Genomic DNA, 144,179 nt, shown 5'->3' on the forward strand with positions numbered 1-144,179 from the left:
TTTCATGTTGTTGGAGGAGCTCCTGCATTGGCACCTGCCCATCTCTTCCTTCAAGAGGAGCCTGGAGGCGCTTGGTGTCCTAGACCAATCTTTGCTGTGACTGAAACTGGTTGGATCTCCCCAGTGCCAGAGGAGGACCTATTCCTTGTGTCACAATCTGAAGAAGTCCGCACTCCCTTGCAGGAATCCTCAGACCTGCCTGGAGGCCAGAGTCTGACCGCTCTGGGTGGATGGCCAGTTCAGATGGAATGTCAGTGCACAGGATCAGGGATTCCAGGCAGCCCAGGGATACTGCCCTGACAAAAGGGCCAAGTGGGGGCAGGGCGGGATGGAATATCACACAAGGAGCCTGGCAGCACAATCTGAAGGAGCCTGCACCCCTCCGCAGGAATCCTCAGTCCTGCCTGGAGGCCAGATTCTGACCCCTTTGGGTGGATGGCCTCAGTACAGGAGCAGGACACCTGAAAACACTAGGGAAGGCTTGGGAGAGACAGGGTCTTGAGAAACAGAGATGAGCCTGCAGAGGGAGCTGGGGGAAGGGGGTCTGTGCTCTCTTCCAGGGCAGGTTGCCCCAGGGTCAGCATTCACTCACCAGTTCAGATGGAATGTCAGGGCACAGGGTCAGGGATTCCCGGCAGCCCAGGGACACTGCCCAGACAAAAGGGCCAAGGTGGGGGCAGGGCGGGATGGAATATCACACAGCGAACCTGGCAGCACAATCTGAAGGAGCCTGCACCCCTCAGCAGGAATCCTCAGGCCTGCCTGGAGGCCAGAGTCTGACCCCTTTCAAGTCTGCTAGTTTTAACAGATTCCTTCAAAGAGGAAAATCCATAAGAAATAAAATTGTAGTCAGAAAACATTTGTTATTTTCAGTTCATTACAAGGGGTAAGGTTGAATAAGAGGGCTCTGGTGTCTTAATAAAATGAATGACATTAGGCAACAGTGATATAAGTAAGTTTTGTCTTTTAAATGCATGTTATCTGTGATGGTCACTATAGTCAGCTTAGAATAGTGACAATCACCTGATAAATGGGCCTCTGAGCATTTGTTCAGAACATTTTCTTCAACATATATATTCAATATGTTCATATTTGTTAAGAATAGGAAATATCATGATACAGAGAGTTAGAACCCAGATTACTGTTAGTATGTATGGGTTACAAATGGAAAAATAAATTACAAAATAGACAGATTAGTTGGGATTGACATATTATCCATCATAATTAGTATCAGCATAGTAATTCATATTTTATACTTATAAAATGTTGTTTGATAACTTGCCAAATATGATAGTTTGACTGATAAGGTACAAACCCTAGAGAGACTTACTATTGACAAAACACAATCCTTAGGAGAGCATACAAGGGCAGAATTGAAGCTTTGGAAAAACTTAATGCTCATAAAATACAACTGTAGAAATACCTACTAATGAAAATAGTAAAGATACTCCAAAACAAATAGAGTAATTTAGAGCATTACATTATGAAACTGAAGAGGAGCAGCCAAAGGTTATTAGATTAGAAAACTAACCTTAATTTATTCAGTTACCATACAAGAATCATCTGCAGATGATAGATACCACCAAGGCTATGCACACATTACCCAGGAAAGCACAGAATTATTAGATTTGAAGAGACTGAAAAAAGCAGGCATTTCATATGGTATGTGTTTACACTTTGTGAAGCAGATGTTCAATTCAATGGCAAGTAGGAAGTAAATTAATCCACCAGACTGGAAAGATTTAAGTACAGCAATTTTGGAAGCTGGTCCTCAGTTACAATGGGAAACATGGTAAAGAAAACAATTAGGCCCATAGAACAATAAAATAGAGCTAAAGGTATTGGAATTATCAAGGCAAATCTCTCTGGTGAGAGCAAATATGCTGATTTGCAAAGTCAGTCTATATTTGGTGATCATACCTTGGCCCTGTGCTGTATTTATAGCAGCTTTACATTTTTGGAGATAGTTGAAGAATTAGGAAAGAAGATGACATCATTTACTAAAATTATACATGTCTCAAGAGAAATTTTTACTGATTTTTTAACAGATATTTACTTTAGTTGTAAATAGAATGATATCAAATCCAGAAGTAAGGTGAATGTTAATATTCATTCAACTTTTGAGGATGCTAATTTAGAATGCAAAAGGGTATTCAAACCTTTAAAGCAAGATCAACACCTATAGATGAATGCATCTGAAATACAGATGATATATGATATCATGCTTATGAAATTGCTTTAATAAGAGATGTAAGTTTTAATTGTGCTAAACGAGGTCAGTTGAAAGGGATTATTGGCAAGAGATTCTGAAAAATAATTTGTTTTCTAGAAATATTTTTTTAAGTAACAATAAGTATTTGTGTGTTTATTTGAGAAGTGGGTGGCAAGGCCCAAAAACAAGAGTAAAAAAAAAAAAAAAAAAACAAGCAAAAACTACAGCAAGAGGACAACTTTGAGAATCCAACAGCTTTGAGTAGCTCCAACCATCAAACTGAGGTCAACAAGTTTGGGCATCAAGCACTTATAGCACGGAGGCATCTTGCCAGCCCAATGTTTATATCTTTTTTTGGTATTTTTTTCCTCATTTTTTTATTACAAATTTCCATCTCCTCCCCTCCTCCTCCCCTCCCCTCCCTTCCACCCATACCTCCACTCCCTCCCTCTCCAAGCCAAAGAGCCATCAGGGTTCTCTTCACTATGTTAAGTCCAAGGTGTTCCCAACTCCCCCATATCCAAGAAGGTGAGCAACCAAACTGACAAGGCCCACAGTGAGCCCATCCATGCTGTAGAGTTCAAGCTCGTTGCCATTGTCCTTGGTTTCTCAGTCCTCCTCCACCGTCAGCCACATTCAGAGAGTCCGGTTTGTTCCCCTGTTCCATCAGTCCCATTCCAACTGGACTTGGTAGTCTCCCGTTAGATCTGTCCCACAGTCTCAATGGATGAATGCACCCCTCACGGTCCTGACTTCCTTGCTCATCAGAAGGCCACAGCCTTCTGGAGTATGTAGGTGTGGCAAAGGATGATATTGGACTAATGAATGCAGATCAACAAGGGACAGGCAAGATAACCTTTCACTATTGGGAAATATCCTGAAAGTTCTAACACAGGCCACAATAACAAATTTGTCTCAATCATTCCCTCTCAGCATTGGACATACTCATTCACAGGACAAATAAAGGACTTAATACCTATTGCTAAAACCCACACTACCCTGGATATGATCAAAACTATATACCTTCTATAGATACAACAAAATATTCAGGAGAATTCACAAGACAAGTGTTTTGACAAACTTCTATAAATGATCAGTACCAAAAATAAGTTACATGTAAATGACAAAATTGAAGGCTTAGTAGATATAGGGGCAGATGTAACAATAATTGCACTGAAATCTTGGCATGAAGCATGGCCTCTTCAGGAGGTAAATGTTTACATTTTTGGAATTAGAACTTTACCTTAGGTATAACAAAGTGCAAGATGAGTCAAACGCATAGGACCAGATGTAATAATGAGGAGACTGCTTTTTCATCTGTCTGTCCAGAACAAATTAACCACACAGAAACTATATTAATTATCACACTGCTTGGACCATTAGTTCTAGCTTTGTATTGGCTAACTCATATTAATTTAACCGATTTATGTTACTCTGTATATTGCCACATGACATTGCCTTACCAGCATAGATTTGGCATGTCTGATTCTGGTGGCTCTATGCCATCTCTCTCTGACTCTGCCTTTTCCCTCCCAGCATTGTGTTTAGCTTTTTCTGCCTATCTCTGTTCCCCTTCAGCTCTGCTATAAGCCCAAAGAAGTTTCTTTATCAACCAATGAAAGCAACACATAGACAGAAGAACCTCCTACATTATTCCCTCTTTCTGTTTAAACAAAAAGGAAGGCTTTAACTTTAACATAGCAAAACTACGTATAACAAAACAGGTGATTTTTTGTATTTTCTATTGAACTACAGTTACAGTGTTTATATCTACTTTATCTTTTATCATAACTAAGAAAAACTATAACTATAAATTTTTAACTCTATTAAAGACTCCAGAAGAATATATATACTTGAGTAATATATCCATCATATCCTTCTCAGGTTTCTGATAGCATTGAAGATTAGAGCATTAAAGTTACAGGTTTACTTAGTTATGATAGAAAGTAAATTAGATACAAAACTTTGGACTCACCCATATAAGACAGCTTTACACCCGAAATAACAACACACAAATTGTATTCATTTAAACACTGCCTGGCCCATTAGTTTTAGCCTTTTATTGGCTAATTCTCATATCTTGCTTTAACCCATATTTAGTAATCTGTGTAGCACAACGAGGTGGTGGCTTACCAGGAAAGATCTTAACCTGTGTCCATCTCAGAAAGGAGAGCTATGGTGTCTGCCGCATTGCCTTCTTCCAGCATTCTGTTCTGTTTACTCTGCCTACCTAATTTTCTGTCCTATCAAAGGGCCAAGGCAGTTTCTTTATTAACCAATGAAAGTAACACATAGACAGATAACCCTTCTACATCAATTATAGATGATTACCTATTAACAAAATTGACCTTAAATCTGTATCAGTAAACCAAGATTCATACCAATGCAAATCTGTATAGCAATTGCAGGCCACCCAGACCCAAAATTATTACACAGAAACTTTATTGATTACAACACTGCTTGGCCAATAGCTTAGGCTTCTTGTCAATTAATTCTTATATTTTAAATGAACCCATTTCTATTATTTCATATTTTACCCCAAGGCTTATGATTCACTGGAAAGTTTCAGGGGCATCTGTTTCCTTTCATAACTACATGGTGTCTCTCTGACTCTACCATCTTTTCTTTCCTATCTCACTTGGATTTCTGATTTGCTTTATTATGCCCTGTCATAGGCCCAAGTAGCTTCTTTATTCATCATCCAATAAAAGCACAATAAAAGCAACAAATATACAGAAGGACTTCTCATGCAATTCACCCTTTTTTGTCCAAAGAAAAAAAGGTTTTACCTTTACTGTAATAAAAAATACATATACAAAAGAGTTATCAAGCAAAAATCATTTAAAATAAACTACAATATAGTGCATTTACTTTTGGCAAATTAAGGAAAATACTCTATCATCTTTCCTTTCTTTGTGAGTCTAAAGTTTTATATTTTACCTGTCTTTTATAATTATAACTATATTTCTTCAACTCCATCAAAGACTCCAGAAAGTTATAATATCACCTAAAGTAAACAGGAGATAAATTGTAAGCAACTTCAAAACTCTAGAATTGACAGAGACATCTTGCTGCCTCAACAGTCACCCAAAGTTCTTTTGTAGCATTGGGATATCAATTTTCAGCCTGCAGGCCCATAGTACCTGACAGACTTTTTCATGAAGCAGTAAATTTAAAAGACTGTTTTGACTCTATAAATAGATTGTCTGTCACTTTCTTCTGTATCCTGAATATATATGGCATACTCCATGAAGCAGGAACACAGAAGGATTGTGTCATTTTTATCCAAGTTCAGCAATCATTTTTATGATAGTAATACATGTCCAACTCATACAGCATATCATCAAGAAGTCTAGACAAGAGCAGTTTCTTTCCCAAATGCCTAACAAACTTCATAAGAATCCACATTAATGTCCATCATCTTCTTGAAGTAGATTGGTGCTGGCAGGTGCATATTAGTAGTCTCATTGCCATGAAAAGTTCTAAGTTCTTAAGGCATTTTAAGAACCATATTCTTTTAGTATTTGAAAAGTTTGAAGAATACCTATCCATCTGAAACTAATCTCTGTATATTTAGATAGCCTAACTAATGTGACTATATGTTTGATTATTATAGATGCCTTTCCATTAATCTGTATTTCCTAACTATACATTACATTTTTAAATGAGATACACAAAAACAAAACCTTCTTCAAGAGCAGAAATATACATATAAAACGACCTTAAATTTGTATCAATAAACCAAGATCCATACCATTGCAAAGTATTTATCTCTATAACCCTTTAAATGAAAAACAAATATTTGTAAACAATATTTGGAAATTTGAGTGTACTTCTCTCCAAACTGCTTCCTGATTTTTGTTTGGTAAAGTATTTTTGGGGAATTTATGGAGACCTTTCAGAGGGTCTTGGTGTATCAAACCACATTAGCCTAGAAGGAATGCAGAGGTTCTCACCCTTTTTGGAAACTAAACAAAAACCTCTTTTCCAAAACAATATATTCTTAGACCCAAATATTGAAATTAAGATACCTTTAAAGTATATATGTTGGTTTAGCTTAGCAGTCCCCAGGATCAAATATTTCTCTGCACTTAGCTCATTCACAGTAAAAAAAAAAAAATCAAAGAAAACACAATAATATACATAATTTATACTCTCTGTGTATATTCTATCATTACATCAGTTATTTTTCACTCTATTACATTTTATAAGTTTAATATTTATTTTATTTTTTACTCCATCAATTTATAACTATATATACTCTTTTATACTACAACTATATATACATGTTTTCTTCTCTCTCCCAAGCCTACATACATTTATCTAACACTGTGACCCATTTAGAGGACTTTTCTATCTTAATTTGTTTTTTTTTTTTTTTTTTTTTTGCATGTGTATCTATAATTATATTTTGACCACACTCTTTTTTTTAATGTTAAACAGGCATGGTAAAGACCAACTCCATGGCCCTGCCTGTTGGTTCTACCCAGTCCAACATGGCAGAAGCATTTCACTGCCTCTGAGTATAATACACACCACCCCAGCTCCAGGGATGCAATAAGTCTTTGTCACCATTAAGCAATTTCTAACACACTGCTCACAGAACCCAATTAAGTACTCAGTCACCTGAAAGAGCCATAGCTGTTTGTGCTACTAGCATGAACCAGGAAGTCCTCCCCTATAGAAGCCATGCAGCCCTGTCTACCAATGCTTAGTCAGGAAGACCTCTCTTTATGGAGCTGTGATGCCCCTGTTCACTGCCAGCAAATAGCGCCCATCTGGAAAAAAAATATGACTACCACGAAACTTTACTAATCTCCGTTTTATGTTAAGAATTTTTTTATTACTTTCTAAGGTTTTGTGTGGATGTATCAGATGTAGTTGACTCATCTTTGGCACCATTTTGTAGGCAGAGACTGCTTGTTTGTCCCAACTGTCCAGACTTGAAATAATTACACAGAAACTATATTAATTACAATACTACTTGGCCAATAGCTTAGGTTTATTATTAATTAACTCTTACATCTTAAATTAACACATTTCAATTATTTTACATTTTAACACAAGGCTTGTGGTTTACTGGTAAGTTTCAGGGGCATCTGTCTTCTTCCACAGCTACATGGCATCTCTCTGATCTACCTTCTTTTCTCATCTGTCTCTGCTTGGAATTCCTGCCTTACTCTATTCTCCTTGACGTAGGCCTAAGCAGTTTCTTGCTTCATCAACCAATAAAATTAACACATATACAGAAGGATTTCACACACCAGGAGGAACATCTGGTTTATATTCTGACTCTTAGACATCCTCATCATGATGTACTACAGACATTCAAATTTTGTGCCAAATAAATCTTACCCCTCTTAAATAGCATTTTAAAGGTAAAAGTGAAGTGCTAGTGTGTGCTGGGGTTTTGAAGTAATCAAAAGACCTAGGAATGCCATAAATATCCCAAGGCATAAAAAACCTCCCAAATGAAAATTTTCAGGGACTAGGTGAAAGGTTGTCTCTTAGTGATGAAGAGAAGGAAGTGTGCAGAGGTCAGTGAGGGCAAAGGCTTTATGAAGAGTCAATGACAGTAGAAAGGTGCCATATTTGGTTGCTAGTGATGATGTGGCTGCTGACTTCAAGTCACTGAATACAGGCTGATGGCACACCTGCTTCTAGAATGTGGACATTTCCTAACATTCTTCTTTGTTTTTTTACAGAAGGTTAGGAAATAGGAAGTGGTGACTGGTGATGCAGGAATGGGAGTACTGTGAGATTTAGAGTATGTCCTGTTGTCTATACATGACAACATTTTTGGGAACCCAGTTTAGCTGGGATGCTGGCCAAGTCCAGGAAAAACAGGCAGTTTCACTTGCTGTTCAGGCTCTACAAGACCTTCTGAGGTTATGAAAATACAGACAAGAGTCAGTGAGGCTAAACCCCCTGGGGCTAACTGCTTTGAGCTGTCAAGGATGCAGCTTTTGAGTGAAAACCTGAAGCTGGAAGGTTACAGAAACATACATACACACACGTACTCAGTCATGCAAACACACACACACACACACACACACACACACACACAAACACACTTTAGAAACAGAAGGTAAAGCTATAGAGTTTAGAGGTAAATTTTTCAATAGGTATACAGTTGAAATGTTTAGGGTCATGGATGTGATAGTTGGAAATGTGACCAAGGAAATGAGAGGAGAAATCACACCCTCAGGAATAAGCAAACTAGGCAGGTGGGGAAGCATGAACTGATTTTCATTACTTATCTGTAGTCCATTTGACCCGAGAGCTGGATTCAAGCAGATTCTCTGAAGTCTGCACAAATATTCTAAGCTCACAAAAGGAGATAAGTTTTAGATTGTTAGCATTATTATTATTTGTAATCCTTCCTGAAATCCACATTGTAGAACAGACAGTAGACCTTTGGGTAATAGTAGAAACTTAGGGGCCCAAAATTATTTTAGATTACATGAACACTTCTTTTCTCAAGAAGACTGGGTATATATAGATTAAATGGACATGTTTAGTACAATGAGAAGCATTTCTAAGTCAATGCTTTGAAAACAACCAAAGGAAATGTAAAATTTTGATCTTTTGACTATGATAATAGTATTCAGTACATACCACAGCTATTAATAGCTTATCAGAACTCCATTTAGTAATGCTAAACCTCTGAAATTTTGAAGCCTTAATATAACAATAGCATATAGAGAGAAAGAAACCTGAAATCCTTTTCACATTAAATACACCTTAATTCATTTTCTTCTACCTTTACAAATTCCATTAAACACCTCAAGACACTTTCTTAGACCTTTATAACTTTTATTTATGTATCTTAAAACATTTTCTTAGACCTTATACCTTAAGTTCTCACATACTCAGACTTTATGTAAACTTTATACTTTTTCAATAATGTCACTTACTATGAGACATAGTTCTTTGATTACTGAGAACAGGCATTATAAATCAAGTTCCTGTAAATAATGGAATAGTAAAAAGTTACATTTAAGACTGTTTGGACAATTATGTTTTACTAGGCAAAAACTATGTCTAGATCTAGTAGTAGCACCAGGAACATAAAGTCTGAGGTAGATTTTTATATATGAAGGAACTGAGAAGGCAACTGAACTCTTGATTCTTGCTGTTAAGAAAACAAAGTTATCACTAGCATACTCTTCAATGCCATCTTGATCTGAGGATAAATTTCACCATAGTAAACAGGAAGAACAGAACAAGCAGCTACCCAATCTATTAAAAGTGACATAAAATTACTGGATACCTTGATAAACCTAGGGAGGAATCATAGGTTACTCCACTGCCACTGGGGAGAGTAATCCCAAGGCAGCATCATTCTTCATACACCAGAGACAGAACAGCCAATACTTTACTGTGAATTAGAAACTTTGGGGACTTGCCTATATTGTCTATACACAGTGGATCAGTAAGTTCCCCAGTGTCCTGCTTGACCACAGTTTGTTCAGGGACCTGGTGAAAGGGCATGGTGAAGGGCAGCTTTTCACCCAGTGGCCAGATTTGCCACATTAAAGCAAGTTCCAGGTGGAGAGGAGATCTTCCTTTCTCTTGATCTTTTTTGGAAGAGATCTAAGGGGTGCAGCCAGGAGCTGGCACTTTACTTACAGTTACCTTCCTTAATATTTTAAACAGCATATTCAGTATATTTTTGAGGAGGTTGAGGATTATCTATCAGTATATATGAACTAAAAAATTGTTTATACCTAGTTAATTGTTTTAGGATCAAATTTGAAAAAATATATAAGAGGATATAGAAACCTTATTCCATAATTAATTTCATTAGTACTTAACATGTCTACACATATAGTTCTGAACACATTAAAGAATTTGATCACTCATAAGGTGACAGTTAGCTTGCTTGTCTTGATTATCTTTAACAGTTTACAATAAGTTAGTAGCATTTATAAAATTGAAGATTTACAGCTTCATCGCTGTTTAGTTTGAGCCTTAAAAATAACAATTTTTGAAGTGAAGCTCTTTAGTATCAAAATAAAATATTTGATCATATATACAGTCCACAGGTAGTTGGCAGCTGTGAAATACTCCTTTATAATGTGTGAGTAAACGTTTGTGTGACTGGTTTAATAAAGAAACTCACTGACCGATAACTGAACAGAATTAGGTTATACAAGAGATCCAAACTGAGAATGCTGGGTGAAAAAAAAAAAAAAAACAGAGCTAGAGAGGAAACAGTAGATGCAGAGGTATTGCCTGAGATTTCTGTCCTGGCTCATCCTGCAGTCATTTAGCCCCCCCAAACACACAAAGGTATACATTAATCAAACTGGTTGGCCTATTAGTTCAGGCTACTTATTAACTCTTACATTCTACATTAACCTACAATTCTTGTTTGTTTCAGTGATGTGGCTTGGTACTTTTTACCAAGGCATTCTTATCTTGCTTCCTCTGTTTGTGGGTAACAACTGCAGATTCAGTCTTCCCTCTTCCCAGAATTCTCCTGTTCTCATCACCCCATCTCTACTTATTGCCTGGTAAGCCTGCCTATACTTCATAATTGGCTATTGGCCAATCAGTGTTTTATTAAAATCATACACGTGACAGGGTACAAGATCATTGTCCTACAACACAAAGGAAACAGGATGTATAGAAAAAGAGGTAACAAGCCATGAGCCACGTGGCATAGAGTAGATTATGGGTTAACTGAAAATGTAAGAGTTAGTTAGTAAAAGCCTGAGCTATTGGCTGATTATTTATAATTAATATTAGAACTTTGACTAATTATTTGAGAGCAACTATCAGGCACAGGAAAACTCTTATCTACATATGCAATTCTAAGATCTAACAAAGTTTTATAAAAGGTTCTAAAGATACAAAAACTTTGCCAAGCATTGTTCCCTAGTCTTTCATCTCTCATGCCAGCTGAAGTACAAAGACATATATCCCAGTGTGGGAAGAGCCAGCTTCAAAAGACCTAAGGTGAGTAGTATCAATAGCTGATATAGCAGTTTATGATTCACCTCATGTGATCAAAAGACAACACAGATGCACAGTAAAAGAAATCCAGGCAGGAAAAAAAACCACATGATCATCTCATTAGATATGGAAAAAGCCTTTGTCAAAATACAACATCCCTTCATGATAAAGGTCTTGGAGAAATCAGGGATATAAGGAATATACCTAAACATAATAGAGGAAATATACAGCAAGCTAACAGCCAACATCAAACTAAATGGAGAGAAACTCCTAGCTACTGCACTGAAATCAGGAACAAGACAATGTTGTCCACTCTCTCCATATCTCTTCAATATAGTTCTTGAGGACCCAGCTAGAGCAATATGACAACAAAAGGAGATCAAGAGGATGCAAATTGGAAAAGAAGCCAAACTCTCACTATTTGCTGATGATATGATAGTTTACTAAGAAAAACAATCTAAACAGTGTATTTAAAAATATACATATGTTTGGGAGCAACACGAGAAAAGATAGACATAGCCATAGACTAAAAATAATTTAAAATATTAAAGTCAATAAAAAGAAAGAGTTTTAAAATATATAAGTCATGTAAAGAGAAGAAATACACACAATCTGGATTTTGTATGTTACTGTGTTGTCTTTAGATTTTCTAATTGGTAATGAAGGAATGACAGCTCCTGGGACACGTTGAATTTTAAAAACTGCTAGATGAACCCAACCTACATATTATAAGAATAACTGGATGTAAAAGCTTTAAGTCAAAAGATGTGTTATATTGGGGAAGAAGAAATGCTTTTATTTCCACAGGAAAGTAGAAGCTATGAATTCATTTCAGGTTAAAGGAAACCAGGTTTGATCAGAGAAGACTTCCTGAAATCCTGTCTAAAGACATAAAAATATAAACTTGGAAGAACTTTAAAATGCATGATGCATATTTTACCTGCTCGAACACACACACCAAATTATTTTTGACTGACTTGTGTAGAATGCACAATCTATATTTATGTTAATGAAGATATGTATGCCACCTTTAAAAGTCTCTGTATTTTCAGAGAAGGGAACCAGGAACTAATAAAAACAGATGGTTCAGGTGATCCAACATCCAAAACAGCTTCAAAACTTCTGACTAAGATAGTTGAGTTTCACAAACTATTCCAGTCAAGATGAAAAAAATTATCCTGTTTTTCTCAAGGTTTCCTCAAAGATTACCAATATCCTCAAATAGCAGGAAGCAGTTTAGATAATGATGCCTACATTCCCAAAATACTGGTTATGGATGTTTATTATTATTTAAGAGGGGCGAGTTACAAGTTCTTAGTTCTGATAGTTAGAAAAAAAAGCTAAACAGAGGAGATTAGATTCCAGGATCTCCTTCTAAAGATAAAAAGGGAGGATTATAGAAATTCTAGGATAAAAGAGTAGATTATTAAATCAACGTTAAACCAAAGAATCAACCATTTATCTCAAAATATTTTATATTGGTATGGCTTTTGCCACTTAATACAAGTTTAAATTTAATTTTGTTATATTTTACTTATATTTCTAATTTTGTTTGTATTATTATGTTTATACAACTCATTTAAAAAGTAATAAATAATTTAAAATACTAATTAATGGTTATGTAACTAGTCAAAATTATACTCATGTTAGGTATGTTTTAAAGGTCATAAACAGGTATATTTAGATATAAAGATGGTCTTCAAACACATCAAAGACCTACAGAACATGGTATTTAACACATTTAATAGCCTAAGGCTTTTCATGATGGTAACACACATTTGCTTCTTGGAACACTAATCTACTTCATACAAGATGATGAGAATTTTAAAAAACTCCATATGGAGTTGTTTTCTTTATGCCAAAATCTAGCAATTAGGGTAAAATCAACCCTTACCTCAATGACTGACAATATACAATCTAAATTGGACCAGCACAACAGACTAAAAAGTAATTGCCAATTTTTGCCAATACAAGGTTAGAAAGTCCTGGAAAATTCTCTGTTTCACAGAAATGTCTGTCAGATATACTAGGCTGATAGGCCAAAAATGGATGCCCTAATGTTACAGAAGAAGTTTGAGTGACTGTTCAGGGAGACAGATGTCCCTGTCATTAGGTAACATTTCATAGTTCTGGGGTCTTTGATGGAGTTGAAGACTAGATAGTCATAGTTAATGCTTTTCTTAGTTATGATAAAAGATAGATTAGGTATAAAACTTTAGAGTCACAGAGATAAAATAGATAATAGAATATTTTCTATAATTTTACCATATAGAAATTGACTAGATATTGTAACTGTAATTCTTACTTGATACCTGTTTTTGTTGTACATAATTTTACTTTGTTGTAGATAAATCTTCTGTTATAATTAGACAAAAGGGAGGAAATGTGGTATAGTCCTTTATATTGTGTAAATATAAAACAGCTGACTTGCCAAAAGCTCAACATGATAAAGTTAGGCAGGAGAATCAAACTGAGAATTATGGGAGGAAATAGCACAGAGCTAGAGAGACACCAGCAGGTGTAGAGGAAGGAAGATGTGTAGGAAATGAGGTAACAAGCCATGAGCTACTTGGGATAGAGCAGATAAATCATGGGTGAATTGAAAATGTCAGATTAAGCCAGTAACAAGCCTGAGCTATTGACCAAGCATTTATAATTATTGTTAATATATTCAGGAGCAGCTACCAGGCACAGGAAACTACACCTATGTCAAATTTCCTGGTCATTTTATAGTACGCCATTATAGAATATCATAGATTCCTATAGCTTAGTTTGTACAAATAGCTAAAGCTTAAAGTGAGCAAGTCAAAGAAGTCAGATAAATATTACTGTGAACTTAAGTAGACTTTACGACTTTATAATTCTTGATTATCAAATATGCCTTATTTATCAAACACTTATGTTTGTTGTTACTTATGCAAATTTTCTAGTGGCTTGGTGTTGAACAGTTTGCAAAACATTAGTTGTTAATGTTAAACCAGTTTTTGTTCATCTGAGTAGACCTTTATAGCCTTAAAATTTTATCATCATATAAGTAAATTCTAAAGCATAGCATACATAATATTTTTAAGCAAATATAACCTTAATTTTTTTTCATACAAAAATCCATACAGATCCAAAATATTTTAGAGATTTGTTATTGGTTCCTTAATCTAAAATGAGGCATAATGATAAACAGAGTGCTTGATAGGACTAAAGTTTTACAGTTGTTCTATGTCATGTGGCTATCTTAGGGGTAGTGGTTAAGTCGCATGCCATGTACTCTTTAACCTTGGTAAGGATGACTGCCAGTCTTGTGGCTGATTACATTTCTTTTTTTTCATTCTTTCTCTATTTGATTTTCTAAGAGAGGGTTTCTCTATGTAGCCCTAGCTGACCTAGAACTTGCTCTGTAAACCAGGTTGACTTCAAACTCACAGAAATTCTCCTGCCTCTTTATCCCAAGTGCTGATCTTAAAGTCAAGCCTCATCATTGTTTGATGGCTGCTTATATTTTGGTGAAATTATCAGCCAAGACAAAGGAGTGTCACATGGTTACTATTTAAAACATGTTTTCCTAGTAGATATATTAATTTTAAATTAGAGTTGAATCCAAGTTACACACACACACACGCACACACACACACACACACACACACACACACACACACACTGAATCCAAGTCACATGCACACAGAGAGAGAAACTTGGCTCTAACCTGCATATACAGTTTATTCTAGATAAGAGTTGAATCCCATATATGTACCTATCATTACATTTTTAATTATAAGTCTTTTGTTATAAGTTTAAAGCCAAAATTTTGTTACATATTTTATAGATTTTAAATGATGACCAATAGATTTAGAAATCTTGAGATAGTGTTCACAGCATAATCTTAAGAGAATTTTTAAGAGCAGGGCACAGAGAAATCATAGAGATAAAATACAAGAGACTTGGCCATCCTTTGCTTGTGTTTGGATAGATGTTGTTGCCATCTGTGAGAATTTTGGAAATCAAGTACATCATATTTTGGTCACTGAGGCTAAAGTATAGTAATACATTCTGAGTACATGTAGTAACACAAAATGAAACATTGTGCAGGAAAGTTTTTATAAGCTCCAAGAGTGAGCTGAGACCTGAAGCTGGGGAATTGCAGTCTGAAATGAAAAACAGCACAGTAGTACTACAGGGTAAAAGAGAGACAGTAAGTGTCTTTGTTAGAGATACCCATGCAAGTGTAGCAATCCAGAGCTAAAAGAGAAAGTTGTGCATGTGTTGGGCACCAAGGGTGTAGTAAGCTCCACTGTCCAGAAGACACATATGACATAGAAAAGAAGAGGAATGGGTATGGAACATGGAGGAACAAGAAAAAACTCCACCTGAGGCATGGTTCTAAGCTCATAAGAGCCAAGCAGGTGTAGAAAAGCTGCAGGACTTAGCAGGCAGCTTTTAAGAGGAAGCAAGGAAATTTACCAAGTATAGGCTTAGGAAGGAACAAAGAAAAGTGGAGCAAGTAACTCTGAGAAAAGGGAGGAAGCAAAGAGTTCTTGACTGCCACAGTTGGGATTTCAGCTTATTTGGAAGGTCAGAGAGGGGAGAAAGCAAGAAGAAAGATGTCCACCTAGGTGTAGGGGGCCAGAGGTTTAGCAAGGCAGCAGGAGCCAGAGAATCACATAAGTGTCAAAAGGAGGATATACCAAGCCAGAACCCAGAAAGAACAGAGAAAAATGGTTAGAGATCAAATAGAGGGAAACAGCAGCTGAAGAATCAGACGTTAGGATTATAAATCTAATTTTGTGGGTGGGAGAAATCAGTAAAAATAAATGATCCTTACAGCAGCTTGACTCTGAGCAGATGCTACAGGGGAGAACAGAGAGATGAGGGAGTCAGCAAAGGGTGAATGTCTGGTATGTCCCTTCTGTTGCTGGTCTACTCCTTTGCTTTCTCCAGGTCCTGCTAACTCTGGCTTGAACTTACATTTTTCAATAAAGTTAAAGGTCCATGTATTGTAAGGTAAAGACAAGACATAGACACAGTATGTGAGGGGAGACAATCCAAAATCAAACAGGGCTTGGTCCTGGATAATATTGGAATCTAGGGTGCCACTAGTCCATCACATTTGGATTAATTATCTAACAGATATTGAAGATAGATTTGACTGTGGGCCAATATATTTGGAACCCATAAAGGGTAGAGGTTTTATATGGATAACACAATTCCAATGGGTAAGGAAGAGAGGAAAGTTCAATGCCTATAGTTGAGGATGTCCCAGGAGTCATGGAGGACTGAAGTAAACAGACACAAGCTGTTCAGTGGATACTCACCACAATCCTTGGAGATCAAGGGATAAAAGCCTGAGTAGACTCTACACCAGGGCTTTCCAATTATTGAGGGAATCCAAATCGTAAAAACCAGCCAAACAAACAAACAAAAAATTGAAACACACTGAAGTGAAAGGGTTAGAAGTAGATACCTTCACCTGCAAGAGTATCAGAATCTCAGGGAAGCATTACACCACCTAAGAGGGATCACTCTCCAATTGTCTGTGATGGATGGAAAACCAAGACATATGTGGGCTAATGATGGATCTGTTCTGGGTGGAGCTTGTGGATAGGATCCCAGTGTGACTTAGACTCCCAGAGAAGACTACGGGTACCAAGATAACTTATCAGAATTATAAAACCAATATTCAGATTTCATGGCTCTCTGAGGTCCAAGGAATGACACAAAGATCACACCATACAACAGATGTCACTACAAGAGATTTATTGGATGGGTAGAAAATGAAAGGGTGCCTCTGAGGAGGGACTAAAGGGAAAAGGAAAGAGAGGGAAATGGAGATTAACAAAAGAGACAGACAGACTCACACACAGAGACAGAGGGAGGGAGGCTATGATGTCATGGGCTTATGAAGGGTATACAACTCATGGCAACACTGAAAATGTGTCACATTTGGTGACTGGTAATGATGTGGCTGCAGGCACTGAGTTGCTAAAGTGCAAGATTGTGGTGTACCTGACTCTGAAATGTGGAGAGTTCCTAAAAATATAAACATAGAGATCTCAAAATGATTTTTTTTATTTTGTATGACAGGTACATATCCTATTTTCTATTCATAGCACTAAGAGACTAAAGACAATAATTTTTTGATATTTGTTTGTTGGTGGTAGGTGGAAGAAGGGTCATTTTCTTATTAGATTCTGAGGAAACTAAATTAACTTGAAGTTATATGTGAAATAATGTTACTTAGTCCATGTCTCAATCGTATTAGCTTGATTGGCACTGCTTTTCAAATGAATATAAAATATTCTACAATCCAAATAGAAAACATTGGGCTACTCTAAATGTATTTTCAGGGATAATCTTCGTGTAAGTCAAACACAGCACTCCATTGTCTCAAATTGCCTAAAAATATATACTAGAGTTTAGTATAACTATGAGTGTCAATAAACTATCTGCTGGTATACCTTCCCAAATAATGTCTTCATGGATATAGAACACTGCTACAAATTTTCCCTTTATGTGTGTCTTGAAGCCATTAGGTATTCTAACAAGAATAAGCAATAAAAAATAAAAAAAGGTGAAAATAAGTTTTGTGAGGCACAGGTATGTTAAGGAGTTGTTCTAGTACGTTAGTGCATATGTATGTATACATACATAGATATAGGTATATTAAAGATTTATAACTAACCCTCTCTATCACCTCTGTAATAAAGTCTAAGCTTCTAGATTTGATACATTATAACTTTTTCTCACTCAGTCCACACCCTCACTCTGAATTCAACTGTTACTGTACCCTATGGTGCATGCAGTGTTACAAAACTGTGACATCTAATCCCGAATATCCCAAAACATCATGTTGGTTCATGATTTTTTCCTGTCACTTGCTTTCTGTCTATGTTTCATATGTTTTCTTCCTCATCCCTATTTAATTTATTTCCAATGATTATGTACATTTGATCTCAAAAAATAACTTTCTCATGAATCTTGCAGATTTATTTGAAAGAAGAGGACTGCTATTCTTTTTCCTCAAGAATAGCTCACAATTATGAGGTTATTGAATCTACCATAATCATGCTACTATCACTTAATTTGTAACTGGTTAGGAGCTATAGTTATTTATATTCACTCTTTCCTCTCATCCAAAGTAGATATTTGCCAAAATATTGAATATACTTGGTGACAATAATGAAAGAAATAGGTGACTATTTCATGACTTTCTATGCTATATAAAATTTTAAGTAAATATATCAAGCTGCAAATTCAATGTGAACATTTGAGTTCAGCTAAAATTTATTAGATTTTTTTCTCTGAAGTCATTCCACTGTTTCTGCATTGTTTCAATGAGGACTCCTAGGGATGTTGGCAATCTTAACTTCCTTTACTGTCTCTTATTTCCTTCTAGCTTATGTGAGCAAAGACAGCTTGTAGGTAGCCTTCTTGGGCTGCCAGCCCCTAAATCATAATGCAGGGACTTATTATTAATTATTAATATTATCTTATCTTAGGCTTGTTTCTAGCTAGTTTTTAAATTAAATTAACCCATTTCTATTAATCTGTGTGCTGCCCTGAGGCTTGTTTACCTCATCTATATACTGTCCATCCTGCTTTTCTGCTTCCTCAGTGTCTGACAGGTTGTACTTTGCAGGCTAATCTCTTGGCTGGCAGCCTGGATTCCCTTTCTCTCCTCTCACTAGTCCTGACAATTCCTCTTGTATAACTAATTGGCCATTCAGCTTTTTATTTGACCAATGAGGTACCTTAGGATGGCAAGGTATAATAGCAACATATCCTTAGAAAGTTAAATAAATGCAGCATCAAGAAAAGCAGCATATATTTACGTAAACAATTATTCTGCAACATAAACAAATGTATTACATCTTTACATACTTAAACAAATACTCTATTCTATGATAATAACTAACGAGGTTGATGATCATGGATAAGGAAACAGAAAGAATATGTTTGATTTTAATCATTTTGCATGCCAGTTGAGATGTGAAATCTTATAGCCTCCAGTACTTGGAATTTGCTTCTTGCTGTCCATTGTAAGACAGAGTCTGGAAATTGACCCATGCATTAGAGGGAATGTTCCAAAATAATTTACAAGTTAATGTGAAGTATTAGCAGTCATGGTTAGCTACAAAGCATAAGCCTCATCTCCCTGTGGCTCTATCAGCAGAAGTAATGCTTTTATTTCCTTCCGGAGAGTCTTAGTCCATTAAGGTTACAATAAAAATACTATAAACTGGATAAATTACAGCACAAGTAATTTACTTCTCGCAGTACTGGAGGTTAAGGAATTTCATGATTAAGACAATGAAAATTCAATGTCTGATAAAGACTCGTTTTTAGGGATTTCCAGAGGGTAATGTCTAGTATTGTGAACACAAAGGAATGGGGAAGACGCACCATTTGATGGCTTCTTTTTCAAGGGTAGTAGTTACAACTGCTACCTGCCAAGGTTCTCATCTTTGAATACTGCTAAAACCTAGCATGCCAATGATTAAGTTTTAGCATACTTATGCAGGGGTAATGAGCTTATCATTGCTGTCCAGATATTAATGTTAGGAATATTTCTTAAGAAGAGCCTCTCCACCGACACAAATAATTCCAATCAGACCATATTAGACTGAATAAAAGATGCCCTTGCTTAATGTTTACTCCTGGTAACCTGGGAAAGCATGGCAAGAAAAAGAGAACAGGGTAGACCATGCAAAACCCAGAGACTTTTTTTGTTCCTTTTCTGGGCAGCAGCCTAAATAGCCTGTGGGAGTGATCCTGACCCTCTTTGGGGAAGGATCACTGCTTGTTGGGATTTCCAAAGGTGGAATCAGACCAAGGCAACTCCCCTGCTTGAAATGGAACTTTCTGCTCCATTACTCACCCATTGGGACTCCAAGGATGGGTGCCAGGGAGGCTTTCACCCAAACATCCCAGACTTCTTGGATATAGAAGTTTTAACGGGCTGGTGTCAAACTTTTGACCAAGCATCTGATGTATTTTAAATCTGTATGAAGAAGAAAGGCAATCTCAAGAGGAGATTAAGTCCTATATTGAACACAATATAGACTAAGCATTGGAGAATCCAGGATTGTAAATCATGTGGGCCTATTTCCTCCAATGGAAGGTAATGAAAGATATATAGTTACTTGGAATATTGGAATAAAAAACGGTCAATAAACATGCTTATTATTTGCTATTTTACTAAGATCCAGCCTCCACATGATTTCCTCCACTATCCTAAGAATTATTTAGGATAATCTTAATCCTGCATTGAATAGAGCACATCCTTATGAAAGACACTCAATGTACCTTACGTCCTCCACCAAGAAAATCTATTCTTATACTTTCCACAGATTCTCCTCTGCACCTTAGCCCTGAACTCTATTTATCAGCCAATAGAATTCATTTTTATTGTAAAGGTCACAGATCACAAATTTTACTTTAAGTATGTAAGAAAAGCAAATCATGAGGCTAGTCACTGGAAGATTTTGGCCTGGTGCTGGCAAAGATGGCACTATCTTAAATTTTATTCTTCATCTCCTTAGAATTGGATCACCTCTAGGTCTTGATGCTTGCCAGGTGTATGGGTGGCTGGAGAGATCTTTTGGCATGGGAAAGTAGGGGAAAGAGGGTGGGTCTTGGAAAGTAGGAGGCTGTCTGACAAATTCCCTTTATTAAGAAGTTTTTATTGCAGGTTAGAAAGATGGCTCAATGATTAAAAGTATTTATCAAATAATCATGTGTAACACTGAGGGCAAGCTCATTGGGGTTTCTCTCCTGCCCAGTCCCCCAGCCATTTAGTCCCAGAGAAAAATCACACAGAGAGTCTGCATTAGGTTATAAACTGATTGGCCCATTAGCTCAGTCTTCTTACTAGCTCTTGTAGCTTATATTAACCCATTGTTCTTATCTATTCTAGCCACATGGCTCGGTACCTTTCACAGCAGGGCAGGTCACCTGTTTCCTCTTCAGTGGTCTGGGCTGGACTGGTGGGAATGGGCTTCCTCCTTCCTATAATTCTCCTGCTCTCATTGCCTTGCCTCTACTTCCTGTCTGGTTGACCCACCTATACTTCCTGCCTGGCCAATCAGTATTTATTTAAAACATGATTTACAGAATAGAGACAATTATTCCGCACCAATCATGGGGCCAGGAATGTCTGGCCTAATGCCACGATAATTAATCAGGGCTTCCCATTAATTCCTATAACTCTAACTTCAAAGAATCCAAAGACTTCCCTGGTCTCTGTGCACTCGTGGTCACATACACTCACATACACATGTGCTTATACTAATGTAGACACACAGCACACACACAAAAGAATTATGGGCCTCTTTTGTGGATTAGACAGTTAGGCTGTGTTCACTGTGGCCATCTGGCTCACTTTCTTAATGAAAGTTTTCTCTATTTCTGGAGGAAGACTGTACTGCCCACGACCTTTTGTTTCTGTTTCTTTACACATTTCAGCTGTCTGTCACTTCTTTTGTGTTTGCCAGCCATTCTCACTATGGAGAAGAGTCTATTCTTGCTATTCTGTCTTGTCTCATGTACCATGTCACACAGAGGCAATGTCTAGTCTCCCTTCTTAAGAAAGTGTTCATTTTCTTCTGTTTCTTTGTTGAGATTTGATATTTGTTGCATTAGACTAGGCCTACTCTTTTTAGGAGATTCATCATAGTGAGCAGGTACCATTTGAAAGTACAATTCTCAGAGATAATAAATCATACTACAGTAACAGCACCAGAGTGATGAGCCAGGTATGAAGAACAACTAAGAAACACTTAAAATAAACAGCTAAACCATCACAGCAAAGTATAAGCAAGGATCAATTATGATACTGCATAACCTAAATAGTTAATAATTAATAAAAGTAAAAGTATTAATAGCAAAGGGGAAAAGATGAGACTGGAATGATAACAGGCATGCCAAATATCTAATGTGCTTCCAGTGAGCTTATACTGTAGATACTTCTGTAACTACAGAAATGTGGTTTTGACCATTATAAGACTCAGAAATTTGCCTGTGAATGTATATTAAGTACTATAGCCAATTACTTGTAATATTATATTTTTATCTATACACTAAATGTTATACTATTTTCTGTACTAATATTTATTAAATTTACTTTCTCTTTCTATTTGATCAGAAACATATCTACTTTCCTACTGTATTATAACTAATTACTTCATTTGTTGTAAGATAAAGCTTATAATAATTTCATTTTTCCTGACAAGAAGAGCTTGCTTAGTTTGCTGAACTTACCATATTTTCTTCTTTGAAACTGTAAAAAAAAATCACCTCTGTCTATTATCAATGTCTTTGACTATCTATTCATCTGTCCATCTTCTAAGGGATTATGTAGAAATTTGGAATATCTAAATATGAGCATACAAACAAAGTCTTTATACATGCTGTTCATTTCATATTATGGTTGACTTTCATGCAGCTTATAAAAAGAACTTTTATAAGAGAACCTTGATTTCTTCTTTGCCCTTCTTTTAGATGGATATATTTAATCACTCATGCTTCCTTTCCTCAGTTATGCATAACACACTGCCAACTGCACATTATGTGTGATTTTGAATTTATGTTAATGAATATGCATGTAAGAGATGCTCAAGACAAGATCATAAATAAAGGACTATTTGCATTCCTCATAAAACAATGGAAGGAATGAAAGGAAAGGAAGAAGAGGAGGAAGGGGAGGGTGAACAGGTGAGAGAGGGTAAACAGAAGAGAGGAGAAGTAAGGGGGAGAATTTCTTCTTATTATTCAACTCTAGTTTGAGGATAAAGAACCCAAGAGTGAAGAATAGTAGTCTGTGCTAATTTAATTAATAAATAAATTATGCAAAATTATATAACTTCATTCATCATGGCATTGGTGCTATTAAAAGTTTCTTTGTTTAATTTTTGAATATCCTCATTTTTATTTTTATTATATGTATGTTTTGCCTACATGTATGTCTATTTACTACATGTTTATCTGGTCCCTGTCAAGGTCAGAATATGACATAACGTCTCCTGGAACAAGAGGTATAGGTGGCTGTAAATCACTGTATGGATACTAGGAATCAAGCTTGAGTCTTCTGTAAGAGCAGCCAATGTTCTTAACTCTGAACTATCTCTACAATACTCACCTCAAGAGAGTTTCTTTTTTTTTCTTTTTTTCTTTTTTTTTTTTGGTTTTTCGAGACAAGGTTTCTCTGTGGCTTTGGAGCCTGTCCTAGCTCTTGTAGACCAGGCTGGTCTCGAACTCACAGAGATCTGCCTGCCTCTGCCTCCCGAGTGCTGGGATTAAAGGCGTGTGCCACCACCGCCCGGCCTCAAGAGAGTTTCTTAATCGTATATTTAAAATTTGATCAGTGTTCTTTATGTTTTTATATATTGGTTTATCCAATAATTTTGTGTTTAATAGTCTTCATTATTATTTTAATTATGTTTTGGGCCATTTGTTTTACCATAGTACAAAAGAAATTACAAAATATATTTTAAAATAGATGTTAAGATATTGAATTAAATTCCAGGACATTTAAGTCTCCTAGTGTAAGTACTTGAAATGAGAGATTTTATAAAGATAGATCAGTTTCAACTGTTCTGTGGTATGTCAGCAAAGTCAGATTGTTTAACTGATGGAACACTCATTAATTATCAAGATGCCACTAAGTTAAAGAGTGTCAAAAAGTATGACTTTACAAATTATTTTCACTTAGTGAGCTGTTTTCCTTATTTTGCTGACTTTTATTTTGATAAACAGTTGATCTATGCTACATAGTATAAAATATTTCAATGAATTTTTGATGGTAGTGAAGTCATATTATTTTAATGGAGTCACTTTATGTTTAGGTTTTATTGATCATATTAGAAAGATAAATATGGCCATAAAGTCCTACAGATACCAGAGACAGGAAGCATATATCCATAAATCTCTAATCTCTAACTCCTGAATATTAACACTTACAGTTCCCTGTTTTCATTATATGCATTACTATATTAAGTGAGAGCTTTTAGGAGGGGATACATACCTGCTATAGTTCTATTATCTCTTATAGGTTTGCTAGTCATTACTTTTTATCCTTTGCTGACTTGGGTATAGAGATTTTATTTCATTTGAAAGTTCCAGGTTGAATTTGCACTCTGATAGATGACAAGAACACATGAAAGATAGCTGTTTAGGCTACTATATTTCCCTACAGAAAATTATTCATAATAAGAATTATTTCAGTGATTATGCAGTGATATGTAAAGGCCCATTTTTATAGATTACCATCCTTATTAAAGTATGAAAGAGCAGGTCTGTGATAGTGGCTTTTACTTTAAATCCCAGCACTTGGGAGGGAGAGTTGGACAGATCTTTGTGAGTCCAACATCAGCTTGGTCTACAAAGTGAGTTCCAGGACAGCAGAGTCACACAGAGACATCCTACCTACAAAAATCAAACAAGTATGGAAAATATGGCAGAGCTAAAGTGGAAGAACAGAAGTGTGTGTGACTGTGAAGAGAGCTAGAGTGTCACTGCAGACTCGAGGGAGATGAGGAGATTTAGGGTGAAGAGATGAGGCAGACAAGTTAAAAAGTCATTGGGAAATGACTCAGAGAAAAATCAAAGGAATTGTACATGAGCAACCCTAGTCCCCATGTAGAAAATTACATTGCCAATGCAACAAGTAAGCTTGAGGGTGGAGGCAGCTCCAGGGCTGAACAGCTGATGGTCAACTTGAAGTTTTAGAAAGAGGAGGAGCTGTACAAGTTTGCATTCCCAAACAATGGAGGAGTGTTCCTATTACCCCACATCCTCTCCACCATAAATTGGTATCAGTGTTTTTGATCTTTGCCATTCTTTCAGTTGTAAGATGGAATCTCAGTGTTATTTTGATTTGCATTTCTCTGATGGCTAAGGATGTTGAGCATTTCCTTAAGTGTCTTTCAGCCATTTTATATTCCTCTGTTGAGAGCCTTCTGGTTGATCTATACTCCATTTTTATTGGTTTCTTTGTACTTTTGATGAACAATTTCTTGAGTTCTTTGTATATTTTGGAGATCAACCCTCTCTGTCTGATGTTGGGTTGTTGAAGATCTTTCCCCATTCTGTAGGTTACAGTTTTCTCAGTATGGCAATTTCTCAGAAAATTCGGAAACAACCTTTCTCAAAACCCAGCAATACCACTTTTGGGTATATACACACAGGATGCTCAATTGTACCACAAGGGCATATGCTCAACTCATAGCAACATTGTTTATCATAGCCAGATCCTGAAAACAACTTAAATGCCTTTCAGTCAAAGAAAGGATAAGGAAAATATGGTTCATTTCCACAATGGAGTACTACACAACAGAAAAAATAATGACATCTTGAAATTTGCAGACAAATGGATGAATCTAGAAAACATCATATTGAGTGATATGTAACCCAGACCCAGAAAGACAAATATCATATACTCACTCGTAAGCGGTTTTAAAACATAAAACAAAGAAAACCAGCCTACAATTCACAATTCCAGAGAACATAGACAACAATGAGGACCCTAAGAGAGACATACATGGATCTAATCTTCATAGGAAGAGGAAAAAGTAAAGATCTCCTGAGTAAATTGGGAGCATGGGGACTATGGGAGAGGGTAGAAGGGCAGGGGAAAGAAAGAGAGGGAAGCAAAGAAGGTATAGCTCAACAAAATCAATTAAAAATATTAAGAAAAGAAACAGGAGGAATCCATGCTTCTTACACTCTTTTAACCCATATACATCTCTATAAGCCAAATATAGATATTTGGCCTAAAGTTACTCTTACTGTCTGAGAAACCTGGGGTAATTCATCATGAAAGATCGGGTTCAAGCAAGCCACAAGTTTGTTTAGGGAAACTGATAACAGGATGAGGCAGGGTTTGAACTCCAAACCACACCCTCAAGGATGTGCAGCAGCCAGTTCTAAGGGGAAAAATCATGAAGAGACAGAGTCCTATTCAATCTTAATATTACATGGGGAAACATGAGTTGAAGACTTTCCATGGAGACATACTTTAGCCCATCAGAGAGATTAATGGTTAACGACTAACTAAAACAGGGTGCAACTTTTGAGGTCTACACATGCATGGTTGAAGACTAGCCTCAGGAAATTGTGGGCAACAGCTGATGGCAGAATGATAGACTGAGACAAAAAGGAGTTTCTACTGCTAACTAGGATCTTACAGCTGTTAGCAGGCTGGCTTTGGAGTAATTTGTTGATGTACTTTTCCTTTCTTTGAGTGTTACATCAAGGAAATTACCATTTGGGTCTGACCTACTCTCCTGATTATGAAACATCACAATTTAGCATGCTGAGGAACTCTTCCTGCAATGACTAAGCTGATGATTGATGAGAGATGGTTCCTCAGAGCCCAAAGGTCTGTTATGTACCTCCTGAGATGTTTAAGTTGTTGAGAGTTTAGCTTATACAGCAAAGTGTTAAGCGTCTCTATTCTCTTCAGAGGAGATAGGATCTGCCAATAAAGTTTTTTGGGAAAAGTGGAACTGGAAACACCAAAATTAAACATTATCAGTTTCCAAATCAGTCAATATATTAATTTGGGAAGTTAATTTGTGAAAACAGGGATTATGCAAACAGACAAACATCAATTATAACCTTACCACTTCTGAAATCATTCTGTTCTTATTTCTCTTAATGCAATATTGTTATAAAGATTAGACAAATTTGCCCAACATAGACTATCTACTTAGTGAATAATAGAAAGTGGTCCTTGCATGTAACAAAGGAATATATCTATTCCTTTCCTTCATGTACTAATTATTAACATACAATTGATAATAAAAATTTCTGTACCACAAAATAATGTCTTACAACAGGATTATATGCTTCTGTGTTATTTTCTTTGATGAACAAATTAAGCTTTTGAAAACAATGGTTAATGAAGAATTCTTTATAAAGCAATTGCTAAGGAGGACCTTTAATGATAATCAAAGTCAAATTGAACTCAAATTTTTCAATTACTTGTATTGTGGGGATATGATAATTTAATATTGATATTCAACTAAGCCTTGCTAAAGGACAATGGCTGTTGAAAGACAAGTGAAATGCTAAGTGCTTTCTAATTTTCTTTGACATCAAGATATGCCAATTATAAGGTCCACAGACACTAATATGAACAAAGTGCTTCATTTGCAATAGCTAAATTTATCTTTCACTTTAGCTTAACTACGCACACCAAACAACACAGAACTCTTTAATAGCCAGGAACAATAATAAAAAGAAAAGTAAGCAAACAAATAATTCCAAATTTAAATGCTGCCATGTGTATGTGAAAAAGTGCATTAAGCATGCTTCACTAATGAGAACTGGTGTGAGTGAACAAATAAGGACTGTTTAAAAGTCTTGAGAGGAGGATTTAGTAAATTTTTTACAATATTTAAATAGAACAAAATTAAATGAGATAAATACAGCCATAAAATAAAATCCAAGACACAACTTACTCAATGGGACAAGTATTTGTACTAAATGTGAATATAGAATTCAGTTTGATTAATCAAATTCACATAACATTTGTTCCCTACCTACTTTGTTCTAGACAGTTTTGTCTAGTTATTCAACTAAATGATCACACACATTTTAACATTTGCATTACTCTATTTTATAGTCAAGAAAGAAGAGTCAGAGAAAGTAAGCTGCCTACAGGCATGTGTCTTATCAATAATAGAGCTTGAATTCAAACTGAAACTCTTAAGAACAGCATGACTTCTCAATCTAATTTAACATGCCAAAGTAGTTAAAATAACTAGTACTATGATGTGTAGGAAAGATGCCTTCAGATATTTTCCAAATGTAATGTGCATAAACATAGGTAAAAATGTAGTTCCTCAGGCTCAGCTACAAACACTTTGATTACACTAGTCTGCATAAGAGGCAATGTCTGCATTATTTTAAATGAGTGCCAGTGATTATTTAGTTGAATCGGTCCTTGACTTTCACCAGAGTTTGAAAAATGAAATTTTATGGAAAATGTAGCCTTTATCATGTTGAGCTCCTAAATGGAAAGGCTAGAAAATTAATAATACAACAAAATCTATATTTTAATATAAAAGCTTATTATTCAACATTAATAATCCTTTCCTTAACTGACTAAAATATAATTCCTATGATTATGTCAGGATAAGAACATTTTTTAAAACATGGTTATGTAATTTTAGAAAAATTAACACTGTGTGTCTCTTATTTGGTCAGTGTTAAAGTTTGCTTTTCCATTGTTTTTGGTGAACATCATGAAGAAAATCAATAAGACTCTAAGTGGGTATATTTCAGCTTATAAGTAATAGTCATCCAGGGAAGTCAAGGCAAGAACTCAATGCAAGAGCTTAAGGAAGCCGTGGAAAGACTGCCTATTTATTTTTTCCCCTGTCTTGTTCAGTAGGCTTTCTTATACATCCCAAGTTCACCTGTCCAGACATGGCCCACTATGGGCTTTGCTCATCCTTGTCAATAAAAACAAGAAAATGCCACAGCAACTATCCACAGGCCTATTGATGGAGGCAATTTCTTAGTTATGCCTTGTTCTATCCAGTTCACTATAGAGTATATCAAATTGACAAAACTAACTAGTACAGCTAATATTAAGCTTAAATTCAGCAGTCTATCTATAGAACAGTTTACTTTTAAAATTAAGTCTTAAAATTATACTTATGTCAAAATATAAATGTTTAGCTCTTGTAATTAAAAAATATTTTATGTTTTATGTGCATGGATATTTTGCCACATTCATGTCTATGAGCCATGTGCATGTTTGTTATTCACAGAATCCAGAAAGGAAAATTCAAAATAGTCACCTGAAACTGGAGTTACAGATTGTTATGAGCTATTATGTGGGTGCTGGAAAGAGCACCGGTTTTCGTTAACCACTGAGCCATCATTCTAGCTTCTACATCCTTGTGTTTTGATATACATTTATATTGGGTAATAATAAAATATTTCTGTGATACGAGAGTGGTAACGATAACAGAATCTTGATACTTGAGAGATATAATACTTGGCATGCTTCTGAGGGATTATCTTGATTACTTTATTACTCTGAGAAGACAAGGAACCATTCCCTAGGAAAGGTACCCACAGCTGTATGAAACAGAGAAAGCAAGCTGAGTATTAGTGTGCTTTTATTATTCTTTGGTTTCTGACTGTGAATGTAATGTAACCAGCTCATTCCAGCTCCTAATCCATGAGTTAACTCACCATAATCTACAACTGGAAAGGAAAAAATCCCGTCTCACTGAAGTTTGTTTTTCAGATGTTTTATCACTGTGACAAGAAAAAAAAACTAAAATACTTAATTAGGAAAGCTATCTCCTCAATCATTTAAAGAATTTTTTATGATGAAATTAATCAAAATTCTTCAGATATTATAAATATATTTATATTAAATTATATTATTATCTATAATCCTTCTAGGTACTAAGACAATCTTTAGTATTTGCCTTTCTCCTGTTTAAGTATTATCAACTGTTCAACAACCCATTTATCTTTTTTACACTCACCTTTAACTCTTGTCAGTGTTTTTTATATTTATTTTGCATACCAACACTTTCCCCTCCTTTCTCTCCTCCTGTTCTCTCCCTTCACTTTCCTTCTACTCCCCTCAACTATCCACTCCTCCTCCATCTTCATTCTGAAAGGTAAGTTCTCACATGGGAGTCAACAAAGCATAACATATCAAGCTGAGGTAGGACAAAGCTCCACATTCTCACAAGACTGGGCAAGGAATGCCACTATAAGGAATAGATTCCAAAGATCCTGTTCATGCACCAGGAACAGATCCTGGTCCCTTTCTTAGGGGCCCCACAAAAAAAAACCAAGCTATACTACCTTCAGAGGGCCCAAGTCAGTCCAATGGCAATGCTAGCTGTCAGTCCATAGACCATGAACTCCCAAAATATCAGGTTATTTGGATGTGGCCTCTTGTACCATAATATAGATGTAAAGTTTGCATGATCTCTTTCTCTATGCTACTTGATTCAGTGCTTGTTCCTCACTCATGCAGAGGATTGTGATCTGTCTACACCTAAATAAAGAACCTTTTATTATTCTCATTTCAGAGCTAGTGTGGACTTACTTTATAGTGTCCATCTACAGGAAGCAGTTTTCATTCTTTGTTTATATACTCAATTTTAAAGCATGGTTAATTGAAATGATGTCATTCTATAATGTTGATTTGTAGTCCCTTAATAAAAGATCCACTGGTTACAGATATGTAAAATTGCTTATTGATACTCCTCTCTGCTACAATAGCTTTATCATCCATGTTTTGGAAGTGCTGGCATCTTTCTGTAATACAGCCTTGTGCCAGTAAGATATTGTATATAATTTCCTGATTCAAAATTGATAATATGTTAAATCTAAAGCATATCCTTATAGATAGCAACTTGGATTGATAAATCACACAATATTACAATGAAAATCTGAAGAATTAAGTATTCTTTCTTTTCTTTGAATAGCCAATAGAGAATATTTATACTCCTAGACTATTTTGTTTTTGTAATCCGCCATATTTTTCCAGAAGATGTAATTCCAACTTTTACAAAAATATTTATGAGTAATACTAGGAGAAATATAATGATAATAAAGTAGATTATATTGACCAAACTTTTAGCTAAGAATAAAACTAGACAAAACACAAGAAACAAATTAAACAGTGAAAAAAATGGTAGGTATATCACACATAATTTCTATCTGGATATTTGCCTGTGAGTAGCTTTGGGGAACAATATACAAGCAGAAAGCAGCAAGGCCATATCATCATCAAACCTGAAATATGGGTGTCAATAAATCTGAGAAGTAGGATAGTGAGAAGTGTTCCTCAGCTCTTTTTATTCTCCTTGTAATTTTTTTCATAATTAAAAATTATTAACTCATGAAGCAAAGTTCTTTCCAAAATACTTCTTGAATAACAGGATTAAAAGTATTAAAAAGAGCAGTAATATCTAACAGGAAACTCTTAGAACTGAAAGTCCACCAAGGAGAAGCCTGGTCAGCATTTTAAATTTTAAGATAACCTGACAAAAGTCTAGTCTCTGCAAAGTAAAATGGCAAGGTCACCTGTTTATATGTTCAGGTGAAATGACAGAAGGTCCAGGTACTATCAGTAGCACAGAGATCAGATCATCATTCTAAAATTTCAGTGGAATCCTAACAGGAGAAAGGACTCTAGTTCAAAGGAACATTTATAGAAGAAAAACACAAGTAATACCAATGTAACATCTTGTCAATTTCCAATGTGGTCCCAGTAGTCTGTCATGTAGAGAAAATAAAATTTAAATTAAAAGAATGTGAATGTCATATAAAACAAAATAACTGAACAATAATAATTAAATGCTCTACAGTTGAAATAAAAGCATAGATCATTTTTGGGACAAATGAGTTTATTTTTTAACTTGAATTTGTTTAGTAAGAAATTTTAAAAAATTGGAAAAACTCCACCATAGATCATACTATCTGTATTTTAAAAATAATTTGAAAAATTACAATAGAAATAACAATATATATGTTTACTAAATGAATAGCTAAAGTAGAAAAGTGATTAACAAATTCACTGTAGTCTAGTATGCACAGAGATAAATAATATAAAATAATATTTGATAGCAGGGTTAGGCCTGGGAAGGAATATTTGTATTTATTTAGAAAGAACAAGCAAGCTTTAAGTATAAAATACTGAATTATATTTTTTGAACAATTATTATTCAATATATAAATGTCATTATTTAGAAACATCAACTCATTAGGCCCTAGAAACAGACTAGCTAAGTTTGACTTTTGAGAATATTAGGAATTTGAAAAGAAAATACCATGATGGGTACACCTACTGAAACAGTCTACCTGAGCTAATGGGAGATCGCCAACACCAGCTGGACTGGGAATGAATAAGCAAAAGATGAAACTAGTCCCTCTGAATGTATTTGACAGTTGCATGGTTGGGACAGACTGCAGGGCCACTGGCAGTGACACCATGATTTATCCCTACTGCTTATATTGACTTTTTGGGAACCTATTCTCTTTGGATGGATACCTTGCTCAGCCTAGATATAGTAGGGAGAGCCTTGGACCTTCCTCAAAGCAATGTTTGTTAAACTCTCTGAGGAGCAGATGGGAGGTTGGGAGGGTAAATGAATGGAATGGGAGGAGAGGAGGAAGTGGAAACTTGGATTGGTATGTATAATGACAAAAAGCACATAGTTTGTTTTCTTTTTTAAAAAGTAAAGAAAGAAAAACATGGTATGTACTTCCTCATAAGTGGATATTAGAAGTAAAGGAAAGGATAACCAGGCTACAATCCACAACGCCTAGGTAATAAGGAGGACCCTAAGAGAGACATGCATGGAAGCCCCTGGGAAGGGGAAATAGACAAGATCTCCTGAGTAAATTGGGAACTCACAGGGTGGTGGGCAGAGGGTTGAAAGGGGGAGGAGGATAACATGAGGGAATGAAATGGCAGAGTTCATTTTCTAAGCCCATTGTCCAGCACCTGCTGTGGCAGCTAGAAAGAAGAGAATGCCACATTCGGGGGATGCAGTGTGACTGACTCTTTGAACTCCTCTAGTTCTAGTTGGGAAATAAATGGTGGAACATCACGGGATAGGCTTCAGATCAGCTGACTTGGAGTTCTGCAGCTGATTATCGTGATCTTTGTCAGCCTCGTGGAAGTCCCTGAGTCTCCGCTTTCATAGACCTTTGTTAACCATGTGGTAAATGCATGCAGAACTCCGTGTCAGCACATGAGGTGGTTCTTCATCCAGGAAGGACAGAGAGGGAGAGTAAGGAAAGAGTTATCTTGCTTGAGGGAACCATTATGGAGTTAGGGAAAAACCTGATGCTAGGAAAATCCAGGAATCCACAAGGATGACCCCAGGTAAGACTCCATGCAATAGTGGAGAGGATGCCTGGATTGGCCTTCCCCAGTAATCAGATTGATGACCACCCTAATCGTCATTATAGAACCTTTATCCAGTAACTGATAGAAATAGATGCAGAGATCCACACCTAGTCCTGAGAGTCAAGTTGAAGAGAGGGAGAAGGGATTATATGAGCAAAGGGATCAGGATCATAATGGGGAAACCCACAAAGACAACTGACCTGAGCTAGTGGGAGCTCACTTACCCTGGACTGGCAGCTGGGGAATCTTCATAAGACTTAACTAGGCCCTCTGAATGAGGGTGACAGTTATGTGGCTTGGAAAGTTTGTGGGACCAGGATTTACCCCTGGTGCATGAACTGGCTTTTTGGAGCCCATTCCTTATAGAGCGATACCTTGCTCAGCCCTGATACAGGGGGGAGGGGTTTGTTTCTGTCTCAACTTGATATACTTGACTTTGTTGACACTCCATGGGAAGCCTTACCCTTTCTGAGGAGTGGATAGGGGGTTGGGTGGGTGGGTGGGAGATGGAGGAGGGGAACTGTGGTTGGTATGGAAAATGAAAAAAATGTAAATAAAAAGGAAAATTAGCTCTGTGTCAATCACAAAAAAAAGTAAAGAAAGAGAAAAAAGAAAAAATAGAAAAATACACAAGTTTTCAAGTTTTTCAAAATTTAAAGAATGGGTAAGGACTGAGTTATAATGAATATGCAAATGTTTATTCCACATGAAATACAAAAGTAACTATTCCTTTTCTAACTTATTGCTTCATATTACTCAGAATCAGCGTAATATAATTGTAAGTGTTACAGCTCTGTAGGGGATGGTATTTTTGTTTTTAATAGCCAGAAGACACCTACAGCTCTGTTCCAGTGAGGGATGGTTCTCTCCCCCAGGAATGTAGTCATTCTGCTTCTCTCTGGGAGAGCCATTTCCCCTCTTCTCTACTATACTCTGCTCTGCTAAGGGACTTTTTTCATAGAAATGTAGCACCTCTGCTTTTGCTCTAGCAAAAGTTGTAACAGCTCTCTTCCACTCAGCTACGGAAGTGTCTGGCAAAACACAGAACTTCTGCTTTTACTCCAGGAAAGTTTGGCACTGCTCTGCTCTGCTAAGGGTGTTTCCCGGAGCTCCAGTTCAAGTTAAAGTTGTCACTTCTCTACCCCACTCCACTTAGGTCAAAGAAGGTTGTTACCCAAACCTCACTCAAGAGATTTATTGGAGATCTTGTCTTATTTCTAGATCTCCTGAGTAAATTGGAAGCATGGGGACCTTGAGGAGGGTTCAAGTGGGGGGAGAGGGGGAGAGGCAGGAAGGGAAGCAGAGAAAAATGTAGAGCTCAATAAATAGAAGACCAGAAAAAAAGAGAGATTTATTAGAAGGAAGGAATCCAGGAAAGTGGCTTCCTCTGCCAGGGTTAAAAAGGCAGTCTCAAACTGAACAGGGACAGGTTTATATAGGGCTTCTTACAGTCCGAATTTTTGCAGGGTGAAGATTTTCAGGATGGATATTGGTCCAATTTCAATCGCTGAACTTGGAAAAGCTCAAATATTTGCTGGGTTTCCTGCTTTAGGATTGTTTGGTTTTATGCTCAAAGATTGGGTGGTTTTGTCCTGAGACTTTCAGTAGAAGGATGTGTTCCTTTGACACTGGTTTAAGGGCCAAAGTGTGCTTCTTTCACTGGCCCGTTTTAACCTTTTAGCTCTGCTTTCAGTGTCAGGGTGTGTTTTTGTGGTGGCCCTATTATTTTACCCTATAATAATAATGTCACATATTAGAATATATAGATTTTATTACCTTAATTGATCTAAGTATTTTGGAGTGAGCTATGGCGATTTCAAGTTTTCCCTGACCTCAAATTATTTGTTTACTGTAGGACTTTTTCATTCCTATTGTACAAGGACCACTAGCCACTTACCATATTTTGTCTATCTTCTGACAAAGTCCACAAACCGAATAATTTGGGACATTATGTTAAGTGAGATGTTATATTTTAATCTTAGGCTACCCATGTTTGTAAAGACCTATTGTTATCTCAGTCCGGTGCTCCTATGTGGGGCTCTGTCATTTTCTCCATCCAATGCCAGGTGAAGGTTCTATGAGGAGCAAAAGGAGGGAGATTATGAGCAAGGAAGTCAGGACCTTGAGGAGTGCGTTTACCCATTGAGACGGTGGGACAGATCTAACGGGAGACCACCAAGTCCAGTTGGAATGGGACTGATGGAACAGGGGACCAAACCGGACTCTCTGAATGTGGCTGACAGTGGAGGAGGACTGAGAAACCAAGGACAACGGCAATGAACATGACCTCTACAGCATGGACGGGCTCACTGTGAGCCTTGTCAGTTTGGTTGCTCACCTTCCTGGACTTAGGGGGAGCTGGGAAGACCTTGGATTTAACATAGTGAAGGGAACCCTGATGGCTCTTTGTCTTGGAGAGGGGTGGAGTGGGGGTATGGGTGGAAGGGAGGGGAGGGAAGGGGGAGGAGATGGAAATCTTTAATAAAAAAAAAAGAAAAGAAAAGACCTATTGTTATTCTTTTGGTTGGCCCTTTAAGGGGCAAGCCACGCCCACTCCCAGCGACACCCGACCCCTCTAGCTGCCATCTTGAATCTCTTCTTCCTCCCTGTCCCTTGGTGTCTCCCTGTCTCTCTGTCCCTCTCTCTCTCCCTCCCTCTCTCTCCCTCTTTCTCTCCCTCCCTCCCTCCCTCCCTCCCTCTTTCTCTCCCCCCCTCCATCCCTCCCTCCCTCCCTACCCCCCCCTCTCTCTCTCTCTCTCTCTCTCTCTCTTTCTCTCTCTCTCTTCTAAGTAATAAATGTCCAGTTCTACATCTGCCTACTGTGTCTATGTGCCTTTTACCCACCACATGTCCAAACCCACTGCGAGCTGTCTCTCCTCGCTGGCCACGGTGGTGGGACTAGCTCGCCCTGGATGAGCCACTGCTTGTGAACTGCCCGGGGATCTTGGGCGACCCGCTCGGGACCCACCCCGTAAGTCTCTTCCTTGGGACTGGCTGCTCCCAAAGTCCGCTGCCTGCCTATAGCTGCCGCCTGAGACTTTATAGCATTTTTTAAAGAACAACACCTATTTTTTTGTCTAGACTCATTGATGTCTTATTGACAGTTTTATTCTACTATTTTCATAATAATAATTTTACAAAAATAATTTAGCATATGGACCCATGTTCTATTTTACTAATGATCCAATGTTGATGTGTTATAATAGGTGCCAGTGCCAACATATTATAAACTTGAGAGTTACACTTTTAGATTCTTCATTCAGGCTTTGAAAGAAAATCAAACAACTTCTGAACATATCCTCCAGGCCTTCACCCTTAAATTAAAGTGAATGCAAACAGGAAAGGGAATTGTTCTTTTAGCTTAGGGCAACATGAGGCTATCAACAACATACAGCTGGAAATTTAGAGAGGCCTTAGGCTTATCTCTGTCCTCTCTGTTGGTTAACACACTGAAGGACTAGAGGGACAGTGGTAAAAAGTTCAGCACTGAATAATAGAGGAAAACACACTGCTGCCTTTTGTTTGTTAATAGGGCATGACAATTGTTCCCAAACTACCTGGTAGCTATTGTGCTTGCACTACAGGATGGTGTTGATGCAGGAAAGGATGTAGACTCTTAGGTAATCAGGCAAGGCATGCTTCCCCTACCCCTGTTGCCCCAGAGATGCCAAGAGCTTATAGCATGCATTGATTAAAGGGAGATTTATATAGCTATTCTGAGCTGCATAAGCAAACATGCCAAAAAATTTATCTCTTTACTTTGAAGTTTGTAAAAATAAATTTGGACATAGAAGATATGGTGTTATTATTATTGTTATTATTATTTTTTATTGTTTGTCATACATTGATTGATCAACGCCTCTCACTCTCTTTCCGCATGTGTGTGTATGTGTGTACCTATTATGGCACACATTCAGATCATGTCTGAGAACAACTTGCAGGCATCATTTCTCAGTTTCTGTCATGTGTATCCAGAGAATCAAAGCCAGCTCCTAGGACTTGGTAGTAAGTACCTTAACTCATTGAGCTATTTTGCTGTTGGTCTTCTTAAATCAGTATATGAATTAACAAACCACTATTTGTCTTTTAGTTCTAGAATTCATGGATTTACCTTTTAAACTAGCCACTATTTTGGAATTCTACTTAACTTCTTCCAAATTTGCTCTTAGATATTTCTTTTTGCTCTTTCCCTTGAGATGAGGTAGGTAACTAAAACTGAGCTAAGTCTCCTTTGAATTTTGAGATTCTTCATAGGTAATAATCTTTCATGTAAATTATGTCTTGTGTTTTGTAAGGAAGACATATCTACTAGGGTTTTCTAATGACTCTCCCATCATCCCCATTCTTCACTAAGACCAAGGGAAGAAATTTCTAATCCTAGTTCAACATCTTATCTCTAAACACTACTGTTAAATTTGTTAAAGAAAATCCCATAGTCAAAGGAAAACAAGCAAATCTGTTGCCCAAGTACATTTATGATTCCATTGTAGTAGGAGAGGGCCCCTTCTTTGTCCCAGCTACCCAGCTAGCTTACACCCAAAATAACCACACAGAAACTGTATTAATTTAAACACTGCCTGGCCCATTAGTTCTAACTTCTTATTGGCTAACTCTTACATATTGATCTCATTTCTATTAATCTATATATTGCTACATGGCTGTGACTTACCAGCAACATTCTAACTGGTGTCCATCTCCAGCGGAGGATGCATGGCTTCTCTGACTCTGCCCTTCTTCCTCCCAGCATTCAGTTCTGTTTTCTTTACCTACCTAAGTTCTGCCCTATCAACTAAGCCAAGGCAGTTTCTTTATTCATTAACCAATGGAAGCAACACATGAACCATGAACAGAAGAACCTCCTATACCATTCTGTACTAACAAACACCAGACTTTGAGTAACATTTCTTATCTTTTAGTTTATTATTACCTCTGCCTCTTCAGAGCTGGGATTAAAGTTGTGCACCACCATTATTGTTATTATTATTGCTATTATTATTATGACTACTATTGTAACTAATTTCTACTAATTGTATTATATGACAATTTTTCATTTTATTTGCATACATAATAGTTTTATGTCTCCTTTGCACTTTTCTTCCATTAGATTTTGAACTGATTATCCTGTTGTGGTAAATATAATTCTAGAATTGTCATCATCATTCCTGTTCCCATGGAGAATGCATATTTCTGACAGTATACCAATGAAATTGCATGGCATGGACAAATATATTTGGAAAGGGAAAATTATGTGGTGACTCTGAGCTAACAATATGGAACTTTAAAGCCCACATGAAGTATTCAAAGAGAGAAATCTAACACAGCAAGTGAGTGTCACTCAGTGAAATCAGTGAAATAAGCCTTTTTGTTGTACCTGAATCTAATGGTCTGCACTATAAGAAATGGTAGGCCATGGAAGAGTTATGAATGCCTCCCAAATGACAGGTACCAAGGAAACAGCAGGAAATAGTTTAATTTTAAGGCATTTTTTTACAATGTGCAGTAAATCTCTATAGACAGAAATTGAACCTCAACACATTCACTCCCAAGAATATTAGTTTAAGATGTGCTACCTTTGTTTATGCTATGGACTATTTGTTTAATGGTGCAAAGATGTGTTGTATTCTTTTACGTGGCATTTGCCTAACTAGATAAAGCTGTGTTACGATCTCTGCCAAAAATACCTGATTGGTCCAATAAATAACTGAACAGTCAATATATAAACAGGAGAAAAACTGGGCAAGGCTGGCATGCAGAGAGAATAAATAGGAAGAGAAATCTAGGAAAGAGGCAGAAATGAGAAAAGGAGAAAGAGAGGAGGATGCCAGTCAGGGCAAGCAACCCAGCCACACAGCCATGCACAGAGTAAGAAAGGAAGAAAGATACATAGAATAAATAAAGGCAAAAAGTTCAGAGGGAAAATGAAGTTAAGGAGAACGGGATAATTTAACTTACAAAAACTGCTTAGAAACAATTCATATTAAGGCTGAGCATTCATAAATAAGAATAAGTTACCAAGTATTTGTTTGGGACATGGGTGAGTGCTGGGCCAAGAGCATCTACAGAGAAATACTTAAAAATCATTTAAATAATTAATGCCATTTAATCATGGGCTTAAAATTGAGTCTTAAAAATATCTCATTTTAGACATATCTAATATATGAAAGAATATCCATTAAATTTAGAATTTCATTATAAGATAAAATAAATAAATATAAATAATATATATTCAATAAATTGTTTTCATCATTTCATCTAGTATGATGATAATCAAATTTCAATATTTTGTTATTTTGCTCTAAAGTTTATGATCTGTGATCATTAGTGCAAATTGTATGTTTTTCAGAGTTAATTCTATGTAATTTATAAAACATAAAGACAATTATTAAGAAATTATGAGTAAAAATTTTGATAAAATGCAGGTATGATATTTCTTATTGAATCACTAACAATTTAATATATAATAAAGATGACAATGGCATCTCAATAAAATGACCCTGATCACATTCTTGGTCTCCCTTTCCTCAAGTCCATAATATCAAAATCTGACATCCACCAACCCCAATACACACTGAAGGTGATGGGTTGAACTAAGAGACTAAAGTTTAGGTTTCTGTTTGGTTTAGATAAGTGCTGCTAAGGTTGCAGGCTTATCAAGCTTGTCCTCCGCTCTTGAGTCTAGAAAATTGCTTTAGATATCTTTCCATGCCAGCTTTGTTTATGATACATAGTTGGCACTCCTTCTTACATCTCTAGGATAAAAGAACAATTAAGAAGCATCAATCATCATTCTTTTTGTCCAACTGAAGTCAGAAATTCTACAAATCACAGGTCAAAGGAAGGTTATAAATTTCCCCAAATTATCAAAGTAGCCACAAGGTTCTTGCACTGTTTCAAAGAAGCTTACTACTTAGATGTCAAAAATTCCATTTAATGTAAATTCTTAGATATAATTGTAAGAAACAGAAGGTCTGATTAAAAATATAACTGATAAGACAAATAACAAAACATGTAATTTATAAGTTACTAAGAATGGACTCCACAAATAAGAATATTTCAGTTTCTCTCTTTCTTTCTCCCTGTCTGTTTCTGTTCTTATGTCTCTCTTATATAGTACTCTTTCTCTCTCTCTCTCTCTCTCTCTCTCTCTCTCTCTCTCTCTCTCTCTCTCTCTCTCCCTTTCTCTTACTCTCTCTCACACACAGACATACACACAAACTTTCCATGAATTTTATAAATATTGGTCATATGATATTAGCATTTCTTAATCAACAATATTTTAAAATACAGAATACTAACAACAATATTTCTGGGATAGTCCGTATCACCTAAAACAGTAAATGAAGTCTATTCAATAAATTATTGGTTTAGTAATTCAAAATAAGATTAGTCTATGCCTAATATGCAGAAAGATCAAGTATAAGGCACTTGCTATTAGGAATAAAAACAAATGCATGTAGCTAGTTTCTTACAAAATGGTTATTTTACCAAGTAGGATCTATAACTTCCTAGTGAATACATTTTGACAAGATGTTTCTATGCGTGATTAAGAATATTTTAGCCATCCAGGCCAAAAGAGGTGGTCTTCTTCTCATGGTATAATTCTCAGTCACTGATTGGCCAATGCTGTAATTTCTTTCTTTCTTTTCTTTTTCTCTGAGACAGGGTTTCTTTGTAGCTTTGGAGCCAGTACTAGGACTATCTCTGGTAGACCAGGTTGGCCTCAAACAAACAGAGATTTGCGTGTCTCTGTTTCCCAATTTCTGGGGCAAAAGCTGTGCACTACCACCACCAACTTTACATCAGCACATCTTTGTAGGCTGGGCATATTGTAGGTCAAAGGTTATATGGCTGGGTTGGAGTCCCAGTCCCTCCACTGGAAGTGTCACCTTGTATTAGTAGATGACCAGCTAAGGCTCCATTTATTCCATTACTAGGTGTTTTATCTAGAGTTAACCCTCATAGATTCGTTGAAGTTCCCATTACATTAAGATTCTAGCTTATTCCAGAGATATCTCTGATTCCAATTCTTTTTCCTAGTACTCTCTCCCGACATCCTACCCCCAACTGATCCTGATACTTTCTGCTCCAAAATCCACTCCCTTCAGATTCATCCACGTGTTAACTTATAAAATCTATTCTGTTTCATGATGTACATGCATCCCCCTGACCCTTCTCTTTTACTTGGTTTCTTTGGGTCTGTGGATTAGAGCATAGTTATCTTGCACTCTACAGATAATATCTACCTACAAGTGAATAAATATCATACTTGTCTTTGTGTGTCTTATTTATCTCAATCAGAATGATCTTTTCTAGTTAAATCCTTTTGTCTGCAAACTTCATGTCATTGTTTTAACAGATGAGTAATATTCCATTGTGTAAATGTACCACATATTCTTCATCCATCGTTTGGTTGATGGACATCTCAGTTGTTTCCAGTTTCTGGCTATTACTAAGAAAACTGCTGTAAACATATGTGAGCATGTGCCTTGTGGTTTGATAGAGAGTCTTTTGGGTATTACCTGGAGTAGTAGAACTGGGTCTTGAAGTAGGTTGATTGCACATTTTCTAAGAAACCTCTGTATTCATTTTCAAAGAAGCTATACAAATTTATACTCTGACCAGCAATGGAGGAGTGTTCCTGTTGTTCCACCTCTTCAGCAGCATGAACTATCAATTGTATTTTTTATCTTAGACATTTTGACAATATAAGTTAAGCCATTTTGATTTGTATTTCCCTGATGACTAAGTCTGTTGACCATTTCTTCAAGTTTTTTTTTTCTGTCATTTAAGATTCCTTTGTTGAGAATTCTCTGGATCTATGCTGAAGAAGGGCCACTTGTTAGTTCCTGCCACCCAACTAACTTAGACCCGAAATACTCACACAGAATCTGTGTTAATTAAATCACTGATAAGCCCATTAGTTCTAGCTTCTTACTGGCTTACTCATATATTAATTTAACTCATTTCTATTAATCTGTGTATTGTCACATGGCAGTGGCTTACCGGCAAAGTTTTGGCAGTTCTGACCTTGGTGGCAGCTCCATGGCATCCCTATGACTCAGCCTTTCTATCTCCCAACATTCTCTGCCTACACAAGTTCTGCCTTGCTATATGTCCAAAACAGTTTCTCCCTTCATCAATGGTAATCACAGCACACAGAAGAAACTCCCACATCAGAGCTATACCACATTTTTAATTGGATTATATTTTGTTGATGTCTATCTTCTTGATTTGTTTACATATTTTGGGATCAACCCTCTGCCAGATGGGAAACTGGTGAAAATATTTTCCCTTTCTTTCGGCTGCTACTATTGTCCTATTGATGGTATTGATTATTTGGCTTTCAGAAACCTTTAAGCTTTATGAGATTCCATTCATTAATTGTTTTTTTTTTCTTTTTTTGTAGAACAAGAAGGAGGTAAAAAATATACTTTGGGTTAACAGTGCTGAGTATGCAAGGAGCCAACCAAAAGATCAAGAGGGTGATAGAAGGGAAAATACATGATCACGCTCCATGAACCCATGAAGCGCACCGACTCTCTCTACCAGCTGTTTGTACATTATGGCTTTTCATCTGTAGATGGGTTTTCATGCTCAACTTTTTATTCCAAGATGAGGAGGTTTTAATATGCTCTTTACAGAAATGTTTTTCTCTGATTTCCTTTTTTATTCTCTCTTGCTTCAGGTATCAATTTATTTTTTTTCCCAAGGTTTATTTTTTATATTTAAAAATTTCCATCTCCGCCCCTCCTCCTCCCCTTACCCTCCCCTCCCTCCCTCTCAAGGCCAAGGAGCCATCAGGGTTCCCTACTCTATGCTAAGACCAAGGTCCTCCCAACTCCCCCCAGGTCCAGGAAGGTGATCGACCAAGCTGAGAAGGCTCCCACAGAGCCCGTCCATGCAGAAGAATCAGAGCCCAGCGCCATTATCCTTTGCTTCTCAGTCAGCCCCCACTGTTGGCCACATTCAGAGAGACGGGTTTGGTCGCATGATCAATCAGCCCCATTCCAACTGGAGTTGGTCATCTCCCATTAGTTCTGTCCCACCGTCTCCATGAGTGAACGCACCCCTCACGTTCCTGACTTTCTTTCTCATGTTCTCTCTCCTTCTGCTCCTCATCAGGACTTTGGGAGCTCAGTCCAGTGCTCCAATGTGGGACTCAGTCATTTTCTTCATCTATCGCCAGGTGGAGGTTCCCTCACGGTCCTGACTTTCTTTCTCATGTTCTCTCTCCTTCTGCTCCTCATCAGGACCTTGGGAGCTCAGTCCGGTGCTCCAATGTGGGGCTCTGTCATTTTCTTCATCTATCGCCAGGTGGAGGTTCTATGGTGATATGCAAGAAATTCATCAGTATGGCTATAGGAACTGGCCTTTTCAGGCTCCCTCTCCTCAGCTGCCCAAGGAGCTAATTGGGGGGCGTCTCCCTGGAAACCTGGGAACCCCTCTAGGGTCAAGTCTCTTGACAACCCTCAGGTGGCTCCCTAAATTAAGATATATGCTTCCCTGCTCCCATATCCACCCTTCCTGTACCCCAAGCATCCCATTCCTCCGAGCTCCCCCCATTCTCCCCTTCACGCTTTTCTCTCCCCATCTTCCCTTGGCCGCCTCTCACCCAACCCTCAAGTTCCCAATTTTTGCCTGGCGATCGTGTCTACTTCCAATATCCAGGAGGATTATTATATCTTCTTTTGGGAGGTCACCTTCTTATTATCTTCTCAAGGATCCCAAAGTATAGGCTCGATGTCCTTTAATTATGGCTAGAAACAGATTATGAGTGAGTACATCCCATGTTCATCTTTTTGGGTCTGGGTTACCTCACTCAGAATAGTGTTTTCTATTTCCATCCATTTGCATGCAAAATTCAAGATGTCATTGTTTTTTACCGCTGAGTAGTATTCTAGCATGTATATATTCCACAGTTTCTTCATCCATTCTTCCACTGAAGGGCATCTAGGTTGTTTCCAGGATCTGGCTATTACAAATAATGCTGCTATGAACATAGATGAGCAAATGCTTTTGTAGTATGATTGGGCATCTCTTGGGTAGATTCCCAATAGTGGAATTGCTGGGTCCTGGAGTAGGTTGATCCCGAATTTCCTGAGAAACTGCCACACTGCTTTCCAAAGTGGTTGCACAAGTGTACATTCCCACCAGCAATGGATGAGTGTACCCCTTACCCCACAACGTCTCCAGCAAAGGTTATTATTGGTGTTTCTGATTTTAGCCAATCTGACAGGTGTAAGATGATTTCTCAAAGTTGTTTTGATTTGCATTTCCCTGATAGCTAGGGAGGTTGAGCATGACCTTAAGTGTCTTTTGGCCATTTGAACTTCTTCTGTTGAGAATTCTCTGTTCAGTTCAGCACCCCATTTTTTAATTGGGTTAATTAGCATTTTACCGTCTAGTCTCTTGAGTTCCTTATATAGTTTAGAGATCAGAACTTTGTCAGTTGCAGGGTTGGTGAAGATCTTTTCCCAGTCAGTAGGCTGCCTTTGTGTCTTAGTGACAATGTCCTTTGCTTTACAGAAGCTGCTCAGCTTCAGGAGGTCCCATTTATTCAATGTTGCCCTTAATGTCTGTGCAGCTGGGGTTATGAGTAGGAAATGGTTCCCTGTGCCCATTTGTTGTAGAGTACTTCCCACTTTCTCCTCTATCAAGCTCAATGTGTTCAGATTAATATTGAGGTCTTTAATCCATTTGGACTTGAGTTTTGTGCATGGTGATAGATATGGATCTACTTTCATTCTTCTACAGGTTGACATCCAGTTATGCCAGCACCATTTGTTAAAGATGCCCTCTTTCTTCCATTGTGTACTTTTGGCTCCTTTATCAAAAATCAGGTGTTCGTAGGTTTGTGGTTTAAGATCTGGGTCTTCTATATGATTCCATTGGTCAACTTCTCTGTTTGTATGCCAATACCAAGCTGTCTTCAATACTGTAGCTCTGTAATAGAGTTTGAAGTCAGGGATGGTAATGCCTCCAGAAGTACCTTTAGTGTATAAGATTTTATTGGCTATCCTGGGTTTCTTGTTTTTCCATATAAAGTTGATTATTGTCCTCTCAATCTCTGTGAAGAATTTTAATGGGACCTTGATTGGGATTGCATTGAATCTATAGATTGCTTTTGGTAGAATTGCCATTTTTACTATGTTGATCCTCCCAATCCACGAGCAGGGGAGATCCTTCCATTTTCTGGTATCCTCTTCAATTTCTTTCTTCAAAGACTTAAAGTTCTTGTCAAATAAATCCTTCACTTCCTTGGTTAGAGATACTCCCAGATATCTTATGCTATTTGTGGCTGTTGGGAAAGGTGATACTTCTCTGATTTCCCTCTCTGCTTCCTTATCCTTTGTGTATAGGAGGGCAACTGATTTTTTGGAGTTGATCTTGTAACCTGCAACGTTACTGAAGGAATTTATCAGCTGTAGGAGTTCTTTGGTGGAGTTTTTGGGATCGCTTATGTACACTATCATATCATCTGCAAATAATGAAAGTTTAACTTCTTCCTTTCCAAATCGTATCCCCTTGATTCCCTTATGTTGTCTTATTGCTATTGCTAGAACTTCAAGCACTATATTGAAGAGATAAGGAGAGAGTGGACAGCCTTGACGTGTTCCTGAATTTAGTGGGATAGCCTTGAGTATCTCTCCGTTTAACTTGATGTTAGCTGTCGGCTTGCTGTAAATAGCTTTTATTATATTTAGGAATGAACCTTGTATCCCTAATCTCTCCAAGACCTTTATCATAAAAGGGTACTGAATTTTGTCAAATGCATTTTCAGCATCTAATGTGATGACCATATGGTTTTTTTCCTTCAGTTTATTTATATGATGGATTACATTGATAGATTTTCGTATGTTGAAGCAGCCCTGCATCTCTGGGATGAAGCCTACTTGATCCTAATGGATAATTTTTCTAATGTGTTCTTGGATTCGGTTTGCCAGTATTTTATTGAGAATTTTTGTGTCAATGTTCATGAGTGAGATTGGCCTGTAATTCTCTTTCTTGGTTGAGTCTTTGTGTGGTTTAGGTATCAGGGTAACTGTAGCTTCATAGAAGGAATTTGGCAGTGACTCTTGTGTTTCTATATTATGAAATACCTCAAGGAGTATAGGTATTAGGTCTTCTTGGAAGTTCTGGTAGAATTCTGCATTGAAACCATCTGGACCTGGGCTTTTTTTGGTAGGGAGGTTTCTGATAACAGTTTCTAATTCTTCGCGACTAACAGGACGATTTAGAGCATTTACCTGGTCCTGGCTTAACTTTGGTATATGGTATTTATCTAAAAAACTGTCCATTTCTTTTACATTTTCCAATTTTGTGGCATACAGGCTTTTGTAGTAAGATGTAATGATTCTCTGAATTTCCTCTGTGTCTGTGGTTATGTCCCCCTTTTCATTTCTGATCTTATTAATTTGTGTGTTCTCCCTCTGCCGTTTGATTAGTTTGGCTAAGGGTTTGTCAATCTTGTTGATTTTCTCCAAGAACCAGCTTCTTGTTTCATTGATTCTTTGGATTGTTTTCTGTGTTTCTATTTCATTGATTTCTGCCCTCAGTTTGATTATTTCCAGTCTTCTACTACTCCTAGGTGAGTCTGCTTTTTTTTTTTCCAGAGCTTTCAGGTGTGCTGTTAAGTCACCAATGAGTGCTTTCTCCGTTTTCTTTAAGTGGGCACTTAGTGCTATGAACTTTCCTCTTAGCACTGCTTTCATTGTGTCCCATAGGTTTGAGTATGTTCTGTCTTTGTTTTCATTAAATTCACAAAGACTTTAATTTCTTTCTTTATTTCTTCCTTGACCCAGGTGTGGTTCAGTAGTTGACTGTTCAGTTTCCATGAGTTTGTGGGCTTTCTGGGGGTAGCATTGTTGTTGAATTCTAATTTTAATCCATGGTGATCTGATAAGACACAGGTGGTTACTAATATTTTTTTGTAACTGTGGAAGTTTGGTTTGTTACCAAGTATATGGTCAATTTTCGAAAAGGTTCCATGAGCCGCAGAGAAGAAGGTATATTCTTTCCTATTTGGGTGGAATGTTCTATAGATGTCTGTTAAGTCCATTTGGTTCATTACCTCCATTAAGTCTTTCAATTCTCTGTTAGGTTTCTGTCTCATTGACCTGTCCATTGGTGAGAGAGGAATGTTCAAGTCTCCAACTATTAGTGTGTGTGGTTTGATGGCTGCCTTGAGTTCTAGAAGTGTTTCTTTTACATAAGTGGGAGCTTTTATATTAGGGGCATAGATATTCAGGATTGAGACTTCATTCTGATTGATTTTTCCTGTTATGAGTATAAAGTGTCCCTTTCCATCTCTTCTGATTGATTTTAGTTTGAAGTCAATTTTGTTGGAAATTTGTATGGCCACACCTGCTTGTTTCTTAGGTCCATTTGCTTGATAAACCTTTTCCCAACCCTTTACTCTGAGTAGGTGTCTGTCTTTGTGGTTGAGGTGTGTTTCTTGTAAACAGCAAAATGTTGGATCCTGTTTTCGCATCCAGTCTCTTAGCCTGTGCCTTTTTATAGGTGAATTGAGTCCATTGATATTAAGTGATATTAATGACCAGTGGTTGTTAACTTCGGTCATTTTTTGTAGTAGAGTTTGTGTGTTTCCCTTCTTCAAGTTGTGCTGGTGAAGTGTCGCTCGATGCCTGAGTTATTGTGGGTGTTGTTGGACTCCTTGGTTTGTGATTTTCCTTCTATTACTTTCTGCAAGGCTGGATTTGTGGCTACGTATTGTTTAAATCTGTTTTTGTCCTGGAATATCTTGTTTTCTCCATCAATGGTGAATGCAAGCTTTGCTGGGTATAGTAGTCTAGGCTTGCATCCATGTTCCCTTAGTGTCTGTAGCACATCTATCCAAGTTCTTCTGGCTTTCATGGTTTCCATTGAGAAATCAGTTGTAATTCTGATAGGTTTCCCTTTATATGTTACTTGACCTTTTTCCTTTGCAGCTCTTAATATCTGTTCTTTATTCTGTATGTTTTGTGTTTTGATTATTATATGGCATGGGGATGCTTTCTTTTGATCCAGTCCATTTGGTGTTCTGTAGGCTTCTTGTACCTTCATAGGAACATCCTTCTTTAGGTTGGGGAAGTTTTCTTCTATAATTTTGTTGAATATGTTTTCTGGGCCTTTGAGTTGTAATTCTTCTCCTTCTTCTACCCCAATTATTCTTAGGTTTGGTCTTTTCATGGTGTCCCATATTTCCTGAATTCTTTGTGTTAAGAATTTGTTAGATTTGTTTAGTTCTTTAATCTGTGAGTTTATTTCCTCTATAGTATCTTCAGAGTCCGAGATTCTTTCTTCCATCTCTTGTATTTGATTGGAAATACTTGTCTCAGAAGTTTCTGTTCGTTTACTCAGAGTTTCCGTTTCTAGTCTTCCCTCAGATTGTGTTTTCTTCAATACCTCCATTTCATTTATCAGGTCTTGTACTGTTTCCCTTACCTGTTTGATTGCTTTTTCTTGTTTTTCTTGTTTTTCTTGGGTATCTTTGAGAGATTTATTTATTTCGTCTACCTTTTTGTTTGTCATCTCCATTTCTTTATGGAAATTCCTGTTCAAGGTCCTCTATTATTTTCATAAAGTACTGTTTAAGGTCAGTTCCTTCTATATCTTCTGGGGTAGGGTGTTCAATTCTTGTTGTTTCGGGATGTCTGGATTGTGGTGATGTCATGTTGCCTTTCATGTTGTTGGAGGAGCTCCTGCATTGGCGCCTGCCCATCTCTTCCTTCAAGAGTTGCCGGGAGGCGCTTGGTGTCCTAGACCAATCTTTGCTGTGACTGAAACTGGTTGGATCTCCCCAGTTCCAGAGGAGGACCTATATTTTCGTCACAATCTGAAGAAGCCCGCACTCCCTTGCAGGAATCCTCAGACCTGCCTGGAGGCCAGAGTCTGACCCCTTTGGGTGTATGGCCTTTGAACAGGAGCAGGACACTTGAGAACATTAGGGAAGGCTTGGGAGAGGCAGGGTCCTGAGAAACAGAGACAAGCCTGCAGAGGGAGCTGGGGGAAGGGGGTCTGTGCTCTCTCCCAGGGCAGGTTGCCCCAGGGTCTGCATTCACTCACCAGTTCAGATGAAACTTCAGGGCACAGTTTCAGGGATTCCAGGCAGCCCAGGGATGCTGCCCGGACAAAAGGGCCAAGGTGGGGACAGGGCGGGATGGAATATCACACAGCGAACCTGGCAGCACAATCTGAAGGAGCCTGCACCCCTCTGCAGGAATCCTCAGTCCTGCCTGGAGGCCAGATTCTGACCCCTTTGGGTGGATGGCCTCAGTACAGGAGCAGGACACCTGAAAACACTAGGGAAGGCTTGGGAGAGACAGGGTCTTGAGAAACAGAGATGAGCCTGCAGAGGGAGCTGGGGGAAGGGGGTCTGTGCTCTCTTCCAGGGCAGGTTGCCCCAGGGTCCGCATTCACTCACCAGTTCAGATGGAATGTCAGGGCACAGGGTCAGGGATTCCCGGCAGCCCAGGGACACTGCCCAGACAAAAGGGCCAAGGTGGGGGCAGGGCGGGATGGAATATCACACAGCGAACCTGGCAGCACAATCTGAAGGAGCCTGCACCCCTCAGCAGGAATCCTCAGGCCTGCCTGAATTGCCAAATTGCCAACCAGAGAGCTTGCATGGGACTGACATAGCCCCCTGGACATTTGTTATAGTTTCATAGTTGGAGAAAGGACTGCCTCTGATGCTGTTACCTACATTTGGGATCCTTTGCTCCTATTGGGTTGTCTCATTCATTCCTAATATGAGAGGAAGTGCTTGTCTTACTATAACTTGATATGCCATGGCTGCCTGCTATACATGAGAGTTCTATCCCCTTCTAAAGAAAAAGGAAGAGGATTGTATGAGGGGCAGGAGAGTGGATATTAGAGGAGACAGTGAGGAAAAGAGGGAGGGAGGGGAAACTGATTAGACAAGGATAAAATTAAGTAAATTTATTTTAGCTAATGTGGTGAAATTATAACTTCAATAGCACACTGTTAATCCCAGCACTTGGGAGGCAGAGGCATGTGGATCTCTGTGAGTTTGAGACCAGCCTGGTCTACAAGAGCTAGTTCCAGGACAGGCTCCAAAGTTACAGAGAAACCCTGTCTTGAAAAACCAAAAATAAAAAAAAGTAGAAAATACTTTAAAGATAAGCGTAGGATATATTTAGGAAATAAGCATATGGAATACAGTTTCCAGGTATAAGATATATGGAAAAATAATATCCTTATTGCTATTATGTAGTCATTTATTCTTTTCCCATACATTAAATCCTAACTACAGTTTCCTTTCACTCCACTCCTCCCAGTGTCCCCACCCAACATCTTCTACTCCACCTCTGTTTCCTTTCAGAAAAGAGGAGACTTCCCCAGGATACCAACTAAACAGGGCATCACAAGTTGCAATAAACCCTCATATTGAGAATCAAAAAGTCAGACCGGTAGGAAGAAAAGTGTCCAAAAAACAGGAAAAAAAGTCAGAGACATCACCTTTCCCACTGTTAATAATTCTACAACAACACCAAGTTACACAACCATAACATATATACAGAAGACCTGGCCCAGAATCAAACAGGCTCAGTGATTATCACTTCAAATTTCCTGTGAGCCAAATTATGGAGTTTGAGGGTATCAGATTCTTCAGAAAATGAGTTGTTGAAACATTTCAAGTAAGTGAATATATTTTAAACATTTAGTCATAAGTATTACCTATTTCTCTAAGTGCTAAAACAATGTAGTAAAGAATTACTTAACTGACTACTAATCATTCCACAGTCCAGCATTCTGAGTAATGAATGAACTATTTTTATCTTCTCTTTTGTACAAAAAGCATGCTTGCTTGCTATCATTTTGGCATTTTACATATATTAGTTCATTAGCTTTGTCATTTAAGAGCCTTGCTTTTTAAAATAAATAAATAAACATATAAATTCCCATCTAATTGAGTTTAGCTTTGATGCGTTCTCATTTTAGGATTTTAAGTAAACTTTTTAAACCTCAAAACAAAATTAAAATGACAAAAATGTGAATTAGTCATATATCATGAACCTTAATAGACATATATAAATGTCCCTTCAATTTTCTTACAATAACTGAAGATGAACATTGTATGTGTGTTTTTTTAACAACTTCAATTGATAAACACTACAACATTTCTTTTGTTATTATGACCATTTGCACATTCTTTTTACAAAAAAATCCTTTGCAGGTATGTCTCAATCCAGCAGAAAACAAAATCATTACATCTACTATATTTGTCTTGCTGATAGACTCACACTAAGTGTCCTATTCTGTAAAAATCTCTAAATGTAAAAATGCATCCATAGAGAAGAGCAAATAAGATTCTTATCTATAATATCCTCAAACAACATTAAACTGTAATCTCTGTTTTTCAAGCTGTTCAGTAGATCAAACAGAGAAATTTTGGGGAGGGTATTAAATTATAGGGAGTTATAGTCAGTCATGTCCATTTCTTCAGTTTCCTCATGGCAATCACCGTTTGCGATGTTAATGTTTCATCTCTTGGCATTGTGGGGATTTTTTCTTCAGATACTCACAGTAATTAAATAAGCCCTAAGTCTTCTGTTAAGTAATCTAGTACCTGTCTCAGGGATAATGATTATTATTTTTTCTGTAATTCCTTCTGTGTTGTTATTGCATTTCACCAGACACAGCATTTCATGCACTTGTAATTCTCTCACATATGTAGATGGATTTTTTTCTTTTTCTTTTTCTATGCTGGAAAGAGAATCCAAGCACGTATATTTTATTTATTATCTGATTTGTATTTGAATCAAGTTTGACTAAGTTGCCCAAATATAATAAGCAAGAATGAAATTTCAATTAGCAATAATAAAATTATATGAGATGTCTACAAATGTATGATGAAAGGCATAATTTTATTTTTTTCTTTCCAAAACTTTTCATTCTAAAATGATATGGTTTTTATAGCGGAATTTTTAAATTGTGACAGTATTGTCTGTAGATTTGCATTTCGTGGAAATCAGGATCATTTGACATCATTTGTGACTCCATTACTCATTGTAAAATATGATCTTCACCTTTTGAGGCAACTCCTTGAAGAACCAGATTTTTTTTAAAAAAGGGACTTTCTCGCTATATTTCTGTTTTGACCAATGTCAGAAAACATATTCCAAATGGATTTAGAGTCAAAGATAATCTCAAGATGATCAATTTAATTGACAAAAGACCTTTGACCTGCCTAGTATGCAAGGCCTTCTAATAGGAGATGCTTTTATTATTTCCTGCACAGAATTTTTAGCAATGTTGGTATAAGCCCACATATTCATATATTGTAGAGAGGAGGTGAGCAAGCCTGCTTTTCATCCTGCCAGGCTCCCTCATGGTTAGCTTTACACTCGAAATAACAACACACAAATTGTATTCATTTAAACACTGCTTGGCCCATTAGCTATGGCCTCTTACTGGCTAACTCTCACATCTTGATTAACCCATTTTTAGTAATCTGTTTAGCACCACGAGGTGGTGGCTTACTGGGAAAGATTCTAACCTACGTCCGTCTCGGGTCAGAGAATCATGGCAACTGCCTCATTGCCTTCTTCCCAGCATTCCTGTTCTGTTTACTCTGCCTACCTAATTTTCTGTCCTATCAAAGGGCCAAGGCAGTTTCTTTATTAGCTAATGAAAGTAACACAGACAAATGACCCACCTACATCAATATATACTGGTAGATGTTCTATAATGTTGTGGCTGCACACTAATCCTAAAATATGTTAAGACACACAGTAAATTAATCAAAATTCGTTTTCCATGGAATAATGTCGATTCTGTTTTGATGTCACTTTCTTAGAATTACCATTAGTGTACCAGAGTTATCTTCTCAGCTTCTATTTTTAATTAGTTTTTCTGTTTCATATTTTTAACTTTTATATACTTATTTATTTACTTCAAGTATATTAGTATTTTGCCTGCATGTATGTATGTGCACCACATGCCTGTCTGGTGCATACATAGGTCAAAAGAGGGCATCACATCCCCTGGAACTTTGAGCTATGGGCTGTTACAATGCCCCATGTGGATTCTGGGAACTAATACATGATACTCTTCAAGAGCAGAAACTGCTCTTAATCCTAGATCTTTCCAGCTGTGTTGTGGTTTGAAATAAAATGGCTTCTAAAGGGAGTGGCACTAATAGCAGGTGTGGCCTTGTTGCAGTAGGTGTGGCTGTGCTGGAAGAAAGATGGCACTGTGAAAGTGGGCTTTGAGGTCTTGTATATGTTCACATTATGCACAGTGAGTCAGTCTACTTCCTGTTGCCTGCATATCAACATGTAACAGCTCTTCCAGCACCATGTCTACGTGCACACTGCAATAATCCCCTCATGATGACAATGTACTAAACTTCTGAAATTTTAAGCTTCCCCCTCAGTTAAATGTCATCCTTTATAAGACTTGCCATGATCATGATGTCTTTTCACAGCAATAGAAACCCCAAGACAAGCTCCAAATCTATTCTGAAAGCAAAATAAGCAAGATGATAACATCTCTTAAGTGAGGTGTTATCTGTTGAAGTGTTTGCCAGGCAATTAATTTATTTTTTAATGTGCTCAGATCTATCTGTTGAGTTATATAAAATCAAACATTTTTATATGGGATTTTCTGTTTATTTTTAAAATATATGTATGTATGACCCTATGTGAGAGAATATAAGCTCCTTCTGAGTATAGGAGCCCATTGAAATGATAAGAAGTTTTGAGATCTTCAGGAATTGGTGTTTAATGGAAGTTCTGAGCAAATATGTTGGTGATAGGAACTGAATCTGAGTAGTTTGAATGAACAGAAGGTACTCTTAATTTCTGGTAACTCTATAGTCTCATAAATTACAATTTTCCTTGTCGAACATATAAAATATCATTCATGCTTTCATTGAGGGTTCTGATTACATGTTGAAACTATCTATCTATCTATCATCTATCAGCTATCTATCTCTCTATCATCTGCTTTGTCTTTCTGATTTAAAATGGTAATAATATAACTTAAATATATTTTGGCTTAGTCTACATTATAGTATACTAAAATATCAATTAAAATAATATATTTTGGGATGATGATTATTTAGACCTTGAAAGAAAATACAACTTTCAAGTTAATGCTGCTAACAATACAAGTGGCAAACAGAATCCTTAAGGTTATTGGGACAGTTATTAGCAGTTTATGGCTGCTGAAGGGAGGAGGAGCACTTTTCTTTGTATAAAGACTGCTGGAAGTTTCCTTATGCTCCCCACATGGATGGCCACAAACTTAAGTTTCTGTGAAAGCAATAATTGGACTAATGTTTATGAATAATAATAAAAAAGTGTAGTAAAGATGATTGGCAGCTGGGGTGGGGGAACTCAGGAAAGTTATAGACACAGAGTGATGAAAAAATGTAACAAATATACATAAAATTATGAAAATTTCAAAGAATTAAAATTTGAATTTCCTTTTTTAATTGTTTGAGAATTTCATAGATGCATTCAATGTTATACATATATATAACATACTTCAATATATTCTCACAAGTTTTCTTCCCTTTAAATTCTATTCTATCCTTCTGACAAGTCTTCATTCATGAATCCCTTCCCATCCATGTTTGAGATGGTCTTTTTCATGTCTTGTTAGTGCAGTCACAGGTAGTAAGAGATCTTGTGTGCAACAGCACTTCCATATCCAGAAAATATTTTTCACTGTTGATGCCCACTACCTATGACAATATAAAATATTTCTACTCCTCTTTCAGGATTTTCTTGAGGTTTTATTAAAAGAATTGATATATAGATATTCCTTGTAGATATGGACATTCAACAGTACTCTCAATATAGTGACAAGTTGTGGATATTATTATTAATCACAGGCTACTCGATAGAGAAGCTTCTATGATGAGGTTTGAGAGAAGCACTTAAATATTAGTGTAAAAAGTCACCAAGTATGGGTTTAATAAAATTCATTTAGCAGAACAATAGTATGAGAGTCTCCCCTAGGGTCTATGAGCTATACAATCGTAGAGAATTTTAGCTTAGTTAATTGTAAGAGGCATCAATTCTTTCTTGAGGAATGGGCTTTAAACCCAATGAGAAAGTAGTTGTTGTTTTTATAGTATTTGTACCACTTTTGCATTAGTGGAAATGTTTTTCCAGGCAGTCAGTGTTGTAATTCCTTGAATTCACAGCTGGGTAATACTGGTAGGTACAATTCTTCCTGGATAGCAAGCATATAACTTTAAAGCATTATTAAATGTATCCAGGCAAATGCCATTTTTATTTCTCCATGTCCTATAATTCAAGTATATAATGTCTTCTGCAATAGGAACCTAATATCAAATTCTGGAAGGTAACAAAGAGCCATGTACAAATAGTGTACAAAGTTTAAAGGATATCCTATGAGATGCCATGGTCAAACTCAAAACCAGGTAAGAAGTACCTAGCATTAGGCGTCTTTGATAGCTTAAACATTTGGAAGACTATTGCCTCTCTTTCATTCATCAGCTTAACTTCATTTAAACTTTATTTGGGGAAGTTTTCTAAGTTAATAGGATTTTCTAGGGCACCATCAAAAATTCTTAGGGTTAGTTACCATTCCTCTTGATCCCTCCTCTCCATTGTTTTTCATTCTATTCTTTTTTGTTAAAGTTTTCATTTATTTTTTCAAAGAACCACAGTTTCTCTTCTCTTCTCTTCTCCCATTTGCTCTCCCAATATCCATATCCATATCCATTCCTCCTCCATCTCCATTCAGAAAGGGGCAGGCCTCCCCTGAGAATAAGCAAGTTTGGCTCATCAAATTGAGACATGTCCAGTCCGAGTTCTTTCACTGCGTCAAGGTTGAACTTGGTAGCCCAGTTTGGGCACGGGGTTGCCAAGAGCTAACTCAAAAAGATAGAACTTAACTATTTGAGTCACTTACTCTTTTCAGGGGTCACCCAGGGTTCAGCCCAATGCATGGCTGTGGATCACTGCTTCTGCTTCCATCTATTACTGAATGAAGGTTCTCTAATGACAATTAAGATTGTTACCAATCTGATTACAGGAGAAGGCCAGTTTGGGAACTCGCTCCACTTTTGCTAGAAATCTTAGCTGGGATTATCATTGTAGATTCCTGGGAGGTTTCCTAGCACCAGATTTCTCATTAACCCCAAACTAGTCACCTTTCAAGATATCTCCTTCTTTATTCTCCCCATCCGTGCCACCCCTAATCTACCCAACCAGATTCCTCATGTTCCGATACCTCCATCCTCCCTCCTGGTTCCCAGTTTATTGAAGATATCTCTTCTATTTCCCCTCCCAAGGGAAATCCATACAACTCTCTTTGGGCCCTTCTCATTACATAGCTTGTCTGTAGCTGTGGCTTATAGTCCAGTTAACCTTCACTTTACAGCTAATATCCACTTATGACAGAATGCATTTCACATTTGTCTTTCTGCATGAGGTTACATCACTTAGAAAGATTTTTTCTAGTTCCATCAATTTGCATGCAAATTTCATGATGTTACTATTTTTATCACTGATTTTATACTCCTTTGTATAATGCACACTTTCTTTATTCATTCTTCAGTTGAGGGGCATCTAGATTGGTCCCAAGTTCTGACTATTACTAACAAGGTTGCTATGAATATAGATGAGCAAATGTCCTTATGAAATAAATGAACATCATTTGGATATTTGCGTGAGATTGGCAAATATAGCAGGTTGTTTGATTCCAAATTTTCTGAGAAACCACCGTACTAATTAAAAATGGCTGCACATGTTTATATTTCCAATGGCAGTGGGAGAATCGGTTCCCTTACCTTCCACATCCTCTACAATATAGGCTGTCATTAATGTTTTTATCTTAACCATTCAACAGGTATAAGATGGTAATCTCAGAATTGTTTGATTTGCATTTCCCTAATGGCTAGGAATGTTGGTCAATTCTTTAAGTATATTTTGGGCATTGGAGATTCTTCTATTGAGTAGTTTCTATTTAAATTTACATTTGTAAACAATCCTGGGCAATAAAAGAACTTCTGGAAGCATCACAATCCCTGATTTCAAACTCTAGCACAGAGCTACAGTACTGAAAACAGCCTGGTACTGGCATAAGAACAGACAGGAAGACCAATGAAATCAAATAGAAGACTCAGATATCAATCCACACATCTTCGAACACCTGATATTTAACAAAGAAGCAAAAAAAATATCAAATGGGAAAAAGAAAGCATATTTAACAAGTGGTGCTGGCATAACTGGATATCAACATCTAGAAAAATGAAAATAGATCCATATCTATCACCATGCACAAAACTCAAGTCCAAATGGATCAAAGACCTCAACATAAAGCCAGCCACACTGAACCTTATAGAAAAGAAAGTGGGAAGTAAACTTGAGCGCGTTAGCATAGGGAAACACTTCCTAAATATAACTCCAGCAGCACAGACACTGAGAGAAACAATTAATAAATGGGACCCTCGCTGAAACCGAAAAGCTTCTGTAAGGCAAAGGATACAGTCAACAAGACAAAATGAGCAGCCTACAGAATGGGAAAAGATCTTCACTCACCCCACATCAGACACAGGTCTGATCTCCAAAAATATACAAAGAATTCAAGAAATTGACACCAAAGGATCACATAATCCAATAAAAAAAATGGAGTACAGACCTAAACAGAGAAACTCTCAACAAAGGAATCTAAAATGGCTGAAAGACACTTAAGGAAATGTTCAACATCCTTAGTCATCAGAGAAATGCAAATCAAAACAACTCTGAGATTCCATCTAACACCTGTAAGAATGGCCAAGATCAAAAACACTGATGACAACTTATGCTGGAGTGGTTGTGGGGTAACGGGAACACTTCTGCATTGCTGGTGGAAATGCAAGCTGATACAACCCAGTTGGATGTCAGTGTGGCAATTTCTCAGAAAATTAAGAAAAAACCTTCCTCAAGACCCAATAATACCACTTTGGATATATATCCAAAGGCTGTTTCAATCGTGCCATAAGGACATGTGCTCAACTATGTTCATAGCAGCATTGTTTGTTCATAGCCAGAACCTGGAAACAACCTAATGCCCCTTGATCAAAGAATGGATAAAAACAAAACTGTGGTACATTTACATAATGGAGTACTACACAGCAGAAAAAATAATGACAGCTTGAATTTTGCAGGGAAAAAGGAATGGAACTCGAAAACATTATTTTGAGGAATTTTAACCCAGACCCAGAAAGACAATGATCACATGTACTCATTAATATGGTTTTTAAACATAAAGCAAAGAAAGCCAGTCTACAAACCACAATCCCAGAGATTTAGACAATACTGAGAACACTAAGAGAGACTGACATAGATCTAATCTACATGGGAAGTAGAAAGTATAAAAAGACAAGCTCTCCTGATTAAATTGGGAGCATGGGGACCATGGGGATTAAAGAGGGGAGGGGAAAAGCAAGGGGAGAGCCGAGAAAAATGTTGAGCTCAATAAATATCATGAAAAAAATAAAAAAGAGAGACGGGTTTGGTCGCATGATCATCAGTCCCATTCCAACTGGATGTTGGTGATCTCCCATTAGTTCTGTCCCACCGTCTCCATGAGTGAACGCACCCCTCACGTTCCTGACTTTCTCCCTCATGTTCTCGCTCTTTCTGCTCCTCATCAGGACTTTGGGAGCTCAGTCCAGTGCTCCAATGTGGGGCTCAGTCACTTTCCCCATCTGTCGCCAGCTGGAGGTTCCCTCACGGTCCTGACTTTCTTTCTCATGTTCTCCCTCCTTCTGCTCCTCATCAGGACCTTGGGAGCCTCAGTCCAGTGCTCCAATGTGGGCTCTGTCATTTTCTTCATCTATCGTCAGGTGGAGGTTCTATGGTGATATGCAAGAAAATTCATCAGTATGGCTATAGGAACTGGCCTTTCAGGCTCCCTCTCCTCAGCTGCCCAAGGAACTAACTGGGGGCGTCTCCCTGGAAACCTGGGAACCCCTCTAGGGTCAAGTCTCTTGACAACCCTCAGGTAGCTCCTTAAATTAAGATATATGCTTCCCTGCTCCCATATCCACCCTTCCTATATCCCAAGCATCCCATTCCTCCGAGCTCCCCCCATTCTCCCCTTCACATTTTTCTCTCCCCATCTTCCCTTGGTCCAGTCTCGCCCAACCCTCAAGTTCCCAATTTTGCCTGGCGATCGTGTCTACTTCCAATATCCAGGAGGATGCGACCAAACCCGTCTCTCTGAATGTGGCCAACAGCAGGGGCTGACTGAGAAGCAAAGGACATTGGCGCTGGGCTCTGATTCTTCTGCATGGACGGGCTCTGTGGGAGCCTTCTCAGCTTGGTTGATCACCTTCCTGGACCTGGGGGGAGTTGGGAGGACCTTGGACTTAGCATAGAGTGGGGAACCCTGATGGCTCCTCGGCCTTGAGAGGGAGGGAGGGGAGGTATGGGTGGAGGGAAGGGGAGGGAAGGGGGAGAAGGAGGGGCGGGAAGGGGGAGGAGGAGCGGAGGGAGGGGGAGGAGGAGGGAAGGAGATGGAAATTTTTAAATATAAAAAAAAATAAACCATGAGAATGAAAAAAAAAAGAAATTTATATTTTATTTTTAAATGGGTTATTTGGTATTTTGATGTCTAGTTTCTTGATTTCGTTATTTATTTTGGAGATAAGCCCTTTGACAAATGTGAAGATGGTGAAGATCTTTTCCCTTTCTGTAGGCTGTCATTTTATCTTAATGACAGTATCCTTTGCCTTACTGAAGCTTTTCAGTTTCAAAAAGTCCCATTTGTTAATTATCAATTTTTTGTCTGTGCTAATGTTGCTATATTGAAGAAGTATTCTCCTGTGCCAATGCATTTAAAGCTAGTTCCTGTTAGCTGAGGCTGCTTGTTTGTTTCCCAGTCATCCAGACCCAGAACAATCACACAAAACTGTATTATTACAACAATGCTTGGCCTACTAGCTCACGCCTTTTATTGGCTAGATCATATATTTAAATTAACCCACTTCTAGTTATCTGTGTATTGCCATGTGGTTGTTTTCTACTGGCAAGGTTCCATCTGGCTTCTGATGTCTGTCCTCCTGCAGTGGCTTTATGTCTTTTTCCTGTTTTCTGCCAACTCTCTCTTTCTCTATCTGTTTGGAATTCCTGCATTGGCTCTTTTCTGTCACTGCAATAGGCCCAATACAGCTCTTTATTAACCAATGGTATTCCCAACATACACAGGGGAATCTCATATCACCTCCTCCTTTCTTATAAATAAAAATGAAGGTTTTAATTTTAACATAGCATGATTACAAACAACAAAGCAAATATCAAGCAACAATTATAGTTACAATATTTATATCTACTTTATCTTTTATCATAACTTAGGAAAACTATAATATAACTAGTTATTCTTCAACTTCATCAAAGACTACAGAAGGATAAATGCTACCTAAGTTTAATAGGTGTAAGCCACTTGAAAAACTCTAGAATGACAGAGACATTTGCTACCTGGACAGTCACCCAAAATTCTTTTGTAACACTGGGGCACTCATATTCAGCCTACAGGCCCATAATATCTGCCATAATTTTCCATAAAGCAGAAAATTTCAAAGACAGTTTCACCTATATTGGTAGTTGGTCAGTCACTTTCTTTTGTGTCTGCAGAATGTCTATCAGACTTTTTCATGAAGGGGAACCCCAAAGGACCATCTTCACTTTTGAGCAAGTTCAGCAGTCATTTTTCTATGGGTCCTGCATGTCCAATTCATACAACATAACATCAAGCAGTCCCGGCAAGAGCAGTTTCTTGCCCAAAAAACTAATAACCTCCATAAGGATCCTCTTCAATGCCTATCATCCACTTGAAGTAGATTGGTGCTCCCAGGAGCAGATGTGTTTCACTGTCATAAAAGTCCTGAGTTCTTAAAACATTTTAAATACCATATTCTGTTCGGCTTGAAAGGTTTGAAGAATCCATCTGAGTGAAAATCTCTGTACATATGAAACCCTACCTAATATGACTACAAACTTGACTATTTTAGGTGACAATCTATAATCTGTACTTCTTAACTATACATTACATTTTTAATAGAGCTCCACAACAAATACTATTATTAAAAGCAGAAATATACATATAACAAAATTGATCTTAATCTTTATCAATAAACCAAGATCCCATATCAATGCAAAGTTTCATCTATATAATAATGTTCCCACTGTCTCTTCTATTAAGTGCAGTATAACTGGATTTATGTTGGAATTTTTGATCACTTGGATATGAATATAGCACAGGGAAAGATATGGCTCTATTTTCATTTTTCTACATGCTAACATCTAGTTATGTGAACATTGTTTGGTTAAGAGGTTTTCTTTTTTTCTATGCATAATTTCAGCTTCTTTTCAAACTTCAGAATGTTCATAGGTGTGTGGACTTATATCAGGGTCTTTGATTTGATTCCATTAATGCACTTTCTGGTCTTATGCCAGTACCATACTGTTGTTATTACTATATCTCTGTAGTAGAGTCTGAAGCCAGGATGGTGAAGCTTCTTGAAATTCCTTTATTATACAAGATTATTTTAGCTGTCATGGGTTTTTGTTTTCTGTGATGATGAGTATTGTTTTATCAAGGTATGTGAAGGATTTTATTGGAATTTTGATGCGGATTGTATTGAATCTGTAGATTGCTTTAGGTATGATTGTCATTTTTACCATGTTAATTTTGCTGATCTATGAATATGGGGGATCTTTCCATTTTCTGAAATCTTCTCCAGTGTCTTTCTTCAAAGATTTGATAACAAGTCTTTCCCTCATTATCTTGTGTTACCGCAAGATATTGTGTATTGTTTGTGGCTATTTTAAAGGATTGTTATTCTCTGATTTATTTCTCAGCCTATTATTCATTTGTATATAGAAAAGCTACTGATTTATTTTAGTTAATTTTATATCCAGCCACATTATTGAAGGTGTTTATGAGATGTAGAAGTTTTCTGAAAGAATATTTGGATTCACTTATATATACTATCATATCATCTTTAAGTAGTGAAAGTTTAACTTCCACCTTCCCAATCTTTATCTCTTTAATCAGCTTTTGTTTTTTTATTGCACTAACTAGAACTTTGAGTATTATATTGAATAGATATTGAGAGAGTGGACTGCCAAGTTCTCTGGCAGAAAGAGCAGGGGCCATAGTCAGAACTGCCAGACTTTCCCAAGATGGTGAGTGTCTAACAATCCAGCCACCCTCCCCACTTTGGCCACCAGGGACTGAGCAGAGGTAGGTCTAGGTAGGGTAGCCAGAGACAGCTATCCAAACTCTAGCTAGGCTCAGAAAGTTACACTAGGCCTCACACCAACTCATGTTAGGCTCAGGAAATTACACTGGGCTTCACGAGGCCCAACAGTGGACAGCCTTGACTTGTTCCTGATTTTAGTGGAATTACTTTGAATTTCTTCGCATTTAATTTGATGTTGACTATTGTCTTGCTGTATATTGTTTTTAGTATACTTAGTTATATTCATTGTATGGCTGAACTGTCCAAAACCTTTATCATGAAGAGAAATTGAATTTTGTTAAAAGGCTTTTTCAGCATGTAATAAGATGATCATGTGGATTTTTTCTTTCAGTTTGTTAATATGATGGATTTCATTGACAGATTTTTATATGTTGAACTATTCCTAGATTTCTGGGATGAGACTTACTTTATTATAGTGGATGATTTTGTTGTGTGTTCTTGGATTTGGGTTGCCAGTATTTTATTGAGTATTGTCGCATCAATCTTCATGAGGAATATTGGTCTGTAACTCTATGTTTTTGCTTCACCTTTTTGTGGTTTGGGTATCTTTAGCCTCATAAAAAGGAGTTGGCTATGTTCATTCTGTTTCTATTGTGTGGAACAACAGGAGAAGTATTGGTATTAGCTTTTCTTTGGAATTCTCGTAGAGTTCTTTACTGAAACCATCTGGTTATGAGCTTCTTTTGTATGGGTGCTTTGACTGCTTCTATATCTGTAGGGGCTATAGGTCTACATAGATTTTTTTATCTGGTTTTGATTTAAATTTGGTGTTTGGTAATTATCAAGTAAGTTGTCCACTCATTTTAGACTTTCCAATTTTGTGGAGTATAGGTTTTTGGTGTATGACCTAATGATTCTCTGTATTTTCACATTGTCTGTTGGTAACTTCCCCTTTTCCATCCTGATTTTATTAATTTGGATATGCTCTCTCAGTCTTTTTGTTAGTTTGGATAAAGATTTGTCTATTTTGTTGTTTTCTCAAAGAACCCCCTCTTTGTTTCATTAATTCTAAATCTTAATATTGTTTTCTTTGTTTCTATTTTACTGATTTCTGTTCTGAGATTTATTATTTCCTGTCATTGCTCTCATGTTTGAATTTGCTTCTCTATTTTAGAGCTTTCAGATTTGTGGTTATGTCATTAGTTAGAGATTTTTCCAAATTCTTTATGTAGACACTTAGTGCTATGAACTTTCATCTCTGCACTTCTTACATAATATTCTAAAAGTTTAGGTATGATATAGACTAATTTTCAATGAATCCTAGGAAGTTTTTAATTTCTTCCTTTATTTCTTCCTTGACCCAGTGATAAGTCAGTTAAGGTTTGTTCAGTTTTCATGAATTTGAAGGTTTTCTGTAGTTTGTGTTGTTGTTGAATTGTTGTTGAACCCTCACATTAACCCTTCATGATCTGATAAAATATGGTGGGATATTACAAAATTTTTGTATCTGTTGCAATTTTCTCTGTAATCAAGTGTGGTCATCTTTAGAGGAGGATTTATGAGGTGCTGCAAAGGTTTATTCATTTGTGTTTGTGTAAAGTATTCTACAGAAATCTATTGTCTAGTTGAGTTATAACATGTGTTAGTTTCCTTATTACTCTCTTAAGTTTTTGTCTGGCAGACCTGTTCATTGGTAAGAGTGGGCTGTTGACATCTCCCACTATTACTGTGTTACTTAAACTTTAGTAATACTTCTTTTATATATATGTTTGCCCTTTTATTTGGGGCATAGATGTTCAGAATTGAGACTTCATCTTGATCAGTTTTTCCTTTGATGAATATGAAATGTCTTTTTCCATCTCTCTTGATAAATTTTAGTTTAAATTCTCTTTTGTAAGATATTAGAATAGCTACCACAAGCTTGTTTTCTATTTCCATTTAATAAGAAAATCTTTTTCCAATCTTTTACTCTGAGGTAATGTCTGTCTTTGAAGTTGAGGTGTGTTTATTTTTTATTTTATTTATTTATTTATTTATTTATTTATTTATTTATTTATTTATTTTTGATATTTAGAGGAAGGGTTTTTGTGTAGCTTTGGAGCCTGTCCTGGAACTAGCTCTTGTAGACTAGGTTGGCCTCAAACTCACAGAGATATACCTGCCTCTGCCTCCAGAATGCTGGGAGTAAGGGCACTGTCGTAGCCTGGCTAGAAGCGAGCTTCTTGTATGAAACAGGAGGATGGATTCTGATTTTGTATTCATTCTGTTTGTCTTTTTATTGGCAAAATAAGTCCATTGATACTAAGAGATATTACTGCCAGTGACCATTAATTTATATTTTCTTCTTTGGCTGGTTGTCACGGTAGTATTTAAGTATGTATGTATGTATATGTGTGTGTGTCCTTGTGCATGATTGTGTGTGTGGTTTCCTTTCTTTGGGTTTTGCCTTTGTGATGATATCTGTTATATGTGTTTTCATGGGTGCAGCTGACTTTTTGCATTTGTGTTTTCCTTCTAGTACTTTCCATAGGGCTGATTTGTGGACAGGTACTTTTTAAATCTGGTTTTGTCTTGGAATATCTTGTTTTCTCCATCATAGTGACTGAAAGTTTTGCTATGTATAGTATTCTAGGCTGGAATCCATGATCTTTTAGTGTCTGCATATGTCTGTCTAACAACTTCTGGATTTTAGATTTTCCATTAAGAAGTAGGGTGTAATTATGATAAGTCTGCCTTTATACTTGATTTGGCCTTTTTCTTTTGTTGTTTTTTCTGTATGTTTAGCATTTTGATTATTATGTAGAAAGGGGACTATTGTTTTTTGTCCAGCCTTTTTGGTGTACTGTAAACTTCTTTATAAATGTGTCCTTCTTTAAGTAAGGAAAGTTTTCTTCCATAATTTTGTTAAATATATTTTCTGTGTCTGGGAGCTGGTATTCTTCTCCTTCTATCCCTATTATTCTTAAGTTTTTTTTTTTCTTTTTATGGTGTTTCAGATATTCTGGATGCTTTGTGCTACTTGCATCAATGAATCTATTTCTTCTATTGTATCTTCAATGACTGACATTCTGCACTGGAGCCTCTACATTGCTTTCTTACCCTGTTCTGATTTGTCCCTTCTTACCCTCTTTCTTCCTCTTCCTTATACCAATATTCTTTATTCCTTGATTTGAAATTTCTCCTGCTGTCACTGTACTAGTTACACGACTTCTATGGTTACTACAAATTAAAGACATATCTAAAGATCAAAACTAATATCCATATATATGGTGCCTATTTTTCTACATCTGTGTCTACTCACTTGGAATGATTATTTGAAGCTCTATTCATTTCTATGCAAATTCTATAATTTTGTATATCTTGCAATTACATAATATTCCATTGTGTGTATATATCACATTGTATTATCTACTCAATAGTTGATGGATATGTAGTCTAATTTAATTTTTTGTCTATTGTGAGCAGAGCAAGAGTGAGTATGGAGAAGTGCTTATATGTATATTATAATATGTAATCCTTTGGTTATTTGTCAAGGAATGACATTGTTGAGTCATAATAACTCTATTCACAGCTTTGAGAGGAAATTCCCCATTCCTTTTCACAGTGCCTGAATATAGACATGGTACTTACACATATATCAACATACACAGCAGCCACACACACAAACACACATATTTGTTTCTTTTAGTTTTTTATATGTGAATATAGCAAATTAAAACTTTATGTATAATTACATGATAAGAATAAGTAACACTTTATTGCATATTTGGATAAAACTTCATAAAACAGAGCTGAAAAGTACTGAGTCCATCATAAGTTATATAATAAAAGGGGCAGCCACAGTTTTATTAGGAAGGAAATAAGAATAGAATTTTTTAAAGAAAATTCAAAATTTTATGCGATAGTGTTTCAATATACTTACACACCCTCAATTTTGAAAACAATGGTTTCTTAATAAATCCACAAACACATCTGTTGGTATACATGATCTGATTATATGAGAAGTTTGTTATTTGGTCATTTTCATTGATTTAGGAGGTGATATTTATTTCATAAGAAAGTCATGGAGGGATTACATGTCTCTAATTCATGTTCTAAACACAATCTTTTTATAAAAAATAAAATGGTAATATAAGAAATAGAAGAAAAGTAATACTAATTAATAGTCTTCCACCTCATGAATACCACTCTACTATGGAATCATCTTTAAGAACATCAAGAAAATTTTTCTAAAATAAGAAAAAATAAAAATATTGTAAATCCTTGTATCTATGGAATATTGATGATAGACAGATAGATAGATGTAAATTATTAGAATGACTTATGTGCTGTGGTCCAGCTAATTAGTGCTATTGTCCACCAATGGAAGGTACAGGAAGTCAATAATTGTTCATTCCTCAAGGCTAAATGTAGTTGGAATTTCTCTCCCATCTATTAACTCCAATAACCACACAGAGGCTTAATATTACTTATAAATGCTTGGTCAATACCTCAGGCTTATTAGTAGTTATCTCTTCTACTTAAACTGACCCATAATTCTTATCTATGCTTTGCCACATGGTTCAAAGTTGGTAACCTCATTTTCTGTACATCCTGCTTCCTTGGCAGCTTTTAGTCTTTAACTCTGTCAAGGACCCCAGAATGAAGAAATATTACCTAATAAATGGGACCTCAGACTGTCTGGACATTCCCCCAATGTTTTTCTGTAAGTTTGGGGAATCCATCTCTGCCTAGTATACTTACAGTCATTCCTGTGAAGCAGGGAATTTTTAAGAACTATCCTACTTCTCTCTTGTGTCCTACTGGTCTAGTCTAGACATTGACTTCATAAAATAAATGGGTAGATTATTGAATCTACTTTTTAAAAGCAACTATTAGTTTTAAATATTTTACATTGACTTTAATTTTGTATATTATACACAAATTTTGTATATTAATAAATATTTGAGATTAATTTTGTTAAAACATACTGTACACGATTTCTAATCTTGTATTGTTCCCATACAGTTCATTTAACAATGTAATGAAAATTTCTAGTCCTTGAAAGATATTATTACCAACTGTTTAGGATAATATAGAAATAAAGGTTAGTAGTTAATTACCTACTACCATAAAACTTGGAGTCACATTAGGCATGTTTTGAAGGTCAAACAGAGATATTATTTAGATAGATAGGTCAACTTCCAATACTTCAGAGTCTACAGAATATGACATTTAAAATGTTTTAATAACCTAGTATCTTCTTTTTTATGACAATGATTCATAGTTTCTCCTGACAGCACCAATCTACTTCAGAGAAGCTAATGAGCACTGAAAAATCTCCACATGGAGTTTACTTTCTTTTTGGCAAAAGTAAGCCACCAGACAAAAGAATGCTCCTGCATTGACTGCTGACATTATGCTGTCCTAAATTAGACAAGCAAGACACAAAGTATCCTGCTTCACAGAAAGTCTGACAAATATGCTAGGCCTGTAGACCAAAGATAGATGCTCCAATGTTGCAGAGGAACTTTGGGTGACTGTCCAGGCAGCCAGCTGTGTCTGTCATTACATTTTTGGAAGTTGCTTGCTTGCACTTCCTGCTTATTCAGTTAATATTGTTTCCTTTTTGGGTCTCTGAGAGAGTTGAAGATTAGATAGCTACAGTTATAGTTAACCTGATACAGAAATCAAGTGATGATAAAAAATAAATTATGTATATAACTATGGATTCACCAAGATAAGATAGATATGAAATATTTTCTCTGAATTTGTCAAATGCAAATGGATTAGACATTTTTGATGTATTTATTTCCTGTATATATTGCATATAGTCATTGTACTTATCATATATAGTTTTCTTATATTAGTTACAGCCTTCTCTTTTTATTTTAAATAAAAAGGGAAAATGTAGTGACATTTCAACTGTATTTTAATAAATACAGACTGCCTGAAGATATGAGATTAAAACAGTCTCGCTGGTCAGCCTTAGATGATTTAAGATAAGGCTCCCCTACAGGTGTATGCAGACATTGGGGTTTTAATTAAGTTGAGAACAAAGAATAGCCATCACAGTTGCATATAGATATGTGAAATTTCTACCATGTATGCAGATGACTTAGATCATGAAGATCCGTATTACAGAACTCACCATTCTTTCGGTATGTCTGCTGATTTTAAGATTAAACCAAATAAGGTGCATGTAGAAAAACAAAACAAGTTGATTTGAAGAAATGTGTATTTCTAGACAAGAATGTATCATTTGATGATGACATTACTGAGCACGCTTCAGAAAACAGATCAAAATATATTACTCATTTTTACTATTTAATGTAAATTATTGACTCCACTAGAAATATTTCAATTATATTTTTAGCTCTGCAATACTGTACGTGAAGATATAAATTGAGTTCTTTGTACCAATATGGTGAATCACAACATCCTGTAGTTCCATTTCCAATGATAACTGAGCCCTCTACTCTCTGTGATTGCCTACACTCACATAGGCATACATATACATGTATCTGCATACAAACACAAATAAATAAAAGGAAAATAAATCAGAAGTAATGAAATTTACCACTAAATAATTATAATATATTCCCAAAATATTTTTGAGATGATTGAAGTGTAATTTTTTAGCCAAAAGAGTCATCCCAAAACCAGAACAACAAACGTCAGTAACTGCCCTTCCATGGCATAATAAATGCAATCCAGCGAGTACTCGATAATTAGTAGTTAGAAACCTGAATGAATTGCCATTGATTGGAAACGCTCATAGAAATCTTCATTCAAGAAAATATTCACAATGTACTTGCCTGATCCATGGTGTCATGCTGTGTTGCTTGATTTTATGCCCTCAGTGACTTTTTTACTATTTTGACTCAGCTCATCTTGATAAAAACAAGTTCCTCTGGTCAAGCTTTCTGACAGGATCGTATGCTCCCTGTGGCATAGCCTTCTAACATCTCACTTTGCTGATGTCTGCCACTATATTTTTAATGCCAAATTCATTATCTTTTGATATTTACCACATAAACAAGTCTTATGAATGCTCTTAGAATATATTTCCTTTGGCCTGAATATTTATTCTCTGTATTTTTCTGATATTACAATAAAATATATTGAAGCAGAAGTTAGAAAAAAGACAGAACTTCATTGTAAACCCAATGCTATTTGATTTTATTTGAAGAAAAATTTTATCATATATCTGAATTACAGATTGTTTGTGTTAATTAAAAAAATAATGTCTAAATTAATAAAAGCCAGTAAGATAAAGTCAAGATTTGCATTCTTCAGGACTTTGTCCTGTGTAGTCTGGCAAAGTACTAAAATCGATTAACATATAACTTCATCACTTAACAAAAATATTTTTTTACCCTTAGTCTTAATTTCTCAAATCTTGGTTCTTAATATTTATCACTTGCAAAAGGAAAATAACTCTTAAATATTATGTACCACTGTATAATTTAAGTGATAATAAAAAGTTTAAATTAACATTAATTTCATTCTCCCTTTAAATCATGCTTTACAGTTACAATATTTATTTTTTTCTATTATGTTCTTTTTTTCTCATTTTTTATTAAAAATTTCCATCTCCTCCCTCCTTACCCTCCCTCTCCCCTCCACCCATACCCTCACTCCCTCCCTCTCCAGGCCAAAGAGCCAACAGGATTCCCTACTCTATGTTAAGTCCAAGGTCCTCCCAACTCCCCCCAGGTCCAGGAAGGTGAGCCACCAAACTGACAAGGCTCACACAGAGCCCGTCCATGCCTTAGAATCAAAGCCTATCGCCACTGTCCTTGGCTTCTCAGTCAGCCTCCACCGTCAACCACATTCAGAGAGTCCTGTTTGATGGCATGTTCCGTCCATTCCATTCCAACTGGGCTTGGTGATCTCCAGTTAGTTCTGACCCACAGTCTCAGTGGGTGAACGCACCCCTCACGGTCCTGACTTTCTTGCTCATGTTCTCCCTCCTTCTGCTCATCATCAGGACCTTGGGAGCTCAGTCCGGTGCTCTAATGTGGGGCTCTGTCATTTTCTCAATCCAACGCCAGGTGAAGATTCTATGGTGATATGCAAGAAATTCATCAGTATAGCTATAGGATCTGGCCTTTTCCAGCTCCCTCTCCTCAGCTGCCCAAGGAAGTAGCTGGGGGCGTCTTCCTGGACACCAGGGAACCCCTCTATTTGTTTTCTTTTTATTTTTGTTTTCTTAAATGAATGAATTATCTACATTTTAATGTCCTATTGAGAATAATTACTAAGAAATTAATTAATAGTATTAATTTACTTCATTAGGAGATTCTCTTCATGCTGAGTCTCTCTTCTGCCTTCATAACGCCAAATTTGAACACCATGCTCTCTTAAAGCTTTCACAGACATATTTAATAACATATGCTCTGTCAGGTAGTCAGTTTTCCCTATGCTAAACTTTCTTATATGTTTAGTAAGTGTTTTATTTCTTATGCTTATTTTATTTTTTCTAAAAAGGGATTTTCAAAACACAATTTTAATTCATATTATTGGTTTATTAAAATTTGATGATATAATATTTGTCAAACTATTAATAGTTTTCCAATTTAATTTATAGATACAATGCATTTGATTATATTCACCTTTTATTTCTTCCTTTAGATTTTCCAAGATACATCGCACCATCCCCACACCTTATTTTTTAGTATATCTCATAGATGTAAAGCCATTCATGATTAAGAAGCCACTGGCAACATATAGAAGAATAGAAAATAGATTAATTTAAGTTATAAGTGACAAGTTTAAGCTATAGGCCAAGTTTTTATAACTAATAGTAAATCTCTGTGTGGTTATGTAGATGCTAGAAGGTGACAGAAAAAGACAAGATAATATGCAATCCAGTATCAGGCATGTACATCTACACAAGGCCTGAAAAGGCTTTAAAAAGGTTCCAAACATCGAGTTAAATGCAACTTCCTGGTGTCTGTGATTTCTCAAATATACTTGGTTGCGTATAGAGATGGGGCTACCAGTCACTGCCTGCAGGCTGGATCAGTCACCAGTGCAATGCATCAGCACCATGTGCTAAGCTGAGCCCACATGTGGTTGACGTGGCATTTTAAGATTTGTCTCATTTGTTCATAAATTGCTACTGGTGCTCAGTAAAGACATATTCAGTTTGAATTTGTTACAATGTGTTAAAAAATGTGTGTAAGCTTTAAAAAAAAGAAAATGGCTATAAACAGTCATAGAAAAATAAGTAGCTTATAATTAATAAAATATAGGCTTTAAATAGAGAAGAAAGCAATATAAAAAGGGTAAGACATATAAATATGAAAAATACTCAGAGAGTCTGAATACTGAATCGTCCTGTGTTCACTTTGGATTTTTGAATGGTGATGAGCATGTGGCAGCTGCTGAGAGATATGGTATTGTCACAGGGACTGCTGAATTAACCCAGCTTAGATACTTTAGGAATGCCTTAACATAAAATGGAATTCAAAAATTGCATGGCATTGATGTAGAAGTTATGTTTTTGTTTCCACAGCAAAAGAAAGGTTGTGGATTCATTCAAGGTTAGAAAGTATCAGGTATAATTGGCAGAGACCTGAAACTCTTGAGTACAGATATAAACAAATAAACTACAAGACAAGTGACACATATTTTACTTGCTTAAACATGAAACAAAACAATCATCTTTGGTGGCTTATGTACAACGCACAATCCATATTTGTGTTAATAAGGTTATGTATGTTACCTTCGAAACTTTGTGTATTTTCAGAACAAGGAGACAAGACATTAATGAAAATGAGGCCAGGCAGAGGTGGCACACGCCTTTCATCCCAGCACTTGGGAGGGAGAGGCAGGCGGATCTCTGTGAGTTGGAGGCCATCCTGGTCTACAAGAGATAGTTCCAGGACAGGCACAAAAACTACAGAGAAACCTTCTCTCAAAAATCCAAAAAAGAAAAAAGAAAATGAGAGGCCCAAGAGATCTAGCCTCTGAGAGCTTCTGTTACATTTTCTTCAGTGTTCTATATTCAGAACAGCTTCCAGACTGCTTGCTGAGATGGTCCAGCCTCACAGTCTCTTCTAGACTGCATTTCAGATAAACCTTGAACTTTCCCACTACAAAGAGTATGGACAACAAATATTATGACTAGTTTTTCCAGTAGTTGACCATTATCTGAGGTTTTTCAGGATTCCTTTCAGATGCCATCACCCCCCCAAAATAGGAAACAATCTAGAAACATGACACCCACATTACTAATATGTGTGGTGGATGATTTTTGATCATTCATTAGGTTATGGAGGATTTTTATCATTCATGGGGGTTGATTACAAATTTTTACTGGTCATAGTCAGGGAAACATTAAAAAGGAATAGATTCAGGTATTGCATTCTGGAGGTGGGGAAGGAGGATATAGTATAGAAATGGGCTTAAAGAAAGAATTGTTGAGTCTACTTTTGAACAAACACTAATCTCAAAAAACCTTACATAGGTATGGATTTTTGTATACTGATACAAATTTAGGTCATTTTTGTAATACCATATAGATGTTTCTACTCTTGTTTAAGGTAGTATACCTATGCCACATGTTTAAATATGTAATATAAGGTTTTAGTCCTTGAAATCTATTTAGGATATTAAAGAAGAATAGTTGGGTAGTTAGTCATCTATACCAATCAGGCCTATAGTTATATTAAACATGGTTTCAAGGTCAAACAAATATATTTTAAATAGGTAAATGGTCTTTAAACACTTCAAGCCTACAGAATTAACTGTTTAAAATGTTTTCAATAAAATAAGACTTTTCATGACAGTGAGACAGGTCTATTCCTGTCATCAGTAAGTTACTTCAAAAAGACTCATCAGCATCAACAAACCTCTATAGGGAGTTTGCCTTATTTGTGACAAATGTCAGCCATTTGGATAAGAAACTGAGCAGGCCTCAACAGCTGACAGTATTCTGTCCAAAATAGATAAGCAGAACACAAAAGAAGACAACCACAAAACTTTTCCAAGATAAAACAGGATAGTCCTCTGGAATTTCTTATTTAAAATAACATCTATTAGGTTTGTAAGCCAAAGACAGATGCCCCAATGTTACAGTGTGACATTGGGGTGAATATCCAAGCAACCAGATGTCTCTGTTGTTTCTTAGTTTGGGAAGTGGTTTTTTTGTACGTCCTGTTTATTCAGGCAATATTATATCCTTCTGTGGTCTTTGATGAAGCTGAAGACTAGATATTTAACATTTTCTTTATTTATGACAGAAGGTAAATTAGGTATAAAACTTTAAGCTAACCAAGACAGGATTAATAATGAAGGTTTTCTCTAAATTTGACCAATGCAAATTTATATATTGTAGATATAATTCCTACCTGATAATTGTTCTTCTTGTATATAGTTTTACTTTGTTAGACTTAACACTATTTCCTTTTATTTAGACAAAAAATGGAAATGTTGTGATACATTTGATTACACTGTGTAAAGATATGCCATTGTGATTGGTTTAACAAAAAGCTAAACATCCAATCACTATGCAGGAGGTATAGCCTTGGTTTCTTGACAAAGCGAGTTCTGGGAAGAAGAAAGCGGGGTATTCAGCTGGACTCGGAGAGGTACAAGCTATGCGTTGTGTCAACATGTATATGAATAGAAATGGGTTAAATTTAAGGTATAAGTGCTAGGGGTATAAATCAAAGGTATAGGCCAAGTTTTTTTTAATTAATAATGTTTCCATGTGGTTATTAGGGAGCTGACATATGGTACAGAAAGAAGCTGCTACAGGTAAGAAATTAATGCAGTTAAATACATAACCATGATTCTGCCTACCTCCTGGAATCAACCAAATCACAAATGTTGTGCCACAAACAACTGCATCCAAAGAAACTATGGATCTTCATTTGTAGGTAAGTTGTACAACCCCTCTCTAAAACACATTAGATTCTCAGTAAAAATTGTATCAATAAAAAGAAGAATGTGAATGAAACATAACATACATAGTGACTTTTTTTTCTTGAAGACATGAATTATGGAGTTTCTTTGATGTGTGATGCTCTGAAGGGTATTGTCTTTTTGGGCTCTGGTCCAGATGCATAATAGCTGATGATCAGTATGAAGTAATACTTTTTCCACATTGCAGTCTTAGGCAGTCAAAGAACAAGGCTCTTCTGGCAGAATTTTTTCTTTTAAAAGTAGCATATGCTAGTTGAGTGGGACAGCGCTACAGAATTCATGACCCAATGTCAAGTGTTGCCACTAATATGTGGAGCTTCTCAGAGATTTATTAAAGAGTTGGAAATTTAATTTTGATGCCTCATTCTATCAGGATACAGGAAATATACACTGGTAGGAAAGGGCAGGAAATATTGTAAGGCAGTACATTAATAGAATTTAGGTGATACAAAGTAAAAAGGGGATGATGGGGAGATATTTTTATTGGGAAAATGTATATGACGATAGAGTAGAACACTGCATGGGGAGAGGCATACACAAACACTAAGGATGTTTGAAGAAGTCATGTGCAAGCCTATTTTTATTTTATAATCCTATATTTTGTAAGTCTCCCTTTTGTATTTTTGATATAGGAATTTAGTTGGAATTACTTTACACAAAGGTTGCAAAAAAATGCCCAGTACCAGTAAAGGGATACTCCTGTCCAATTTGATAATCATGGAAGTGAACAATAGCATCTATTGCCATAGTTTTTCATTGCATTCCAGAACTTGCTAGGAAGATCCTTTTCTGAAGATGTTACAAACTTTGACCAAGAGATAGCAAGAAATCAATAGAGGTACATATCCAGATTGTTCATCCCTACTGGCTATATTCCATGGTGTAGGATTCAGTCTGTTGAGAGGAAAGTCCCATTGATGTTTTTATCCTATTGAATGAGAAAAGGCCTTCATCAACCCCCAATCAGATGACTGACGTCCAAAATATATAAATAACTCGAGAAATTAAGCATCAAAATTCCAAATAACCCAATTGAAAAATGGGGTACAGAACTAAACAGAGAAATCTCAACAAAAAATATCAAATGACTGAAAGACACTTAAGGAAAGTGTTCAACATCCTTAGCCATCAGAGAAATGCAAATCAAAACAACTCTGAAATACCATCTTACACCAGTCAGAATGACTAAGATCAAAACACCAATGATAACTTATGATGGAAAGGATGTGGAGTAAGTGGAACACTCCTTGATTGTTGGTGGGAATGCAAACTTGTACAACTACTCTGAAAATCAGTATGGCGGTTTCTCAGAAAACTGGGAATCAACAACCTACCTTAGGACTCAGCAATAGCACTCTTGGGCAGAAATTGAAAGGATGCTCAATCATACTATAAGGACATTTGTTCAACTATGTTCACAGCAGCATTATTTGTAATAGCCAGAACCTGGAAATAACCTAGATGCCCTTCAACTGAAGAATGGATAAAGATGGTATGGTACATTTACACAGTGGAGTAATACTTAGAAGTAAAAAAAAAATGACATCTTGAAATTTGCAGATAAATGAATGGAACTAGAAAGAAAACATCCTGAGTGAGGTAACCCAGACACAGAAAGATGAACATTGTATGTACTTACTAATAAGTAGATATTAGCTGTAAAGCAAAGGATAAAAGTCTTTAGTCCATGGCCTGAGAGAAGCTGAGTAACAATATTGACCCTAAGAAAAGTATATATAGATCCATCTGGAAAGGGGAAATTTACAATACCATCTGACAAATTTGGGAGGATGGGGGTGGGAAAAGAAGAAAGGACAGAAAAAAGGAAAAGGAGGGGAGAAGGTGAGTGTAATGAAGAACTTGAGGAAACAGGAAAGTTGAGATGGAGGAAAGACAGAGATGGAGAGCAAAGAAAGAGATATTTTGATTGAGGGAGTCATTATGAGGCTAGTAAGAAACCTGGCACTAGAGAAATTCCCAGGAGTCCACAAGGATGACCACAGCCAAGACCCTAAGGAATAGAAGAGAGAGTGCCTGAACTCGCCTTGCACTGTAGTCAGATTGGTGAATATCACAAATGTCATCAAAGCACCTTCATATAGCAACTGAAGGAATCAGAGGAAGGGACCTAAAACTTAGCACTAGACTTAGCTCCCAAAGTCCAGTTGAAGAGTGGGAGGAGTGAGAATCGGAGCAAAGAAGTTAAGACCATGATGGGGACACACACTGAAACAATTTACCTGAGCTAATTGGAGCTCATCAAGTCCAGAGAGATAGGGAAGGAACCAGCATACAACCAAATTAGACCCTCTGAATGTGGATGATAGTTGTATGACTGTGACAGACTGTGGAGACACTGGCAGTGGTACCAGGATTTATCTCTACTGATGGTACTGTCTTTTGGGGAAACCATTCTCTTTGGATGGACACTTTGCTCAGCCTAGATATATTGGTAGAGCCTGGGTCCTTCCACAAAGCAAAGTGTCCTATCCTCTCTGAGGAATAAATAGAGATAGGGGTGGGGAGGTGGAAGAAATGGGAAGAGGGGAGGGAGTGAAAGATGGGACTGGTATGTAAAATGAAAGAAGATAGCTTGTTTTCTTTTAAAATAAAAAATAAATAATTTCAAAAATCTTTAACACAAATTATTTCCATGGTCTTTGTTTAGGAAAAATTATTATTTAAAATGAATGAATGCAAATTCTCAATTTTAGTAAAATAAAATAGCAAGATTTATTATTTTACTATAGCATTAGCAAATTTGTTATTAATTTTCACATTTCCTAAAGAAATAAATGTACAGTAAATTAAACTTGATAGAGTTTTATTTTATTAAGTGTTGTTTAGTTGAATTAAATTTGATTTAAAATTGACCTAAGTATAGAAAACAGTGTCTTAATTTAGTGTGTGAACTATTACTTGAATTAATACTCAAGTGGCATTTAGGAAAGTGTCAACCAATTTCAGCTGCCAAGATATCTTTAAATAAGGCAAGTGTCAAAGTTCAGTGTATCAATATAATTCTGTATGGTGTTTCTATTTCTCTTATAGTAAATGTTGCCTTCACTTGTGTGGCAGCATTGTGTTTTGGTTCAGTATATATCTCAGCTTATGATCTTTATTGTCTTTTTATATTTTTCATGTTCAGTAAAACTCTAAAATATTTAATGCATACAAGGTCATTTTTAACCATCTCTCTGCGTCACTTCTCTTATATGTACATCTAGGATAGTAGCATTTATTCTATTTTTCCTGTGAACATGGAAGGAAATAGTTCATTATAATCCTCATTAGATTTAACATAGCTAAAAGATTAAACAAGGTAAGTATTATTAAGAGGTCAGATACTAGATCTTGCAAGATAATGCTTAATTATAAACTTATATTCTTTTCAATGTTTATTATTTAAAAGTTTTAAAAGATAAAAACATTTTGAAAATGAATATGTAATTATTCCTATGTGAAATATGATAGAGGTGTCATATTCCTGTGTAGCTGGAGTTGCCAGCATTTTTAAACCCACAAATTGAGTTCTGGAAACAAACTTGGACATTCTGCAAGAATAATGTACATTCTTAACTGCCAAGACATCTCTTTGGTTCAGAAACCACTAACATAATACCAGTGTTGTATTATTGCTCAATATTCCATTTCTTTTTAAAACGTTAAGAATCCGCCGGGTGGTGGTGGCGCACGCCTTTAATCCCAGCACTCGGGAGGCAGAGGCAGGCGGATCTCTGAGTTCGAGGCCAGCCTGGTCTACAAGAGCTAGTTCCAGGACAGGCTCTAGAAACTACAGGGAAACCCTGTCTCGAAAAACCAAAAAACCAAAAAACAAAACAAAACAAACAAAAAAAAAAAACGTTAAGAATCCCCTCCCCATTTTTAAAAGGAGGTTATACTGCAGAGTTTTAAAGAACACAAACAGAATACACACAAACATCTCCACACACACGAACACAAACACACACACACTCCCATATATCTGCCTGCACAAATGTTGAAACCAATAGAGAGAGAGAATCAATGAAGTAAATGGATTGAGAGTATTATGCAAATGCCAGTTGTCAGGTGAGAAAAAGGAATTAGATATTCAAAATGGTTATTTAAGAAATTATTCTTAAAATATAGAATAGAAACCATCAAGAACTGAAGTGCCAGAAAAAGTCTTGATATATTCAAGGAATAAAAACTGTTATGATGTTTGTAATAAAGCTAGAATATCTAAAGTAAGAAAGATAATATTTTGAGTGTAGTAGAATATGTGAACTGCTAAATACCATGGGTTAATAAAGAGTGTGGCATTGAGCTAAACCAATTTCCTAGCATGATTATTGTTATTAATGCTGTGCCTAAGACTGATGAAATGGACCATAGTTTTTGCCTTACTTTATGACATCAGGCAGAATAAGTCAGTAAAAATAGCATTAATTGAAACAGTAATTTTAATTATGGAGTCTTATTAGTAAGACTCTATGAATAAATGCCTTGTTTTTATATTGAAAGTAAAACTGATGGAGAAGTTGCAGAACCCAGATATTTAATTTTAAAAATATTTTGGATTTAATAAAAATATGATTAATGTGTGGCTTGCTGCCAACTTATGCATTCTAAATGGGAGAACTATTCAATGAAAAGAATAGATTATATTAAAGTCATGACTAATTCTGAAAAATCTGTGCTGTAAAAAAAATTGTCATTGAAATTAAACACCTGGCACTCCAAAATCACACACACACTGCATATTAACTTAATTTTAAGTTTGTACAAATATTAATATAACTTTACTTTCAGGGATATAATAATTAAATGTTAGCTTGTAGCTAATTTGGAGTGGTACACTTGCATAAGGATTGGTATTAATTGCAGTATGTCATTCATATCCTGAAAAATTTTGTTCCTGATGTCATAAGATGACTTCTCACCTTCAATGGATATTAAAAGATTCAATTGCTTTATGATTCTTACTATTTCTAACTTTGAGAACCAAGCAAATATTTATATTTTCTTAACTGGTTTTCTTGCTGAGAAAGTGAACTTCTGATGTCTAACAGTAGAAGCTACCATATGCTATGAAAATAAAGCCTTATCTTTCAAATTCAGAGTCCTGCTGTGTGGTTTATGCTGGCGTTGACTCTACTTCCTCCTGCTTTAGCCTCTTGGAACCCAGAATCATTATTACACAAGGCTATTTGCAACTTGAAGCCTGACATTTATAAACTAGTCAGTCATTATGGGTGGATAATCTATAAACAATACATATAAGTAAAATATAGAATTCTTTAAAAGTTTTGTTTACAAACTAAAATATCTTCCAATGTTAATGTAGAAGTATTTTATTTATCTAAGTGACAAAATCACCAGAAGTGAAAACATGTCATTTGATATGTACTTTTATAGGTTGGCAAGAAATCAATCTAACAATTGGCTATGACCTGATTATATCATAAAGTCATATTAATATGCCACTTTCTCTCAAATTTTAAGGAGAGTGTTAACTTTTTCATCAATAATCAAAGGAGGATAAGATAGTTATAAATGTACATAGTTGAAATTAATCCAACAAGGAACTCCACAGCTATTTAATATATTAATACCAGAGAAGGTCAAAGGTGTGTGAAGAGCCAACTCAGAAGCCAGTCAAAGCCCCATATGCCTTCTCTGCAAGCACACTGGAGCTGTCTCCATATGGGCCCTCTGTGTGCCAAGTGTGTCCCATAAGTGGTCACAGCAGTTAGGTTTTTCGCTCCAGATGAGAGAGAAAGGCACCAAAGGGAACTATTCTCCACCCTGCAATCAACAGGAAAATGCTGTGCCAAGAGAAATTGTAATTATGTAGACACTGATGTGTTAATGAGCTTTGAAATGTTTGGTTGGATAAGAGAAAAGTGCCTGAATTTAACTATAACAACTATGTTTCTGGAAATGCAATACACACAATTAAGTGCAACTCAGCAGCACAGTGTATTTGCCTCTCTGCAGTAGACTAAATGTGTCACAACAGCGCATAAATGTTACTGGGCTTGCTTCAACATTTAGTTTATTAGTATGCTTATATGTAAATCAATGAACAGCTCCAGGATGTCAACAGCTTTCTTAAATTACCTAAGGAAAGCAAAAGCACTACTCCTTCCAGATAAAATGTCCATTGGCAATTACCTTTGAAAAATAGATTTTCATGGTCATGTTTTTTTTATTTAGTATACATTAAATGCTAGCGGTATAAGTCAGTTGGGTTCCATGAACAAAGACTATCCAGATGTCATTGCTACATTTCCTCAATCTATTTATAAATTAAATAAATGAAAACAATGGAATTAAAGGAAGTTAAATCTGACGAATTGTTTAAAAATGAACTGCGTGGAAGATGCTTCAGTTACCAAACTGTTTGCTCATCACCCATGAGGACTTCAGTTTGGATGTCCGGAATGTATGTTAAAAACAGGGTCTGATATCATACACCTGTAATCAAGCTTGGGAGAAGGCAACAACAGATATAACCATAGAGCTCTATTGGCAGCTAGCTTGTCTAAGGGAGTAAGCTTCAGGTTCAGTGAAACTCACTGTCTCAAATCTAAAGTAGAATGTGATTGAGAGCACTCTTAATGATCACCTCTGTTTTGCACATAAACACACATGCACATACAATGCATGCATATTGGCACAGATCCAGATGAACACAAAACATATACCAAAGCAAAATAGAGACAAGAGAATTTTTAACATATACTAAACCTCACTTCACATACTCAGGTGATCCTTTTGTATCTTATATATTCATTTGAGAAATAGGATGAATTATTGATTTTAACATTAAGTTACCACCAATAGTAGCATTAACTTTGCTATTATATCTCTTGATAGAGTAGCAATAAAGATTTTTGTCAATTTTGTAATGTTAAATTTTCCAAGTGTAATGTTTCAGCAACATGCCTAGCTCATGGACTAAGTTCCAGTTGGAACGGAACTATGGCTTACAGTATCAAAACAAAGTTATCATTATTTTAAGTGTTTATTATGATTAAGTCTATGATTTGAAAGCCTTAATTTCAATAATCAAACTAGATTTACTTCAATATAGCTTTTGCTACTTACATAACTATGTTTTCTTTAAAGGAGGAAAATGATGGTACAAATGTTGACATAATAATATATATTCACATAGTGGGTATAGAATATATAATTACTCTTGTGTTGAGAAAATTAAAGGTACTGTAAACTTAGCATACTAAACTTTTGTATGGAAAACTGAGATCCCTGCATTATAGCTCTTTGACTAAAGTGAAAATTTTTCACCCTTGATGTGGGATTTCCCTCTGTATGATGTGAATACCATTAGTTAATAAAAAAGTTGTCTTGGGACTATGATAGGGCAGAACAGAGCTAGGTGGGGAAGACTGAACTGAAAACTTGGAGGAAGAAGGCAGAGTTGGGGAGAAGCCATGGGGCTGCCACCGGAGACAGATATGCTGGAACCTGCTGGTAGCTAGGTAAATGTAAAATAATAGAAATAACAGAGTTAGCTAGTATTATGTTTAAGTGATTGGCCAAGCAATGATTTAATTAATACAGTTTCTGTTGCAATTATTTTGGGTGCTAAAGGGCCAGGAAATGAACAAAAAACCTCCCCCCAAACACTCCCTAGTCAAAATGGGTATCCATACAGTGGTATGAATCAGAATTAGCATCACATAGATGCTTTGTGAAAATCATGAAAACACAGCATATATCATCAAGATCATTTGATGTGTTTAACATTATACAGTAAGCTTAACAAATTGCTCCAATATCAGGATCGCTCAGGCCACTTGAGCTCCATAGCTCAAGTTTCTGCAATGGGCTTACCTTTCGGTTTGTGTCCTAAGACCATGGACAGACTTATAGTCAATTTTGTGGTTAGTGGTGGCTGGAGAGATTATCACAGTAGAGATCAGTTCCCAGATCAGTGATCCTCCAAACTGAATTCATATTAAAATCGTAGTGTTCCTTGGGTCTGAGTCAAATAGATTGATATTTTGGAAAAACTCCAAGAAGCTTCTTGTTTTCAGGCAAGTTGAAATACACATCTCATATATTTAGCCCATATTTTGAGTGAATGAGCTTAGTCTGTTACAGTTATCTAGAAGACTGTTAAACATGTAAAAATGCAGATTCCAAACCTACCACCTTTGGTTTGAATATGCTTTCATGATTAGTCTTCTCAGCTCATTTAAACTGAGGTGACATGTTTTGCGTGTACTGACTCATTTTGTTTCTGAGGTGCTATAATGAAAACAAGAATTGAATATCAGGCATAGGTTGTTTGGACCTCAGTTTACTTATCAATAATTCCAACTTTAATAGTAAACAATATAATAGGATTGCCATGATGACAGACAATAGACTCACTATACAATAAGATTTGCAAATTGACTGCCTTCTATATGAGTTCAGTAAATATTAAGGACATGATTAGAGAAATTAATTTGAAACCCATTCTTCAACATGTAAACTTTATAATAAACAATAGATTTAAAGTTATAACAACTTATGCCATCAGAGTACTGATACCCCTGTGGAATAATTATTTATTAGCATCAAGTCAGTTTTAGATAGTAAATATGGAGCTGAAGATAAAGCTGAAATGTCTCACCATATCTCTGATTATCTGGCTCTGTCTTTGGCACTCATAAATTAACATTGAGCAGCCTTAGTCACATTAGGAATTTTTTGTAGATGCAAATTTCCAGCATAAAATGAAGACCCCACTGAATTACAAGTCTGGCTCCTCCTTGATTTATGAATGTATTAAGTATGAAAACCCTAGAAGTGTAATAAATGTGTCTCTTCTGGCTTGGAAAATAGATGGTTTTATTCAATTTGTGTTAGTGAGATTGTTTGAAATCCGTTAGAAAGAATTCCCTCTCTTGTCTCTCTGTCTTTTTATCTCTGTCTGGCTTTTGCTGCCAGTTTGTTGAATGTATTCTAGGTGGTGATTTTGACTTTATTAACTTGAGATTAATGCTTGTGCTTTGTAAAAGAAGTTGCTTTTTTTTCTCTGGAAGTTTAATCCTAAAGATTATTCTCAATATCTTTTGCATATTAATTTTATAATCACTAATAATCAGGTTCTGTTTTCTACATCATTTTTTATTTTATACCATGGTTTTGTGGGCATATTTTATCAAAAACACGTAAATAAAAGAAATTAAAATATTCATAATCCTAATATTGTTGCATTCCAGACAATGCAGAAATCAAGATTTATTGCTTTGGGAAATTTGGCGCCAACCTAAAAGAAGAGGATTCTGAATCAGCATTGTCTAGTCTAAACTGTATAATTTTTATTTTAAAATGTAGAAAGTAGCATTGATAAAAATAGAGTCTAAATTATGTCTATCATTTATTTTGCTGAAATCTAATATGTATATGCACTTGTAACTTTGAAACAATATCAGAGTTATCAGTGATATATTTAATTAACATATATGTACTCAATAAGACAACTTCTGTTTGCATTGGTAAAGCTTGGTAAGGAGATAGCTAAATTCAAATTTCTATTTGCCATAATGGGCATTTATGATAGATGAAATTTGTACATTACAGAGAAATAAATAATTTTTCTTTGTAGGTGCTGCATTTCTAATGATTTGCATTAAATTGGGAAATATAGCATTGTACGAATATTAATATGGTCATAGTAAATTTTGTATAGGGCAAATAATTATATGAGGAGTGCTCTCTCATTAATAGGACATTTTAATCAATAATGCTTGCAATTTCTTAAAATTTTGTATATAATAACTTTAGATATCCTATTTGTAAATTAATGTTAAATCATATACATATAGTTTAATGTAATTGTTGTATGATTTTATGTATAATTTGTATTTAGATAGTATATGTTTTTATATGTATAAATCATGTATATATTCTAGTCCATATCACATGTGTAAACATGTCAAGAACTATTCAAAATTATAACTGAGATAGGTTCATCAAATTGATGCCAAATAATTGTTTTATCTGAAATAATAATTATAGTCATATAATAGAACTAATTCTTGCAAATTACTTGTTGCATCAAGTATTTTATATACAAATTATATCTAAAATCTATACAGAGTACATCTTATGCTACAAGTATTATTTTTAATTCCTTTCAGTGTGGTACTTGTGTCGTATGGGTGAACCCACTATATGGAGTAGCATCACAACTATCTAGTCTATAGCATAGTCCTAGCACACTATCCTCATCATAAAGAATTTAGTCCCCTCAGCAGTATAGCATTTATTCTCCCTGGAACACATGAAACGACTTTTGTCATCTATGCGTTTTTTACTTATTTCATAGATATGGCCAGAGATGACAGCAAGTTGTCAATCTCACGTTTTCACTTACCTAATGTCTCATAGTTATGTGCACATTTGGAGAATGTGTAAATACTGATTATTTTATGGCCCACATAATACCACTTGCCTGTCATAAATTCAGTTTTATCATTCTTAATAATTGCTGGCATTGAAATTGCATAAACAATTTGTTGTTTATTGTGTTACTCACAGGCAAATTTTCAACACCCTGTTTTAGTGTCTTGCAGGAATATAACTTTCGCTGGGATATCCTCATTATGTGACAATTCTATGCTAAATTTTGAGATATACAAACTAGCTTTCCACTGAAATAGCAATATCATCCTAAACAGTATTTCATAACTAGGTAGATGCCTCATGTTTTTTCCATATTGGCAACAACCATTTGCTATTATTTTGCTTATAATTTATTATTTCTGTTATGAGTGAGTTTAAAAGACTAGCCTCATTATAATTGTGATTCACTTTTCTTTATGCTTGCAATATACAAATGTTTCTTGATAAACTTTCTATTCAGAACCTTCTCTCATATATTCATTTTTGGTCATTTATAAACCTTCTTGTGTCCATAAACTTCCTATTGCATTTTTACCAGTTATCTGAACAGCTGTTAGATCCCCGATTAAAGGCTTGAGTGAATTTCCCAAAGTCATGTAACTAGTGAGTAGTTAAGCTAGAATTCCAATGACATTAATCCAGTATCACAATTAAAAGTCAGTTAGACATGTACTGAGACTAGATAGCTGTTTGTGGTGTTATTCTCATGTGTTGATGTCATTAAGTAACAGACCTTCAGTGTGTGTGACTTCTTTGGAGTCATTTAAATCCCTCATCCCTAAACATATTTTTTACTATTTTTTTAATTTAAAAAATAATTTTACATACTAATGCGAGGTTCTCCCTCACTTTCCATCTCCCATCCCCAATGTTCCCCCATCCAACACCCACATCCACTTCCCAGAGAAGGTAAGGCCTCCCTTGGGAAGTTAACAAATTCTGGTACACAAACTTGAGGGAAGACCAATGCCCTCTCTCACCCCCACACCCCATATCAAGGCTGAGCAAAGTATTCCACCACAGAGAAGCACTCCAAGAAGCTAGTTCATGCACTCAGGATAAGTCCTGGTCCCACTTCCAGCAACACCCCAACAGATCAAGCCACATAACTGTCACCCCAACATATAAGATCCTGAGCTGTCAGTCCAGAGTGAGTCTCTGAGTTCCCAGTCATGATCTTGATCACCCACCTTGGTCATATGATCCCTCCTCTCTCTCTTCAGCTAAACTCTAGGAGCTGAGAGGAAGGTTTGAATCCTATTTACTTACGTACAATAACTTCTGCCATTCAGGTACCCAGGAATATGATAATACAAGTTTAGTTAGAAATCTTACATTAAATATTTAATATTATGTCTAAACTAATATATCCCATAGAAATAATTAGTTTTAAAGGAGAAGTTCATTTTTCTTTCTAGGAATCTTCTGGATTAACTTAATGTCTAATTATCTAGCCATGTGAATAATAAACATATGAATATGATGGGATGCCATTTATCTTACCACTAGAATGTAAGCACATTGAGGGCAATGGTTCAGCATAATATTAAATGATCAGCACCTAAACTAGTGCCTGAGAAATAAAAAATTGATAAACTCTTTCAAATGCATGCATATTATCACTTTCTAAACTTTGGTGATAACACTATAACTAACTTTTTGATTAATATACATGAAGAAACTGAGGCTAACATAAGCAGAAAGGCATTTGAATCTTTAAAAACTTTTATTATATGCCTTTCCCTAAAACTAGTTTTATAGTCAGCATTAAAATCCTGACCATAGAAGCTGCTTATAATTTGCTATAACTGAAAGAGGAAATAAAACTTGTCTTTCACCTGTTTAGCTTTGTTTTCAAGAACTATATCCCTCACTCTCTGAGAGGGACAGTTAGAGGACACCACATTATCACATAAAGGACGAATTCCTCTTTGGTGGTAAGTATCTTTGCACATTAAAATACATTAGAAGAAATAACAGATAGCTTTAGGATATATGTGACATATGTATCAACTTAAAGGATCAACTCCGAATCTTTAAAGCAAATCTGAAAGTCTGCTAATTAACAATACACTAGAGTTAGACTCATTTCACTTTTTATCTTAGTAGAAAAGTTCAAGAATTATTGAATGGGTAATATTGAAGGTATTCCTGAGGTGGGAATGTTTTCAAGGAAGTTGGCTTTCATGTTGCTTTGTTTAACCTTGTAAGACTTATTCTTGTCAAATCTGATGGCAAGGGCATTGTCAATGATAGAGGTTTCCATTGTTGCCCCCTTTTGTTTGTGAATTTGGAAACATTACTCAACATCTATAAATCTTAGACTCTTCTCATTTATAAAGAAGACAGGAGGGTTTGCCATTTAAAAAATTAATCATCATAAGTCATTTTTGAAAATTTCTCACATGCCTAATTGCGATAACCAGCAAAACACTATCAATATAGGCACTTCTTATATGACCACAGATAGTTTCTCATTGCCAGTGGGTGTTATTTGTTCTCACTGATTAATGTGTTCAATATTTTTTTTTTGGTAAAGGAGAACAAGAAAGAACAACACTGCAATAGGAAAGATGTGTCATACGATGTAGTAAAATGGAATGTGGTCAGCTACATAAGAAAAAAGGCAAGTATCAAATAAGTTTCCCAAACATCTGGATGTTTATAATTCATGCTTGCAGTTCATACTTGATACTAAATTGACTTTTTTAGTTTATTCAATGCTTGCTTTCTTTTCCTGGTAGCTGAATAAAATAAAAGTTGAGTTTCATTTTCAGTGAGAAAGCATTCATTTATAGGATAATCTTTGAAAATACTATGATACTTGATAATGTTAATAAAACAATTTATTACAATTCTTACAATATTATCCACTAAATTAAATCATGAGTAAGTCATTCTTTTTATGTTTATATTTGTATACTTTTTATATTATCACAGCAATAAATCATGTAAACTAACACTTAGTTTTTTTTTTTCTAATTTGTTCCTTTTTATTGATTTTTTGAGCTCTACATTTCTCTCTGCTCCCCTCCCTGCCTCTTCCCTCATCCTCAACTCTCCCCCAAGGTCCTCATGTTCCAAATTTACTCGGAAGATCTTGTATTTTTCTACTTCTCATGTAGATTAGATCTAGTATTTCTCTCTAGGGTCTTCATTGCTGTCTAAGTTCTCTGGCATTGTGATTTGGCCAGCTGGTTTTTTTGTTTTATGTTTAGAAAACTACTTATGAATAAGTACATGTGACACTGAGTTTTTAACGATTTTAAATGTCAAAAACAAATATAAGTAACAACACTATAACATTACACATTTCAGCATGACAGTGGTGGTGTAAACACTTGAGAGGCAGAAACGTGTAAAATTTCTGTGAATTCAAGACCAGCCTCATCTACAAGGCAAATTCTGGGAAGGCAATATCTGTTACACAGGAAAACTGTTTCTCTAAAAAAAAAAAAAATTAACAACCCCCCCCAAAATCCAAAACTCAAACAACAAAAACAATAAACATATCACTGCACTTGTATAATGTGATTACTTATACAACTTTTATTCTTAAATATTTTAAATAATTCTTATATACAAATTAATCTGAAGTAAAATGATTAACATCAGTCATTTCTTTGATTAATTTATAGCAAAGTTTTAGGATTTAGAAAAATATATGTGCATCTCCAGCTCAGAGATTAACAAGCATGTTAAAAATACTATTGATGAAAAGAATTGCAAAAATAGGGAAGGAATTTTGATCTAAATTTTACCAATGTTTATATTATAAATATGATTTTATAATATGTATTTCATAAAGCATTCTTGACAGCAAATAATATTTAAGAGATTCCCATTAGAAGATGAAATGGATCCCATGTCTCTGAACTATTAGTGTGAGTACAAGCATAGTAGGGTCAATATCAGAGAGAGAAGATTGATGAGTTGGTGAGCTAGGAGCCTATATGTGAGGATGTGTGAGTTTTCCTTCAGGTTTGATATTTCCGAGTTACAGAAAACTCAAATGGGAGAAAAAGGAAGTAGACAATCTAAGAATAATTCTGCCAGTATAGATAGATATAGGGAAAACGTGGGGAAGGAGGGGGGGAATCATAAATAGCCTGAGTTTGATTTAAAATAAAGTATTATTTTACATATCTTACAAAAACATTCTTATTTTATGTATATGAATATATTCTTGAAAGTATGCATGTGAATCGTGCATGTACAATAGCCATGGAAGCTAGAAGATGGTATTAGATACCCACCCGCAATTTTATTACAGATGATTGTGAACTAAATATATATGTTGGGAATTAAACCTCGGTCTTGGTAAAGAAGCAAGTGTTCTAAGACAATGAGCCATCTCTGCCAGCTGCTCTCCTAGATATACTTATAGAGAAAAGAATATAACGGAGAAGTAAGTTGTGACATTTGGAAAAGAGAAACAAGCCACTAAGTACATAAGCCAAGGTAAAACCAAAAAAAAAAAAAAGAAAAAAAAAAGAAATCAAATTTGAAGAACAGAGTAAAAGAGGTTCTTGACTGAAATTCTGAGTCCATTATAATTATAGAGAAAAATAAATAGTGATTACCTGATTAACTTAGAGAGTGTGAGTGTATAAAGAAGAAATTTTCAGTAGCAGCTTCCTGAGCACCGCAGACTTGATGGTTTGGTGATTTTGACGTTTCCCCTCTGCTTTCCATTGTGCCTAATCATCCTTATATTTTCAATAGGCATCTTTGATTATAATTTCGATTTTATAGAGCAAATGGAGATTAATATAATCCATGTTGTGTACTGAATGATTCTTTTTAAAATCAGAATTTAAATTCTCATTCTCCAATGTGAGGGTATCTGCAGGTGGGATCCCACAAAGTCGAGTGAGTGCTGCAGCCACAATGGCATTATTGCTTCTAGAAGAATGAGTACATATCCCCTGACTCCTCTCTCTTCAAATAGGAAGTTACCTCCCAAGACACTGACTTTTCTGGCATTTAATAATTGGACTTTGCAAGCTGCAGGCATTTGTGACATAACTTGTATAAAACAAATCCACTTTATAAATTTCATTCTAGTAGAAAATATCTAAGACAGCAGTTGGCACAAGGAGAGAAAGCATTGCTAACAGATACTTAACATGTGGAAGCCTTTGTGTAACTATGAATGAGGGATGACTGAAATTACAAAGTAAAATTTCTAGGGATAGAAAGAAATGTCTAGACGCTCCCCTTTACACAGACTTCATGAACAATCTTGAGCCAAAATGGATAAATGTTTGGAGTAAGAATGCTGTGATGGATTTTTTCACAGGAAGGAAAAGAGAAACACTTTTGTAAACTAAACAGAAATGCTTGTTATATCTTATCAAGAAACACTGAATTGTATTCTTGTTCTAGTGTCCTGTCAAAGTTAGCACCCATAAGCAGTCAGTTTGAAGTTAGATCTAGCTGGGGAAGATTGTAAGCAAAATGCTAAAGAAATATTTTGGCTCCTTCTGACCGCGTACAATAAAATGCTAAGACAACGCTTCTTCTTCTGGAAAACACCAAATGGAGGATGACGCCGGTGCAGCGGGAGGGCCCGCAGGACCCGGGGGCCCAGGATTAGGAGGCCCAGGCGGCTTCCACGGAGGGATTCAGCAGCGGTCTGAGGGGCCGCGGCCATTGTCGAGGCCTAGGCCACGAAGCTGAGACAAGGAGTTGATTCCCGAAACCAAGCTGGGGCCGCCTGGTTAGGATATGAAAATCAAGTCCCTAGAGGAGATCTACCTGTTCTAACCTGCCCATTTTAAGGAGTTTGAGATTACTGACTTTTTCCTGGGAGCATCCCTAAAGGATGCGGTTCTGAAGATCATGCCCGCGCAGAAGCCGACTAGGGCAGGCCAGCGGACCAGGTTCAAGGCTTTCGTCGCTACTGGGGGACTACAATGGTCACGTAGGTCTTGGTGTCAAGTGCTCCAAGGAGGTAGCCCACTGCCATCCGAGGGAACCATCATCTTGGCCAAGCTTTCCAATGTCTCTGTGAGGGAGAGGCTACTGGGGGAACAAGATTGACAATCCCACACTGTTCCTTGCAAAGTGACAGGCCGCTGTGGTTCTTTTGCTTTTGTGTCTCATCCCTGCCCCCAGAGGCACTGGCTTTAGTCCTCTGCTTCCTGTGCCAAAGAAAGCTAACTGATGATGGCCGCATTGATAACTGCTACACATCAGCCAGGTGCTGTACTGCCACCCTGGGCATCTTTGCCAAGGCCACCTTTGATGCCATCTCTAAGACCTACAGCTACCTGGCCCCCGACCTCTGGAAAGAGACCGGTGTTCTCCAAGTCTCCTTATCAGGAATTCACTGAGCATCTTGTGAAAACCCACACCACCAGCGTCTCTGTTCAGAGGAACCCAGGCTCCAGCTGTGGCCACCACATAAGGGTTTTTATACAAGGAAAATAAAAGTGAATTAAGTCTGTTAAAAAAATGCTAAGAAGCCGGGCGGTGGTGGCGCACGCCTTTAATCCCAGCACCTCGGGAGGCAGAGGCAGGCGGATCTCCTATGAGTTCGAGGCCAGCCTGGTCTACAAGAGCTAGGTCCAGGACAGGCTCTAAAAAAGCTGCAGAGAAACCCTGTCTTGAACAACCCAAAAAAAAAAAAATGCTAAGACACATACTTGAGATGAAATGGAGTTTTTTCTCCTAGATTTGAGGATTTTAATATAATTAAATTATTTGGCCCTTCCCTTCCTCTCTTAAAAACTCTCCAATATACCCACTCCCTATTCTTTTTCAAATTCACAGTTTCTTTTCTGGCTAATTGTTATTATATGCATACATGCCTATGTATATACATACGTATTCATAAGTTCATTCCATGCAACGTTACTTGTGTTTAAGAAAAGCAAAAGAGTATGGTCGAATCCATTAATTGCTTAAAAGACTAGTAATCTAGTACTGATGTGAAATGTAGATATAAATGACCACTCAGGAGAAATGACTTGTGTTTTTATAAAATTGGTACAGAAACACATTTGGCATAATGTGTTCTTCATTACAGAAATATTCACCTTTTATTTTTAATTGATATTTATTGAGCTCTACATTTTCTCTGCTCCCCTTCCTGCCTCTCCCCTCCACCCTTCAATCATCCCCCAAGGTTCCCATGCTCCCAGTTTTCTCAGGAGATCTTGTCTTTTCTACTTCCCGTGTAGATTAGATCTATGGAAGTCTCTCTTAGTGTCCGCATTGTGGTCTAAGTTCTCGAGATTTTATACTTTAACTCTAAAGAAGCTTTGTGCTTTGATCTTGTGTTACTTTGATTTTATTAAAGCCAGATTCATGATTCACATGTAACAAACAAAAACCGAGGTAAAAAACTTGTGAGCTAAAAGGTAAAGACAATTCTTTACCAGTCATGATCTTGTACATAGCCAAGGCTTCTTTGTGCACATGTGTATGTCACACATTGATATATAATTATTTTCCCACTGTATTGTGGTAGTTTGAATGTAATTGGCTCCCATAAATTTATAGAGAATGACATTATTCGGAGTGTGGCCTTAGTGAATTAGGTGTAGCTTTCTTGGAAAAAATGTGTCACTTTGGGGTGAGCTTTGAGGTTTCCTTTGCTCATTGCTTCCACAGTGTGTCTTTCAGATCACATTCTGTTGTAGGTACTAGATGTAGGACTCTCAGATACATCTCCAACATCTTGCCTTTCTGTACTTTGATATGCTCCCCACCACATAATAGACTGAATCTCTGAAAGTGTAAACAAAACCACAGAATTAAATGTTTTCATTTATAAGAGTTGCATGGTTATGGTATCTGCTCACTTCAATAGTAACCCTAACTAAAATATGTATACAGTGGGTTTTTGACAATTTCAAATTTGTAATACTTAATCATTTTCTCGTATTCATTATGTCCTCTTAAGTCCTGCCCACTACAACATTAACACATCTTCTCAACAAAGCCCTCTCCTGCTATCAGGTATGTTATATGTATGAGTGAACAAGTTAACAGTATAACTGTTCACTTGGAATAAGTTAACAGTAGTAGGCTTGTATGAAATAAGTGAATGAGGAGCTGTTATTTAAGAGCATGGACAACTTATCAGAGGCTACATCACAAAAGAAAATAAGTGCCCCCCTCTTCCAGAAGCCACTAATACCTATAGTGAAAGACTGAGTCTCATGAAGCCCCCTCTAGCTATGATAACAGTCCCATATGTGAACAGAGTGGTTGTGAGTTCATAGCACTAGTGTTGAATCTGGTCCAAACACAGTATTTCATAGCAGTTCTTTCCACTCTCTGGCTACTGCATTCTTTTCACAGCCTTCTATATGTTGTTCTGTGATTTGCCAAAGAGGAAAAATGATGCCCCGCTTAGAGCTGTGACTTATTCTCAGCACACAGATTACTATTAAAAATTACTGTTAGTTCCACAGCCACATTTTTTCTTTCTGAATGTCAAAATTCGTGCATGCTGTCAAAAAGATTTTGATTTGCTATCTCAGATACAAAGCCTAAGGGAACTAAAATATTAAGTATGCACAATCAATTTACTTAAAGTTAGGTCTTAATGAGCTTCTCAGATGAATATTTCTTTTAAAGGCATTTTAATAAATGAAACTAATCAGAACAAAATAACATTTCAAGTCAATAAGTAGTGCTCCCTTATCATTAAATCATTTAGAAAGACTCTCATAACACTCATAACACTACGTATTAGCTCTTGCAATAAAGATTCATGCAAGTACCCAGATTTTCATGTAGGGACTATATAACTGTCTGGCAGATAGTAGCAGTCCTCAGAGAGCAGACATTCTAGGCAATTCCAGTTAAAGCAAAACTTTGCTCTTTCAGATATTTATTAGCTGGTTTTGATACTGTTTGGATTCTAGCAGTGAAACATAAAGCCTCTGAAAATGATGTGGAATTAATAATTTATTTTTCCTGTTTAATCTTTTACACTCACTTTCATTTAAAGGAATTTCAAAGATTTACTAGCCAGTTTGGTAAATCAATACAATCCAGTCTCAGAAACACAAAACTTTTACTAAAAAAAAAGAAAGAGAAAGAGAGAAAGAAAGGAAGGAAGGAACGAACGAAGGAAGGAACGAAGGAAGGAAGGAAGAACAATTCAGGGATGAATGATGTATTCATTTTGAAAATGTACCTTATATTAATAAAAAATTTAATGCTTGCAAATTTATTAGAGAATACAGTGGGACAGCACATCAGACAAAGCAGAGAAGTGAGCTATCCTTTGTGGTTCGATTCTTTTACTAATCTTGATAGCAATATTCATTAAATTCATCAAAGTTCAAAATATAATAGCTGATACAATAAGGAAATGTTGACCATTTTTTTCTAGTAAGTATTTGCAAAGGTCTAAATGCTTCTCAATAGAACATTTACATATTGAGTCTTACCTTTAGGGTCCGTGGAATTAATGGTTACCATCATAGCAAGGTGAGTAAGCCTAAAGGTTTCCATTGTCATGATGTTAATAATATCTTTATAAAATAAATATCAGTGAATCAGGAACAAGACAGGTATTCCACTCTCCCTACTCTATTCAATATAGTACTTGAAGTTCTAGCTAGAGCAATAATACAAAAGAAGATGAAGGTGCTAAAAATCAGAAAAGAAAAAGTTGAACTCTCTCTATTTGCTGATGGTATGATAGTTTACATAAGTGCCTCAAAGATTCTAATAAGGAACTTCTACAACTCATAGACTCCTTCAGTAATGCAACAGGATACAAGATTAACTCAAAAAACATCTGTAGACCTCCTTTACACAAATGATAAATGGGCAGAAAAAGAAATCAGAGAAACATCACCTTTTACAATAGCCCATTACAATAGCCATAAAAAACCTTGGAGTAACTCTAACCAAACAAGTGGAAGACCTGTATGACAAGAATTTTATATCTTTGAAGAAAGAAATTGAAGAAGAAACTAGAAAATGCAAAGATCTTAAATGCTCTTTTATAGATAGAAATAACATAGAAAAAACTGACAATCTTACCAAAAGTAATCTACAGATTCAATGCAATGCCCATCAAATTCCAACTCAATTCTTCACAGACTTATACAGAACAATACTCAATTTCATATGGAAAAATGAAAACCCAGGATAGCCAAAACAATCCTGTACAATAAAGGGATTCTGAAGGCTTCAAATACCTGATTTCAAATAATATCACAGAGCTACAGTACTGAAAACACCCTGGTATTGCCATAAAAACAGACAGCAGGACAAATGGAACCAATTTAAAGGCACAAATATCAATCCACACACCTAGGAACACCTGATTTTTGACAAAGAAGCAAAATTATAAAATGAAAAAAAAAAAAACCAAACAACAGTGCTGGGATAACATGTAGAAAAATGAAAGTAGACCAATATATATTGCTATGCACAAAACTCAAGTCCAAATGGATCAAAGACCTCAACATAAACAAAACCACACTGAACCTCATAGAAGAAAAATGAGAAGTACACTTGAATACATAGTCACAGGAGACCACTGTGTAAATAGAACCCCAGTAGCACAGACAATTAGAGAAAAAAATAGTGAATTAAACATCCTTATGCTGAAACATCCATTCTGTAAAGCAGAGGAGACAGTCAACAAGACAAAATGGCAGCCTACATGATGGGAAAAGATCTTCACTAACCCCACATCAGACAGAGGGCTGATCTCCACAATATACAAAGAGCTAAAGAAATTGGTCATCAAAAGAACAAATAATCTAATTTATTATTTTTTTCTTTTTTTTTCCATTATTTTATTAAAAATTTCCATCTCCTCCCCTCCTCCTCCCCCTTCACTCCCCTCCATCCCACCCCAACCCCCACTCCACCTCTCTCCAAAACAAAAAGCCATCAGGGTTCCCTTCACTATGTTAAGTCCAAGGTCCTCCCAGCTCCCCCTAAGTCCAGGAAGGTGAGCAAACCAAACTGACAAGGATCACAGTGAGCCCGACCATGCTGTAGAATTCATGCTCGTCGCCATTGTCCTTGGTTTCTCAGTCCTCCTCCACCGTCAGCCACATTCAGAGAGTCCGGTTTGGTCCCCTGTTCCATCAGTCCCATTCCAACTGGACTTGGTAGTCTCCCATTAGATCTGTTCCCACCGTCTCAATGGGTAAACGCACTCCCACGGTCCTGACTTCCTTGCTCATGATCTCCCTCCTTTTGCTCCTCATCAGGACCTTGGGAGCTCAGTCCGGTGCTCCTATGTGCGGCTCTGTCATTTTCTCCATCCAATGCCAGATGAAGGTTCTATGGTGATATGCAAGATATTCATGAGTATGGCAATAGAATCTGGACATTTCTGGCACCCTCTCCTCAGCTGCCCAAGGAACTAGCTGGGGGCGTCTTCCTGGACACCTGGGAACCCCTCTAGAGTCAAATCTCTGCCAACCCTAGAATGGCTCCCTTAACTAAGATATATAATTCCTTGTTCCCATATCCACCCTTCCTATATCCCAACCATCCTATTTCCCCCAAGCTCTTCCCATCCTCCACTTCACACTTTTCTCTCCCCATCCCCCCATCCCCCCATCCCATCCCACCCCATGTTCCCATTTTTTTGTCCTGCAATCTGTCTACTTCCAGTATCCAGGAGGATAACTATATGTTTTTCTTTGGGTTCACCTTCTTATATAGCTTCTCTAGGATTTTTTACGAATTATAAGCCTCGATGTCCTTTATTTATGGCTAGAAACCAATTATGAGTGAGTACATCCCATGTTCATCTTTTTGGGTCTGGGTTACCTCACTCAGGATGGTGTTTCTATTTCCATCCATTTGCATGCAAAATTCAAAATGTCATTGGTTTTTTACCGCCGAGTAGTACTCTAATATATATATATTCCACACTTTATTCATCCATTCTTCCACTGAAGGGCATCTAGGTTGTTTCCAGGATCTGGCTATTACAAATAATGCTGCTATAAATATAGTTGAACAAATGCTTTTGTAATATGATTGGGCATCTCTTGGGTAGATTCCCAACAGTGGGATTGCTGGGTCCTGGGGTAGGTTGATCCCAAATTTCCTGAGAAACCTCCACACTGATTTCCAAAGTAGTTGCACAAGTTTGCATTCCCACCAGCAATGGATGAGTGTTCCCCTTACTCCACATCCTCTCCAGCAAAGGCTATCATTGGTGTTTTTGATTTTAGCCATTCTGACAGGTGTAAGATGGTATCTCAACGTTGTTTTGATTTGCATTTCCCTGATTGCTAAGGAGGTTGAGCATGACCTTAAGTGTCTTTTGGCCATTTGAAATTCTTCTGTTGAGAATTCTCTGTTCAGTTCAGTGCCCCATTTTTTAATTGGGTTAATTAGCAATTTAAAGTCTAGTCTCTTGAGTTCCTTATATATTTTGGAGATCAGACCTTTGTCTGTTGCGGGGTTGGTGAAGAGCTTTTCCCAGTCAGTAGGCTGCCTTTTTGTCTTAGTGACAGTGTCCTTTGCTTTACAGAAGTTGCCCTTAATGTCTGTGCTGCTGGGGCTATACATAGGAAGCTGTCTCCTGTGCCCAAATGTTGTAGACTACTTCCCACTTTCTCTTCTATCAGGTTCAGTGTGTTCCGATTGATACTGAGGTCTTTAATCCATTTGGACTTGAGTTTTGTGCATGGTGATTGACACGGATCTACTTTCATTCTTCTACAGGCTGACGTCCAGTTATGCCAGCACCATTTGTTGAAGATGCTTTCTTTCTTCCATTGTGTGCTTTTAGCTCCTTTATCAAAAATCAGGTGTTCATAGGTTTGTGGGTTAAGATCTGGGTCTTCTATTTGATTCCATTGGTCGACTTCTCTATTTTAATGCCAATACCAAGCTGTTTTCAATACTTTAGCTCTGTAATAGAGTTTGAAGTCAGGGATGGCAATGCCTCCAGATGTTCCTTTATTGTATAAGATTGTTTGGGCTATCCTGGGTTTCTTGTTCTTCCATATAAAGTTGATTATTGTCCTCTCAAGATCTGTGAAGAATTTTGATGGGATCTTTAGGGGACTGCATTAAATCTATAGATTGCCTTTGGTAGTATTGCCATTTTTACTATGTTGATCCTCCCAATCCAAGAGCAAGGGAGATCCTTCCATTTTCTGGTATCCTCTTCAATTTCTTTCTTCAAAGACTTAAAGTTCTTGTCAAATAGGTTTTTCACTTCCTTGGTTAGAGTTACCCCAAGATATTTTATGCTATTTGTGGCTATCATGAAAGGTGAAGCTTCTCTGATTTCTTTCTCTGCTTCCTTATCCTTTGTATATAGGAGGGCAAATGATTTTTTGGAGTTGATCTTGTATCCTGCCACGATACTAAAGGAATTTATCAGCTGTAGGAGTTCTTTGGTGGAGTTTTTGGGGTCGCTTATGTACACTATCATATCATCTGCAAATAACAAAAGTTTAACTTCTTCCTTTCCTATTCGAATTCCCTTGATCCCCTTGTTTTGTCTTATTGCTATTATTAGAACTTCAAGCACTATATTGAAGAAACAAGGAGAAAGTGACAGCCTTGTCATGTTCCTGAATTTAGTGGGATGGCCTTGAGTTTCTCTCCATTTAATTTGATGTTAGCTGTCGGCTTACTCTAAATAGCCTTTATTATATTTAGGAATGACCACTGTATCCCTAATCTCTCCAAGACCTTTATCATAAAGGGGTGCTGAATTTTTTCAAATGCTTTTTCTGCATCTAATAAGATGATCATATGTTTTTTTATCCTTCAGTTTATTTATATGATGGATTACATTGATAGATTTTCATATGTTGAACCAGACCTGCATCTCTGGGATGAAGCCTACTTGATCATAGTGGATAATTTTTCTAATGTGTTCTTGGATTATGTTTGCCAGTATTTTATTGAGAATTTTTGCATCGATGTTCATGAGTGAGATTGGCCTGTAATTCTCTTTCTTGGTTGAGTCTTTGTGTGGTTTCAGTATCAGGGTAATTGTAGCTTCATAAAAGGAATTTGGCAATGACTGTTCTGTTTCTATATTATGAAATACCTTAAGGAGTATAGGCATTAGGTCTTCTTGGAAGTTCTGGTAGAATTCTGCATTTAACCCATCAGGTCCTGGGCTTTTTTTGGTAGGGAGTTTTCTGATAACAGTTTCTAATTCTTCGCGAATAACAGGACTATTTAGAGCATTTACCTGGTCCTGGTTTAACTTTGGTACATGGTACTTATCTAAAAAAGTGTCCATTTCTTTTACATTTTCCAATTTTGTGGCATACAGGCTTTTGTAGTAAGATCTAATGATTCTCTGAATTTCCTCTGTGTCTGTGGTTATGTCCCCTTTTTCATTTCTGATGTTATTAATTTGTGTGTTCTCTCTCTGCCGTTTGATTAGTTCGGCTAAGGGTTTGTCAATCTTGTTGATTTTCTCCCAGAACCAGCTTTTTGTTTCATTGATTCTTTGGATTGTTTTCTGTGTTTCTATTTTGTTGATTTCTGCCCTCAGTTTGATAATTTCCAGTCTTCTACTCCTCCTAGGTGAGTCTGCTTCTTTCTTTCTAAAGCTTTCAGGTGTGCTGTTAAGTCTCCAATGTGTGCTTTCTTCGTTTTTTTTTTAAGTGGGCACTTAGTGCTATGAATTTTCCTCTTAGCACTGCTTTCATAGTGTCCCATAAGTTTGAGTATGTTGTGTCATTATTTTCATTAAATTCAAGAAAGACTTTGATTTCTTTCTTTATTTCTTCCTTGACCCAGCTGTGGTTCAGTAGTTGACTGTTCTGTTTCCATGAGTTTGTAGGCTTTCTGGAGGTAGCATTGTTGTTGAATTCTAATTTTAATCCATGGTGATCTGATAAGATGCAGGTGGTTACTAATATGTTTTTGTAACTGTGGAAGTTTGCTTTGTTACCGAGTATGTGGTCTATTTCTGAAAAGGTTCCATGAGCTGCAGAGAAGAAGGTATATTCTTTCCTGTTTAGGTGGAATGTTCTATTGATGTCTGTTAAGTCCATTTGGTTCATTACCTCAATTAAGTCTCTTATTTCTCTGTTAGGTTTCTGTCGGATTGACCTGTCCATTGGTGAAAGAGGAGTGTTGAAGTCTCCCACTATCAGTGTGTTTGGTTTGATGGCTGTCTTGAGTTCTAGTAATGTTTCTTTTATATAAATGGGTGCTTTTGTATTAGGGGCATAGATATTCAGGATTGAGACTTCATTCTGATAGATTTTTCCTGTAATGAGTATAAAGTGTCCCTTTCCATCTCTTCTGATTGATTTTAGTTTGAAGTCAACTTTGTTAGAAATTACTATGGCCACACCGGCTTGTTTCTTAGGTCCATTTGCTTGATAAACCTTTTCCCAACCCTTTACTCTGAGTAGATGTCTGTCTTTGTGGTTGAGGTGTGTTTCTTGTAAACAGCAGAATGTTGGATCCTGTTTTCGTATCCAGTTTCTTAGCCTGTGCCTTTTTATAGGTGAATTGAGTCCATTGATATTAAGTGATATTAATGACCAGTGGATGTTAACTCCGGTTGTCATTTTTTATTTGGTAGTAGAGATTGTGTGTTTCCTTTCTTTGAGATGTGCTGGTGAAGGTTCGCTAGATGTCTGAGATATTTTGGCCAGTGCTGGACTCCTTTGTTTGTGAATTTCCTTCTATTACCTTCTGTACAGCTGGATTTCTGGCTATGTATTGTTTAAATTTGTTTTTATCCTGGAATATTTTGTTTTCTCCATTTATAGTGAATGAAAGCTTGGCTGGGTATAGTAATCTGGGCTTGCATCCATGGTCTCTTAGTTTCTGCAAAACATCTATCCAGGACCTTCTGGCTTTCATGGTTTCCATAGAGAAGTCAGGTGTTAGTCTGATAGGTTTACCTTTATATGTTACTTGACCTTTTTCCTTTGCAGATCTTAATATTCTTTCTTTATTCTGTATGTTTTGTATTTTGATTATAATATGGCGGGGGGATGGTTTTTTTTTTTTTTTTATCCAATCTATTTGGTGTTCTGTAAGCTTCTTGAACCTTAATAGGAATATCTTTCTTTAGGTTTGGGAAGTTTTCTTCTATTATTTTATTAAATATATTTTCTGGACCATTGAGCTGTATTTCTTCTCCTTCTTCTACGCCTATTATTCTTAGGTTTGGTCTTTTTATTGTGTCCCAGATTTCCTGAATGTTTTGTGATGAGAATTTGTTGGATTCGCTGTTTTCTTTGATCAGTGTATTTATTTTCTCTATGGTATCTTCAGAATCTTAGATTCTTTCTTCTATCTCTTGTATTCTGTTGGTTATGCTTGTTTCTGTAGTCTCTGTTCGTTTATATAGATTTTCCATATCCAGCTGGCCCTCGGGTTGTGTTTTCTTCCTTGCCTCCATTTCAGTTTTCAAGTCTTGCACTGTTTCCATTATCTGTTTGATTGTTTTTTCTTGGTTTCGTAGGATATCATTTACGGATTTACTCAATTCTTCAAACTTTTTGTTATTCTTCTCGTCCATTTCCTTAAGGGAGTTTTTCACCTCCTGTTTAAGGGACTCTATTTCTTTCATAAAGTCAATTTTTTCTACTTCTTCTTGATTAGTGTGTTCAAGTCCTCCTGTTATAAGTTCGCTGGGTTCTGGTGCTTTCATGTTGTTTTTCCAATTGTTGGAGGAATTCTTGCATTGGTGCCTGCCCATTTGTTCCTCTGAATAATCCCCTTTGGGTCTTCTTTTAGAAGTTCAATTCACCCCAATGAATTAAATTCACTCACCCCAATGAATGATGGATCCTCTGGCAGACTGTCAGGTCTCCTTGCAGGCCAAGCAGCTCACTGACAAAGGGCCTACCTTTCCGCAGGCAGACTAATGAAGGAGGGGACCTCCCACCGGCCTGGGTGCACTCAATTCCAGGTCCCCAGCACCCAAACAGGCTGAGCTGTGGGATTTTGTGGCCCCAAAGACGGGAGGATGGGGGGAGGGGTGGGTTCTGGGTGCAAGCTAGGAAGGGACAGGAAGAGAGAGGCAGTATCCGGGGAGAATAACCCCTGCAGGAAGAGCAGGAAGTGTGCGGGTGGCAGGGGGAGTTGGGGAATGTAGGTGGTTCCTCTCCGGGCAGCTGACGTGATTCAGGCACTCACTCCTCACTCACCCCAATGAATGATGGATCCTCTGGCAGACTGTTAGGTCCCCTTGCAGGCCAAGCAGCTCTCTGACAAAGGGCCTACCTTGCCGCAGGCAGACTAATGAAGGAGGGGACCTCCCACCAGCCTGGTTGTACTCAATTCCAGGTCCCCGGCGCCCAAACAGGGTGAGCTGTGGGTTTTTGTGGCCCCAAAGACGGGAGGATCTAATTTTATGAATTTTTTACCAATTCACAGACCCAAAGAAACAACCAAAGCCTTTGCTTTAGCTCGAAAATTGTTTTCTTATAAATAATGAAACTAACAGCTTTTGAATTTCAGTTTACTATCTCAATCTGTCACCTCACATGACTTCTGTTTATGTAGGCATATATTTGTGTATAATTTGCATTTGTTGAAAAACTGCATATGTGTGTATATGTATGTATGTTTGTGTTTGTGAAATTTTGTTAAAAGTTATACCTGGTTGTGAGTATTATGCTGGTTTTATTGGCAACAAAGAGACAGTGATAGACATCAGGAATCAGTCTCTGTCTAGGTTTTTCTTATATTACTTTTTTTCCATCTTTAAAATTTTTTCTTTTAGTTGTTTTATCATTCTAATTCTACATTAAAATGACATTAAAGGTATTATATCCATGAATATAGCATAGCATGTTTTATGGTATTCAAACTGTTTTTCAACAAAAATACTTCTGTTTTTAAGTATATATACACATCCAATTTTAACAGAACCTGTAAACATTTCCAATAGTAATTACCTATACTTTCGTATAAGTTTGCTAATATTTAGACCAACAAGTTTTCCTTGACACAAATGATACAGGAATGGCTTCTAATGACTACATTTGGATATTTTAATGTAATTATTCTTAATTGGTTGAGAAAACCTTCTTTATATGCACTTACTAATAATAAATTATTTTAGTTAGTTTTGAATGGCATTTGTAACCCATTTCTTTCTCCTTAGCAGGTATTTAGCTTTAAAACTAGAGAGTAAAATGTACATAACAATCTTAGAGGATATGACAAACTGCTAGCACCTACAATAAATCTAATGAACTCTCACATAGAGTAGCTATGGCAAACAATATCCAAGTTAATAAAATAGCATCAGAGTCAAAAATACAGGTTGTCAGGTATTGCAAAAAGTTCAGATTACTAGAATTCACAGGAAAGTCAAACACATCTATAATGCTAGAACCAGGGGAAGAGAGGTGGGTGTCTTGATTCTCAGCCAATCCAGCTAAGTTGTGAGTTTTTTTTCAAAGCAAGGCCTTTCACAGAAAATAAGTGGCAGCGCAGTGGTAGAAGGCACATAACACCCATGTATGGCCTGAAAGTCTATGTATACACAAGCACATGCATCATACATACCATATACACTTGTACCCTCATTCACCTTCATTCACCTTCCCACATGTACAAAAATGTACCAAGACATTGACAGCACACACATACACATACTTTAAAAAATTGGGAGCGTAAGATGGACTTCAAGACAAAAGGAGAGGGAGGAATGAATGACTAATTGCAATAAGGATGTTTAAAATGTTTAAGGAATCATGCTATTTTATATTTACCTAATATCACAATAGTACATTATTGTATCCATGTACATAAATAAAGAGATGAAATGAAATTTGCCATTTAGATTGCTGATGTTCTTCACAACAATGATAGACTGTTTAACAAAATCCCCAGTTCCAGGCTTATACACTTCCTTCTAAACAAGCAACTCCAAATGACTCCCCCCACCAAAATAAAGACTATTGTTGTTTCCCCTGATTGCCTTTCAGAGGATGAAGGGAAGTTTCTATTTTTTTTTTTTTAAGTACCACATACTTCAGAAACAGAACTTAGAAGATTTAAGCTGTTACTGACCTGAAAACTTTCATGCTGAGGTCAAGATTTCATAGTCCAGAAAGTGCTGTGCCGTTTGTCAAGGAAGGGAAGACATCAGTATTCCTACCCTGCTATAAAGCCTATGAGCCACAACAAACTCACATCTTCGCTGTAACTAACATCTGTCCAATTAAACTTAAAGCCTCCTCAAAAGGAAGAAAATCATGCCTGACACTGGAAACCTAGCTAACAACCAGAGATAGTGATGTCCTAGACCTTGAGGGGAACCTACTGCCATGACTTTAGTAGATCATCATGATGCTTACATGCATACTAAAACTTTTCCTTATATTCACAGGTAAGTGAAGCTCTCACCATCAAAGAAGCTTCGCTGTTAAGCAGGTATAGATCACTGTAGAAAACTACAACTGATCACAGTGCCAAGATGAAGTAATTGTAAAATTTCTAGCTTTAAAGACTACATCTGCAACACAACTGCACCTAAGATGCAGTGAACATTCTTGGGAAAGGTATGGGAAGCTTGTAAGAGACAGCAGACCAGGAACCCTGCCGGGAGGTTATATTGCCTTAACATACAAATTTAAAAATACTATGCCTCAACAATATGGATACCTAAATAAAGCCTAAAGAATGATAGCAACAGACATACTAATATAGAAAAGAGAAATCTCACTGGGTCCCACCTATAAACAAAAATTACAGACAGCTAATGACTACAAAGTGAGGAAAAATTACTCTTTCTGAGGAGTGAATCCTCTAATTGGTGATCCAATACATAATAGTCTTCTCTGAAAGAATATATATCCCAGCAACATAAGTGAACTCGGCAGGTTGCATTTATCTATTTCTGTGTATGTCTCTCTGTGGCATAATGTGGTGTGTGTGTGTGTAGAAATAATAAGCAAAGAAAAAGAGGCTGTGAATTTAAGCGGGACTAAGGAGGGTACATGGGAGGGTTTGGAAGGAAGAAAGGGAAAATGGAAGTTATGATGGAAATTACATAATTATATTTTAATTAAAGAAATGTTTTGTCTTGGCTTTGCCATGTCAATGTGTAAAGCTGAGACAAATACTTTATAATTCATGTAACAAAAATAGATTTTGTTTAATAAGACATCCTTTTTCTTTAAGTCTTTCATAATATGAGCTTTAAACTTTGAAATAACTTTGATCAGTGAAAGGATTAAACATAAAAATATACTGATTTTTGTTAAGTGATTATCCATGATTACTTTATAGAATTTCCTATATACTGATGAAATACGTGTTTTAAGATTTTCTTTTAATCTCTTGCTCACAAGGCAAAAAACCAACAACCTACATGATTACTGGATATTTTTAGAAACTGAAAGAAAATCTTGTGAAAAGTATATATTATTGTGGTAAAGGACAGGGAAGGATAGCTTATGTCTATCCTATCTTCCACATTTGAAAATAATCAGTCCTACTTGGCAGTAAAAGGATTTTGTGAGATCAGTTCTTTGAACCAATAGGGCACATTCCTCCAGAGGACCCTTTCAATTCCATTTTCAATCCTACGGGTGGGATTAGTGTAGCCTTATCCTCTGATGGACAGATACGCCTTTCAGGATGTGGAGGTTATCATTGGCTAGAGCTAAAATGCACTGTCTGCTGATTTAGTGAAGAAAACAGTTTGTTCATTCCTGTTAATAAGAGGTCTATTAAGCACATTGTGTTATGTTTGCTCCATGAATTCTGAGGTCATATACTTCCCCAGTCATTGCAGTAGACTGCTTCTGATTAAAGAAACACATGGGAAAAGCTGTGTGATTTTTAGCTGTATCCTGTAAACTTTGCCCTATGAAAATGACACACATTCTATCTCCCAAGGCAGCTAGGCAGGCTTTGCTATTGTGCAATGGCCTTCAAGTGAAAAGAATGTAACATGTGTTTTTGGAAAGTTGTGTGGTATGGAGACAATTCATTTAATAACTGTGCTTTAACTATTGAAATTAAGAATAGTTGTAAAACAGATGATATTCAGAAAAAAACTACAGGGGCTGTCTCATAAATAAGAAAAAAGCTAAAAGCGCCAATTTCCATTGATGTCAGCAATGTTGTTTGTAGTTAAAACAAAAAATGTGAGAATTATAAAAGCTGACAGTTTGATCTGGATGGTTTTAGGAAAGGGAGCAATTCTGTTGTTTCTCTTTTCATTTAGAAACAAAAACAATTCACATTTTGTCTCAGATCCTGAGGAAAAGGTAGACTCAGAGCTATTAAATCTTGATACACACTGTTTGGTATGGCACAAAATATGTAGACAAAATATTAATTATGAAAAAGGAGTTGAGGAGATGGCTTAACAGGTTAAGTGCTTGCTGTATAAACATGAGGCACAGAGTTTCAGCCCCTGCTCCAACATAAGATGCCAAGATGTTGGCACAAACCTCTAATCCCCATGCTGGGGAGTAGGTGGATCTCCTCTGATATTTCAGTTTTCTAGCCAGTCAGCCCACTTGAAATATAATCATTGAAAGACTATGTTTGAAAAACAATAAGACATTCTGGTACCAAAGTATTGTGTATACACACACACACACACACACACAAGCAAGCACATGTGTACAATAAAAACATTGTGGAAGAACAAGCACATAGTGACATACATATTTTAATTATCTTTTCTTTATATATAGTGAGCCTATAATTCTGCTTACACTAAAAACCCCATGGATATTTTCTTAGTCCCCACAATCAATTGAAATGACAGGAAAAGAAAAGTGAATATAATTTAAGATTGCTTTTAGTCTTCAATTATTCAATATGATTCTCTTTCTCATGAAAATTCAATTAATATTTAAAAGCAAAAAATTTACTTTCTCTAACAGATTATGTAATATTAGATATATGAGACTATGAAAAAATTTATCAAGTAAACTTAAACAATGCTCACTTTGTTCATATAAAATTTATTAAGTTACACAATAAATAAGTGGTTCAGTTGTTTGGTGGGTAATAACAGTAGCAGAGTATGAAGTATATTTGTAAAATTATGGTGAGGTTAATTCAGAATTATTTGACAATAAGAGGAAAGACTTGGTAGCATCCTGGATGAATCTTAAATGCACGTTAGCAATTTAACAAAGAAGAAACAGAAAACAAAAGAAATAATATGATTTTGAAAGAGGCAGATTGATTTAACTGGATTTCTTGTTTATAAAATGTTCATATGATTTGAAATACAGGAGAATAATGAGACTGTAACTCTTTGGTCGGTAAAGAATTTTTTAAAAATCTTTTCTATTGTCCTTTTGATAGAAAATAACCAAAATAACAATATTTGAGCAACCTTAGACTTTATTACAACCAGTCAGAAGAACTGACATCTATAACTATTAGGGAGGGTGTGAACCTTCCTTTTATTAATGCATCTCTCTGTCTCTTTCTCTGTCTCTGTCTCTCTCTCTCTGTCTCTCTCTCTCTCTGTCTCTCTCTGTCTCTCTCTCTCTCTCTCTCTCTCTCTATATATATATATATATATATATATATATATATATATATATATATATATATATATATAACACCTCACATTAAAAAGCAACACAAAGGACTGTCTTAGGCTTTGCTTGTATTCTTGGAAATTTACGTATAAGCTAGTAGACTCCAGAGTTCTGAATATGTATCCAGCTCCTCAATTTTAATATATTGTGTTTAATGTTTCTTGATACAATGGAGTGCTTGAAATCTGTATCACATCCTTTCTCCGAAGTGTCAGAGCAAGAAATAGTGGATTCTGTCATGAAGCATTTGCCGAAGAAAAGCACAGTTGCACACAGAAATTCACAATGGCTTGTGACTGCACATGCAAAAGTTGCACAATGTGACGTCAGCCAAAATTAGAGATGGAGTGCTCAGGATCTTACGAAGTATTACCTCTAGCTGAATACCTACTGAAAGTTCATGGCTTCTGGGGAAGAGTGACAGCTTTTTGAAGACTATGGCCACTGGGAGTCTATTCACACTTCAGTAGATGACGCTATACCAATGCATATACAGGCAGCACCAAGTTAACTCAATAGGTTTAGAAGGTACATGAAGTTTAATGGGAGTGAAATATTGGAGAAGCAGATATAGGAGGAATTGAAGATAGGGTATGGGTTGGATTTGGTCATGAGACAATTTACATGTTCATATGAAAGTCCTAGCAATTAATAAGTGTCCATAGCAACAAAAAAATTTGTTCTTTTTTTTTTTAAGAAAATGAATGTTGGCAAATGAAAATAACAAAAACATAAGGTAACTAATATAAAGGGTGATTCCTGGGGAGTAAGAAGGGTAAGTTTGTAGGACATAGCTGTATGGATATGTTGAATGATCACTACTTTTATGCTTATATCAATTACAAAAATACCATTAAGCTTCACTAGTATTACGTGACTCACATAATGCAGGCCAGCTGATTTCTAAAAGTCAGCAAAATAAACAACCTTTTTTAACAAGTGATGATGGGAACATTGGATCCTCACAGGGAAGACATCTGTTGAACATCAAGATAAGAAAATCTAACTGGACCCAGAAATCAAATGGCACATTTTTCCCCTCATATGCAGTATCTAGACTTAAAATTATATAAATTATGAAAATTTTTGTAGGAAGAAAACTGAGACAAAAGGTGATGAGAATGAAAAGGAATATCATCAAAATATGTTATGCACACATAGAAAATTATTATGCCACCCTTTTGTGTAACTAATTCATAATCACCTTTTTACTTTTTAAAGAATTATTTTTAATTTTTAGAGATTAATATACAAATTATATTTCACTCTTCCCTTTCTTCTCTTCATCTCTCCCAGTAGGGGAGAGTTCCTTCATATTCAAGTCCTCTTTTTTCATTAAATATTATTGCATGCCTTTATATACTCATTTTTACAAAGATTCTAAGTATCTAAATTTTACAAAGTGACTTCAGAAGTTCTTCTTTTCAAAATACAGTCTAAAACAGAAGTCCTGTGAGAGGATTTCTAAGTGCTTATATGAGAACTCAGGAAACTAAGACAAGAATCCATTGACCTCGGTTTTCTTCAAAAGCATGAAATTGTTCCTGGATTGTGCTTTCATTCCCCTACCAGCTGTACTGGATAGGAGTGAGTTTACTTCAGATTACTTGTTACAACTGGCTGTTGCTATCTTTTTTATAGGACTTTATGGGAAAAATAAACATGTTTCTGCTGCATGTAGTTTGTCCACCACTTCAGACTTGCCTGTCACATGTGGCATGCCCTTGTGATTGTACACATATTTAACTCCTGCTAACCCTCACTATAGAAAATGTGTGATGCCCCTGAATAAAGCTGAATATTGCATGATACTTTTGTCTGTCATCAATGACATTCTCTCAGGTCCCACTGCCTCTGGAGCACTAAGATTTAGAAAGATCAACATTGCAAGCTTAGTAATATTTCAGGAAAAAATTAATCAAAAATGCTTTTTATCAGAGAGCCATTGAAGCTGAAATGAAGAAGTTGATCTGAATTTTACCCATAAACTGAGTTTCCTGTTACTTATAGAAAAATTACATGGATTTTTCTAATTATTCATAAATTTCTTTTATGTTATTTTATTATATAAAATTTTATGGGGTAGAGTGAAAACCCTTCAATATCACATTGTATCTCAACATTTTACTTGAATTCAAGTGACATCTTCTTTACAAATACTTCAAATTGCTAATTTACAATAATCCCCAGTTCTTTTGATTAAGCAAGTTTGCAAGAAATTTTCCTACTTCTGGCTTCATGCCCTAATATGAGAACTATTGAAATTACTCTTTTTTGCCTGTGTTGAAATATCAAGTTCACTTGAACAAGTGTGATCTATAACACCTTGCTCTTCAGGATTAATTACAAATAATGTACTGTGATGGTAGAAACTAGTGGTTTTTGACGTTAGGTATTTGTTTAAATTTTCTTATTTAGATTTAAACTTCAGTCTGGAAATCTAAGATGCCTTATTGGTGTGTCAGAACCATGTGTTGCTACCAGAACCCCATGTTTTTGTCAAATTCTGGTGTGTGGTTATAGGAAAGGAAAAAACCAAAAGGTAACCTCCAGAAGATTAAATGTCAAGAGTCCAAGAGACAGCACTGATGAAAATATTTTATATATTGAATGTTACATTTCACATAGCTCACATTTTTACTCCTAGAATTTTTATGTCATCATTAATATCCTCATCTTTCATATATCAATTCAATGTTAAGTAACTCTCTTAATGGATGCTTTACTAAATGGCATACCAGACAATAAAAATTTTTCTAATAGAGTAAAATGGCCAAGCACTTATTTACTTTTAGTTAATACATTGATCTCTCTCTTTCTAAACAAAAACTAAATTGTTTTAAATCCTTTGGGATTTACAGGACTTTATATATGTCTCTTTTGCACAGTTAATTGCACAATCCAAAACATCATCATACCAAATCTTAGTATCCTTGGAGCTGAACAAAAATTCCAACAATTACAATTGGATAAAGAATGTTTCAAGAAAACTGAAATTTCTTATATAGGAGTTTTCCTTAGTGATTGATCTAATCAATATTAGTACTTAGTTCACCAAGAAAGTTCCACACTTTCTATAGCTCAGAAATGAGGATAATAAAAGGTTCTTTATTTAGAGGTAGACTCACAGATCAACAGTCCTCTGCATGAGAGGGGAACAAGTACAGAATCCAGCTGCCAAAAAAGAGAGAAAGCAGGTGAGTGACACTGTAAGCTTTATGTCTCTAAAGTACAAGACCTATAAGTACAAAACACCTAAGTGGGCTGGTATCTTAAAGGCCATTGATTAAAGGAGTTCCCACAGCACCTCTCCCTTTTGTCTAAATAAGAGAATTCCAAACCCAATAGAAAATTATATACAATAAGAACAAATATAAAGTATAAAAATTAGAATTACATCGAACATCCAGGAAGATAACTGTATGTTTTTATTTGGGTTCATCTTCTTATTGTCTTCTCAAGGATCACAAATTATAAGCTCGATATCTTTTAATTATGGTTAGGAACCGATTATGAGTGAGTACATCCCATGTTCATATTTTTGGGTCTGGGTTACCTCACTTAGAATAGTGTTTTCTATTTCCATCCATTTGCCTGCAAAATTCAAGATGTCATTGTTTTTTACCGCTGAGTAGTACTCTAATATGTATATATTCCACACTTTCTTCATCCATTCTTCCACTGAAGGGCATCTAGGTTGTTTCCAGGTTCTGGCTATTACAAATAATGCTGCTATGAACATAGTTGAACAAATGTTTTTGTAGTATGATTGGGCATCTCTTGGGTAGATTCCCAAGAGTGGAATTGCTGGGTCCTGGGGTAGGTTGATCCCGAATTTCCTGAAAAACCTCCACACTGCTTTCCAAAGTGGTTGCACAAGTGTGCATTCCCACCAGCAATGGATGAGTGTACCACTTACCCCACAACCTCTCCAGCAAAGGCTATCATTGGTGTTTTTGATTTTAGTCAATCTGACAGGTGTAAGATGGTATCTTAGAGTTGTTTTGATTTGCATTTCCCTGATAGCTAGGGAGGTTGAGCATGACCTTAAGTGTCTTTTGGCCATTTGAAATTCTTCTGTTGAGAATTCTCTGTTCAGTTCAGTGCCCCATTTTTTAATTGGGTTAATTGGCATTTTACTGTCTAGTCTCTTGAGTTCCTTATATATTTTAGAGATCAGACCTTTGTCAGTTGCAGGGTTGGTGGAGATCTTTTCCCAGTCAGTAGGCTGCCTTTGTGTCTTAGTGATAGTGTCCTTTGCTTTACAGAAGCTTCTCAGCTTCAGGAGGTCCCATTTATTCAATGTTGCCCTTAATGTCTGTGCTGCTGGGGTTATACGTAGAAAACGGTCCCCTGTGCCCATTTGTTGTAGACTACTTCCCACTTTCTCCGCTATCAGGCTCAGTGTGTTCCGATTGCCGGGCATAAATTGGGAATTTGGAGGTGGGGTGGGATGGGGGCAAGAGGAGATGGGGAGAGAAAAGCGTGAACGGGAGGATGGGGAGAGCTTGGGGGAAGGGGATGCTTGGGATATAGGAAGGGTGGACATGGGAGCAGGGAAGCATATATCTTAATTAAGTGAGCCATCTGAGGGTTGTCAAGAGACTTGACTCTAGAGGGGTTCCCAGTTGTCCAGGGAGATGCCCCCAGCTAGTTCCTTGGGCAGCTGCAGAGAGGGAGCCGAAAAAGGTCAGATCCTATTGCCATACTCATGAAGATCTTGCATATCACCATAGAACCTTCATCTGGCATTGGATGGAGAAAATGACAGAGCCGCACATAGGAGCACCGGACTGAGCTCCCAAGGTCCTGATGAGGAGCAGAAGGAGAGAGATCATGAGAAAGAAAGTCAGAACCGTGAGGGATGCGTTCACCCACTGAGACGGCAGGACAGAACTAACGGGAGACCACCAAGTCCAGTTGGAATGGGACTGATGGAACATCCGACCAAATCGGACTCTCTGAAAGTGGCTGATGGTGGAGGCTGACCGAGAAGCCAAGGACAATGGTGATGGGTTTGGTCTCTACGACAAGGACAGGCTGTGTGTGAGCCTAGTCAGTTTGGTTGCTCACCATCCTGGACCTGGAGGGAGTTAGGAGGACCTTGGACTCAACATAGTGAAGGGAACCCTGATGGCTCTTTGGCCTGGAGAGAGAGGGAGTGGGGGTATGCGAGTAGGGGAGGAGACAGAAGGGGGAAGAGGAGGGGAGGAGATGGCAATTTTTAATAAAAAATAAATAAACTGGAAAAAATTAGAATTACAATGAGCATAAACAACACAAAGCTTGAAACATGTTAAATGTTTTTAATAATTATCCTATCTAAAAGAATCTAAGTCTTGTATTAGAAATGGTTGGCTAAGTCATGAGAGGAAAGTAACTGTGACTATCTAGTCTTCAACCCCATGGTAGACCTGAGAAGGGAATAATTACTTGAGTAATCAGGAAGTGCAGTAAGCAACCTCCAAAATGTGCAATAAATGACAGAGACAACTGACTACTTGGACAATCAGCCAAAGTCTCATTTGTAACATTGGAGCAAGCAACTTAGGCTAAAGCCTAGAGTAACTGACAGATGATTTTCAGAGGCAGGAAAAATTTCTAAACTGTCTTACCCTGTCTTGGCAAGATTTGGGAGGCTCTTTTCTTGTATCCTGGTTGTCTTGTCTGGACACCATGCATTTTGTCAGTGGTTGAGTCATGGTCAGTTCTTTGCCCAAAGGCCCATTGTGCCAAGAAGAACACAAGCTCCAAGTGAAGTATCTTTGGTGCCCAGCATTCTCTCAGAAATAGATCAGAGATGCCAAAAGCAATTGTGTCTCATATCAACAGAACCCTAAGTTATTTAAATGCCATATTCTACAGATCCTTGAAGTGACTGAAGATTACCTATCTATGCTGAATAAAATCTCTATGTACCTAAAAAGCCTAAATATAAGTATGACAAACATGGATGACTATTGACCTATAATTCTTAATATCTATATAGCCTAAAGACTAAGACATCATATTAAAATATTAAAGAACTGTGCACTAAATGAGAACAATGCCTTCAAAATGTAAACAATGTAGAAATATATTTTTAAATTTTTTTTTATTTTTCCATTCAATGATTTACACTTCCTTTCCTACTCCCAATTCCCTCCCACTCCCACACATTTCCTCCTCCCTCTCCCACCCTGTTTGAGAGAGGGCAGGGAACCCTGCCCTGTGGAAAGTCAGAGGTCCTCCCCCCTAAATCCAGGCCTAGGGCCCCTACATCCAGGCCTAGGGAGCTGTGCATCCATATAGGCTAGGGTCCCAAAAAGCCAGAACATGCCGTAAAAACAAGTCCCAGTGCCTTTATCAATGGCTTCTCAGTCAGGCCCCATTGTCAGCCACAATCAGAGAGTCCGGTTTGATCACATGCTCATTCAGACCCAGTCCAGCTGGATTTGGTGAGCTCCCATTAGAACAGGTACACTGCCTCGGTGGACCAACCCCTCACTGTCCTGACTTCTTTGCTCGTTTTCTCCCTTCTTCTGCATTTCAACTGGACCTTGGGAGCTCAGTCTGTTCCTCTGATGAGGGTCTCTGCCTCTATCTCCATCCATTGCTAGACAAAGATTCTATGGTGATATTCGAGATCATCATTAGCGTGATAGTGGAGCAAGGACCGATCAGGTACCCTCTCCTCTGCTGTCGAAGGACCTAGCTGGGGACATCCCCGTGGCTTTATCAGAGGTAGAAATGTAAAGTGCAGTATGATAAATATATCCTAAAATTGTATCCGTATATAAAATGTCTTAAACAGAAGTACAAACATGCATGCATACAATATGACAAAATAACTTTGCATAGGTGTACAAATACTGGAAACAGAAATAGGAGTAGATTCAATGTAACAAATCTAATTTGAATTTGTATTAATATACAAGAATCTATACCAATATAAATTGTCTATAAATAATAGCTCACAAATATGCATCCTATTATTTTATATTATTATTATTATTATTATTATTATTATTTATTAAAGTGAGTAACCTCACACTAATCTACCCATTATCCCATTAAATTTCCTTTTTTACTTTTTATTTGTATTTATTTATTTATCCATTTATTCATTTATTTATTTATTTGGAGGGGATGTATTCAACCTGAAGATCTGAAAAGCAAAACAGCCAAGCACTGGATCTTACCTTGACCTCAGTCTGAAATGGTGATCCTGCCTCCTGAAATCCCAGAATGGGACTGTGTTTAGAGCTGTTTCCTCCCATTTTATGATCCTCACTAAGGCTGCGATTAAAGACCATTGTGATTAAAGGCCTGCACCACCAAGTTTCTATTGCAACTAGTGTGGCTATTGGGATTAAAGGTGTGTGTTACCATAACCTGGTCTATAAGGCTGACTAGTGGGACTGTTTTACTCTCGGATCTTCCGGCAGTCTTTATTTATTAAAAGACAATAGAAACGACACTACACTAGATGGAAGCACGGTGTCTGTCATTAGGAATCACTTCTTTAAACAAAGCTTTTCAGTATTTGAACTTGGCATCAAATAATGAGCCAAATGAAAAGTTTCTACCAATACAGCAGCACAAGACACAAAGATACTAATAGATTTATAAGCTGCTTATGAATTATTCCTGAAAAAGTCACCATGGATGGGAGCTGAAAGCACTATAATTTTTAAGGAGTCAATACAATAATACTTCAGACAATATACTGAAAGAAATATTATAGTACCGTATTTTTAAATACAGTATAGTTCTAACTTACTTATTGCTTAAATTTTACTAATTATTGCAGCACTACAGGACTTCAAGAATTATACGGGGCTTCCTAATATTATCTGGAATGTCTGACAATAAAAAAATTTGCAAAAGTGTCAGTGTACATGAACAAATTTTCAATTTCTTACTATTCTAATCATTAAGCTAATATTTGTTGCATGGAGGTTGCTTGTTTGTTTCTGGCTGCCCAGAACTGAAATAATTACACAGAAACTGTATCATATGTACTCATTTATAAGTGGTTTTTAAACATAAAGCAAAGAAAACCAGCCTACATTTCATAATCCCAGAGAACCTAGACAACAATGAAGGCCTAAAGAGAGACATACATGTGTCTAATCTACATGGGAAGTAGAAAAAGACAAGATCTCCTGAGTAAATTGGGATCATGGGGACAATGGGAGAGGGTTGAAGGGAAGGGAAGAAGAAGGGAGTAAAGCAGAGAAAAATGTATAGCTCAATAAAATCAAAAAATAAAAATAAAAAGGAAACTGTATTAATTATAACACTGTCCTATTAGCTTATGCATATGTCTAGCCTACTCTTATCTCTGAAATTAGCCCATTTCTATTATTTTATATTTTACCACGTGTCTTGTGGCCTACTGATGAGGTTCTGGATGAAGGCTCACGTATTTTTCCTATGTCGGCTTCATACTGTCTCTTGACTCTGCCTTCTTTCTGCCAGCATTCAGTTTAGTTTTTCCAATCTAGCTCTGCTCTGCCCTATTCCAGGCCAATGTAGATTCTTTATTAATCAATGGTAATCATAGCACACAGAGTGGAATCACACATCAAATGGTGGATCAAGGTACCTGAAATTAATAGAGGGTAGAACAAGGAATTACAAAGGCAAACAATAGGAGTATATTATTTGGTTTAGATACATATTTTATGAAATTTTGTCTAAGTTATAATTTTGTAATATCTAGATTAATTTGTAAATTTGATGATTTTCTTTTCTTTTTTAGTGTCTTAAACAATGGAAATTTGTTTTCTTTTCCTAATAAAATAAAATACAATAAGATAAAGCAAAACAATCATATCAAAGTTGGACAAGAAAAGACAACAGAAAATTGAAAGCATCAGAGATTCACTTGTTTACATATCCAGGAATCTCATTGTAAGGACATGAAAAAATTATAGAACTTTGCAAGATTAGGAGTTAGCTAGAAATAGGAAGCTTTGCAAAAGTGCAAACCAACTGTCCCTAGCAGCTAGCCACCTGTAGACTGACAGTATTGTGGTCTAGACAAAAACAGATGTAACTGTTGGGGGGAGGACAGCCGGTATGTACAGAAGCCATTTAAAAGAGGAAGGGGGTATGCAGAAGTGGTCCATACCCTGTGTTTAGCAAGATCAACTCTCTTGACCCTAAGTGAACCTGGCTTGCGGTTTTTGCAAACACAAATGATAAACGGGAACTCTTCCCCACTGTGTTGTATTGTGAATGGTGGCTTTGAGCTCCCTGCTAGCTGGAAAGAATAAACCTTGTTTTTGCATTCTGGACTTGCATTCTGGTAGTGTATCTCTGCGGGAGGGGGTCTCAACTTGGGGATAACATCATAAGAGTTCTAACCAAAAGCTAAAGTATGTATGCAGAAGATGCGATACAGACACATGTAGACTTTGTTCCTCCTGCTTCAGTTTCTAGGAGTTCTTATGCCTCAGTTTTTTTCAGAGGGTCTTGTTCTCCTGTTTTTCTTGATCTCTCTGTCTCTTCCACTCTTTCTGCCACAAGTTCCCTTAGCTTTGATGGGAGGGATTAGATGAAGACATCTTGATTAGAACTGTGTGTACCAAAATTTGTATCACTCTACACCATGTCTGGATCTGCTACAGGAAGAAGCCTTTCTGAAGATGGCTGAATGAAGTACTGATCTATGAGTATGGCAGAATATCATTAGGAGTCATTTTATTTTAATTTATTACCAATTTAGACCAGTAATATTTCATTTTACCCTAGGTCTTTGGGCTATATTGTATCTAGTTCTTGGTCACCCATGTAGTGTCAGGTATTGGTTCCTTTTTATGGTGCATGACTTAAGTCAAATCAGGCATTGATTAGTTATGCCCACAGGTTTATGCCCTCAATTTTCTAGGATATTTGCAGGCATAACAGATTGTAGATCAAATATTTTGTGTCTGGGTTGGTATTTATATCTCTCTTTTGGCACACTGCAGAGATTATGTATTCTCTGTGCTTTTATGGGTATATTTAACATCCTTATGATGTAGGAGGGTCTTCTGTTTGAGTTGATTTCATTGGTTAATAAAGAAACTGCCTTGGCCCATTTGATAGGCCAGCCCTTAGGTGGGTGGAGTAGACAGAACAGAATGCTGGGAAGAAGGGAAGCTAGTCAATTGTCATTCCACTCCTCTCTGGGCAGTCGCCATGATTCTCTGACCTGAGACAGTCACCATGAAACCAGCTACCAGGTTAGACATGCTGAATCTTTCCCGGTAAGCCACCACCTTGAGGTGCTACATAGATTACTAAATATGGGTTAAAGCAAGAGAGAATTAGCCAGTAAGAGGCTAGAGCTAATGGGCCAGGCAGTGTTTAAAAGAATACAATGTGTGTGTTGTTATTTCGGGTGTAAAACTAGCCCTGCAGGAGCAGGGCAGGACAAAAAGCAGACCTGCTTGCCTCCTTAATACATCCTTAGTTTGAAGTGTTCCTTTTAGCATTCTCTGTAGGATGTTATTTGTAGATAAGTGTTGTTAAATTGGGCTTTATTGTGCACATCTTACTTTTTCCAACAATGGTTAATAGTTTTGCTGGGTATAGTAATCTGACCTGGCATCTGTTGTCTCAAAGTCTGTGGCACATTTGTCTACACACTCTGACTTTTAGAATTTCTATTGAGAAATCAGGTGCAATTCTAGTAGGTATGCCTTTGTATGTTACTTGATCCTTTTCCCATTCAGTTTTTTTTGTGTGTGTTTGTTTGTTACAGGGTTTCTCTGTAGCTTTGGAACCTGTCCTGGTAATAGCTCTTGTAGACCAGGTTGGCCTTGAAGTCACAGAGTTCTGTCTGAATATGCCTCCCAAGTGCTGGGAATAAAGGCATGTGCTACCACTGCTTGGCCCCCATTCTGCTTTTAATGTTCTTTCTTTGTTATGTGAGTTTGGTACTTTTATTACTATGTGAAGATGGGATTTTCCTTTCTGGTCAAAATCTATTTTGTGTTCTTTATGTTTCTTTTATCTGTTATAGGCATCTCCTTATTTAGGTCAACATTTTTTTTCTCCTATGATTTTGTTCAAAATACTTCTTAAACTTTTGACCTGGGTTTTTTCTCTTTCTATTCCTATTTTTTTTTTTGTTTTAGATTTGTTATTTGCTTAGTGTCCCCAATTGCTCGGCTGTTTTGTTTCAATAATTTTTTGATTTAGCATATCCTTTGACTGATGTATGTATTTTTTGTATCATATCTTTAAAGCTTGAGATTATTTCGATCATTTCTTACATCCTTGTGGTGAAGCTTGCCTCCTCAGTAGTTCCTGTTCAGGTTTCCACATTTCTCATTTCCATAATTAATTCATGTTGGTTTGTCTTTATCAATTCTGTTTGTCTTCAGGTCTTGATCAGTGTTATATATTTCCATGTACTGTTTATTTCTGTTTTCTTGCATTTCTTTAGTGACTTTCTTCATTTCTTGCAGACTTTGCTAATCCTGGATTTCTTTAAGTAATTTAGCCATTTCCTCTTCAAGAGCTTCTATCATCTTCATACAGGCTATTTTCAGGTATGATGGTTTCTGGTGTTTGGCTCTGTTGGGTGAATGTTTTGCTACATGCTTTCTGTTTCTTTCCTTGATTTTAGGAGAGTGTGGTGGCTATGTGCTATCTGGTAGAAAATTTTCTATATACCTGCTTCCCTGGTCTTATCAGCTGGTTGAGTGGTCAGAGAGGAAAAGGGAGACCATAGAATTTATGCTATGGAGCTGAAAATAGATTGCGGGTGGGGGGAATTTCTCCAGAGAAGCAGAAGGAGAGGGGTGAATCTACCATCAACCTTCTTGTTGTCCGGTAGAAGTTGCCCTTTGTTTAGCAGGGGGTGGCTATTGGGCTTGGTGACTGTGAAAAAAGCAATGATTAGGCAAGAAGAAAGGTAGAAGAGGAAGATCTGTGTGATCAACAGGAGAAGGGAACAGGGGGCAAGGAAGGCCGCCATGGGTGTCCTGCTGCAGAGCTAACGATGATACAGGATTAGATCTGAGGAAATTAAAGGAAAGAGAACTACAGGCTATCACCCAGGTTTTATGGATTAGCAATGGGTTTCTGCTGGAGTTGCAGATTAGGAAAAAAACGGAGTTGGGGAGAGAGTTTAAAAAGGGGATGGTGTGTGAGATCCTCTGCAGGAGACAAGGCAGGTGCAAGGAAGGCTGCAGCTGGTGCTCAGTTGCAGAGTTAGGGGATGTGACTTGGGGACTGAGTTTGGAGGGGAGGAGAGAATGCTGTGTCTTTTTCAACTGCTTGTGTTGGTAGCTGTTTCCATGGCAAACTAAGCTGATGTGTTTCCAGTAATGATGATTTCCTTGCTAAAAACTTAAACAAATATTTATTTAAAAATATTTATTAAAGCTCAAACTAACTTTCTTTAAATTAGATTCTATTTTATTCTTTGAGAAGTTCATATAATGTATTTTAGTCCTATTTACACCTTTCTCCCAACTCTTCCCAGATACATTTCTGCTTTTCTACTCATCTTTATGATTTTTTTCTTTCAACAAATTGAGTCCAGTTTCTTCCACACATTTACTCTTTACTCTTTTTTATTTGTTTTTTTTATTATTATTATTTTGTTTTTCAGAACAGGGTTTCTCTGTAGCTTTGGAGCCTGTCCTGGAACTAGCTCTGTAGACCAGGCTGGCCTTGAGTTCACAGAGATCCACCTGCTTCTGCCTCCCCAGTGCTGGGATTAAAGGCATGTGCCACCACTGCCCGGCCACCCATTTACTCCTAAGTGTGTGATCTATTGCAGAATGAACAACTGACTGAATGCCACACCTTTAAAGAAAAATGACTCTGTCTGCCAGAAGCTTTCAATTCCCAATAGCTCTTCTGCTTTGCGTGGGACTTTGTATAGATGCTGAACAAATGTCTGGCTTGAGCTTGTGAAGTTCATGTGCATCCTGTCACAACTGCTCTGAGATAATGTGGTCAACTAATTGATTATGTTCCAAAATGCCTGTTTAGATGTTGTTATCCACTGCCTCTGCTTCTTATCCTGTTAAGAATGATCACTTTTTCACAATGATTTGTGAACCATTTCTATTTAGGTTGGCACACTCTGATTCTCTGCACCTTGACCAGTTATGTGGCTCTCCATGCTTATTTAACATAAATTTCTCTGAGGGAGGTTTTTCAGATATGTTAATCTATGTGTATAACAATAAGATAAGCCATTTCGGGGCTGGAGAGATGGCTCAGAGGTTAAGATCACTGACTGCTCTTCCAGGGGTCCTGAGTTCAATTCTCAGCAAGCACATGGTGTCTCACAATCATCTGTCAGGAGGTCTGGTGCCCTGTTCTTGCTTGAAGGGATACATGCATGCAGAACACTATGTTTGTGTGTGTGTGTGTGTCTTAAAAATACCAGTAAGTCATTTAGAGTAGGTTGAATCTTATCTCTATTTAGCAGGAAAGTAGTAGTAACTTTTATTCCATGACCTATAACCTACCTAGCCCCAGATCTTTAGTCTGATAACAGTGCCAAATACATATGAGAATGACCCTATAAACAAAAGGGGTTTTGAGTTTAAATCCAATATTTACAAATAATAAGACTATGACAAGTAGCTTGATTTTAGCTTCTGTGACTTTGTGTAGCTTCAAGAGATGTGTAAAGTTCTGATAAAAGTGCATTTTATATGCCTTGTAGGAATTAATATTAGAGAGAATATGTAGGCGTAATCATTTTTCTTTCTTTTTTTTTCCTCATGGTTTTTTTTTATATTTAAAAATTTCCATCTCCTTCCCTCCTCCTCCCCCCTCCCTCCCCTCCTCCTCTCCTTTCCCTCCCCTCCTTCTCCCCCTTCCCTCCCCTCCCCTCCACCCATACCTCCCCTCCCTCCCTCTCGAGGCCAAGGAGCCATCAGGGTTCCCCACTCTATGCCAAGACCAAGGTCCTCCCAACTCCCCCCAGGACCAGGAAGGTGATCGACCAAGCTGAGAAGGCTCCCACAGAGCCCGTCCATGCAGAAGAACCAGAGCCCAGCGCCATTGTCCTTTGCTTCTCAGTCAACCCCCACTGTTGGCCACATTCAGAGAGACAGGTTTGGTCGCATGATCCATCAGTCCCATTCCAACAGGAGTTGGTGATCTCCCATTAGTTCTGTCCCACCGTCTCCATGAGCGAACGCACCCCTCACGTTCCTGACCTTCTCCCTCATGTTCTCGCTCCTTCTGCTCCTCATCAGGACCTTGGGAGCTCAGTCCAGTGCTCCAATGTGGGGCTCAGTCACCTTCCCCATCTGTCGCCAGCTGGAGGTTCCCTCACGGTCCTGACTTTCCTTCTCATGTTCTCTCTCCCTCTGCTCCTCATCAGGACCTTGGGAGCTCAGTCCGGCGCCCCAATGTGGGGCTCTGTCATTTAATGGAGCCAGCTTGAAAACTTGACTTTGCATCTTAAACAATGGAAAGATTTGAAAGGAAACTTGAAAGAAAATAATATTTCAGGTGAGAATTAACTTGTCACATGGTCTTCTAAAGTGCTAGACATTTTAATGTATTGTTGCTGTTGATGATATTTATTTCTCTGTATTCAATAATAAATTCATAGTTTGTTGAGAGTCAAATAAATGTCCTTACGTTAATGAGCTTTAAGTCATATGATACAAATGTTAAGGTTATCCATTTATTTGCATTTTACTTCTAGAATGGAGATGCTTCATCTAGGGAAAGAAACATTGATTATGTTTCAGAGAATGAGTAGATGACACATTTGAGCCTCACCTGAAAGAGAAGGGACTTGCAGATTCCATTTAAATATGAGTGCATTTAGGAAGGGCATCCTACAATGACAACTACACACTGCATCTATTGACATCAGTTTTCTGTCTCTTTTTCCTGCAGAGCAAACTCAAGCACATAGCTCCCCGTGTCTTCAAAAGGAAGCTTTGTGCTCAAATGGTCTCAGCAGGAGGATATTTAGAAATTCCTACTCTTTTCCCAGATGCATTTGCACAGGAAGTAGTGTGCTATGATATGAAAGCTGTGCAGTTCTTTTTCAATATATATGATTCAGATTGCTTAAGAAATGGCAGTTGTCATAAGATTTTTGGATTATATTTTGTTGAGCTATATTTACACGTACTGAATTTTTGACTTCTACTTAAGACACTGATAAAATTTACTATAAGGGTAAGTCATATTAATCATCACACAGTTTGGAAGTTGTTTCATTTCAACTACATAAATTAACCTGAATTAACCTACCACAGAGACAATTGATTTGAATCCCAAAGAGAATTGATTTGAATATGGGAGCAATAAAACCATTTGAGCTTTCTTCATATTTTCTGTGCAATACATCCTTGATATCAGCTTTAGTAGTGTGCAGAAGATAAGTAGGGTCCTTAGGAAAATCTATGTTCTACACTTAGCTCATTTCTCTATGTGGAAGCATTCTAATCAAGGTTTTCAAGATTGAGTCAATGTGGGAAACAATACTTACTTAGGCAACGTTTCATTGCAATATTTTTACTGCTTTTGTTTTATTTAAAATTATTAAATATTCTTGATAATTAGACTGAAAATTTGATGAGTTACTTGATATTAACTATAAATATGAGATAGACTTTTATATCACTTTCTAGATTCAAATGGAGTAAGAAAAGGAACAATACCACAAGCTAGAAGCATTTCTGTTTGCCATAGTAATATAAATGGATGACAATCTACTTAACACATACACACACACAATTTGCTCAGTGCATACATTGCTATCTCTATGTCTATGATTTCAGAGCTGACTGTCATTGGATAAGCAAATTGAGGAGATCTTTCCAGGAGAAGAACAATGTCTTCTGTCCTTTGCTGCCTTTAGGAATTTGTCTAAGTTTCTGAGCCCATAGGATTTCCTATTTCCATTTTAGTACATCTGTAGGTGTTATCGTTGTTCAGGCCCTGTTTAGGCACTTATGTTGTTGAGAATTCAGGTTCTAACATCCCAGGCATTTCTAGGAAATACAATATCACAGCAGACATTCTTATTCTCTGACTCTTACAATCTGTCCTATCCCCTTTTTCTTGAATGTTCGTTGAGCCCGAAGAGCAGGAATTATGCTAGAGGTGGATTAGCAGGGGGCTTGGCACCATTTGATTACTTGTTTCCATATTTTGATTGGTTTTCATTTGCTCTAATGATCACTGTCTATTGCAAAGAGAATGGATATGGTTTGTAAATATTATATACAAATATTTATATATTTTTATTATTTTGAAATAAGCTAACCTTATATGTGAATATAAAGGTCAAAATTTATAACATAGTAATTATACTAGTTTAGTAAAAGATTGTTATACCTTCCTCCAAGGTCCATGGCCTCATTGACTGCAGTTAGTTGGTTTAATTTCCAATACCAGGCATTAATATTTTAATGTTGAGTGGGATTTATTTCCAGTTAGACAGCTTTACTTTCAAGTGTCTATGCAATCAGTATCAAAAGTCCTCCCTTTTGACTTTGATTATTTAGACTTTTTTATATACTTTTTTCTTTTTATTTATTTTATATCTTAGTCAACCTTTTGCAGAACCAATTTTTTCTTTCTTTGATGTTTATTTCTTATAATGCCTTTCAGAATTTTCTATTCATTACTAAATTTTAATTTCTAGGAAAAATGAAAAAGAGATGGGAATGGCCTCACACCATCATAGAGATAAGAGAACATAGTAAAAAATATCTGTAATAGTATGGAGAAAGCTTTTGAAGGTTTATCAATATTCTGATTTTAAAATTGTCAGTGATAAGGGTGCCTCATTACAAAAGTATAAAGTAGTAAAATGTAAATGGGGACTGCTCCTTCATTTTTCAGCCACTCAGATACGAAAAACCACACAGAAACTATATTAATTATAACAATATTTGGCCAATAGTTTAAGCACATTTCTAGCCAGCTATTACATCTTAAATTAACCCCTTTTCATTAATCTATGCAATCATCAGGAGGCTGTGGCCTACCAGGAAGTTTCCGGCATTTTTTTCCTTCTACAGCTACAGGACATCTCCCTGACTCCTCCTTTCTCCTTGCATTCAATTTAGTTTTCCCACCTAGCTCTATTCTGACCTACCAAAGGCCACAGAAGATTCTTTATTGACCAATGGTAATAAAACATACTCACAACATACAAAGGGGACTCCCACATTAGTAGAAGGATTTTTGAGACTCTTCCAGAAATTTTTGGCAGTTCTGACCTGATTCCAAATCAAAATTTATTGAACAACTTTTTAGAATATTTGTTATAATATTCAATATAGTGTTTTATGTTCAATATTTTAATGAAATACCCTAAGATACAATTACTTGAAATTTACCTACTGAAGCATAATGATAGACAAATATTAAATATCTTTATTTTCCATAATAAAAACATCATTCATAAAAGAGCAGAAAAACTTGTTTGTATGGTAAAAGCATTACAATTTATGGTACAAAACTAGCCTGAAACTGGGTTGGGGGGTAGTTGAAGCAATTATTAGAATTACTTGCAGTGATGGTATGTGCAGTATAAAATATACCAGACCCACAGTTTACCACAAATTAAGAAACTGGGTTCAGTGTCATTACAGACTCAGAAATAAAATATATTATTTCAATGAAACAATATTTTTCTTATTCATTTTGCTGCCTTACACTGTAAAACTTCAGCAGTGACTGGAAGATTATACATAATCTTTCTATATTCTTTCTTAGGAATTTTCAACTTTTACATGATGCCCTAAAGGAACTTTATAATTACTCTGATCTGTCTCTAGAATCATTCAGTCCTCCAGTAAATATCTGGTTCCTCATATTGAGAGGTAGTGTTTATAAAATTATGTTTTCTGACTACTAAGATATCAGTAAACCTTGAATAAGTGAATTCATCTAAAAATGTACTCATGCATATATAATTTTAGTACATATATAGTTATACATTAATGCAAATAAACATATTCCTCAATGTGCCTCTGTAGCACAGTGTTCATTACACTTCTTTTTGTGTTTTTATATTGATTTCATTGAGCTATATATTTTTCTCAGCTCTCCTCAATTCCTCTCTCATTCCCTTCAGCCCTCTTGTCTTTTTCTACTTCAAATGTGTATTAGAACCATAACTGTCTCTCTTAAGGTCCTCATGGTTGTCTAGGCTCTCTGGGGTTGTGAAATGTAGGCTGTTTTTCTTTGCTTTATGTCTAAAAGCCACTTATGAGTGAGTACATATGATATTTGTCTCTCTGGGTCTGGGTTACCTCACTCAATATGATGTTTTATAGATCCATCCATTTGCTTGCAAATTTCAAGATGTCATTATTTTTTTCTGCTCTGTAGTACTCCATTGTGTAAATTTACTACATTTTCCTAATCCATTCTTCAGTAGAGGTGTATTTAGGTTGTTTCCAGGTTCTGGTTATGACAAACAATGCTGCTTTGATTAAGCATCTTTTGGGTGGTATGGCTGGGTCTTGAGGAAGGTTGTTTCCTAATTTTCTGAGAAATTTCCGTACTGATATCCAAAGCAGCTGTACCAGTATGCACTCCCAACAGCAATAGAGGAGTGTTCCCTTCACACCACATCCTCTCCAGCATTAGTTGTCATCGGTGCTTTTGGTCTTGGTCATTCTTACAGGTGTAAGGTGAAATCTCAGATTTGTTTTGATTTGCATTTCTCTGTTGACTAAGGATGTTAAGTGTCTTTCATCCATTTTAGATTTCTCTGTTGAGAGTTATCTATTTAGGTCTGTACCCCATTTTTTATTGAATTATTTATTCTTTTCATGACTAATTTCTTGGTGTTTTTTTATATTCTGGAGATCAGCCCTCTGTCTGATGTGGGGTTGGTGAAAGTCTTTTCCCATTATGTAGGCTGTCATTTTGTCTTGTTGACCATGTCCTTTGCTTTACAGAAGGTTTTCAGTTTCAGAGGATCTCTTTTATTAATTGTTTCTCTCAGTATCTGTGCTACTGGGGTTTTATTTAGGAAGTGGACTCATGTGCCAATGTGTTCAAGTGTACTTCCCACTTTCTTTTCTGTGAGGTCCAGTGTCAAACTCTCACTATTTGCTAATGCTATGATAGTTAACATAAGCAACCCCAAAAATGCCTCCAAAGAACTTCTACAACTCATAAACACTTTTAGTAATGCAGCAGGATACAAGATTAAATCAAAAAATTCAGTGCCTTTCTTTACACAGATATTAAATGAGCTGAGAAAAAAACAGAGAAACATCACCCTTCGCAATAGCCACAAATAGCATAAAATATCTGAGTAGCTCTAATCAAATAAGTGGAAAACCTGCATGACAAGAACTTTAAATTTTTGAAGAAAGAAATTGAAGAAGACACCAGAAAATGCAAAGATCTCCCACGCTCTTAGGTAGGTGGAATAAACAAGGTAAATCAGGCAATCTTTCCGAAAGCAATATACAGATTCAATGCAATGCCCATAAAAATTCCAGCAAAATTTTTCAAAAATTTTTCACTGACCTCAAAAGAACAATATTCCACTTCATGTGTAAAACTAAAAAACCCAGGAAAGCCAAAACAATCCCGTACAATAAAGGAACATCTGGAGGCATCACCATCCCTGACTTCAAACTCTACTACAGAGCTGCGGTGCTGAAAATAGCCTGGTATTGGCATAAGAACAGACAGGAGGACCAATGGCCGAATCGAAGACCCAGGTCAACACCTGATTTTTGATAAAGAAACAAAAAATATAAAATTAAAAAAAGAAAGATATTCAACAAATGGTGCTGGCATAACTGGATATCGACATGTAGAAAAATGAATATATAAATATATTTATACCTATCATCATGCACAAAACTCAAGTCCAAGTGGGTTAAAGACCTCAACATAAAACCAAGCACATTTCCCTTCTTATACTTGCTAATTTGTGACTATAAATTCATACAATGAAAAACAGGATCCCCTTTTATAAAACTGATTCATTTATTCATCATTATTATTTGTATATATACAAAGTAGTTGTCAAATTCAGAATCAATTTCCTAAAGATATACAAACTTATTGATAAGATTGTAGCTTTATTTATACTCCAAAGTGATTTTTAAAATATGCTAGGCTGTAAAGTGTATGAAATGTGTTTTTACTTGTTGGTTTCAAATACTGTATTCTGTGTATTTAGGTATCTGAGAAAATGTAAAACGGATGATATAGTCTGAAAATGTGTTTGAAAAGAATAACATATGTCTGGACATAAGTTACATTCTAGGAGCTAGAACCCATACCTGGCACTGTTAAAGAGTTCAATAATCTGTAACTAGATAGACCAGAGACCCTAGGGAAGAACCCTATTCTATTAACTACATATAGTATCAAAACATATCCTAATTACTTGTTGCTATAGCTTTAGATCAGAACACACTTCTACCCTCATCAGAGAAGTTTTTGTTTGTAGTAAATTGTGAATAACACAGAAACTTTCAAGTGGACAATATACATGTGTTTTCATGTATATAATATATATAGTATATAAATGTGTGTGTATATACACACATATATACCACATATGTATATATGTATATGTATGCATGTGTGTGTGTATTCTATTACCCCTTCCTCACCACTTGGTGACCACCTTGTAAGAGGGATCAAAAAGGCTGTAAGAACTAGACGTGGTGGATAATAACATCAGAGAACAATGCTTTAGAAAATATAGAAGTAAAGGATGGGAATGCAATCCCACTATCAGCTGGGAAGCTATAGCTTCTAAGAGCTGTAAAATACTTTTCTTTGATGATAAGACCCCTGACAAGTTAACCATACACCAGGGAAGGCTCCACTCCTGATACTACTTGGGCAATACTAACTGAATTTAATCAGGTTAAAAAGAAAAGAAGAGCTCAAAGTCACATGGGAAGTGACTAGAGGGTAGAAGTGGTCATGAGGGCTTGGGGCAGTGGTGAAAATGCTCAAAATAAATTGCATGAGGTTTTTAAAGGAATTAAAAAAATATTGTTTGAAAACATGATATCATATTGAAAAAAGCCTTGATATTACTGTTATCATGTTGGAACATGTAATTTTTATGAGAATGTGAATTTAGCTGCAGAATAAACAATTTCTTCTATTAAAAGTAAGCACTATGTTTTTATATTTATTCGTTTAAAAAATACTCCTAAGAATTTTAAGTTTATTTCACTTTTGTTCTCCGGATAGCCTTTCTTGGTTGTGAACTTGACTGGGTATGGAGTCAATTAAAAGACAAGCCACTGGGAATTCCTGAGAGGGCTTTGTTCATCATATTTTTTTTGAAAAAGAAAAGCCCACCCTAAGTAGGGAACATCTTTCTAGCTGCAGTCCAGATAAAAGAGATGGAAGATGAAAGTTTTTTCTTGTTGCCTGCTTGCCTTCTCTCTTACTGGCAAATTCATTTTTTAGGTTTATTTCATTTGCTTGTTTTGTTGTTGTTTGTTGTTGCTGTTGTTATTGTTGTGGCTGCTGGTGCATCCCTTCATAGATTTTAAGACCCAGCTTCAGGCTTACAGAATAGATTGAAGATCAGAAGATCTCCAGGAATCCTTCAGTACTTCAGTGCCAAACTGAGTTTGCTAAACGATCTATCCCCACTGGATCTCAACCTTACTAAGGCTGCTGACCCTTTAGCACAGTTCCCTTATGTTGTGTTGCCTCTAACAAAAAATTAATTCATAACTGTATTTTTGCTACTGTTAGGAATCATAATGCAAATATTTCAGAAACAGAGGTTTCTCAAAGAGTCATGACCCATGGTTAAAAACCTACGGACTAGCCTCATGGACTGGACAAATTCCAGGAACTTGGTTTTTTCAGGGGTGGAAATAGCCATTTTTGTTCTACTTGGACTATATTTGTGTAAGTTAATTTAATGAATTTCTACTTGACACATAATTCTCTGAGTTCTCTGTAGTGATATTTCATTTTGTACTTCAGCAAATAAAGCTTTCCTGATAATCAGAGAGTAAAACAGCCACACTGGCCAGACATACAGATCAAGCAGTGATGGCACACCTTTAATCCCAGTAGCCACAGTAATTAGCCATAGAGATTGGGCGGTGGTGGTACAAACTAATCACAGCACCAGAAAGGAATATAAAATGGGAGGAGACAGGTCTCAGCTCAATCTCATTCAGAGGATTCCTGGAGGCAGGATTGCCATTTTGGTCTGAGGTAGAGCTAAGAACCAGGGGCTGACCTGACTGCTTTGCTTTCTATTCACCAAGCTGAACCCCAATATCTGTCTCTGGGTTTTTATTATTTGTACTATAGTTCTGTTCCTCTTGAGAAGTCTGGCTAATGTAGTACCTATGATAAATGTTGTTTGGAGGCTTTTTATTTCTTTTATATACTGTTCAATCTTGCACTAGATATGGAGGTACAAGCTTTTAACCAGAGCACTCAGGAAGTATAAGCAAGTGAACCTCTCTGGGTTCAAAGCCATTTTTATTTGCATTTTAAGCTCCAAGGAAACATGCCAAGAGAGGGAGAACTTATTTATAAAAATATTCAGTTTCTCATTTTTCACATCAAAGTCCAATGGCGTTCTTTTCTTCAATTTTTATTTCATTAATTTTAATTCTGAGACACTTGTTATCTTTCCTCTACCTCAATAACTGCCTTCCACCTACCAATTACACTGATCAGACTTCAAAGACAATACAATTTATGTAACATCTGATTTATTTTATGGGATGGTCTGTCATCAAACCACAGTGATTAAAATGTCCTTTGTTATGAATATTATCATTCATTAGTTAAGGACAACACTCACGCCATCAATGAAGAAAATAATCAACCAAATTAAGTATATAAAATTTACTAATCTACTTTTAATCATCTGATATTGGGAGAATATTTCAGCAAGGCATGAAAAATATTTAGCAGAAAAATATTAAAAGCAAACCAAGAAAAATGAGTAATATCTAATACCTGTGGGTGTTCGCAGTGGCATTTGTAGTCTTGAAATGTCAGCAAAGTACTGTCAACCTTTTCTTTAGCTGTCTGCATTTGGTGTAGACACGTGTGTGTCAACAAGATAAATAAGTTTCCATTTGCCATAGAGAAGTAATGCCTAGGATAGCAGGACTAATTTTAGCTAAGTGTTAGAAAGCACCTAGAATTTAATAGCATGTGATTACAACACTCACAAAATTCTGAGAGCTCTGAAAACACAGTTTGCACTGTTGTCTCTTTGCTGAGGGGTGCGTCATAGTGAAAGATGTTGTAAAAATAGACATTTTTACCTTAGTTTCCCACTGTATTCTTCTCTTAAATATAAGTGTTTATTTATTCACAATATACATTGATTTATAATGAAGAATTACCTAATTAGTCACATCTCTTTTAACAACCTGAATAAAAATTATTCACCTATTATGAAATTTGTAGATATTACCACTAGACACATTCCTACCCAAAAATAGTTGATATTTGAAGCCCAAACTTATTTATTTCTGAAGGCTACATGTTCTAACAAAAATTTATGAATACATTCTCTATAGGAAAAACTGTGTGTAAAAGTAAAGATTTTGTATACTTGTATATATGTAAAAGTATTGTCAATATGAGCTGACAATAACCTGCAGTACACTATATGCACTAACGTGTCATTCTTTTGAGCATCCCCTCGTTAAAACTCTTAGGAATCTCCAAACACATCTAACACTTTGCTAACACAAAGACTTGCTCATGGCATTCCTCTTTATTGGAATTCCTTCACTGTAGGACTCCCAGGAAAAATTAATCTTTAAACCACAACCAAACATCTCTTCCCAGGTAGGCTTTCCTAGTACGGCTAAGATTACATCAGTTAATTACTTCACTCTTCTCTTCGATTCTCCTTGTGATTCCTGCTTCTTCCACCTTATATTGTCAGTATTTGTGATAAGGACTTATGTGTCAGGGCGCATTCCCTCCATTTGTTTTGCAAGCTCCAGTACCACAGCAATCTAAAACAGAATATCAGGATGAATTCAATTGATTTCTGTGTTAGCCTAGTGATTTTTCCTTACAGTGTGAAACAGAAGACACTGAAAGCACAAATTCCATGCAAACCATTGAGAGAAAAACAATGTTCTAAGAAGGTGGAGGTACTTTTCCCTGGAGTAATAGGCCAAGAGGCCACCTGTGAAATTCGCATAACCCTGGGCATCAAGCAGAGTATTTAACTTGTGTGTAAGAGCTCCAGCTGAGAGGTAGAGGGTCAGACATCTCTCCGGGACATTCTTATTAGTACAGCCTGTGTGACATTTCATATAAAAACATAGTTTAAAAAAAAATATTTGGGTTTTATATAAGGGCAAAATCATTGCTAAAAAAAATTGCCTAAAATGGCAAGGAATATCGCAAGAGTATCACCCCCCACATCTTCCAGAAATTCAAAACCTGATCTTAGAAGCGATAATCAAACAATGTGAACAAGGCTACTCTAGAATTTCACATTTCAAAATCAACTATATTCAACTTTCCCTGAAAGTCCTTACATAGACGTCACCACATGGTTCATTTCTCACATTCAGGTACACAGTGCATGCAATTTTTATTTTTGTGATAGTTTCTCTGACCTGGGGCTCAGGATAGTCTGGCTTGCCAGAAAGTCCTAGGGATCAACTAGTCTTTCACTTCTTTGCTAGAATTATAAACACATATGACTACACCAGAAATTTTATTTAATTTTAGTGTAAGGTTCACTTAGTGTAATCCACTAAGGTCCTTATGCATGAAAAGCAAGTGTTTAATTACCTGAGGAATCTGTAAAGATGCTAGAAATTTTATTTTTTAATCAATAGTTATCCAATAGACGGAATAGCTATAAATAACGACATGGCACTCTGAAAATACAGACAAAGAATCAAAAGCTGTGGACTCATCGTTTAGATTTTTTAGAAGAATATAGAAAAACACATCATATTCATGTTTTATAACTTTATTGCTTTTACTTTTAACCAAAGCAAGCTGGCTTTTAACAGAGTGTTTCTTCCACTATTTAACTTTAAAGTGAACTGGGCATGAAAAATGTATGTCTTTTAGTATTTATCATCAGGAATAAAATTATATTTAATAAGGGAGGGAAGGGGAGGAGGAGGGGAGGAGATGGCAATTTTTAATAAAAAATAAATAAACTGGAAACAACAAAAAAGAATTTCTTGGAATGTTGACTCTCAGCTTACTTGTAGTGAAAAGAAAACAAGGAACAAAGACACACACAAGTGTCCTGGCATATAATCCTCCCCATCATTCTCTTCTTTCTCTTTACCTAATGAGAACTTCTGAAAACAAAGAAGATAAAGCTTAAATGTCTCCTATAGATTTCTGGCACTATGTCAGTAGGTTCAGAAACTTTAGGACATGAGACCTAAGAGATAGATAAAGAGAGCCACTGGTGGAGTTGCTTCAGGATACATTATCCCTGACCATGCCCCAATATTTTCTTGTCTACTTGTGCTAAGAATCTCCTCTATCACACTTACCTGCTGCCATAATCTTCTGCTGAAGCACATGGGAACAAACAAGCAGACAGAACCCTCTGAAATAATAATAATAATAATAATAATAATAACAATAATAATACTTCCTTCTTTAAGATTGATTTTTGTGAATATAGGGCTCATCACCAAGGCCTAATTAAAACAATCCTGTGAAAGCTAATATGACACAGTATTAATCATTCAAAATATATTTTGAAGGCCAGAGTAATAGGCCTGAGCAATATAATGCGTAACAACTAATTAAGGAGTTATTGACAATGAATCCAAATCCTTGTTTTTCCCATCATAACTAAGAGTGGGTAACAACTAATCAAGAAGTTATTGACAGCCGGGCGATGATGGCACACGCCTTTAATCCCAACACTCAGGAGGCAGACGCAGGCAGATCTCTGTGAGTTCGAGACCAGCCTGGTCTACAGAGCTAGTTCCAGGACAGGCTCTAAAGCCACAGAGAAACCCTGTCTTGAAAAACCAAAAAAAAAAAAAAAAAAAAAAAGAAGAAATTATTGACAATGAACCCAAATCCTTGTTTTACTAAGAGCCCAGGGGGAAAGAAAGCATACAGAAGCATATGCTCATTCAATATGATTGTGGGAACTCTAAAAGTCTTAGATATCAGGCTCTATTATATTTGCATACTCTGTATTTATCAACCTTGTCTGACATTAATAACATGGAAATAGAGACGTTAAGACTGTAGCATCTAATCATGTGTTTTGAAATTCTCCCCTTGGTAGAAGGCATCTGTCATGCTATAAAGAAATTTAAAGAACCATCAAAAGAAACCCATTTACAGAATAAATGAGACCTGATTATTGGTAATATTGACAGATCAGTATAAGTCAGTTGTTTTAGAAGAATATCCTGTCATCTTAGTCAAACTATTAAGTAGCTATCATGGATATTTGAATGAATCTTATTAATTATCACTTGTTAAAATAACTAAATTAAGCCACTCAAAAAATCTGTCTTAAACAAACTGGGGGAAAATCTAAATAAATATAATGTCATTAACTAAATATTAAGTTAAATATATATTATCAAGCTTTTGATAAGAAATTTAGAAAATTTTTTGCTTCCGACTATAGTAAGTTTGCACTATGGTTAAACACTCAAATGTAGAGAACTGTATTTTGTATGCACGTCAATAGTCACCTAATTATAATAGTAGTTACAAACATGCTCAAAGATCATAAAATAAGAAATAAGGTCATTCCGGATGGTGGTGTTGCATGCTTTTAATTCCATCACTTGCGGGGCAGAGGTAGGCAGACCTTGATAAATTTGAGGCCAGTCTGTTATATAAAGCAAGTTGTAGGACAGCCAGACTTTTACACAGAGAAAATCTGTCTCAAAAATCCAGGAAAAAAAGTCTGTGAACAAAATGGTGGACTTTCATGTTAGGTGTCTGGGAAGAAGAAGTTATAGAAAGTGTTGACATGATGAGAATAGAGGACAAAACTTATTATTTCCACAAGAAAAAAATTATTCCAGAATGAGGGGAAATCCAAAAGTACCCAAGAGCATCTTTATACAGTAATGAATTTATAAAATCCATTTAGATCCAAACATATATTTGGACCTTATTAATAATTGCTTAAATGTAATCTAAGAGATCATTGAGAAAGAGTGTTTACCATAGACAGCAAACCTAAATGCTATCATCCACTTTACTTAGAAGCATCAACTAGGGCATAATTTGAGATGCTTTCACATCTGGCCTTGCGGAAGTCAACCTAAATTACTTTATATAGCTTTGATACAATGAAGCATAAGATACCGTCTTTCCTTCTGGTTTGTCACTTCAAATGGTAATCCCTTAAACTCAATGCTATCAAGTAAAAAGCTATAATTAAAGGTCAGCTGATACTAAAATTTTGTTATGAAAATATCATAGAATCATCCACAAATATTTATAGTAATGGAAGAAAGAGGTTCAATAAAATATTGTATGAAATTCAAGGAACTATTATGATTTACCATCATTTAAGAAACAGTCATATTTGGTTAGAAGTAAATAGGATGTTTATGGAGAAGAAATACAGAGAACAAACTGGTTGACAAGGAAATATTTAGAAAGACATAATATACTGAATTATTTAAACTAAAGTGTCTATATGCATTTTGTTTGAAATGCATGTAGAGATCAGGTTGGGTTTTAATAAAACAGAGTAATCCATTTTCTCCTAGGTTGCAATAAACTTTCTTTTCATATAGCTACATAGTGCCACCTGCCATAAAACACCTGCTATTACACCTTCTTACAAATGAAAATATTTACCTGATCTTACTATTTATAATAAAATTCTCCTGTTTATTTCCTTATGATAGAGAAATATTTTATTTGTTTCCTTATTAATGTATGAAATATTTGTATCTTGCAAGTATTTAATAAGTACATTACATATGCTTAATATATATGATAACTTATAGAATGCATATGTTCAGACTATACATATTCCATTATATGTATTGCAAAAATATATGTAAAATCATTTCTTGAGATTGCCCATCTCTTAATTTAATACCAATATTTAAATGATTTACAATGATGACTGGTATTGCACACTTTTCCATTCCTTTCTTTTAAATTGACCTTGTATAAAGCACTGTTTTCTTCATTCATTGATATTCACAGTGCATATTTGTAATTGTATTTTAAAATATATAATGTAGGCATTTAGCATGTGATAACTTTTGAACTTTACACAATGGTGAATTTGTTCTAGGATTATTTTTCAAGTATAATTCTATAAGTCAGAAATCCATGTGGGTTTAGCTATGAACCATGATCAAGATTCCCATGTTGAAACTACATTACCAGCACAGAATATTTTCACTAAAGTTTGTGGTTCATGTCTAAGCTCATTCATTTAATGGAGAAACCATTCTCTGCAGGATGTGGGCAAGTTGTTCCTTTGGTTTCGTACTTTCATCTAGAAACTTTCTCAGTCCAAAAGCTGCTGCTGCTTTCTTCTAGTCTATTGCATTGCTCAGGTAGTCCTCAAGAACACACTCTGTTCTTATGATTTAAAACCATTTGAAACTTTTCTACAAACAGATAAAGAACAGAATAATTTTGGGGAGGTGGAGGGAAATGGGAGGCATGGAGGAGGCAGAAATTTTTTAATAATAATAATAATAAAAATAATGATAATAATAATAATAATAATAAAATTAAAAAGAAAGTAATACACATTAGGTCTACTTAGTAAATTTCTTTTACTCAGAAATGGCTAACTGGGATTTATAAATGACTCTGAGGCATGATATCTCACCACATTCATGGAGAATCAAGATGAGTCTTTCAGGCCTAATTTTAAGAAATAGATTTAATATACCAAGAAATTACAGAGTGTGAATCCTTCCAAGTATCAAAAGAATATCTATGAGGTTTCTTCAGCACAGACAGTTAAATACACCTCCTTACTTATGTTTTCCCAAGATCAAGGACAAAGAGAATAACCATCCTTCATGCCATTTCCACCGAAGATCTGTCTATGGTAGCATTCAATATTAATCTCATTTTCTTGCTTTCCATTAAAGTAATTGTTTTCTCTCTCCCTCTTGTGGAAGATAATTGTTTCTACAATCTATCTACATAAATGTTATGGGCTGTAAATGTATAACTTCTCCCTGGGTAATAATTATATACATAATCTGTTACCCTTTTTCATTAGGCTAATCAACAGTTGACACTTGTGATTAGAACAATCTGGCATATTTAAGGGTTGTCCTAAAAGCAAAAGATGGAAATAGCCACAGTCAAACGAACTCAACAGCAACTATTTTGGAATCTGCATAAGAGATGAAGATTTGCTTCCTACCAATAGCAAAGGATATTAAATGGGTTATGAGTTTTTTTTCACACTTTCTAGAGTAAAAGAAAAAAAGCCGATGCCACAGATGACATTATATGCCTTTGTGCTAAAGAGAAAAAAGCAATAGACTTTGAATATCCCTAGCTACTGTATACAAATGCATAAATACATATTTTACATATGAAATTCTAAGAAATGGAATCACTGTATGAAAAATCATTTTCACGTTTTTCGGTATCTAATTTATGGGCTTATTTGCTGTTGCAGCTATTGTTTGAAATTTGAAAAATTTTCTGTGATGCCCATGTTTACCTTTTAAGTTGGTAAAAGATACAAATAAACTCTGGTATTCTCATTCAGTACATAAAGGCGTTCTTTTCTAAAAATTCCTTATAATCTCAGCATTCAAAGTCAGCTTGCGCCTTTTTGCCCCGTGTGATATCTTATACAATGCTTCTATGTTTTCTTCATTGGAAATTAAATATGCAAATAATGTTCATACTTACACACACACACACACACATACACACACACACACACACATGCACATATATCTTTTCTGTTCATCATCTTGGTTCAGTTTGTGAGGAAAGCCTGTAACCTCTCTCTGCTTAATACAGTTTCTTTAGTAAGTGCTCTACCACCTCAAACTTAAAGTTATACAAGCAGCTGGTCCCTGGTTCCTTTACTTTTAGCAGTCTTTACTTCAGCCTGACTATTTTGTGAGAAGTATATTAATTCACTTCAGTAAAATATTTAAGAATTATGTAAAATCAAATCCTATTTCCCTTTTAAACAGACAATTAATTGCAATCTTCTGTCGTATGTATTCTAGTGTGTGCATTATTTACTAATTTAATGTGCCACATCATATCTCCATTAAAATTTTTCAAATATATCTCCTATCCTCTTGAACTTCATGTTCTATATAACAAATAAAACCCAAACATTTCTATCTTTCCATCCAAAATGTCTTCCTTGTATCTCTGAAACTATAGACATGAACATAGAACCAAAAATTAGAACAGCTAATACAATATGCAGTAATATTTCATATACTATTCAGTAAATCTTCAGATGATAATTCACATATAGAATATGCTGAGGAACACATGAAACATCTCAAATCTATGGCTGTGCCTTGGTTCAATTGGTCCAAGTCACACCTATAACTTTAGACTTTACTTTCATCACTTTGAGCCTGATTCAACTCCTACAAGAATGAGTTTGCAGATCGTTAAAGGGATTTCTATTGGGAAAAATGAAGAATAAAATTTTGGAGTCTTGAGAGTCCTGCGAAGAAAAATTGCAATTTGTTTGATGGATGGTACTTTAGAAAGCTGTGAAGTTTCAAACCATTGGAGTCAGTTTTTGATCACTGTAAGAAATGAGAATGTAGACCTGATTCTTTCAAAGAACTTAAATTTTGTAGCACACTCACATCTGCTATGAGATAGACACCTTTGGTGAGCTGTTTCTAAGACAAGCATACTGGACAAAGAGAAGAAAATAACACAAGGTTGTGGAATCCAAGGCTGCACAGTGATGCCGAACCTAGAAATTCATTTACTAAATTTATTCAATACATTGTAAAATGCTATATAGATTGATAGACATGAAGAAGATTTAAAATCATAAAGAGTAAACCTGAATTACAGGGACAGGAAAGAGTTTGAATAGTCCTTCCATTAATTATCTTCCTATGCTTTGCTTGAACTTTTACCCTTTATATTTACGGGATAAACATATATGTTGCTATTTAGGGGTTTGACATTTGTATGAATGGTTTTTACCTGTTTTGTTCTGTTTATAGATGTGTTAATTCTATGGCTATTCACCATCTAAAGTAATCACAGAACGTTGTTGAAGTAATGGGGAATAGTCACTTCAATAATCAAATGCTGTGATTGTGGAGGCTCATTGAGAAGCCTAACCTTACCATTGTGCCTTAAATAAGAGCAATTTTGATGTATTTCCATGATCCTCATCTTCTGCTTTGATTCAGCGAAATGGCAAATTGCTCATGGTTTCAAAGCAGATCACGTGATGAAATAAATCTTATTTCCATTTCCTTTATTTCACTTGCTCATTTCATATTGATTTGTATAATTAGTATACAAATATTACATGACAAATCATTAAAATGCTGTTTGATTCACAACATCATTAGTGATTAAATGCAGCATAATTTACCCTCTTTAATTAAACAATAACAAACCCAAGAGGACTGGGTGGCTTCAGTGTGTATTATTGGCAGTTGATTTATTTTTATGTTGTTTGGTTTGTTGGCTTACTCACTTATTACCTCTGAGTCACTGAGCCTGATCAAATTGGTGGGGGAAATTGTTATTTTAAGATGGGAGTCTCTTGATTTGCTTGAATGATCAGGTTATACCAATATTGTTCTTTAATATAAGATATGAATATTAGTTATCATTAATGTGGATGGTTGTACTAAGACATTGTTTCAAAATAGTCCATGTAATATAACTTTGAAATTATTTTCAAAAAAAAACTAGTTCCTGTCTAGTTAATTAAGTTGCATAAAAGAGTTCAAGGTATGGTACAGGAAGAAGTTACAGTGTGAATGATCTTTTCTCTTGAAAACCTTTATTTCCCAAGCCACTGTATGCACTTGAGCATCTTTGATTAATTATTATTATATTTACTCTGGTTAGCACAATTTTATTACATTTACTTCTAAACTGACTTAATATTTAAATCATAATTCATTTGATAGTCATTATATGATGTATAATATATAAAATTATAAATTATGAGAATTATCTTTAAATATTATTAGTGCTACTCTTTAAATTTCAGACAAAAGGATCTACCCCATAGATTAAAGTAATGGGAGTTAAGCGTGCTATTTTTCACTACAGTTTGCATGATATTAGGGTGTGGAGTGGTAAAACAAAGATTTATGTCAAGACAATGAAATGATTCTGCAGGTGTATATGCCCTCTCCTTTGCTTAGCAAATGTTTGATGCTTACTATTAATCTTTCAGTGATGTGTGTTTCATAATGTATAAATTCAAAATTAGCATAAATGTCTTTTGCTTTTATCTTCCTCTAGATTGAATTGATAAGTAATTCAGATAAGGAATTACCCATCTGAATAAACTATGTGATTTTGTTTCTCTGAAATGTCTAACATGCTAAAATTTTATTTAAAAAATACATATTATTTTTGTGCATGTACATGTATTTATATGGGTAAGCAAATACCACAGAACATTTATAGAGGTCAGAGAACACCCTTTCTGCAAGAGTAGATTCTCTCTCTATGGTATGTGTTCTTCAGGCAAAGAACTCAGATTGTCACACCTACTGGGTCACAAGCAACTTTACACACTGAGCCATCACACTGACCCACAATGCTTGACTTCTATGTGATATTTTTAATGAAGCAGAGCTGGAAGACAGAATCCATGTGTCCCATCTGTATACTTAATATAATCTTGATACTTGGCTTACAAGAAAATGAAGGTTACATATTGGTTCTAGGTTCTAAAAGAAGGCATCAGAATGTACAAGTCCTTTAGATGGAAAAACACAACTATTGTGACATCACCTATATTGTACCTTAGTACTCAAAGTAATAGTTGATCAATCTGGGCTTCAGGAGACGAAAAAGAAAATCCCTCTATATAATTTCTCAACCATCTGTAAGTTATCACACTTACAATAATTAAACCAACAGTTTTATTTTGCACATAAAAAAACAGGATTTAAAACTTTCCTAAATATAGGATATGATTGATATTAATTTCTCAAGTATCACTTGAAGCTACAAACAAAATACGTGGAAATCGAATTTTAAAAGAAGAAGAAAATGATTAGGTCAGTTTTTATGCATGTCAATCCTTCATGAAAACAACAGAAAAGAAATAGTATAATAGTTTGGTTTATATAATACAATATTGCATACCAAAGTTAAATCGCAGCTTGTCAATCATTATTAGATTGTTACCTAATTTTATTTCCTTCTTTAGATTAAAGTACTGACTGAACAGCTAAAATACATTAAAAATGGAGCTAAGGTAATCTTTCTACTCTAATAACTTTCTTACTGCCATTTATGTTCTGTCCATTCAAGAATGCAAATAGAAGGAGAGCTATTTATTGGATAAACAGATCTCGTGTAAGTTTTAGCTTGACTGGACCGTGATTTAATTTCCTCTGCTCTTGAATTTATATAACATTCTACAATCTTCATTTTTCTGTTTAGAGAGTCTTTCCTTTTCTTTATTTTTTATTTTTTGTTTAATTAACTAACTAACTAACTAATTAATTAATTTTTGCTGCCCTGGAACTCATTCTAGACCAGGCTGGCCTTGAACTCAGGGAGATCTGCCTGCTTCTGCCACCGGGGTGCTGGGAGTTAAGGCCTGTGCCACCATTGCCCAATTTTTTGTTCCTTAAAGGCAATTTCAAGCAGCTTGTTTTCTTTTTTTTTTTTTTTTTTTTTTTTTTTTTGTTTTTTGTTTTTTGTTTTTTGTTTTTTTCGAGACAGGGTTTCCCTGTAGTTACTAGAGCCTGTCCTGGAACTAGCTCTTGTAGACCAGGCTGGCCTCGAACTCAGAGATCCGCCTGCCTCTGCCTCCCGAGTGCTGGGATTAAAGGCGTGCGCCACCGCCGCCCGGCTCAAGCAGCTTGTTTTCAACAGCTTCTGAGAACATTTAAAAAGCTGGCTTTTAACCTATTTGGATTTTTGACTCTATGTTTTGTGCCTCCAGCCTGCAGAAAGTGATCCAAACTGATGACAGAATTGCTGTAACCCTTCCCTCTTTTTGTCTAATTAAAATAGTTCCAATCCTAACATACTGAAATTAAAAAATAAGAACTATTTCTAAATATTGTCCAGAAGAAAGTGAAGGTAATATCCTAAACAAAAATAATACCACAAACAAGAACAATATTGAGTGTCACAATAATCCATAACTCTCATTTTAGGGGTCTCAGTACCCTTTTCTGGACTCTTCATAAACCAGAATTATATGTGGTACACACACATACACACTCACACACACACACACACACACACACACACACACACCACACACACACACACACATATAATCAGGCAAAACAGTCATGTATATAAACAAAACTAAATAAATATGTTGAAGTGTTAGAAAAGACATTTATCATTATTATATTTCTACATACCCTTTCTAATAATTAAATAAAGGTAGCAAAATTCAAAAGAAAATAAATTGTTCCTTGACACACAAATATATATATATATATATAATCAAGCAAAATTCAGAAAACAATTATTTAATGTCCTAGTGAAACAGAATTGAATTAGAAACTGAAACCATTTATTAAGACAGACAACCAGCAATGTCTCATCATGACTGCAAAGGAAAAATAAAAGTAAAATACTTGATTTCAAGGTAGAAAATAATTAGCTTAGCTTCAAGGAAACTATTCTTATTCTGCATACAAACCTCAATCAAATTGGAGTGTGGGAGCCTAGAGAGTAAAGACCACTGCCTACCTCTTCACCCACATGCTACATAGACATACATGAAGAAAAACAGTCATACATATAATTTTTTTAGGAATTAAAAATGGAGGATTATGCATAACTACTGAAACCTGTGGTGGTTTCTTCAGCACAAAATACATCAGTTTATTTATGGGAGCAGATACTCTGGAAAGGATTTAACCTCAGGAATTCTCAGTTTCTCCGCAGTGCAACTGTGAGTTGATCCTTGTAAGTTACTCACAACTGTATGTTAGAAATAAAGTAATCCTTATCAAAATATTCATTGAGGTGCACAAAGAATACTCATCTCAGTTAAGATTTATTATCACTTTTGCTGCTATTCCTAGAATTGTATCACTGGATTATTCTCTATTCTCAATTCTTCTACATTTTTTCTTCTGTATTTTTCTATAGCTTATATACCACAACAACATTTTTCAAGCAATATAGAAATTACAATATGATACATTCTAGTTTTCAAGTGCATTCACTTTAAAATGAATAAAGTCAAAAATCATGTTTTTTATTTCTCTTACATGATTCAACATTTTACATACTACTGGTGAAAAACAAATTATCCCAAGAACCCGTAAACATTCATGCCCAAGCAACTTGTTATAGATTAACCTTTTAGACAAGAGAGATATTGTTCTCAGTCAGGATTTTTTATAGGCAGGCTGCATTTGCAGTTACAAAGAAAGGGCCAATACTTTATTACTTATTCTTTTATTAATTGACACATTTATTTTGCCTCCCCTCCCTTCTCTCCTCCCAACTCCTACCCCCACCTCACCTCTTCCACCCCTCAACCCACCCATCCACTGTATTTACTCAGAAAGGGGTAGGCCTACCATAGGTATCAGCAGGCATGTCATATCAAACTGCCAGAAGACCAAGAAACTCCCACTGTACTTAAGCTAGGCAAGGCAATCAAGTAGGAAGAATAGGTTCACAAGAGCTAGCCAAAGTGCCAGAGCAGCCCTGATCCCATTGCTAGGAGAACTATAAAGAGACAAAGCTATACAACTGTCTCATGTGGCAGGGGGCCTAGGTCAGTCACATGCAAGCTCCCAAGTTGTTAGTTCAAACTGCAAGTTCCCATGAGCCAGCCAGCCCATTTCTGTGTCTCACCCCCATGTCCCAGCCCCTGCTGGCTCCTATGATTCCTCTTCCCTCTGCTCTCCTCACCAGGACACCCTGAACTAGGTCTAGTGTTTGGCCTTGATCTCTGAAGCTGCCTCCATCTGTCACTGGATGAAAGTTTCTTTTGTTGTTGTTGTTGTTGTTGTTATTGTTATTGTTGTTGTTGTGGTGGTGGTTTTTCTAAGACAGAATTTCTCTAGCTTTGGAACCTGTTCTGAAACTAGCTCTATTAGACCAGGCTGTCCTCTTATTCACTGAGATATGCCTGCCACTGCCTCCCGAGTGCTTCCACTGCTGGCTGAAAGCTCTCTTCTGAAAATCAGGGCAGTGATCAGTCAGCAACACAGGCAATGGTCCATTCAGTCTATGCATCCTCTGCTGCCAGAATTCGTTGCTGCGGCTATCCTTGTATATTCCTGGAAGTTTCCCTTTCATCAGGCTTCTCCCAGACTCACTAACCCTTCACTTCCTTTCCAGTCATCTTTCTCAGCACTCTCTCCCTCTGTCCACCCACTCCCTGTCTAACTAGGATATCTCCTCATTTTCCCCTTCTCTGGAAGAGCTATGGCTCCACTTTGTGCTCTTCTTGTGACCTAGCCTCTCTGGGTTTGTCCATTATAGTATGGTTGTTTAAAGAATTCAAAAAATTACATCAATCAATCAATCAATCAATGAACGAACAGACAAACAGGTAGATAAACAAACAAATAAATCAGTGATCCAACCAAGCACAGGACTGAGCTCTGGACGTCTTGCTGAAGAAAGGCAAGAGGGATTGTATGAGCCAGGGGGATCATGATGGAGGAACCCACAGAAACAGCTGACCTGAACTCATGAGAACTCAGGGACTCTGAACCAAAAGTTAGGAGGCTTACATGGGAGCAACCTAGGCATTCTGCATGTCTGTGACAGTTGAGCATCTTGGTCTCTTTATAAGGCAACTAGCAGAGAGATCAGGACTTATCCTGGTAATTTAGCATTCACCTCTGTATGCTGTGATTACAACTGATTAATAAAGAGACTGCTTTGAGCCAATAGCAGGACAGAGCTGATTTAGGCAGGGAAAACTAAACTGAATACATGGAGAAATAAGACAGAGTCAGAGAGAAGCCATGAAGCCACAAAGGGGACAGAGGCACTGGAACCCTGCTGGTGAGACATAATGTAGCAATACAG

General features: G+C 36.3%; 1 pseudogene; it reads left to right on the top strand.

The window, feature by feature from the left end:
- Positions 1-22,822: 22,822 nt before the first annotated feature.
- On the top strand, positions 22,823-91,014 carry LOC119815608 (annotated as a pseudogene).
- The last annotated feature ends 53,165 nt before the right edge of the window (positions 91,015-144,179 follow it).

Source organism: Arvicola amphibius, chromosome 5 (genome assembly GCF_903992535.2).
Source record: "Arvicola amphibius chromosome 5, mArvAmp1.2, whole genome shotgun sequence".
Lineage (NCBI taxonomy): Eukaryota > Metazoa > Chordata > Mammalia > Rodentia > Cricetidae > Arvicola > Arvicola amphibius.